This window comes from Phoxinus phoxinus (genome assembly GCF_949152265.1).
Source record: "Phoxinus phoxinus genome assembly, chromosome: 2".
Classification (NCBI taxonomy): Eukaryota; Metazoa; Chordata; class Actinopteri; order Cypriniformes; family Leuciscidae; genus Phoxinus; species Phoxinus phoxinus.
In genome coordinates, this window is record NC_136877.1 from 31009158 (window position 1) to 31147806 (window position 138649).

The 138649-nt window shown below is 38.1% G+C and overlaps 3 protein-coding genes and 1 long non-coding RNA gene across 9 annotated transcripts; 3 read left to right on the forward strand and 1 right to left on the reverse strand.

The window, feature by feature from the left end:
- The first annotated feature begins 11111 nt into the window (after window positions 1-11111).
- nod2 (nucleotide-binding oligomerization domain containing 2) lies at window positions 11112-17916 on the forward strand. Of its 3 annotated transcripts, none has more exons than XM_079591219.1 (11): window positions 11112-11453; window positions 11701-12226; window positions 12901-13027; window positions 13254-15018; window positions 15312-15395; window positions 15504-15587; window positions 15683-15766; window positions 15860-15943; window positions 16147-16230; window positions 16317-16400; window positions 17067-17916. In XM_079591219.1, the coding sequence occupies exons 2-11, from the start codon at window positions 11750-11752 to the stop codon at window positions 17137-17139; spliced, it is 2946 nt and encodes a 981-aa protein (XP_079447345.1). In that variant the 5' UTR covers window positions 11112-11453; window positions 11701-11749; the 3' UTR covers window positions 17140-17916. The 3 variants fall into 3 exon arrangements, with proteins under 3 accessions (XP_079447345.1, XP_079447346.1, XP_079447347.1); XM_079591220.1 differs by having other exon boundaries at window positions 11147-11453; window positions 16317-16405; window positions 17067-17905; XM_079591221.1 differs by lacking the exon at window positions 11112-11453 and having other exon boundaries at window positions 12039-12226; window positions 12879-13027; window positions 17067-17914.
- A 135-nt stretch (window positions 17917-18051) lies between these two features.
- cyld (cylindromatosis (turban tumor syndrome)) lies at window positions 18052-44538 on the forward strand. Of its 2 annotated transcripts, XM_079591243.1 has the most exons (17): window positions 18052-18420; window positions 24859-25495; window positions 25802-26107; window positions 27830-27935; window positions 29525-29617; window positions 31850-31966; window positions 35058-35449; window positions 35981-36146; window positions 37677-37818; window positions 38301-38423; window positions 38587-38678; window positions 39573-39639; window positions 39750-39882; window positions 40950-41058; window positions 41237-41355; window positions 41618-41834; window positions 41997-44538. In XM_079591243.1, exons 2-17 carry the CDS (start codon window positions 25004-25006, stop codon window positions 42179-42181), a joined length of 2859 nt encoding a protein of 952 aa, XP_079447369.1. In that variant the 5' UTR covers window positions 18052-18420; window positions 24859-25003; the 3' UTR covers window positions 42182-44538. The 2 variants fall into 2 exon arrangements, with proteins under 2 accessions (XP_079447369.1, XP_079447370.1); XM_079591244.1 differs by lacking the exon at window positions 31850-31966 and having other exon boundaries at window positions 18054-18420.
- A 788-nt stretch (window positions 44539-45326) lies between these two features.
- Window positions 45327-106271, forward strand: LOC306994652. 2 transcript variants are annotated; one of them, XR_013796712.1, is made up of 5 exons: window positions 45327-45515; window positions 45610-45721; window positions 51451-51580; window positions 71276-71388; window positions 102744-106271. It is a non-coding gene; the product is annotated as an uncharacterized lncRNA (long non-coding RNA). The 2 variants fall into 2 exon arrangements; XR_013796713.1 differs by lacking the exon at window positions 102744-106271 and adding an exon at window positions 94926-94961 and having other exon boundaries at window positions 45334-45515.
- A 15483-nt stretch (window positions 106272-121754) lies between these two features.
- Window positions 121755-135346, reverse strand: sall1a (spalt-like transcription factor 1a). Of its 2 annotated transcripts, none has more exons than XM_079597724.1 (3): window positions 134464-135346; window positions 124664-128067; window positions 121755-123391 (listed from the first exon to the last, which is right to left on the reverse strand). In XM_079597724.1, the coding sequence occupies exons 1-3, from the start codon at window positions 134534-134536 to the stop codon at window positions 122951-122953; spliced, it is 3918 nt and encodes a 1305-aa protein (XP_079453850.1). In that variant the 5' UTR covers window positions 134537-135346; the 3' UTR covers window positions 121755-122950. The 2 variants fall into 2 exon arrangements, with proteins under 2 accessions (XP_079453850.1, XP_079453851.1); XM_079597725.1 differs by lacking the exon at window positions 134464-135346 and adding an exon at window positions 130920-131000 and having other exon boundaries at window positions 121756-123391.
- Between the last annotated feature and the right edge of the window lie 3303 nt (window positions 135347-138649).

The window sequence follows — 138649 nt, forward strand, 5'->3', positions numbered from 1 at the left end:
ACTTTTCCTTATTATCAGGTCAGTAATAAGATAATTCAAGTTGTCATATTTTGACCTTCTAAAGTGTAAAGGAATCTGTTCTGCCAAGGAAAAATAGTATTTTAATTTCTCAGGTTAATTTGTTCATAATTGAGTCATTGATTTGACCAGACGATATAATCTTTTTTGAAGGGAGCAGTAAACCACTGAACTGTAAGGATATTTTGATAGAGAATTACCTTTGGGACTGTTTAATTTCTTTCAGAATCCGATAATATGTCTTCAGACTGAATTAGGATCTTGTAGTAGACAGTATGGTAGTGCCTTTAGCTCAGAAGTGCTCACTTATTGGCTGAAGTGAGAAAACAAGTCTGGTTGATTTGGAGTTCATCTGCTCCCTGCAGCAGTTTTAAACAGCATTTAAATAGTACATTATGTATCTATTTTAGGTTCGATGTATCCCAAGTCACCTAGAGGGTGTGTGTGTGTGGCAGCTGTCTCATTCCTCAGGGGCAGGATGACAGTATCGCCGCCTAGGAGTCTCCAGTCCTCCCATAACTCACCAATACCCCACTGACAGAGAGTTAATGAGTGCGTGTGCATCTGAAACCAGCCCTACGGAAGATTACGAAACAGAGAAGCCTTCGCTCAAACTCAAGCAGGTGTGTGTGTGTTGAAACTCACAGCAGGTGTTTTAATAATCCAAGTGAGTCCGATATAATTGATTTAATCTCTCTTCTTTGATTTTTAAACACACAAACACAACAGTTTGGCACTTTTGATTTTTGGCCTCAACATGGACAGCAATCAAACAAAATTGAGAATTTTGTCAGTGATGAGACGTGTTCAACTTCCTAATATGTTTAGAGTTGGATCAGTTGACTCTTCTGCTCAGTAGGATGTTGGAAATGTGAGAGCATCACACTACACGAGATCTGGAAAACCCACCTGCAACTTCAGGGTGGTCTCATTGCAGCGAGTAACCTTCACTCAGTCTCGCTGTTGCAGGGGAATGCATGTGTGCTGTGGTGGAGCTTATTTCTCCCTCTCATTTTCTCATTCTCTCTTTACACTGAGATAGCATGAGATGTTACCATTTTAAATGATTCTGAGCATTACTTAAACATTTATTGCTGCTAAAACCAACCCATGGCTTCATGAGTAAATGAAAAGTTTAAAAACGGCACATGTGCGAAACATCTAAATGCACAGTAGGCAGTAGGTTCCTTTATAATAATATTTCATGAATGTCCTGCAGTGTTCTTGTTTATCTTTCAACACTGGTATTGTATAGATGTCTGATAGGATCAGTTGTGGCCTGATGGTTGTAAGTACAACATGAGTTGGCCGCTGTGGTGATACCAGTGTTTTAGACTGATTCTGCGCTATTTATCCGAATGATCGGCTATTTTCTATAGTGCCATTTGTACCTATAACATTTCTCGATTTATGTTGTGCTTTTGTTTGGTGCGATTGAGTGTGTAGGATGACACACACTCCCTCAGACTCAAAGAAAGTGATTCATGGAGAGGCTTGTATATAAATAACACAATGTGGTAGCATTTCATGCCTCACCTGAACACTAGTACAGATCATTTGTGACCTTCCTAACAATTTTTCATGTTTTTTTTTTTTTTTTTTTTTAGTTTATATAGATGGATGGAAATAATTGCTTTATTTATTTAATAGCAGACCTGTGCCAAGAGAAAATATTTCATTAAAAGCTGAACTGTTGCTTACTGAGTGGGTTGCCCTGATTTCTTAGCCTTTACAAAAATTGAGAATGTTTCTGATGATTTCTTTGCATGCATGTACACTCCATCTTTTTCCACTTTTAAGTGCAAATACTTTTGCATGCTCTCTGATATCTATGTTGTTTGCATGTCTCGCTTCAAATATTTCCCACAGCTGCAGTCTTACACATGGCCAAAGAAAGTAGCCTACTGAGTTTTAAGTTACAACTGGCTATACTAACACATCTCCATCTGTTTAAAGGTTTGATGTCTCTATATGCTTACCAAGACTGCATTTATTTGATCAAAAATACAGTAAAAACAGTAATATTTTGAAATATTATTACAGTTTAAAATAATTATTTTCTCTTTTAATAATGTTTTTAAATTTAATTTATCCCTGATTATTTTCAGCATCATTATTACTCCAGTCTTCAGTGTCACATGATCCTTCACAAATCATTCTAATGTGCTGCTCAATAAACATTTCGTATTATCAATGTTAAAAAATTTTTTTTGTAGAAACCATGATACTTTTTTCAAACCCCGAAAACTTTTGTAATGTCGTTTTGATCATTTAATGCATCGTTGCTAAATAAAAGTATAAATTTCTTTCAAATATAAAATCTTACCGACCCCACACTTTGGAAAGATAGATTATGAAATGTAATTTTTGATAAATAAGCTACAATATGCAGTAGGAGAGCAATAGGAATACATATAGGCCTATGTCCAGAAGTTAAATAATGAAGCATAAGGTTTGAGTGGATCGATTACAACTTAAATATTTTGTGAAGGCATAATGTGAGAGAGAATATCTCTAACCAAAGACCAGAAAAATTATATTTAGGCTAATGTAATACAGAACAGCCTTTTCAGTGTTGTCTACTAAATATACATTTAGCCTAAGCGACAGTGCATTCAGGGTATCAATTTATTATCAGCATAGTGTGTTTTCTGTGACTCAAACCTATGACCCATTAGCGTTGTTAGCGCCATGCTCTAACATTTGAGCTAGGCCTACTAGAACGCTACTAGAACCTAATTTCCTCTCTCTCTCTTTCTCCTTAACTCAACAAATATTTTCACAAGTACATGAAAGTGACACCATTTTCAAATTGGGTGCTGGATTTGTGTGGTGAGGGCTGTAGTAGGTGTGAAAGAGCATATCTCTGTGTCACAAAAACAAACAGACAGTGAGCGAGCGAGCAAGCAAATGATGCTATTGACTGGAGCGTGAGCGAGGAGGCTGCTTCCATATGTGTGGAGTGTGCTTTGTCTCCTGTAGATAGACACAGTGCTTTGAAGTGCGGATTGGCCCAGTGGGGTGCTAGCTTCTGTTGAGAGGAGATGCTAAACACAGAGGATGTGAGGGACACGCGACTGCACGTTACACTATTACCCATACAGGAGCAAAGAGGCGAAAACGCAAATCCAATGATAATGTACATCTGTTCCAGAGTATTTAGAGGCTTTGAACGTTTTTTTTTCTTTTCTGCAGGATAAGTGGAGCCCTTTTTCTTACAGTATCTCACAACTTCAAAGCAGATTCTCTGGATAATGCAAATGATTGGAATATGGCGCTTTCTGCAGGCTCGAGAGCATGAAAAGAAAAGGGAGAGGAGAAAAAAAAGTGAATTTAAGCTAATTGGTGTGGTAGGCTTTTATGTATGAGAAGAAGGGCGAATATAAAGCACTTTATTAACTGTCAAGTTCATTGAATTAGGCGAGATGCTGACAGAGTGCTAAAGTTCAAATTCCCTCCGTTTGTCTTTGAGGTTTGTTTGTAGCACTCAAGGTCTCGGTGCCCTGTTGACATTTGCTCCATATCGACTTCTGTTAAGGGTATGATGAGATAACAGTCATTGAGATTAAAAGCGTCCCGTTGTAATCACAAGGGCATGTGTGACAGCTGAGAAGGAGATGGTAAATGGAGGTGTGAATGTCTCAGGCTGCACATTTCTATTAGAGTGCACAGTGTCTGTGTCTTACACAATATTATAAGTAAGTATTCATATAAATACAATTATAAATCAATTATAAAAAATATCTGAGAATCCGTGTTATTGATTTTATTATGTTATTGTTATACATAGTATATGGGGTCTCTTTTAAATAATGGCTTTTCTTTATTCCACGCTGTGATCATTGTTGTTTACTGAAACTAAAACTATTTAAAAATCACTGCTGAAATAAAGATTTTATCAGAGCTTAAATAAAATATAAATATTAGATTAAAAAATCAGAACCCAAATTCTTCACATAAAAAAAAGAGATAAATTTAAGAACTGATCACTGAAATGTTCTTTGGGGAACCAAAAATGGTAAAATAAATAAATAAATAAATAAATAAATGAATCATTAAATCATTAAATAAAATAAATAAATAAAAGTCAGGAACCCAAGTGCCAATGAACTGTGGTGAATTATTCTGAAGGAGAGAGAGAGAGAAAAGAAAGATAAAATGCCTGAGGGCTACTGTTTTTCAACCAAGACCCCTGTAATTACAGCCTTTTAGATGGCACATTTACACTGATAAGCTAGAGAACCAAAATTTGATGTGTATCATCATCATGAAGAGATTAGTTACTTTGCTGAGACCACGGCTCATGTCTCTCCAATTAGCCATAAATCCCACTTTCACAGCATAATCAAGCCTTTATGAACATTAAAGCTCTTCTTCATTTGGCTTGAACCAATGAGCTACAGATATGAGTAAGTGCTCCAATAAATCTGGACGATTGTTCAAATCTTATCTCTCAGATCAGTTTATTGGATTTACATGAACCCTCTATCTCTGATTATGTTTCACCTGCTTTTTTTCCCTGTTCCTCTCAAGCTATTCACTTTCTCAAAGTCTGCTTCGATCATTTATGAGTCACCTGCATATCCTATAGTCTTGAATGAGTGTTTCCTCCTGTGATTTCTCTAGAGCCGCATGCTTCACAGCGTTCCCTCTTAAGTCACCCGCGCTTCTGGAATCTCTTCATGGTGAATCAGTGCAAGATATGTAAAGATCTATGTGAGATATGTGAGAAAGCATGTGAGAAAGCATTGACTCACACCTCTTCAGTCTTATTACGACTGACCCATCAACTGATTTATGGGTCCACCTAAACTGGTGGTCCCAGATGTGTATATTCTTATGACATTATGTGCAACATAATGTGAGTGTTTTTTTTTTTTTACATCCCAGACAACTGGACAATTCAATAAAAAGTTACATGGTCCACTTTAGAAAAATAACTTTTTTGCTTCCAAATGTGTGTTTCTGTCTTCCACTGGTTGTTTTTAAATAGAGAAAATGTCAAATAAAATGTTTTCAAAAAGAGAAATAAAGATGAAACTGAAAAAATCTCAAAAGAAACAAGAATAAGGAGTACATATTTAAAACTGAAAATGTGTAAAGATAGAAATCAAGAAATGTAAAAGTAAGAAATAATAAATGTTGCCACTGGCTTTCATTCATTTTCTGCTGGGCATTTGGGATACTTGCATGCATGGACTTTTTTTTTAAATAACCTTAATTCTGCACAGTAAACCAATGATTAATTGAATTAAATCTTCTGCGGTTCAGTAGATTTCTCCTTTGGGGGTTTAACATGCTAACAGCATGCTCACGCAGCACTGGATAGAGGGTATTTTATTTAAAGGGTTAGTTGACCAAAAAATTTGAATCTGAGAAATTTCTGTCCCTCTATAGACAGCAAATGACACTTTGACGCTTCCAAATGTACCCTAAAACTAATTGATATCAATTGAACAGTTTAGTCCAAATTTTCTGAAGAGACTTGGTCGCTTTATATGATGAACAGATTGAATTTAGTTTTTTATTCACATAAACATTCATCACTTCACACATCAGTTGAGGTAAAAAGAAACTCAAGCATGTTCGCTTGACGTGCGAGAATCAACGAGTTCATTCTCGTGTGTTACACAATAACCAATGAGATTTGTTCTTGTGCGTCTGGTTCGGTAGAGCTTCTGTTTATGTTCGCTGATGGATATTTCTTTATTTTCTTATTTGGTTGTCAAAAGCTTTTATAATGTTAGAGCAGACACAGACATTTTTAACTTGAATGCGCAAGGTTTCCGGTGTCAGCTACATAGTTATTTTAGCTGTACAAAAACAGTTTGTTTATGATGATTGTTATGCAATCATAAACACACCAGTTTGTGTAGTGCAAATAGTTTTACCATTTACAACATTTTGTTATTCTTACCTGTAGCGGCTAATGAATCGGATGTCTTGCACATTCACAGAAAATAGCTCACTTTTGTGTTGAAAAATAAGGTGGATGAGCAAGGCATTTATTTACTGCCCCAAAAAAATTCCCCCAATCTTTGTCATTTTACTGACACGATCCCTTGTCGGGATGCTGTAGATGTTTTCCACTAAGAACACTCAGGACGGTGCATGGCATTTACACAGTGTGAGTCTAATTGAATTACATTCCAATTATTTTGCTTATCTGCATCTGACGTTACTTATAGCCCTTGATATGTTAATTCCATGCATACATGCTGTTCACATTTTTTCAAAGGTGCAAACGGGCCGTTGTTATCACAGTTAGCCCTGGTTATCTTCCTCAAACTCTGATGAAGTCTATCAGTGGCCAACAAAAATGAGGAAAAGAGAGGGAGAGCGTACGGGAGAGAGAGGCACCAAAAGTTCCATTGGTTTTGAGTAGATCATTGGGGCTCTTTATTTTTGCAACATCAAAGGGCTTGTGTCTGCTTTGATGTGGCAGCATGCTGTTTAAGGTACAGAGTGAATGGAAAGATGTCAAGCTGCAAGGTGCCTCTGTAGTTTGCGAGGAGGGCTCTGCAGAGCAGCAGATGAAAGGACCAAACAGGGTTTGATAATGAATGTCCAACAAGTAGCCCATCTCAGGCAGTGCTCACGCAGCGGGAGCCAGAGCTAACCTTCAACGACGCACACAACGCCCCACACTCCTCCTCTAACTACTATCGCTCACTCCCTCGCTCTCTCTTTTTAGCCGTCCGCTGAAAACTCCAGAGAAGTGAGCTTTAATCTTCTTGTCAATTAAAACTCAATACAAAAGCAACCGCACAAACACACAGATAAAGGCGCGTGCCTGTGCCTGTGCCTGCGACTGCGGTCGCAGATGCGCAGCAACACGCTCTGGCACTTCTTCTGTTCCATTCTCTCTCTCTCTGAAAGACATTTGATCTCTTTCTTTTTGACAGAGCATGTCTCTCTAAGCTCAGCACTAATTGGCTTCCAATTTCACCAAGACTCGACTCAATTAGGACATCGCTTACCAGCTTGCCTCTTCGGTCTTTTTGAAGCCATTGTCCACCGCTGTGCTGGCAGAGTTTTACATCACTTTCAAACAGTGTCAATTCACCTGTTTCTTTGATATGCTATTTCAGAAAAAGAGTGCAAACTGGAAATGTCCTGCAATGGATGTGTGATGAAGTGTTGTTAGGCTGAATGCAACTGAAGGCTGATCAAACAGAAGACCAAACTTGTTAGAGAGAGACCATGTATTTTAATTGATTATTCTGTCATGAATGTCATGAAGGTGTGCCAGACAGAAATATGAATTTATGGCTGTTGTTACCTTTTCATGTGATGAAATAGATCACTGCATTCAGCAAACCACTTCTTTAATAGCCTAATGTAGACTAAATATTTCAACCAAGAGAACACTGTCTAACACTTTGAGGGCAGACGAGGATCCAGCTTTAAAGATCTAGAGTTCATCTATATAGATGGGCTATTTTAGAGTTGTGAAAAGTGGATATTCATTTCATGTTCTCTGGGGTAAGTGTGGTATGATCCCCCCTTTCCCAAAATTCCCTGGTGTGCTGCCCTTCCAATCAGCCATAACCACTCTGTGACAAGTGCACATGCCTGTCTGTGGTCAAATAAGATCCTTACTGAAAATCAAGATAGAATTTAGAACCGTCACGAAGTTATTAATTAAATACTTCATGAATGGACCAAACCTGTCAGAGACATTACTTGTGCAGTGTGTCCTGTAGTGTTTTTCAGTGATGCGCCTCCACTGCTGCTTCTTCTGTGCCTCGACAAAAGAAATTATATTTTACTGGAGTTGTGAATGTGAATTCATTGTCTGTAGGCCTACTGAATGTGATGCAATAAAAAATATTGTGTAATGGCAACGTCTTATTATTGAATAGTCCTTGCAGGGTGCTGCATGCATAAACAAACACACAAAGGACTCTTATCTGGTTCTTTTAATGAATCAAAAATATAGAGCCCAGTGTAGTCTGATTCCTGAACGAATGTTTCATATGAACCAATTCTTTTTAGTGAATCAAAACCATATAGTACGACCAGTGTAGTTTGATTCCTAAACGAATACCTCTTATGAACTGGTCATTTTCAGAGAATCAAAAACACTGAGTGTAACTATTGTTTTCTGAATCCCAAACTAATGTCTCTTATGAGCTGATCAAAAATATGATTTAGACTTGTTGTTTAAATCAGTCTTATGCATCCTTCTCAATAATTCAATCACAATTCATCAGAAAAGTTATGAGTCAACATTTGACTTACTCCCTCACTGAACTGCAAACTATCTTTATTTATTTATGTCGGTATCGAAATGAAGCATGTTTTGTCTGTGCCAATAATTACTGACTGATTGTCCATATGACAATGAGTTTTTTATGTAATAAATGAAGATCCCTAGTATATATATTCTATACGAAACACTGATGTGTGCTTCTTCACTTGTATACGTCCACTCACATGTATCACCCAAGAACATATATTATAAGGTCACCCCATCATGCTGAAGGGACTGTAAAAAATCCTGCATCTCTTTTTGTCCTCCAATATTTACAATTTGTGAGCAAGCCAGTCTTACAAATTCTGAAATGACAAGAACATTTATGCAAAGGGAGCTCAATTCTTCTCTGATTAGGATATTAGCATTTCTGTCAGAACTCTCCTCTCTGTTCCCCAGTCTTTGTGGAAAAGCAACATGACAACCCGCACCTCACTGTTTGTCATCATTACATCTGTCATTGTTAAACCCATCTGAGCTTTATATTCTACACTGATAAGAAAGATGACAAACTCATCATCACACATTAGGAAATATGAGATAAAGCAATCATGACAATACAACAGGCAATACAGGAACAAAACAACTCTCTTTCTCATGTTTTCATTAGATCAAAGGCAAAGGCAGATTGGAGAAGCCACATATATCTCACACACACTTTAGGTAGCCTATAAAGATGTTTTTGCATTGCTTTCAATTGTTTGGATATTATGCCAATAAGCCTGATTTGAACAGGGTGTCTAACTCTGTTTTCATGACTAAAATCCTGAATATTTTTCCTAGCTCGGAAGATTTTTGAATTACTCTTTTTTTTTTGACGAGTTTTGAGCATAATAGAGCAACTTCCGAGATAAAAAAGCAGAGTATAAGAATTGAAGGCAATCTGTTTTCAGCTTCTGTCATGCTGCTCTGTTTCTCTACTGAGACACTGGCTAATTGTGTTGTCACTGTCAGCACATGTCAGCTGGCCACTGCATGACTGTCCTTCTGTCCAGTGCAATGCCAGAAATGCACCAGCATGATAGACACGTTCATTGAGAGACACTAAGGAGAGTAAGTCAGTCAGTTAATTTGGTGGAAGAAAATGCCCATTACTGTTGTTCAAAATTGTTTATGGTCTCAAATTCTACCTATAGGGTTGTGCATCATTCAGAAATGAATTGAGAATGCCTTTTAAATTCTAGTTCCAGCTCAAATTGAAGTAAGAAACAGCAAAACTGCAGTTCAAATTTGAATGTATGGAGGTAGAATTAAAATGAATTGAAATGCAAAGAAATTCATGTAACTTGTATTTTTAACGAGAAAAATAGGCTGTCTTTTACACTGTGGATGACAGAGGGATGGAGACATCATGCTGATCAGCTCTGGTCTCATCAAAGCAGACAGCCCACCCACACAAGGGATGAACACCAAACCTGCACAGCAGCTTCCACTGCCCAGTTGACTCCTGTGTCTCATCATCAGAAGATAACATATAGGCTATTGCTAACACTCTAAATGACACTGTATTGCAGACTCCTATAAATAGTGCATAAAGGCAATAACTGACCAGTATGATGTACCAATACGATCTCATGAAAGTGCGTATCTATAGCCTACCACGGATGTTTTTTCTCGTAGGGTAGGCTACCATTTAAACTCCAAAAATGTTGTTTCTTTGTTGTTTTTTTCGTGCCGAAAATAGTTTTTGCGTGCATATGATAGTTAGGTGCGATAGCCTACGCACTTTATGGCGTGTAATACGCACGCACTCACCACCCCTAATCCTACCCAAGGGATTTCAGTGCGTAGGCTATCGCACCTAACTATCATATGCACGCAAAAACTATTTTCGGCGTACAAATGGCACGATAAATATTATTCGTCATATAGATACGGACTTTCATGAGATCGGGCTGTATGTAGGCTACCGAGTCTATACAAAACATAATAATTTCTACTGCATTAGGGCCAGAAGCTGTTGAGCCGACTTGTTATGCAAATCAAACAATATAGGCTTAACCTTTGTTGTAACGGACTAAAAGTGTTTCTTGAACATTATTGATAAATTATAGAAGCACGTGCACAGATAGGCCTAGTAGGCATAGTCTTTACAAAACACACAAACGCACACGCACACACACACACACACACACACACACACACACACACGCACGCACACACAGGCTGAAGATATAACTTATTTAGCCTATCATTTACTGTAAAATAAGAAAAAGAAAAAAAGACACAATTGCTGAGATAAAGTAGGCTATAATAGGCTAAAATTTTCCATGATGCTAGGGTTCCCTCTTGAGTTTGAAATGTGGTTTTGCATGCCTTTTTATTACTAGAAAATGTGGCAAAATATGTTTCTTGTTTACAGTCGCGATACAATTTTGTCAGTCATCGCGCCATCATTCCGATCATTTTTGTTGTTGTCACTCCCGAAACTCTGCAGTGTGCATGACCAGGGCAGACCCGGAGCGTGGGACCAAAGTGTTTATAATTTGTAGCCTAATCTTTAAATTGAGCAAAAGGAGGTTTTACAGGAGAAAAATAGTATCTGACGTATATAGCCCTACACTTTTATGGGAAGAAAATTTAAGAAGAAAATCAGTACAAACACAATAGCTATTCCATCAATAAAAAATAACACTCTTTGTAGCCTACACTCAATTTACGCTGTAGGCTATTAGACATAAGCTGCATATTTAAAACTTAAAGTTTTTAACACAAAACCACAAACTGTCGTGTAAACAAAGTGACACCCATTTGTCTTATCTGCAACAATACACTGGCGGCTTTAAGTGTCACCGAATTAACAGTAGGATAACTTCCTGAAGATTCAGAGGAGAGCAGCGCCCCCTCTTTCACTTTCAGTTCCGACGATCATTTCCATAAAGTGACCAAACAGAGTAGCTATACCGACAGATAAGCCTGTGTACGTGGTGTTTTCATATTCCAGTTTATAGATTGTCTATAGATTGTCAATGAAGAATCACAGGTTATGTAATATTTAGCAGACAGACGTTTGTAGGCGTGTTTCGTTTGGGATATTAATTTCGAAAGTTTCAAATGAGAGATGCATTTGTTCTTAAATAGGCTATACGCGGCATACGCGTATGATTATGAATCAAACATTTACATCGCCTTGTAGAGGGGGAGCATGACGTTCAGGACTTATTTTGGACCTTGTCTGGTAAGTTTATTTTAAATTTTTGGTGTTGCCGTTGCAATTTGTGGTGTAGCCTACTCTTCATATTTGAACTAAATTCACAACCATCATTAATAATTAGGCCTATTTAAAATAATAATATACTAGACTATGGCCTATCCGCTTTTGGTAAAAATGAGGAAATGAGTGCTCAAATTTACTCTAGTAGGAACTTGTGCCAAATATTCTATATCTCTTTGTGATGTTGGTCTTCTATGTCTCATCTCTTTAGTTGGGTTCTGATTGTGACTGTTGACTTTGAGACAAGGCTGAGTTCCACTATGAGCATTCAGTTGATCCTAAAACAGCGAGCAGAGTTTCTGGCAGTCCTATGTGGTGGAAGCAGTGCTGAACCTCTGGACTGTGTTCTGGACTTACTCCTGGCTTGGGAGGTTCTTGTCTGGGAGGATTACCTAAACATACGAGTGGCGGAGAAACCCTTATGTTCTAATGTCAGGCAACTTTTAGATGTGGTGTATGATAAAGGAGAAGATGCATGCAGCCTTTTTTTGGCTGCTATTAACCAGATCTTACCAGAGGAGCAGAAGGCTGGGCTGTGTTTTGGGAAAGGATGCGCTGTGGTGGGCAAGATCAGACCAGACACTGCAACTTTAACGTTATTGGCTGATAGGCCAGTGTTGGTGACAAAGCTCAGAGATAATATTGACGGAGCTTTGAATGTTTTACTGACAACTGGCTGCTTCACCATCAAAGACTGTGATGGGGTGCAACTACCTGTATACACACCGTCACAACAGGTAACTTGATTTATGGGTTACTGCTTTAACCCATGAATTAGTTTACTTCTTTGTGTTATGAAATCCTTTAAAATTAAATGTGCCCCCTGACTAAACAATGTTTTATTAACAAAGTTCGGGAGGAACACGTTCAGATAATTAACCTAAATTAACACAAGAGGAGCACACGCAGTTAATCAACCAATTGGCAAAATAAGAGTATACAGCAGACTTACCTCCTTCGTTGACAGTTTAACAACATCCCTCCACCACCACATCACCTAACTTCTAGTCCTAACCACTCTTACAAGAACCGGGGGGAGTACTCTGGGTTCGGGCCAAATTCCGAGCTCGGGGCCCTCCCCCCGGACAGCACGCCAAATACGCATAACCTTTACTCCACTTAATTACATGTAAGTGTGAACTCGTGAACTATCATATAACTTGCCCCATGACTAAATTCATTGTCAGTGACTGTTGAATTGACAAACAATTTTCAGACAATTGCCAAATGAAAATTGTCACATTGTGATATATCTCTCATACATGCTTTAGAAATTGAGCTATTTTCCTATAGTAATAAGTTCAAATTAGTTTGACAAATGACATATTTCTTTCCTCCAAGTCTGTTCACAGTAAATGTCCTTTACTTGCTTAATGAATGTATATCTAGTGGTCTTGTTGGATTGCTGCAGGTTCGGAGGCTGTTAGACCAAGTAAAGTTTAAAGGGGAAACTGCTGCAAAGACCTTACTACAGTATCTAGAACAAACAGAGCCAACCAGACCAAACCCTGAAGATGAAGAAAGTCACCTCTCTGCTGGTATAAGACATTTCTCAGTTGTATGGACAGGATGTCTTTTTTCATGTCTTTGTCTTTGATGTTGCATAAGATTTTAGAAATGGGTATATTTAATGCAATCACAATACAAGATAATACAATCATTTTTACATTTAATTTATTTCTTTATTACTAATAAGTTAGTTTATCAATAATATAAATGTAATTGTCAATACATTTTGTCTTCTACTTTACATTGTTTCTCCAGATTGTCTGCTGTACCAGAAAAAGCTGCGAAGCTCTGTTGCTGCACAGTCCCTCTTCCTTAGCACCTATGGCGGGACAGGACGTTTCTCCTTGGATGATATTTACACTGATGGACTTCTTGAAGTGATGGATGGTTCTGGTGAAACTACTACATTAGGGCTGGAGGATGTTGTGGGTCCCATAGGGACTCTAAATGAAGATGCTGACACCATTCTTCTGTCTGGGGAGGCAGGAAGTGGCAAAAGCACACTGCTTCAGCGACTGCACTTGCTCTGGGCAAGAGAAGCTTTGCTCACGAACACTTTCCTGCTGTTTCCCTTCAGTTGCCGCAAACTGAATGCAGAGCACAGAGAGCTGTCTCTGAAAGGGCTCCTCTTCCTGCACTGCTGCTGGCCTGATCGAAGTCAGGATGAGGTTTTCCAGTACATCCTAGACCACCCTCATATGGTCCTCTTTACTTTTGATGGGCTTGACGAGTTTAAACAGGGTTTCACAGATGAAGAACGTCACTGCTGCCCCACAAAGCAAGTGCCTATACCTGTATTGCTTTTCAATCTCTTGCAGGGTACGCTAATGAAGGGCGTTTTGAAGGTGGTCACCAGCAGGCCACAGGCTGTGGGCCCATCGCTGAAGCGCTATCTCCGCAAAGAAGTGCACCTGAAGGGTTTTTCTCCTGGAGGTATCAACTGCTTTGTAAAGAAACATCATAGCGACCCTGCTATGGCTAGACGTGTCATAGAGTCCCTCCAGAGTAACACGGTGTTGCTAGGTCTTTGCCACATCCCAGTCTTCTGCTGGATTGTGACCAAGTGCCACCAGGAGCTTCTGGGCGGTCAAGATGGTATTCCTCAGACCATCACTGATGTCTACCTCCTGGTCTTACAGCATTTCTTCCAGCGAAAGTCATCTCAGCCCCAAGGAGTCCTGGGAAAGGCCTGGTTGGAGGAACATTTGGACACAGTGTTAAAACTTGGACAGTTGGCATTGGAAGGCCTGGAAGCCTCTTGTTATGTGTTCTCAGGATATGAGATGCAAAGAAATGGGCTCACAGAACAGGATGTCAGCATGGGTTTCCTCATTTACTGCAATGACTTATCTGTGACAGATTGCAAACACTATGAGTTTCTGCACATCACCTTACAATGCTTCTTCGCTGCTCTGTATGTTGTTCTGAATCGTAACAACAATCGCTCTGCCATCTCCAGACTCTTTCAGCCTCAGGACAGGCAGTTGTCGGGCCTGTCTCAAAGGTGTCTTGGACACTGTATTGACCCTTCAGTTGAGGAGGTGAAGACCCATGTGGCAGAGACACCAAACCTCCAGATTACAGCTCAGTTTGTGTCAGGACTTTTTTCTCAGCAGCACCATAATCTCCTCCTGGACTGCTGTCCTACTGCTGTGCGTGAACGCAAGTTCAAGCAGGTAGTGAAGTCATTGTCTAAAGGGATGCAGAGACATTTCAAGTCCATTCCTCGTCCTGTAGAAGGGGAAAAGAAGAGCATGCATGCCATGCCAAGTTTTGTTTGGCTGATCAAGTGCATATATGAAATGCAAGACAACAGTATTGCTCAAGATGCCGTGACTAAATTGGACGTTGAACACCTGAAGCTCACCTATTGTAACATTGGACCGGTGGAATGTACTGCGCTGGCGTACGTGCTGAAGTATCTGCGGAATCCTGTTGGGCTTCAGTTGGACAACAATACAATAGGAGATGTGGGCGTGGAGCAGCTTCTACCGTGTCTACATATTTGTCACTCCCTTTAGTAAGATGAGAGATTAACTGATGGCTGTGTTTGAATTGTTGTTTAAGCTTTCTTTTTTCTTACTTTTAAAGGGATAGTTCATCCAAAAATTACTCAACCTTTTTTTCCCATTCCAAACCTGTATGCATTGTGGAACACAAAATAAGATATTTTGAATATATTTTGGCCCATACATTAAAAAAAATCAATGACCAAAATATATTCCTTTCTGTTCTGCAGAAGAAACAGGGTAATGCAAGTTTGGAAGATGTGAGGATAAATACATGATTTTCTAAAACTTCTGAATTTTGCAGTTTAAGGAACAATAACATATCAGATGAAGGAATCCGGAAACTTCTGGAAAAGGGAATGAAGTGCGAAAGCTTCCAAAAAATAGCGTGAGAATATCAAACACCTAAATTCTGCATTTTATGAATAATGATAATGTATATTTTATTGTTATACTTATACAACCAGGTTTTATTACTACCTCATCATTTCCTCAGGCTTTTCAACAACAAGCTCACAGATGCTTGCACCCAAAACTTTGCTTGTCTGCTAAAAGCAAAGCAGAACTTCCTGTCTTTGAAGTTAGCGCTTACTTTATCTAAAGTTATTATGTTCTAGTTCTGGCCTATGGGATTCTGATCATTTTAATCATACCAAATATATAATTTCTTTGTAGGCTTGGAAATAATAACATCACATGCATTGGAGCAGAGCAGCTTGCAGAAGGCCTAAGCTACAACCAGTCTTTGCAGTATCTGGGGTGAGGTCAATGATGAGAAAGAATACTGTGCTCAAATGTTCCAATACTGTGCCTTTATTATACTATATTTCCATTCTGACTTCTTATTTTCAGATTATGGGGTAATAAAATTGGGGACAGGGGAGCTGAGGCATTGGCAACTGCGCTGAAGAATAACACATCGCTAATATGGTTAAGGTAATCCTGTAAAATCCTGTATTAATTCTGCATTCTATGACTATGAAAAAAAAACAAAAAAAAACTTGCAGCTAGTTAATGCTAAACAGTGGAAATGGAAAGGTTGCTCAGTCAGATCAAACTACATTTGCAGAGCACTGAGCTATATGCAGCATGTATTTATTTTTGTGTGTAATAATATTGTTTGCGTTTGTTTGTTTCAGTCTGGTGGATAATGGTGTGGGCAATGCAGGTACATGCGCTCTGGCTAAACTCGTCAGTCAGAGCAAAACTCTGGGGGAACTGTGGTGAGTGACTTATTTAAACCATTTTGTTTAAATTAGAGTTTTTTAAAGTCAGACTTACATGCTTTCTCTATATCTCTCTCACTCAGGCTGAGCAAAAACTGCATCAGCAGGGATGGAGTTGAGTGTCTGATAGAGGCACTGAAAATTAACTATAGTATTAAGGAAGTCTGGTAAGGTAATTGTCCAGTATTTTAGCTGACTGTGTGTGCTAGTTTTACTCAATAAGTGTTCATGTGTTTTCTTTAGTAGTGGTTTTGTATGTTGTAAATAACTAAATACCCTTTAGAATATTTTTTTTATGAATTCTGTCTGCCAAATAAAAAAATTCTCATAACTGGGTCAGCAAGTGAAACCAATAAGACCATAGTATACATGCAGTCAAGAATCACTGAGAACTGTGTTCTCAGGACAAATGTGGGGCATGCTGTCACATGCTTTTTTTAAGTTAAGTTATACTTTTGCATACTATTTACTAATTACAATATTTTTTTTTGGCAAAACAATAGATATTTTTTAATGTTTTTTTTTTTTTTTTTTTTTTTGCTGTGTAATAAATTGTTCATAGTTGTTCAACTGTTAAAATTTTATTCAAAGGCCTGTAACAGTGTTTACTGGCAGGTTCCATGGTGAATACTTAGCCTACCTCATTATGTGACAACATGCCCCATTATGTAATGATTAGCAGTTATCATGCAACTACTTTGGGACTCTTAGTGAAAACAGATTTTCAATTGTACTATACTTTATTACATAAATACCCATGCCTGGTGAATGGTTGTGCTGTGAATAATATTAATGTCCTTAATACAAAGGCTCTTTGCTCTGTACTCTTAAAGGCTGAGACGAAATAATCTGAGCCCAGAGGAAGAAGAGGAGCTGAGCAAGCAAGAAAGCAGATTGACCTTCTGAGGTCAAGAAGGTTCTGTAATGCCTGCCACCAAACTCCCAAATCGAATGCTCATCATTTTCTGGAAAAAAAAAGAAAAAAAAAGAAACTTGCACACAAGCAGGAAGCCATAGCTCGTCAAAGTGCCTGTCTTGTAAATGGCTGATCTGGACTGGAGTAGAGGTAGCTTAAAAGCCTAATATCCAGGGTCCAATTAGAGCGTCAGATGGGGCCGGAGAATGACTGGGATCCGCTGTTACCATTGTGACATGAATGTGCCCTAGCTTGCTCCATCAAGACTGTCAAAAATGTACTCTTTGTTGGGGAAAACCTTAATAATAAGATGTAAACTGCCAAACCAGTACATAAACTGAACTCCTACACAGACCATAAGGAGCATACACAACATTTGTCTGACTTTATCCATTGAACACATTCTTAGTTTTCATTTATTGTACATAGTATTTTTTTTTATATGGGAGTTGAATTTTTATATTGTATATTCATGGTCTATATGTCTGTTACTTGCTTTGTTACTGTTACTGTTACTTATATTGTCAGGGTTTGTTATGATGTTTTTAAATCCCTTTAATTACATCTTCTATGACTTATATTTCATGAAAACCATTGATTTATTTGTTCATTCTTTCTCACACAAAATTCATGAAACAGTTGTTTACTGATAAAAGTTTACAAGAGCTTCATCTAGGATCTATGTGAAACATGCTGTAAAAGTAAGCATTAGATTTATATGCTTGGAAGAACAGAAAGGAAATAAACTGCAGTGTGTTCAACCTGTCACCCAGCCAGTTCCTTAAAACTCTTCAGCCAAACTACTGGAAAACCCCAAAAGGCGGGGCTAAGTAAAGGACAACCGAAATGACCAATCGGGTTTTAGCTGTCACTCCCTGTCCAATAGGAGAGCAAGTTTCTCTCCAATAACGTAGCATGTTTGGTTTAACCGTCACATACACAACCACACTGTAAATAATACTCACACTGATTTCAAATGAAACAACGGTCTCAGCTATACCAATATTATCGGATTTTATTCGAGTTTCCATCATCGTTTCACCCGGGATTATTACCAGCGGGTTTAAAGTGCACGGAGGAGGCGACTGTCCCTCCATTAACCGGTAACGTTAGTATTGCGGAGTGGAGTCAGCGCTGGCTTCAGCTGAGCCCATCCGACAATGTCAAATAAACACCATCATCATTACTAACAGCGCCACGAGAGTTTCTCTGGAATAATCTCAAATGCCATCGAAGGCGGACGGGTGAATACCGGGATATTTAAACGTCAGGTAAGAGGAGTCTGATCCGCTCATGCTGATGTCACCTGTTTACCTCTACAGACTGACTCTGACACATGACTAGCTTTAGATCCGTAACTGTAGCCAGACCCGCTGATTATACGTGACAACACAGGGTTATCCAGCGATGACATTATCTCCAAACCGAGCTCCATGAGTAGGAATAACCGTTACAGAGAAGCTGATAGTTTGCCTTCAGTACCTGGTCATTGTCATTTAGTGTAAGGCCTGTCCATCTCTACTGCATCGTTTTCATCCGGCAGTCACAGTCTAGAGAAAGTGCATAACGCTGATGTGATATTTTCATTGGGTGTATTACATCATGGATACAGTGATTGAACTTACAAAAGCCTGTACATATTGCTAATACATTGACATTACAGGTGGGTGTTCCTGGCTCTGCATGCTTCCTATGTTGACAAAGCATCAAATTCACAGATCACTGTCTGTTGAACATCAATGGCTGTGGAGGGACAGGCAGTCAGCATGATATGGTTGCTCAAAGCTTGAGAGTCCCTCACAGTGATCATGAGTATTGTTTAGAGCTGTGGTTCTCAACTTTTTTCTTAGGGTTGTCCTGTTTTAGGCTACATGTCATATGCTTCACAGTTACTACAAAACAACAACAACAACAGCCAAACAAGTGCCATTGAGATGAATGGGAATGCTAACACTATGCTTTGGCATTATTAGCCCTCCTTGATCCATTCACATGGAATTAAGCTGGCTTGACAACCCCTAAGAATTGTAACCCTTTGACGTGTTTGCACAGAGAGCACTAATATTTACCAGAACGCTGATCTCTGTATGGATAGGCTCGGCTGTAGACGTTAATCAAAACCTTATTGTCATTTTTAGGATGGGCCAAATCACTGCCGAACCACCTAAACTGCAGAATCTTTCTTCGCTGCTACATCTTACATTTCAGACAGAAGTAGATGACACGTGCAATATCAGTAAAAGGTCATGCAGTAGAGCATCCCCTGTCTCGTCTTTTATTCTAGCTATAGTCATTGTGCAGTAGTGGTATGTGTGCACTATTATTGTGCATACAGGAAGCTCAGAGTGAGATTTAATTCGCTGTGTGAATTCCCCTGCTGCTGGGGGAAAAACCAACCAGTCACACAGTCTCTGTTGATGCAAGTGTGTTCGGCTGGTTATTCTAATACCGTGGTCATTGATGTTAGCCAGTTAGCCAAGTCAGTGGTTATCATGTGATGTTGCTTAAAGGAACATTTCACCCATAAATGATGATTCTGTCATCATTTACGTACCCTCATATCATTTCTAAACTGTATGCCTCTCTTTCTTCTGTAGAACACAAACGAGGATATAAAAAAACATATAGATATATTTTAATATAAATATATTTTTATATATCTTTCATTGAACAAAAGACAGACTTTTTCCAAAATATTTTCTGTTGTGTTCCACAGAAGAATGATGGTGAGTAAATGATGACAGAGTTGGGATGAACATGAACTATCCCTTTAAGGACCCACATAGCAGAATTTTTCATACACAAGTATAAATGCATACATAAGCAAAATGGTTGTTAACCCTTTCATGCACAGAGGTCAGCTATTCAAAAAGCATTTTCTTGCATATGCATGGGTATTGATGGCATAGTTGCACATCAGCCTCTACAGTGGACCCATATGCATCATCCTATACACTGCCACCAAATGGCAAACCGTTGTACTATATGTCACATTTTTTTTCTGATACATTTTTTGATTTTGATAGTTTTGTGCTCTTGACAGCCGATAATTGATCACATGAACCTGTCAACTGTCGGACATTTTAGTCAGCACACAAACCATGTTTATTCTTGTTCTAAGTGAGCCCATATTATGTGTCATATTTTCTTTACCCTGAGATGTTTTGGTCATGGTTTTTGAGGTTAAAGGCATGTCAACCGGTCCATTTTGGCAAGCTTCTATAAATGACAGATGAATTTTCACCAAAATACCTTTTATGTGGATGTACTGCATTTTTTTTTTGTCAGGAACAAAAATATGGGAAGCATTTTTCTCCTTCCTTCGAAAAGGTATTAGACGTAGCCTATTACTTTCTATGACTTGCCTAACTATGCACAAGTTGCATAGATGCATTTTATTATTTGCATTTCGCATAGTGCCATTTTCCCTGCTCTCCGAAACCCTGTCAAAACAGACGTGTGACCTATTTTTGGGCTGCGACCCACCAGTTGAGATCCACTAATTTAAAATATGATTTAAAAGATTTTGTGCCATTTTTCAGCACAATTTCTTCCTAAAAAGTTAACTAGACTAAACCCGCGGAGGCCTAGATCAGTGATTTTCAGCGTTTTTTTTTTGGGCCAGAGCCCCCTGCCCTACCCATTATCTAGATCCCTTACCGGCCCCCATCAAATAAAATGTAGTCTACTTATCTTTCCTAAATTTTAATGTTGATGATTATTCAGCATTTTTTATAATTATTATATTTACACTACCATTCAAATGTTTGGGGTCAGCAGTGCACGATTCTACAGTATATTAAAATAAACTGATACTTTCATTCAGTAAGGATCCACTAAGTTAGACTTGTTACAAAATCCTGTTTAGGAATTATCCATAGAATTTTCAGATCTTCCTTTCCTGAAACTCTTGAAAAGCTTTTTTTTTTTAACTCTAATTTTGGGTGAATGTTTTTAATTTAATTTTAGTGAAAAATAATCATATTTATCCCTCCATTAGAATATATCCTGTGTTTGAAAAATAGGTTGAAGTTAAGTGCTGCCCTGATTTATATATTTGTGAGTCGATTCCCTTTGAAACCTTAGTCTACTTTTTTTTATGGATGTTTGTTAGTGGGGTGTGCCTTTTGCTTTGTAAATGTGCAAAATGTGCAGTATTTTTTTTAAAAGACAGTACATACATTTATAATGTTAATAAATATTTCTGTTTTAAATAATTTAAAGTAAATCACATTTCTATTTATCATTTCATATTTCTATTTTAATCTTTCAGTTCATTAAAATATTCTGATAATTTTTTTTTAAATAATACTACAAAATGTTTCTTGAGCACCTGCATAGCATGAACACTGAATGATCTTGTGACACCAAAGAAGACTGGAGTAACAGGATTTTTTCATTATTTTACACAATTAGGCTATACAATATTACTGTTTTACTGTATTTTTGATCAGTCGTGGTGGGTATAAGAGACTACTTTCAAAAACTTTTCAAAAACAAAAAAATGTATCGATCCCAAACTTTTGATCGGTGGTGTTTATTTTATATATATATATATATATATATATATATATACAGAAACTGCATATATATATATATATATAGGCTATAGGCCTAGCCTATATATATACAGAAACTGCGTTGCAATGATAAGATCTTCATTCTCGCGATCAACAGACTGTCATCTGCTTGCTCAATTCTCATCACGGCAACATTTTATGTGATGGAATAGCCTAGATCTAAATACTTAGACTTCTCACGATTCATTAATCTCGATAGCTGTAATCGTACAAACGTATAATAGCTGTAGTAAAAGTATTCGAGAAGAGTTTCACATGTAGTACATAGCTATTTCATATGCAAGCATGTCAGCCAATCACAGCAGTGGCCGGTTACACTGAATCTCACACAGACACGCCCCTTCAAACACAGCGTTCAAGTCAGAGGCTAAAATCAGGCTAGGAAAAATGCCTTTTATTTCTAAATTATGATTTTTGATCTAAAAAACATACTAACATTATAAGGGCAACCCAGGAAACATTATAAAATAATAAAATAATCCCATGTCATGGGACCTTTAAATAGAAAATAGTTGTCTTAAAGGAACACTCCACTTTTTTTTTGGAAATAGGCTCATTTTCCAACTCCCCTAGAGTTAAACAGTTGAGTTTTACCGTTTTCGAATCCATTCAGCCGATCTTCGGGTCTGGCGGTAGCACTTTTAGCATAGCTTAGCATAGATCATTGAATCACCATTAGACCGTAGCATCTCTCAAAAAAAAATTCAAAGCGTTTCGATATTTTTCCTATTTAAAACTTGACTCAAGTTTCTGTAGTCACATCGTGTACTAAGACCGACAGAAAATGAAAAGTTGCAATTTTCTAGGCCAATATGACTAGGAACTCTCATCCCTGCGTAATAAACAAGGAACTGTGCTGCCGTACCAGTAGGCGCAATGATATTACAAACTTAGTACCGGTCATGTTGGAAGTTTCCTAGCTGGGGACTATTTTCAGGCGTTGTAATATCATTGCGCCTGCTGCACCAATGGTACGGCAGCACAGTTCCTTGATTATTACGCAGGGATGAGAGTTCCTAGTCATATGGCCTAGAAAATTGCAACTTTTCATTTTCTGTCGGTCCTATTTCCAAAAAAAAGTTGAGTGTTCCTTCAAGTCATCTGTGTATAGCCTAATCTACTTTTATTGCTTATTTTAAACATGGGAACATTAATAAAATGAAACCGATGACACATTGTTTAGCATCATTTTCATAAAAGATGTCGACAACATTTGATATTGAGCAATTCTCATATTCTTTAACCTCGTCTTGAACGACTGAATTTTAACCTCGTTGAGGCATATCTGCAGTAGACGAATCTGGCAGTAGACAAATGTCCCCCCAGCCATGGGCTTGCAGTTGCTAATTATGTTAATAATATGGCAAATGCTAATGGTCCGCTGCAAGTTCCTTAGAGGGGAGCAGGAAGGATTGGTCAGAGCTGGTAATTTTAGGTGGCAACACGAAGGGCACCAAAGTCCCTTTAAGGCAAGAGAGTTCACTCGGCGGCCATAATTGTAACATCCCCAGACAGCTATTTCCAGCATGCAATTAACGTTCCCATTTATCCCCTTGAGAAAGACAAAATCGACATAACTGTTTGTCAACATTTAATCTCAATAACCTATTTGAGATCAGGAACACAATCTTACAACAATGGTATCATAAATTTACTTCTTAACTGATCAAGCTAATTAAAAAAAGCTAATTGTTCTCGACGAAAGGCTGTATTTACACTTGGTCACTTCATGCATTTTCTCTGATCTGTTAGCTATCCGTCACCAGAACTGTACAAATGCATACAAAAAGAACTTGCTGTTGATCAGCACTTCTTGCTGACTGGGGTGTTAACACCACATCTTTATTACGGAATCCAAAAGAACTTCTTGGCGAGCTCACATTTTTCAGGTGCAGGCAGAGTGTCAATTTTGTCTACCGTCTCCTTTGACAAGATTTAGTTTCACAGTGAAACCTGCACACTGCGTTGTCGTCTTTTTTCCATTAAGTGACGGGTGGAGAAATACCACAACCTTTCTATGTTGCAGTGTCAACCAGATTATTTTTAATGATGATATCATTTTTTTGTATGTTTTGCATTTCTTTCTGTAGTCGCATCAACTATACTGCGGAGATGATGAGTCAGCATCGTCAACTTTCTCTTTGAAGCTGACACTGATTCAGGAAACACTAGTTCATTAATAAATTATAAAAATGTTTAGACAGTCTCCTTTCTGTTTTTTTCCCGACACACTCATACTCATTACTTTTGTGGCAATATGTATGTGTGCGCTTAAGCCCTTAATTTATATTTTAAACTTAAAGGCTCATTATTATGGTTTAGTATTTCTCTGTAATGTACAACAGGTTAGCAATGTTATATATAATATTCTTTCTTCTTTGCTGCTTAAATGAATAACTACTAGTGGATAGAGCTGCATAATTCAGGATAAATTGAGAATCACAATTTTTTTTTTATAAACTACTAGAGATCACAATACTCCCACATTTCTGAATAGACAACTGAACAAAATAACATAATTTTCAAGAGGTTCTGACGAAATGTTATTTGCTGCAGTCTATTTAAAAATATATATTGAGTTAATTTTAACTTTGATGAATCTCTTGTCACCAACTACAGGTGTAACGATGTAAACGATACAATCTTTATTCGAAGCATCAAGTTACTTTCAAAAGGTGATTTTCTCTATTTTGATCGCTACTGTATACATCATTGTTTATATCTGAACTATAAACTTGTATTCCACTTCTTTTGTGATAATTTGAATTAGCCTATTTGTAACAGAAATAATGATACTGTGTGGTTGAAAAGACTGTTTCTGAAGCTGTTTCATACCTGTACATGACAACTGCTCTCTCTGAACGGCAACGCTGTGTTTCACTGTGATCGTACTTGTCAAATAAATGTTTAATAGACATAGCAATAAAATTGTCATTTAGGAATAAGATTGTGTGGGTGTTTGAATCGTGCAGCTCTACTAGTCGACTAGAAAATATTCAGTCGGGGGCATCCTAAAACTTACTCAAGATCTGAAACAGCCAAAAAACAAAACAAAAACAAGACCAACCTCATTCTTAAACCTCAATACTTTCTCTGTTTATTAAATCTCCACTTTATCTCTTTTTACAGCTCTTTATGTCCGTTCAATCCATCTATCCCTTTCCCGTTGAAAAGGTCATGAAAGCTCCCTCTTCCTGGTCCCACTGACCCCTCACGACCCTCTGACCTTCGACGTGTGTTCCTGTCATCTTCAACCCACTCCTGCTATGCAGCCATGAGCTCTGCGCTATGGAGCCAGGAGAAGCCAGCTGGCAGTTTCCGGGACGACTGGCGTTTCTACATTGTGGTGAAGGAGTGCACCGTGGAAAAGCCGGGTCAAAAGACTCAGCGCATCCCACGCGGCAGCCTTGGTCAGGCCTGCCAGGAACGCAACAGCCTTGGTCGCACGATCCCTCCCAGCAAGGGTAAGCGGAGCCTACGCATCCTGGACCAGACCAATGTGGTTGTGAGCGTGGATGAACGGGACGTGATGGAGCTGGAGGAGAAGCTGGCGGAGCTGCTGTTCCCCATCACCAACTGTGAAGAGCGTTACAGTCTGCTGTGCAACAGAGCGCGCCTGGACAGGGCCCATGACATCAACTGTGGATCAAAAGTCCGAGTACAGCTGAGGTCCGGGGACGAGCCCCTTCCAGGCGTGGTCCGCTTTAAAGGAGCTCTGCTGCCTGACCGGGCGCTGAGCGGAATCTGGTTTGGTGTTGAATTACTGGTGAGCTAGGCTGTTTGTCTTGTTTGTGTTGCGTTGTTTGTCTGGTTTTGGGTTCATCCAGCCCTTGAGCATGTGATCATTACAGGACAAAGCTGCATTTGTCTCCAGGGCTCGGCTGGGAAGATTTGAACGAACATAACTATAGCCTGTAGGCTTTTGTGTGGGTGAAGGCCAGACTCAAACATCACACATCAACAATTACCTTTGTTCATATGGGAAATTTGTGATGTTATTTATGCGAGTTCTTATGACTGGATGGGTGTATGCAATGTATTTTCATCCTCTGAAAACCTTTCTTTCTTTTAGGAGGAGGGCCGGGGTCAAGGTTTCACAGAGGGCTCTTATCAGGGTCAGCAGCTGTTTCGTTGTGAAGATGAATGCGGTGTCTTCGTTGCACTGGATAAACTTGAGCTCTGGGAAGATGAGGAGCTGGAGGTGGATCGTGTGACGCTAGAGGATAATGACCCGGAAGTGGAAGGCGAAGTACCGCCACTGGAGATCAACTCTCGAGTCTTGGTGCAGACACGGGACGGCCCGGAACGGGGCACTGTTATCTTCTGTGACTTACTGCCTGGCAACGAGAGTCTTGGATACTACGTTGGTGTTGATATGGTAAATTAATTAGACTGTTCAGATGATGAATAACTGTTCTTAGCTGCAAAGTTACAGTTTCATATTAGCATTTGCATTAAGATATGTATTTTTTCAGGTAGATCAGATATTTTAGAAGGTGCTTTTTACGTGAAGTTTATTATTAAAATACAAGGACTACAAATTCTGGCTTAAGCAAAGCATTTTGTCTAAATAAATAAATATCTGAATCCCTGAAAGCTAAACTCAGTCATTTTAAATATCACATGCTACAGGCGTCAAATTAAAATGCACAGAAAATGTATATTCTTTCTGAGATTTGATAAAAATTACATCTAACAGTTTTATTAATGTATTAGTGTGTTTAAAGATTAACTTTAAGTGAGTGTTAGATGATGGCAAAGGTAGAAGTGAGCCTTGGAGGAATAGTGAGGAGAAATGAGCATGAACAAATACATTTCCACTATCGACTGATGCAGAACCCCCCCTCCCCCCCACACACACACACACACAAAAAAAACAAAAAAACAAACAAACAAACAAACAAACACAAACAAACAAACTGTGATGTCAGCCTATAAAAATATAAAATATGCCACCGTATGCCATAATGTACGGTATGCAAAAGTTTAGTGTTGGTAATACATAATACATAATACTTTTATTCAGCAAGGACACATTCAATTGATGAAAAGTGACTGTAAACACATTTTTAATGTTACGAAATATTTTTATTTCAACTTAATGCTGTTTTTATTTTTAAAGATTCTTGGAAAACAAATGTTTCCTGAGCACAAAATCAGCAAATTAGAATGATTCTGAAGGATCATGTGACACAGAAGACTGGAGTAATGGCGGCTGAGTTCTCAGCTTTTCCATAACAGGAATAAATAAACATTTTAAAATATATTACAATGAAAAAGTTATTTTAAATTCTAATAATAATTCACTATGTAACTGTTTTATTGTCATTTTGATAATCAAAATGCAGAGTATTAGAGACTTTATAGCATAAAAAAATGTCAGAGTGGAGAGGGATGGATTGAAGGAGAGATGTAGAGACGGCTCAGTTTGCTCTGTGTGACCACCATAATGGCGTACTGCCAAATGCTCACACAAGACACAACCAACACACGCCATTCCACTGTTCTCCTCTTTTCACCCTTTGTTTCTCTCTCTTCTGTTAAGCTCTTATGCTCTTTCAGCAGAGCTCAGCTGGACTTGCTATCACTGAGATCTAAATGATGTGAATAGCATTTAGGTTTTGAGGAGTTTTATTACTTTTAGTTTGCTATTGGTCTTTAATAATTGATTGTATAGATTAGATTTGATATGTTTGTGTCTATTTTGTAAGCTAAGTGCTGTATTTGAGTAAGATTTGATGACAAGTTTGGCTTTATTTGGTCGAGTAGATACATAAAATAGTATCAAGGAAAGGGCTATACATTAGAAATATAAATTAAAACAGAAAACAGTGGAGATCTGGCATGTGAAGGGTGTGGGTTTAGTCATTCTGATGATAGTGTAGGTTGTGTAGTGTTGCCATTAGTGAATTACAGCTCTCAGTTAGTGAAATGGGTCCTGTCTGGGTCAGAACAGGAACGCAGTTGAAGATAGAGACAGGCCAACTTTTGTTTGGAAAGTGTTTATTTTTAGGTGGAAATTACAGTGTTGTAGATGTGAATGCTTATGAGATGATCTAGGTCAGGTGCAGTAATAGGGTGCTGTACCTCTCGCCCTCAGGACAATCCCATTGGAGACTGGGATGGGATCATCGACGGTAAACAGCTGTGTAATTTTGCTAGTCTTGAACACACCCGTCTCGTCCCGATCTGTGATGTGATGCCAGGTAAGGGTTCTCACTTCATACTTCTGTATTGGATTTTATTCTGGCGTTTTAGTGTGGTTACTTACTGCTAGAAGCCTGGTTTTAGTTGTACTATTTGTTTCTAGATTGAGTTTGAGCACCTCAAGATGCAAAGTTTTACAACAAGTACCTTGGATGTTACAAAAGAATATAAAAATCATTGGACAAGAAAGTTTTTATAAAATCTCAAATTAATTTAAAACGTAAAAAAAAACATTCATTACATTTATTTAAAAATGTATAGTTTATTCAATTGTGCTTTTCTATTGAGTTATTGTTTATAGATATTTCATTGTGTGTTTTAGACTTCAAGTCAGGGTGTAGGCTAAATATTTGTTGTCAGAAAGCGTGTGTGTGTGTGTGTGTGTGAGTCATGGTAACTCGCAGGAAACAGAAGCTCTTTTGTCTAAAGGTCTTGTTTTTGTGAGTAGAGTGTGTGGAGCTCTCTTTGTTCTCTCTATTTAATGATTTGTTTGTTTGTGTGCATGTTTATGTGTGTGGGCAAGATGTCTTGGTTGGTAATGTCTTAAAGCTACCACTCTTCCTTATTCAATCTGTGAAACTAAAGGGATATTTAACGCAGTTACCTGGGTATAGCCTGCTGCTCTATGTGTGATGCTGTATGCGATTTATATACAGTGCATGCATAATGATTATTCTGGTCATATTTCTTTCAAGCACATTTTACCAATTCAAAACCACATTAATCTTTATGACTTATATTCAGGTGTGCTTAATTATGTAGCAGGTTTCCTTTTTAGTAAAAATCTGCCAAAAAAGAGATTTAACTCGCACTAAAAAGTCAAAAAATTTTAAATGCTCATGAGAAGAATGCAATACCATTACAATAGTAGAAATTGCTAAATTAAGGCTTAACCAATGGACAGCAAAAAGAAAATACACGTTAACTGCAAAAAAAAAAAAAAAAAAAAGGAATTAAGGTGAAGAATTAGATATGAAATCATCAGGAACCCTTTACTCTCCAGTTGCCAATGGCGACCTACCTGGAGTCTCCAGAAGTACAATGTGTCAGCTCAGGATCTCAGAGACTTTGCTTTGATAAAGAATCCTGAAATATGACCCACACTTAATAAGAATCACAAGCTTTTTTTTAACTTTTCGGTGCGAGTCAAATCTCTTTTGGCACATTTTACCTGTAAAAGAAAACCGGAAAACCTGCATTTAAGGCATTTTTCACTTCCAGCTTTCCTTAACAATTATATATCACTTATAAATGATTAAATACAAAATTAATAGTAGTTTTTAAGATTGATGTAGTTTGGAATTGGTAAAATGTGCTTGGGAAAAAAATATGATCAGAATATCAACTTCGCAGCATCAACAATATTATCTTGCGCTGTATGTGGACTTTTTTGGAATCAAACTGAAAGTTCAGATTATTCGATTATTTATGTTATTGGATAAATCCAATAACTTAAAAAAATATATATTTAAGTGAAAAAAATATCTCCTTTGTCCCATTTAAGGAAGAGAATCTTATGGATTTTGAATGGCATGATTAAATGTTGATAGAATGTGTGAGTAGTTTGTGTGTCTTTATTTGCTTACAGAATACTCCATGCAGGATCAGAGGCTGACCAAAGTCTTTGCCTGCAGAGGCGGCAGCGACAAACCTGCCAGCCAGAGCAAACCAAAGAGCAAAGGTAATTATCCTGTTATATCTGTATGTTTTTACAACATAACATTTGTAGATGCTAATTAATTTTTTTAATTTTTCCACAACAACGACTAATACTAGCACTGCCAAAGTAAATAAAAAATCATTCAATATAAGTAAACAGTCATTAAACTTATTCAGTCAGGATCTGTGAGTGATTTTCTCTTTTTATTTTGTTATTTGATTAAAATAAAGGCATAGACAGCAGCAGGCTAATATCAATTTAAGACCTAATGCAAAGATCATATATATTATTGATAAACAATGCGATTTTTTTTACATTCACTTAAGACAGTTTTTTACGTGACTGCTCTTCAAGATGGAGATTTTGACATATTTTTGTGAGTATTTGACCAGTTAGTCATGAGCCCAAATGACTAGCAAGGATTGACTAGGCAAGATTTCCCTTGTTGCGTGCAATCATAAAAACTGCCTACATCTTGCCCCTTTCCACATGTCTCCTTTGAAAAACAAACTAGACACTCACCACTGCCGTGTCCCATGTGAAATGGCCTTTAAGCCCAAAGAATACTTTACCTGTCCTCATCCCGCTCTGTCTCAGAGCATGCACACAGAAAGCCTCATATTTTTGTTATGGTATGCATTTATTATGCCTAATCCATTTTGGTGATTTTTTTATTTTATTTTATTTTATTTTTTTACTGTTTTTAGAATTGTGTAGTGCAATTTCTGTTGGATTTTTCTTCATAGGTATCACTAGTATATTGACAGAGCTATTAGGTTATGGATACCTGACATAAAGATCATACGTCTGTTGTTAAAATTGTTGGATTTTATTTACTTGATATGATGAAAGTCTGTGGTTTGGAAAACTACTTGTTTGAAAGAAATGTTAACAAAAAAAAAAAAGAAATCAGAAAAAAGTCATTCTTTGGTACTGATGGACATCCTTTAAAGTGGCCATGACATGAGAAATCAAATTTGCATTGATCTCTTGACATATAAGAGGTCTTGTACCATTAAAACATCCTGCAAGTTTCAGAGCTTAAAACATCCTCCTCATTATAAACAAAGCATTTTTTTTTAATCAAGCTCCAAAAACAACTCTGTTTGATATTGCGGGATCTGTGACATCACAAAAAATAAATTTGCATATGACTACCTCCAGAGCAAGACATCGATGAATAGTTATACTTCATTGCACCATAGGCCCCACCTACTTTCATTCATTACATTTGCCTACACTAGATGCGATCGTCACGTTACATCAAAAGCAATTTGATGCTGTACATCTCTGTACAGACTTCAGAAGGATCCCATAATCGGAAACAAGTGGATGGTTTATTTGAATTGCTTACCGGATCGCATCGGAGGATTATATGTTTGTTCGGAGCATTTTGTTTTGTAAACGAGGCACACTGTAATGGAGAGTTTGTAAATACTGGTAAACTTCTATTGAAATATGTATTGGATTTGAATGCAACTCCATTACAAACCACAAGTGATTTCATATTAATGCTATGTCTGTAAATTACATTATATTGATAATGTTTTAAAAACACTCGCATGCAATAACGAGTGGGCATTCATACCGTTTCCTATGCAATGACGTTAGACTATCATAGAAGTGGCCCTTTACTGACAAGCCTTAAAGGAGCCGCCTCTAAAAAGGATTTCAGACAGCGGGTCAGAATGAAGGTTAAAAAAATAATAATTTCTCTGCATATATATTTGTTTGTTTTTTTGTGCAAAAAACGTTGTAAGCATTATAAGTAAACCTAAAGAAATTAAAATAATTTAATAATAAAAAAATCCATGTCATGACCTCTTTAAGGAAATTGTGTTTTTGAGGTGTATTTTTATCCCTCTTTAGAACCATTCTCTATTATCTTAACATGAACTGGATATGACATAATAAGCTTTGCTGAACACTGCATGACTCGCTTTGGAGTGTCTCTCTCTCTCTCTCTCTCTCTCTCTCTCTCTCTCTCTCTCTCTCTCTCTCTCTCTCTCTCTCTCTCTCTCTCTCTCTCTCTCTCTCTCTCTCTCTCTCTCTCTCTCTCTCTCTCTCTCTCTCTCTCTCTCTCTCTCTCTCTCTCTCTCTCTCTCTCTCTCTCACATTACACACACACACACACACACACACACACACACACACACACACACCACACACACACACACACACACACACACACACACACACACACACACACACACTATTTATTCTTTCTATCTTCCTATCGTGACTCTTATTCAGGGTTAGGCCTGCAGCCTGGCAGCAGGAGCAAGTCTGAGTTTTATTATACACTAAATGGCAGCTCGGTCGATCACCCTGCCCAGTCCAAAGCCAAAAGCACATGGTACATAGATGAAGGTAATCAATAATCAATACAAATGGAAGACTGCGGAACTCTAATGATAAACATCTTAACAGCAAGGTGCCGACCTTCAGATATCTAGCCTAAAATTAGAGCTCACTTTACTTTAGGTTCCTTTAATAATATTGTCATGAATAAGTCATCACATGTTAATCAATGCCTTTGAATACATCAGCTGTGATTTTAAAAGCAACTTGCTGCTGAGATCTTTTATTGGGAGTCTGGTTCACTGTGACGTGAGTGGCATGCGACCTCATAGCATGACATCATTGATCAGAAAATGACCATCTCAGGTGTTTTTCTGAATGTTCTGTACTACAGACATTTGTGCTTGTATTTCATATTCAGTTTTCAACTAAATTTAGCTATAAGGCAATACAAAATTAATTAATTAAAAAAAGGTTACATTTAAATTAAGTATTTATTTATTTTAATTACTTTTTTTTTAAATAGTAAACTGCATTAATTTGTTAGTTGCAGCATATATTGCTTAAACTAGTATTTGTTACTAGTTTTTATGATTTGTGAAAGCCTTTTGTATTTGGTATTGCTGGTACAATCAAGCCATATCTCCACTCATCTATTGTGTAAATGTTTGTGATTGTATGTGTATTTGGCGTTGAACATATTGGGACACTGTATTTCTTATAACATTGCTTTCATCTGTGTAACTATTTCATATTTCATGTCACACTATACTAACATGCACTATTAGAGGACGTTGCAGGGGCTGCTTGTTATTGGTTGTGGGTTTTTATGTTGTGTTTGTGGCCTGTGCTGCTTTTGTTCTCCTTCACCAGGCTGTCTGTTCACCACAATTCTTATGCTTGATTCCTAGGGTGACCTTTTTCCTGCAACGCATAACAATGTTTACCAATATCTTCATATTTTATGTGTTGGTATGTGTACTTCAGTGAGGAGAAAATAACCAGCTCTGATCAGCTCTGAGAGGACATCATATTTTTGCTAAGCTGTGGTTTAGTATACACGACATTACTGTTCAAAAGTTTGGGTCAGTAAGATTTTTTAAAAATGAAATTCATCCTTTTATTCTTCATCCTTTTATTCATAATTTTAAAGTATGCATTAAATTATCAAAAGACAGTAATGTAATTTATAATGTGACTAAAGTTGTCTATTTTAAAGAAATATTTCTTATTATAAATGTTGAAAACCGTTGAAAACATGCTACATTTTTTTGTGTTTGATGAATTGAAAGTAAAAAAGAACAGCTTCTTTTTACGTTCTATTAATCAAAGAATACAGTTTTTTTTAAATCATGTTTTCAACATTAACATTAATAATAATAATAAATGTTTATTGAGCACCAAATCATCATATTAGAATGATTTCTGGAGGATCATAATGACTGAAGACTGGAGTAATGATGCTGAAAATTCAGCTTTGCCATCACAGATAAAAAAATAAATAATTTAAATAGAAATTAATTGAATTATATTATTTATATTTCTCAATATTACTAATTACTATTACTGTCACTATTTACTGTATTTTATCAAATAAATGCATTTTAGTGAGTATAAGAGACTTCTTACAAAAATATTACCAACCTTATTTATTAATCTTTCCAACCTCAAAGGGGTCCTATTATGCTTTTTCACTTTATTTTTTCCAACTTTAGTTGTGTGTAATGTTGCTGTTTGAGCGTAAAAAAGATCTGCAAGTTTACAAAGAGATATTTTATTTTACAGAATCCCCTATTTAAGAACTACAACAAACGACTCCTTTGGACTACAATGCGATTTTTCTGGATCTTATGAAGTCACAATGTTACTCATTTAAATAATCCGCGCACACAGAATATGCAAAAAAAGCATGAATCGCATGAACTTTCGCGCTAAACACAGAGACTGGAGCTTTCAATGTTGCTGCTATAGCTTTGAAAAAAAGATTTGTGTGCAAATGATGTGTTGAAAAGCAGAGAACAGCAGCCATTACTTTCAACAGAAACAACTAGAGAGAGAGAGAGAGAGAGTGTGTGTGCTGTATGGTTGCAGCCACTGAGCTATAGCCTAATAAAATTAATAAATTTAGTCTATATGACGTGGTTGTGTATGATTTGGCAATAGGGAACAGCCTGTAGACAGCCCGAGTGAAAAAAATCGCCTGTGAGCTCGCACGACAGCAAAAATCGCACCGGCTTAAGGCTGACGAACTAGAGTAATTTAACTTAATTTATTTTAAACACTGTTCCTGTACATCATAACCCCAATGTTTTTTTTGTGCGCTGCACATTTTATGGAGAACAGCTTGCTTTCTGTTGCTTTTTTAAGCTCTGGCTTTTGTAAGATGGTTCACTACTCCTTAGGAAAATTAACCATGGTTTTGTGATCGATAACTGTTTGTATTACCTTAGTTTTCCGACAAATATCATGATTAATTGGTGGATAACATCGTATCTATAATGTATAATAAAAAAAAACATACCACTCTGAAATCTGTGAAATCCGTGCTTGCAAAGTCTGTGCATGAAATCCGTTCTGCACGATCCTCTTCATTAACATTGTCAGGATCTGAATCGAGCTCAAATTGGTTTGAAATAACCTTAATATTTACACTAGAGAAGAACTCGCAGTAATGGAGAGACAGGACATTTCCAGAACACACGCTAAGTGCTGCCAATCAAAACACACTGGGCCAGCTAACCAATCACAGCACATTTCGTATTTCGGAAGGAGGGGCTTTATCGAAATCGGCGTGTTCGAGCCAGACCGGGGAGAGAGGCTGTAATAATGTAAAATATGTGAAAAACAATGTGTAATTTGAACAATCAAGCATTAAACATATTCTAAATTAACTACTGTAAATCAAGACTTCGTAAAAGGGCATAATATGTCCCCTTTAAACTTTTGAACGGCAGTGTATAAATGCAAATCTCTTTAATAACAGATAACTGTTTTATTTAAGCAATTTAAACCATTTATTATAATTTCATATTATTAGCTGTGATGTCATCTGATGGTTTACATTGATTGATCAGTTCCTGGTCCTTCACACTGATGCATTTTCTGGTTATTATGACCTCTTGGTACAGGCTCTCATGTCTTTGGCTTTGTTTCTTGATAGTCGGTGAGGACCCGGCCAAATCCCTGACGGACATGCCCCCAGACTTCAACCCAAGCTCGTCCCCCTCTCGAGCTCCACCCACAACCCCTACGCTGTCCATTGATAACAAGTTCCACTCCCTGCCCTTCAGCTTGAGCCGCAAAGTTGGCCCCAATGGGAGCATGAGCCACGGCCCCCTCTCCCTGTCTGCTGGCTCAGTGATGGGAGAGCAGCAGGAGGTCCTGCCACCTGCTACCACGCCTGTCCAGAGGCCTCCATCACCACCACAAGGCCAGCCAGGGTTAGAGGTCGGGTCAATGGTGGAGGTCAAAGAGAACCCACCACTGTGTGGGGTCATCCGTTGGGTTGGTCTACCTCCAGGACTACAAGAGCCACTAGCTGGTCTAGAGCTGGTCAGTAGATTCATGCGTGTTTGCAGTACTGTAACATTAGTATGAAGTGAATATAAAAACACTAGCATTCAAACGTTTTGGGTCAGAACGATTTTTCTTCTGAAGAGATTCATATTTTAGTTTGCAAGGATGCATTAAATTTAAAATCGAAATCTGTTTTCAATATTGATAATAATCAGAAATGTTTCTTCAGCAGCAAAACAGCATATTAGAATGATTTCTGAAGGATCATGTGACACTAAAAACTGGAGATATGGCTGCTGAAAATTCAGCAATCACAGGAATAAATAACAATAAATTATAATTTTTTAATATATTAAAATATAAAACAGTTATTTTACAATGTAATAATGTTTCACAATATTATCGTTTTCATTGTATTTTTGATCAAATTAATGCTGTCTTGGTGAGCATAAGAGACTTATTTCCAAAAGAAATTCTTACCAATCCCAAATTGTTGAAAGGTAGTGTATATTAGAGTATATACATTTGCTATATTATAAACTGTTTGTTTCTTATGTGTGTGTTTAGGAGGAGGAGTGTGTGGGCTGCACTGATGGCACATTTAAAGGGATTCGTTATTTCACGTGTCCACCAAAGAAGGCTCTGTTTGTCAAACTGAAGTGTTGCAGGCCAGACTCACGATTCCCATCCTTACATCATTCACCCAACCCCATAGAACGATGCAACTCCATAGGTAATAAACACACTTCAAGTGTCAGAGATGTGTCAGTGCATACGGTTATGATAAGCCTACAGTATTGTTTACTTTTACATTTAATCATTTAGCAGACACTTTTATCCAAAGCAATATCCAACAATAGGGCAAAAATATGTAAGTGCTGTGACTAATCCCAGTAAGTCTAGCACAGTACATGTAGCAAGTTTTTTTTTTTTAACAAATAAAAAATAAATAGATGCATAGTACTGTAAGTGTTAGTAGTTATTGGTCAAGTATTGATGAAATAGATGATGGTCTTCTTCAGATGATGGACACATCTTTAGGCGTTTTTGAGTTAGGCAGGGAACACTCCAGGTTAAGATCAGTGAAAGTGGTATTGTGCCTCTTTGAGATGGCACCACAAGACACCGTTCACAAGCTTCTGGAGGGCACATAAGTCTGAAGTGGTGAGATTAGGTATATGGGTGCAGAGCCTGTGGTCGTTCTATAGGCAAATGACAGTGCCTTGAATTTGATGTTAGTGGCTATAGTGCAAATTGATGAGAAGAGGTGTGACGTACAGTACACTCTCTACGGCTTGTTAAAGATCACTCTTGCTGCAGCATTCTGGATAAGTTGCAGAGGTTTGACAGTGCATGCTTGAAGGCCTGCTAAGAGAGCATTACATTAGACGAACAAGAGCTTGGACAAGTTGTCGCATGCTTCGATAGGAAGGGCCTGATCTAGAGCAGATATTGTAGTTACATTAACACGTTAAAGGCCCAGGTATTGTTCTTTTTCCACATTCCGCTCTGTCTAGTACATTATTGAGAGCGCAAGTCCTTAAAAGTATATTCTATTGACCCTGAACATGGTTTGACGTATTTGGCGTGTGCACACTACCTAGTGGACCTTTATGTTTGAGCGCTAAAATGATTTGCTGATGATGAAAATTACATTACGAAGACTTTACGGGCTGGAGCCGAATGCAGGCAAGGGAAATATACTTTTGGCTTAACAGTGAATGAACCAGCATTCCAGAGGGTTTAAAAGCAGAATGTTTATTTGTTTTAATTTCATTAAAAAAGTTAAATTTAAGTTCATTTCTTTTGTACGAATATTTTTCAAAGTGGATGAACTTACCGGTCATGTGTTACAGACATGTGGGTGAAGTTTGCATTGAAGTTTACAGTGGTTTACTTATAAGTGTATATCACATCCTTTTCTGGTATCTTTTTGTGAATCATGCTTTAGCTTGCATGACAAAACAGTTTGAATAAAACTTTGCACAGATAAGAGTAGGAAGTGATTCGGTCACAGGTTTTTTTTATGTTAACATGTACAATAAAACTGTTTTGTGACTATACTCTGAAAATAGCATGTTTTTTATTGTATATTTTGTTAACAGAAAGTTGAAGTTGACTTTTGTGGTATATGTAGTAATTAACTTTATGCCACAAATGCTGTCAGTAGAGCTTAACATGTATTGATGTCAGAACCCATTTTTAAAAATCTCAGAGCATTGAAGCGCATATTGATGTGACTCATCAGTATGTTTTGCTGCAGCTTTTGGGGGTTATCTGAGTGAAGTGGTTAATGAGAACACTCCTCCTCGGACGGAGAATGATGGTTTGGATGTGATGGTGGGGAAGAAGAAAGGAATTCAAGGACATTATAACTCCTGCTATCTGGACTCTACGCTGTTCTGGTGAACGCATGCACGCACGCACACACACACACACACACATGTGTTTGTTAAGCTATAATTGTGAGGACTTCCATAGACGTAATGGTTTTTATACTGTACAAACTATATATTCTGTCCCCTTACACTATCCCTAAACCTACCCATCACACAAAACTTTCTGCATTTTTACATTTAAAAAACAAACAAACAGATTTTATTATGTTTATTAATCAATTTTCCTTGTGAGGACCAGCAAAAAGTCCTCGGAAAGTAGGGAATCTCAAGTACACGACTACACACACACACACACACATACTGACTTACACACAAGTGTTTAATATCTCTGTATCTCCATGATATCTACACAGAGACTTAAAACTATATTACTTTACGCATTGCATATTACATTTGTTTGACATGCGTGCAATGCATAGAAGATGGTTTACTAATATTTAATGTTACATTTGTAAATATGTATTTCTCTGTCTCTCTCTGTATGTCAGTTTATTCTCTTTTAGTTCTGTGTTGGATACAGTACTCTTAAGGCCAAGATCCAAGACTGATGTAGAATATTACAAAGAGACTCAAGAGTTACTGCGCACAGAAATAGTCAACCCACTACGAATGTGAGTGACACAGTTTATTACCGCACATTAATTGGCTGCTTTATCTCTATTAGCCAATATAATATTGTGCATCTAAATATTCATCCAAATTCTCTTTTACCTATTCTCTGTGACAGGCCTGGTTATAAGATTTTATTAATCTGTGTTCATGTGTATTTTTTAGACATGGCTACGTGTGCGCCACTAAAATCATGAAACTTAGGAGGATATTGGAGAAAGTGGAGGCGGCGTCAGGATTCACTTCAGAAGAGAAGGGTGAGAAAAGTCTCATGTTACTGTAGAAGAAATGTATTGATACTGCCCTCTGTAGGTGCAAACAGAAAATTATTTTCACTCTAAAAATTACATAGTTTTATTCAGCATTTTAGTTATTTTAATTTTGAGCATCTGCAATATTGAGGAACAACATAAATAGAGTTATATCCACATTATTTTTTACAGGAAATGTTGATACTACATTGTATTGTTTGGAAAACAGTACTCTATACTACGAAATATGAAGAAATAATGTTGTCAGTTACACAATACGACTGTAAAACTATATCAGACCTGTCATAATTTTTTTATATGAGATCTTGTTCTTAGATGTTAAAACAGTAAACCTACTATAGTATCCTCTCAAAAACCGAGAGAATTATTATACCAAGTGGTTTGGGAATGGATTTTTCCCATTTACTTTTATTTTGAGTACATCCTGCTGTTTTTGGGAACATTGTGCTTCCATACTGAAACACAGGGGGCACAGCTATGTCCACTTTATGCTTTTATGAAGCTATCACATACAGCCTTGTTATGACACACAGGACATTACATTATTTGTACAAGCAGAGTAAAACAATGTTACAGATAAAGTCATTCATTATAAGGATGCTCATTTTGTTTTGTTTTTTAAAAACCTAGTTGTTCATCAAAATGATCTATAGCACCAAAAATGTATTAAATGCTTTATTAAATTAAATTATTTATTTTACTGTATGTTTAAATTATGTGGGACCTCAATGGGATATATATTAAACACCTAAAAATTTTTTTATTTTTTTATTAAGGTCTGCATATTAACTACACATAATTAATAGATTCATTGTTTTAAGTTATTTAACGTTTTGATTTGTATGGTGTGAATTGAAATAAGTTATTCTCTCTGTTCAGATCCTGAGGAGTTCCTCAACATCCTGTTTCATCACATCCTGAGAGTCGACCCTCTTCTCAAACTTCGGTGTGCCTCTCACACACCCTTCAACTCAATTCTAGAATCAGCATATTCGGGAACTCAACAAATCTAGTATTAACAAGTGGTGTTTTTATCTTTTATCTTATCTTTTGCAGGTCTGCAGGGCAGAAGGTTCAGGACTGTTACTTCTATCAAATATTTATGGACAAGAAAGATAAAGTTATGGTGCCAACCAGCCAGCAACTTCTGGAGTGGTCCTTCATCAACAGTGATCTCAAATTTGCAGAGGTATGTACACAAGGCATGCTCTGTATCATTTATAACCATATACAGTCAAATAAAAAATTATTCAGACACCAGATATCATTTCTGATATTTTTTTTATTAGTGGGTGCAGGATACAGGATAGTTCATGTATGTAAGTGAGGATAGCAAAATATATGACATATTATACCCAAAAATTCTTCATACAGTTGACTACCAGTACAATTTATACAGATTTGGGACCAAAAATTATTCAGACACTTTGACCTGACCATTCGGACATGACCATTGACTCCAATGTTAAATGGGTCCATGGCCAATTCTATTATAGTCAAAAACTCGAGAGAGGAACCATTGTCAAAAAAATGTTGTCCACCACTCTTGTTCATCCAAAACAAACTACAATATAGACTCAAGGTGTTAAATACCGGAATTATCCTTTAACACCACAGACTGAACAAAATGAAGCATTGCTTGGTAATTGGTAAACTAAACTAAATTGGTATTATCTAATCGTGTACTCAAATTTAAAAGATGACAGTTGACAGCTATTCAACCTAATTTATTTGTGAGACAGTCTAACAGAAGGATGGCCAAAACCAGTGAAATATCAGCTGATTAGATAACTCTGAGTTCTTGTCATATTTTATTACCATTTTCGAAACGATAGCGAATAAAATGTGATAATGTGATGAAGGTAACGTTGAAGGTGTCTGAATAAATGTAGGTTTGACTGTAGTTAGTGGAGAGGCCACTTTTACTTCCATATTTTATTGTTCTTTACACAATATATTTTAATTTTTTTAAATATATAAAGTCACTTAAAAGGTTTGAGGTCAGTAAAATTTGTAAAATGTTTTTGAAAGAACTTTCTTATGTTCACAAAGGATGCATTTATTGGATAAAAAATACAGTAAAAACAATAATATTATTTTATAAATTGGATGTTGAATTTCTCCAAATAAGCACATAGAACAATCACAAAATTAAAAGAGAAAGATGCATTCAGAAGAGAATTTGCACATCCAAATATTGTTGCTTAGGAAAAATGAAGGGGACTGTCATGTTCTTGTCTGTTTATTTCTGTCCAGGCCCCTTCTTGCCTTATAATTCAGATGCCTCGCTTTGGGAAGGACTTTAAGATGTTTAATAAGATCTTCCCTTCTTTGGAGCTTGACATCACAGATCTATTAGATGACAGTGAGTCAGTTATATTACTGAATGGATTGCAGTTCTTTGAATAAAATTCCACATACCAAAGTAATGAATCTGTGTTTGATATAAAGAACTCATTTTATAGTAATGTACTGTATAATTCTAGCTGTGCTCTGCGTTTTCAGTGTTTACAGGAAAATGGTATAACAAATGTTTTTGTCAGCCCCTAGAGAATGTCGAATATGCGGTTGTTTGGCTCTTTACGAGTGCAGAGAGTGCTACGAAGATTGTGACATTACACCAGGAAAGATAAAGCAGTTCTGTGAAAAGTGCAATACACAGGTAGGACACACACGCACACAGACATATGCACATTTAAGCACAAAGGTGCTCTTCTAGCTCTCATCTTGTCTGCAATACCTTTGATGTCCACTAGATGGAGGCTTTTCCAAATAAATCATTGTTCAAATGCATTTACCTAAGTTCAGACAACTATAACAGGTCCTTACAGTGGTTGTAATACAGATTAATGTGCATATTTGTGTGTACCTGTTTTTTTCCGAATATTTGACTCTGAATATGTGTTCACTTCCTGGACCTTTAGGTACATCTGCACCCACGGCGTAAGTCTCATCGGTATGTTAAGTTATCTGTCCCTAAAGAGCTGCAGGAGTCAGTGTGGAGGCAGGGATCTTACCCTCACCAGCAGATGGAGCTGTTTGCCGTGCTCTGCATTGAGACAAGCCACTATGTCGCATTTGTCAAATACGGATCCGCAGACTCGGCCTGGCTGTTCTTCGATAGTATGGCTGACCGCGACGGTACAGAGGACTTATAAATATTTTTTTATTTCAATTGAACTTTCTCTCATTTTTGAGTCACAATAATAAATTGACGCACCATTCTTCCCTTTTATTGAACTTACTGTCGCTAACTCTTTTTTTTTTTTTTTTTTAACTAATTTTCTCTGTTGTTGGTGGCAGGTGGTCAGAACGGGTTTAACATCCCACAGGTGTCCCCGTGCCCCGAAGTAGGGGCCTACTTGAAGATGACCCCAGAGGAACTCCATGCGCTGGACCCCAAGAACATCCAGGGCTATGCACGCAGACTTCTCTGTGACGCATATATGTGCATGTACCAGAGTCCTACCATGAGCCTCTATAAATAGAGAGGGAGAAATAAAGACGGACGGAAAGGTAGGAAAGAAAGTGGCCGAGAAGGAGAGAGATTATGGAACGAGGGAACAAAGGGGCTGTGGCGAAGAGTGAATGAGGAAGAAAAAAAAGAAGAAAAGTGCCCAGGAAATCGCACTCAAGATTGAATATCCCATGTCCAGTTGCCTCATCCTCTCTTCTGCATCTCTGTACATACCGCAGGGTAAATACGGCCATATGAGCGAAGGCGAGATCAAGAGAATGAAGGAAAAAGCCTATTTGCACTGTGCGAGAGCGTATGTGTTTGTGTGTTTGTTGAAGTGTTGTTGTTTTCTCTGATTTGTGCCGTCTTTGACTGAGCTCAAACTCTTGAGTGTTCGGAGTGGCGTTTTTGCTACATGGAGAGAATCCACGATCTTTCCAGCGTATCGCAGACACTCACTCACCTGATGGCTTAACATTCTCCTCCTTCCGCCAGAACTGACCCCTCCAAACGGCAACATACTCTACCCTTGTAAATGAAGCCTTGGATAAAGGACCAAAACGAGATGTTTCCCTTCCGTCTGAATGCTTCCACTCATCAACGACCCATTTTAATGCACTGCAGCATCCAGCATTAATCATAGTTCAGACGGACTGTGTGTAGTCCCTGTTTTTTGCCTTTATATTTTGCTGTGAAGTCTTTGTCAGGTGTGTTCACATACATAAAGCCCTCGACTGCCATGCACTGGTCCGACGAATGAGGTGATTAAGCACACAATTTTTTTTGGACATGAATAATAATATAATTGAGCTTTTTCTTCTTGAATTAGGAGTTATTTCATTTTATTTTTTTAATAAATATGGATATTATGTTTTTTTATATATAAAATAATAATAGCAGCTCCCCAGGCCATGCTCTCGAAGTGGTAGAAATATCAGTAAGTTATTTGTTACAGATACAAGTCAATTTTTGCAAGTATTATAATAACATTATGATATTCAAAAAGTTATAGTTTTGCAGTCAAGGACATGTTCATGTTTTAAAGCTGATTCAAGTTCCTGTTTGTAAATGACATGCTCTGGTTTGAGTGTTCAGTGCTGAGTTTGAATGGGCAAGAGCTGTCTCATGTTATACTGCAGCACTGTTGGCTAATTTGCAGTAACACTCATCGAAATACTGGTTTGATGTACCATGCACACTTTACCTATGGGTTACTGGATTGTTTACACAGCCTGGTTAAAACTGAAGAGCTATGAAAAGAAACATGCACTGGGATTGTTTTTTAATCTCTGCTAATGTAACCGTACACTATGGGAGAGATTCTCCGTGAGCGGCTGTAATGGGAGAAAGGATGACGACTTGTGTAAAATGAAGCCAGGTGGACTTTATTATCTCTGTGCTGTTCTCCTAAATGTTAACTAAATTAAAACGCCATTTTGAAAACAGCTTTTTGTGGTAATGGCTGCACTGCTTTTGATTTGCTCATTTGGGATTATGTCTGGTAAAATGTGTACTTTTTTAAAAAAAGAAGTGAAGACAAGCAAGAGGAAGGAGTGCAGTTTGTGTGTGTATGTGAAGTGGATATTTACCTTGAAAAGTTGACAGATGTGCCACCAAGCTGCGAGAATCTCTGTCTTCGCATGTCACCGAGATGTGTGCAGCATTTCTGCTTTGATGCCAACAGTGTTTTCATCTGCCACGTGTGTGAAAGTGTGTTTGTAGACTGTCTTCAGCAGGCAGGCAGACGGGCGAGGAGTGTTTGGATGTCCATTGCCTTCAGTGTTGTCATAAGTCTGCGAGTGTTTGTGTGGGGATTTGTCTACTGCCAGCGGTGCTGCTGCTTTCACCTGTCACCTCTGTAGATCTCATTAACATGGTGTCAGGGCCGGGGCATGATGTGGTCTCGGGAGCAAACACACCAATGCTGGACAGATGGGGCTGATGTGTAGTGAAGGCTCAGCAACTGGAGACACACGCACGCACACTCTCACACACACACACACACACTCGCACACATCACATCGAGTCCCTGCCCCGATGACCTCGTATGGTCGTGGCCATTACATGTTCAGTTGAACCAGTAAATGTAGCCATATAAATTTCTGGGTTATTTTAATGTGTCCTTGTTATGGTGTAATTACACAAATATGTACTGAGTAATTAATTAACAGCATGCACTTACTATAGGATTAGGGGTTGGTTTAGTGATAGTTGCTAGTAATTATCGATAATTTACTCTTGTTACAATAGTAATGTAACGTGTAACAAGGACACACTAAAATAAAGTGTTTTTCGTCAACTGTACATTTGGAAACTCATAATTAAGTCTGTTGGAGTTTTATAAATTGTTTCTCACAAATAAAAATGTACACTCCACTTAAGCAACTCAAACACACCTCTGCCTTTTAGTCTTGTCGTTTCACGTCCATTTCAAGCCTGCGAGTGCGAACTGCACAATTGTCATGCTAGTATTTGTCGTCACAACAGCTGGCTCACAATGCTCTCTGGTAGCTTTATGCTGTGGCATATGCCTGCTGTGTGCCACGTGCTAATTTAGCCTACGTTGGCGCTACCTGACCAGATGGAGAACAGTATTGCCATTCTCACCATTAGACTATCGCCTTGGGGGGTGAATGTCAAATAAAATCAAAGCATATGGTTTACTTCTCTGTCAACTTTGATTCTGACAAACAGAAGATCTACTGTTGTTAGAGATGTACAATCCCTTTAATAGTTGAGGAATATAACGATTGGTTTTAATGTGTGCTTTTGCTTTGCGGACTGAAAAAAAATATTTCACTGCTTGTTCAGTTTACTTAAATAAGCTAACAGAACACAATTCTTGAACATTTTATTCAACTTAACTTTATTGTGTGCAATCCATTTAAATTTGTAAAACAGAAGTTTACTTAACCCCTTAAGACATTTTTAGAGTTGCTATTGTGACATACACAAAAGTAGACTCATAACTCAACAACTATAGCAAGGAGTCAAAAGGTTGGTATTGTTTAAAGAAATTTTTTTTTAGAAAAAAATTCATTAAATTTTAACATTATCATGCTGAGAAACTGCTGATAAAAGACAAAAAATATTTTATTTAAAAACAATAATTTTACATATCTTATTTGACATGCAATAATTCAGGAAGGGAATTAAGTAGGAGGATAATTTTTTGGTAAAGTGTCCAACTGTCCATGCATATCAGCTGCATCTGGATAAAATTTTGTGGTGATAGCATTAAAGTTGCATCGTGTCATTTTAGCGGCATCTAGTGGTGAGGTTGCGAATTGCAGCCAACAGAATTTACGGTGGCCGACACGAAAATAAATCGTCTGAGACACCAGAGTAGCCATTTAAGCAATGAGGTTTCTTTACAAAGATAACATATTACATTAGGTTTACTTAATTATTCAGTAAAATTATATGTTATTGTGAATATTATTGTTTCTTGTTTATCAGTGTTTAGCTTCTTTGCTCGAAGAACAACATGGTGACGAAACGCGCTTGTCCTTTCGCAAAATGGCTATTTCGGGACCAGCAGTGTATGTAGATAGAACTGGCTCATTCTAAGGTAGGCATAATAAAAACATAACTTTTCGTAAGGTCTTATACACCACTGAAAACATATGTATTACATTTCTGTCAACAGATCCTCCTAAACAGTGCACTTTTAAATAATCAAAAGTTACATCATTTGGAATTGGAACCTTTGTTTAGCCATTGACACCACCTAATCGGCATTTTTAAAATGGTTGTTCATCGTTATCGACGGATTATGTTGATTTTGGACTCATTTAATTGGGAACATCGTAAGTAATGTGCCATTTCTACTATCTGTGCATGTAGCCTATAATAAAGTTACGCGAAAGCACCACGTGAAAGCTAGTTAGCGCCTGTGGAGTTTTATGTGTTGTATCGTGAGAATCTGCTGTAAATAATATGTTATTTTCCACGATCCTACGAGCGAAAACGTGACAAATTTTGCATCACTATATTATTTACATATGGGGCTTGCAAGCTTACAAAAACTCGCTCAAGTTTAGTCAAAGCCCCACAAATAGCTTTTTGTATTCTATTCCGTGAAATCTTTCATATGACACATATCATGTCTGAGCTGTAGGCTGCAAAATATATAGGCATATATATATATTTTTTTTATCAGCAAATAATTCTGCACAATTAGACTAGAGAAACACTTCGGGTTAAGTTAATCCGTTTAAATGTGACTACATGAAAAAAAAAATGTGTTGCCATTAACTGAAAATGGCCAGAGTATTTCTAATGTTCAGCATACTTTGCATGGGAATGAATGGGAGAGTAAATGTTGAAGTCTTATTTTATGTTTTTTAGTAAGTTTTGGCAGTAACCAATTCTGAAAAGTGGCACTAGGTTGAGCTGGTGACTGTGGTGTATTTTGCGTTTTCTAATGAGTAGCACAATGGTTTTGCATAGCCTCAGTTGCCACCACAACTTCTGGTGCAGCAGTGTATGAAAATAATGCGAAAATTACGCACACAATTAAATCTTGAGAAAGTGTCCCACAACAGGACAAAACAACATTAAGATGATCGACCTTCACGCTAAAGGTATTCAACGTTTCTGGAAAACTATCTTGTCTAAAATTTCTATAAGGAAAAAATAAATAATTGACGTGGGTTAGTTAGCTTTGCATTATTTTTCAATAATTCAACAGACCAGAATCAATTATTCTACTTATACCACTTTACCTTGAGACATTGTTCACATGTTTTATTTCAAGACATTTGTCAGGTTTGTGTCCTTAAAGTGCTCGTTGACGTGTGTGTAGAATTATCACAAGCCTCTGTTGCTAATTCCAAAACATCGTTTTAGAGCTAGTAACTTGGTCAGTGTTCTTGAGGTACATTATGAGATGTTGCAATTCCTCACCATCAGCATTAACAAGTGCATGTCCATCAACCGATTATTTTACTTGTACTTAATTTATTTACAGAGTTTGTTTCTAATATATTGCGGTGAACACGTGGAAACTGTATCAATAACAGTGCATGTGCAATGTCATGTATACATTAGCCGAGCTCTAGCGTGAATGACTGATATAACATAAACATTGGTAAAACAAATCTTGCTCCATGCTTAATCTTTCCTCAAAGGAGTGAGAACGACTGTCGATCTGCATTAATAGATACAGTTTTTTGTAATAGTGGCCCACAGCTGATTAGCAGAAGTATTTCAGTAAGACAGTGATAACATGAGTTAACCAGTTAGCAGGAGACCTACACAATGTAAAACTCAAAACTAGTATTTTGAACACCGTCTTTCTAGCCTGGGAAAACCCAGACCACTTCCGGCAAATTTAGATTTGCTCTGCAAGTGGGTCTGGCAAAGAGCCCATTGAAACCCATTTCCAATCCGTCGAAATCGCGGCACCAATCAGAAACGTTGGGGCGGGCTTTACACGATGACGACAGAGCAGAGACAGTGACGCAGATTTTGTACATTACAAAGATGGATGCCGCCGTGGAACATCACAACATCACTCGTTCGAATCAGCTATCGCGTCTGTTTCAAGCGATTTAAAATTGTCATTTTCGTCAACACAAACAGAGAATTGCTGAGAGTCTCGAGATGTTTCTCCGTCGCTCTGCATACGTCATGTCATTCATCGCTCTGATTGGTTTTAGATCTATCCGACGTCCGTTGGTGACGCCCCTGTGGAAATGAATTGTCTATGGAGCTTTGCCAGACCCTAACTCAGTTACAACTGAGAGTGGTCTGGGTTTTCCCAGGCTACCGTCTTTCAAGAGCAAGCGGTTTGAGAATTCTGCATTGAACTCCGAGATTTTATTAGTCGTCAGTAAAATAAAGGTAACAGGAAAAGTTTAGGATTATACTGCTGTGGTTTCATGGTAAAGATTAATTTTAACCACAGATTCTCCACATGCTCGTCCTTGGGCAATTAAATTTTTTTTTAATTTACCGTCACATTGTAGAGCACAGCGTCTCCTCGACATGATGCTGTCCAATATCCACAGGAATCAGCGGCAGTGTTTGAGGTTTAAGTTTCCCTGGTGTCTGCGCGCGCAGTAAGTGGGCGGGCTAATGTTACTTCTTGACGTCAGGACGAAACGGCTTATGACTCGTTTGAAAAACAATTCATTTCATTGACTCAGAGTCGACTCTTACTTTTGAAAGACAATAACTTTATATACGGTGCACTTTCAGATTTAAAACTTCGCAGGATGTTTCACACTACATGAAAGGTAATTTTCAAAAATCCATAATAGGGGGCCTTTAAGTTTATCAGTGTATGGTTAAGTGTAAGTGTATACTATTGCTAGCTACTTTATTTGAATTGCTTTGATAATTCAGCTTCAGATACAAAATATTAAATTGAGTTGATATGGCAATTTCCTTTAATTTCCAACATGTAGCCTACTGTCCACATTTAAAATGAGTTTCAGCCGAAAATATTTTTGAGTCTGTAGCTGTAGCATTAGTGCTTTGAAGCTTCTGAGCGGCTGCCTTCTTGACACAAAGATAAAGTATGTTGAAAACTAATGAAAAGAGATTCAGGATGCAAATATCACTTCATGTCTGTCTTAACACTGCGTGTGAATATGCATCTTTCACAGGTTGGCCTTGAGCTTTGCCTATATCTGGTTTTCCATAGTACACATGCCTATAATCTGTGCACTCAGGATGGAAATATACAAACATTGGCTGTGATTTGACAATTGTTTACTGATTCAATGTGTCTTGTTCTTCACCTTTACTGATAGTTATTTGAAATTCACTCCTTGAGCTGTTCCTCCTTATGTTCCCAAGGGAAAACATCCATGCAAACCGGTGAGAGAGAGAGAGAGAAAGTAAATGTTTAAACCTACTCAGACAACAGGAAAACAGTGATTTCCAGCAGTAAAGATGAAAGGGAATCTTGAGACAGAGCAATTTAAAGCCAATCAGTACTAACCCAATATAAACCCAGAGAATCACTTTAACTTCATCCTAACAGCAGCTTTTATTGGCCGTCTTCAAAGCTCAAAAACTAGAGCAGGTAATGCTGGGATGATGACTGATGATAGCATTACCTCTTCTTATTCACCCTTCTTTAAACAATCTCTTTGATTAAGTTTCATCTCAAGCTCTTAATGATCATCCTGATGCCTGTGATCAAACTTAGATCAGACTTTGTCATTTTAGTTGTAAAACACAGTCTTCACTAATCAAAGGGAAATTTGTAGAGGTTTAATACGAACTGCGAAAGGTGTGAGAGAGGAGAAAAATACACATTGTTGAAATACATGTAGTTGGTGTGTATCTGTGTAGTCATTAATGAGCTGTGTAGCAGATGCTGCAGTTGGCTCTGAAGAACAGGTGTTGCAGAACTACATATGCAGCGTGCATGTGTAAAATATTTAAGCTTATAACAGGCATCACACACACTTGCACACAGTGGCATGTGTAAGGTGCTAAAAGCAGTTAGCATCGGTGTGCAACTTGTGGCAGGACTGGTGTGTTTGACTGCACACCTGTGCACTTTTCATTTTCTCTTCGTTCCTTTCATCGGTCTCTAACGCTGCATTATTTACAGGTGCTTACTAGGACACAAGGACTGTGTTACATACAGTACACTTACAGTAAATTCAGGTTTCGTCAAAAATATACTTCCAACTTCTAGTTTTTATTTAATAGTATAAATAGTGAATCAATGTAAATGAATGACATATCTCTCTGTATACCCCACATATGCACTTACTTTTTAAAGGGGTCCTATTATGCTTTTTCACTTTTTCAACTTTAGTTAGTGTGTAATGTTGCTGTTTGGGCAAAAAAAAGATCTGCAAGTTTACGAAGCTCAAAGTCCACTCCAAAGGGAGATATTTTATTTAACAGAATCCCCTTTTCAAGAACTACAACAAACGGCTCGTTTGGACTACAACGCGATTTGAATATGAAGTCACAATGTTACTCATTTAAATAATCCGTGCCCACGGAATACTCGAAAAAAGGGGACGAGGCCTGGATGAGCTACATTAGAGAAGACTGTTTTTCTACACAGTTTTTTCCCATAACGTTTCCAAAACTCATTTGTTTGACCTTCCTAAGGCTGACAAACTTAGAGTGCTTCATTTATTTTAAAGTCCGCGTGAACCGGAAGTTGCAACCAACTTTATCTCAGTGTTGTGACGGATTTCCGAGAGAAACGGAATGAAGAATGATAGTGGGCGTGGCTTTTTTTTCCCAACTAGCACCTGATAGGATCTAGAAAAGTAGGTGTTTCATTCAGCCTGTCTGTCAGTTGGAGGGGCAAGTTTACGGATGTTAAGCAGACACCAAAACCGTCAAACCTACGTCATCAGGGAAGGTCCTCCAATGCAGAGGGGAGGGGCATTTTCAGATTTTGATTTAAGATTACGAAGCCAAAATTTTTTTTGTGTGGATTGACTTGCATGGATGAATTGTTCACCACAAAACGATCAATTTAGGCAAACAAAGTAAATATGGTCAATTTTGATATCATGTGGACTTTAAACACTGTTCCTGAACATTATAACCCCAGTGTTTATCTGTGCGCTGCACATTTTATGGGGAACAGTTTGTTTTCTGTTGCTTTTGTAAGCTCTCACTTTTGTAAGACGGTTCACCGCTCCTTTGGAAACTTAAACAATGGTTTTGTGATCGATTACTGTTTGTATTACCTTAGTTTTCCGACAAATATCATGATTAATTGGTGGATAACATTGTATCTATAATGTATAATAAAATTACAAAAAACATACCACTGAAATCTGTGAAATCCGTGCTTGCAAAGTCTGTGCATGAAATCCGTTCTGCACGATCCTCTTCATTAACATTGTCAGGATCTGAATCGAGCTCAAATTGGTTTGAAATAACCTTAATATTTACACTAGAGAAGAACTCGCAGTAATGGAGGGGCAGGACATTTCCAGAACACACGCTAAGTGCTGCCAATCAAAACACACTGGGCCAGCTAACCAATCACAGCACATTTCATATTTCGGAAGGAGGGGTTTAATCGAAATCAGAGCAGAAGAGACTTTGTTTCAAACCACATAAAAAAAACTAATCGACCCCAAACTTTTAAACGGTGGTGTATATATAGCATATTTAATTTCAAAGGGATCCAATGGCCCCAATGTGAGAGACTTTTCTCATGGCAAATCTTTAAGGCCCTTGCATCACAATAAAACTTTAACACACTAATTCATAATATAAGGAAACCTTATATTATGAATTAGTGTAAACCTATATATGAATCGTATAACTAGAATGAGTTCTCTATATGTGTGAATTTAGCAGATGAATGCAGTGCAGTATCGAGCATGCAGAAGAGGAGGACCACATAGGGCCTGCAGGGGAAGACTGAATGTGAGGACAGGAACCTCATCGCCATGCAGATGACACGAGTCTATCCCTCGACTCTAAGGTAAAACTCATAAAGAGTGCTTGTACACACACAATAGCATCTTCTTCCTGTGCTGGCAGTTCTATTGTGCTATATGGCAAGAGGCCACGCAGAGTGCAATTATTCGTTTGTGATACATCCTTTTTTCCTGTCATTCCTGTTGTGGCGCAGAATGCTGGTTTTGTTCCGACACTCGGCGTTCCGGCTGGCAGCTGTCAGCTCCGATACCGTCTACTGCTCTCTGTGTTCCCAGCCGCTCCAGTCGGAATTCCTAATTAGATTTGCCATTTTCACGCGTCTGATTGCCATACATAACAACATAAAAAGGGCGACATCTCCATACACACAGCTCCAACTGTAACAATTCATAACAATGCTCATTAACATGTATGGTGTGGCAGCATTGATTATGACATTACCATCTAAATGGATGACCTGCCCATGCAATTTCATTACCGCCTTGTAGATATGGATTAATAAACTTCTTATTCTAGTCCAGGCCTGGTTATTAATTACACAAATTAGTGAGGGCAGGGTAATCAACTTAGGGTCTGTTTGCCTTATAATAATTGATCTAATTTTTAGCGAACATTGCTGTTGGGCAAGGCTGAGAGATCACCTCGTTAGCAAAAGTTTAATTCTGATCATAGTTCATGAGTCGTTTGCCTTAAGGTCAGATCTGAATGTCAGAAGCGTTTGAAATTGATTGGTGTTAAATTGAATCAATGTCATGTTCAGGAAAAACAATAACAGTTAATGGATGAGGCTGAATCGCCATCTGCAGAGGGAGGAGAGATAGAGCAAGATGAGAGGGAAGGAAAGAAGGAAGGAAGAAAGGATGCAAGGTTGAGGGAGGGAGAAATAAAAATGTGAGAAAGAAAGAAGGAAGGAAAGATGGATGGATGGACAGGAAAGAAAGAAAGATCTGATGGAGGGAGGGATGGATGGATAGGAGGAAGGAAAATAAACAAGCATTGACAAAATAAGGAAAAAAATAAGGAAGTTTGGACAGCGAAGGAAGGAAAGAAGGATGCAATGTAGAGAGAGAAAGAATGAAAGAGACAGAAAGAAAGACAAACAATGTAAGGTAGAGGGAGGGAAGGAGGGAGAAAGAAAGAAAGATGGACAGAAAATAAATAATTATCTAAGGGAAGGAGGGATAGGATAAAGGAAAAGAGAGAAGCATGGACTGAAAATAAAGAAGTTTGGATGAAAGAAAGAAAGAAAGAAAGAAAGAAAGAAAGAAAGAAAGAAAGAAAGAAAGAAAGAAAGAAAGAAAGAAAGAAAAAGAAAGAGGATGGGAGGGAGGAAGATAGTAAGAACCGAGGGAGGGATGGGAGAAAGGAAAAGAAAGAAGCATGGACAGAAAATCAGATTCAAAGAAAGAAAGAAAGAAAGAAAGAAAGAAAGAAAGAAAGAAAGAAAGAAAAGAAATGGAGGATGCAAAAATGGAAGGTAGATGGAGGGAGAAAGAAAAATGAGGTAGAAAGAAAGAAAGGAAGAATATTTAATATTTGTTTATGATCAGAAAAAAAGCAAACCAGAACACAAAGAGAGAGGCTGCCCACACTGTTAATGCAATAGAAACAAAGAACGAAAGAGTTTAGACAACTCAACTAGTTCACAGCACTTCACCCCTTTATTTCAATAAGAGTGCCTGCAGATAATATCTGCTATCAAAGTTGACTGAATGCAAGCGTCTGCCGTTCTCTCCATCCCTTCACTGTTTTCCTCCTCTCTCTCTCTTTGTTTCAAGTGACTGGAAGAACGCCAGCTGTTACAAATCCTCCTGATCCTTTACAAAGCTAGCGCACACCGATGGAAAAAAAGATAGAGGGAGAGATTTACTAGTTCTATGAGGTCTTCACAAACACCTGGCAGGGTCCCCGCGGATCCTTAAAAAATATTAAAAAGTCTTAAATTCGATATTTAAAATTTAAGGCCTTAAAAAGTCTTAAAGTCTTATTTTTACTTATGAAAAGTCTTATTTTTACCTATGAAAGGTCTTAAATTTTAGATGACACTTTGACGACGTATCTAAATGCTTTCCAAATAAAAACTATCTAATTAGCGTAGGCTACGTATTATTTTTATTATTCTATCTTTGTGGATTTGCTTGTTCACGTGACAATTCGCGTCATTTACGGCAGCGTATTAGCCTGCGTCTGTCTCCTGCGCGCGAGAGAGGAGAGGATAAGAGAACGAGTAAATGTCAGTTCAATAGTAAGTTCATTCTTTGTGCTTAGGATTGTCTATGAACTATGATGATATTGTAATCATTGTTTTAACTACGTACGAGGCGAGGCACCGCGAGTTCGAGCTGACATCGCGTTTGTCTCTCATGCTTTCACTGCGTGATGTGTCAGTGCAGTTATATGTCCCCAAATGAGTTTTTGTCTTATTATATTTATGTTATGTTGTTATATTAGAATATCACGAGCAAGAGTGCCGTTTTCCTGTGCACAATTGCAAATGTGCTATTTATTTTATACAACAGTTAAATTAACAATGTGTGTTACTTTTTATATTGTCAATATTGTTTGTTTCCCCCTTTATTTCGCCGACGAGAATTTCATAATGAAACTGTAGTCCAACAGACAGCGATTCTATTTTAAAAACTGAAATCCGCGTTTTGAACGAATCATTTGATTCAATGAATGAATCGGCCGTTTGAACAAATCGGTTGAATAAATCTCCAACAACTCGCTTATTAAGACAGTGACTTACTGCCACCTACTGGCGGGTTTAGTTGCATATTTAAAGTACCCTTTAATTAAAATGTTAAAATTATAAATAATTTCATATTTAAATATTGAATAGCTTTATTTATGCAATTGCAAATTAAGTGTAAATATAGTAATGCCAGTTCGGATGCCGCTTCTGTGTCACCTCTGCACTGCAAGGATGATTTTGGTATGGTCTTATTCTAATAGAATTTAATTTGAATGTTAGAATTTGACATAAAAGGTGATGCATACCTCTAAATACGTTTAGAAATAATTTCCATATTTAGGTGAAAATGCCCCTGAAAATCAATTTATGGTGGCAAATATTGCCCCTTAATAATTTTTTTTATTTCAGTCACTACTGTAAACTGACCACTGCACAGATAGAATATGTTAAATATGAATATCTTTGTGAGTCTGCTGTCAACAACAGGCCTAAACCAGCCATGGTACCAGTACAAAATCAGTAAAATATCATTGAATTATTATCAACAAAACTTTGAAAATATCGTGATATATTTTTGTTAATATTGCAAACCCCTAATGTACGGTATTAATTTTGATTTCTTCAGGTCTTAAAAAGGTCTTGAAAAGCCTTAAATTTGACTTTAAAAAATGTGCAGATACCCTGCCTGGCTTCTCTCTCTCCACCTGGAAGAACAGCAGTCGTTTTCAGAATTGTGTGAAATTTCACACCCGTTTTTCACAACACATTTTAATATGCACTGTGCTTTTTCTCGTTCCTTCTTCCATCCATCCCTCCATTGCTCACTTGCTCTCGGCTCCGAGTATGAAATCCTTTCATTCTCCTTTATTCGCTGTTGCCAAACTCGGCCTCCCTGCCAATCATGGCTGAGCGACAGCACATACAATTTTCCGCCAGCAATTTGCCCCCTTAAGAGGAAAATTGCTTTGGATAGAACCTCTCCCAGCAAGACAACCACAATAAACAGCTACAACTGTAATGGCATTGGTGCTGTCAGCCCCGGGCCGGGACAGGCGTTCTCACACACCGAGGAGAGATGCTTTAACCGACCCTGCCCTGTAATATCCACACCTGCGCAGACCTGAGCGCTCCGCCAATCCTCTCTTAAACATAACTCACTGCCATCGTGCCAGAATGACTGCTATGAAAGGCTTTTGTCAGATATGCCACGGGACGGCCCGTGTGCGTGTGTGCGCAGATTGTCATTTATTATATGTTGTGTGGTTTTCTGTCAGTGTGCGTATTGATTTGCGCGCCGGCGGAGAGGCAGAGGTCACTTTGATCGGTGTGAGATGAGGAGAGGGAATAGCAGAGAGCTGACATTCCATTAGCTGAGAAAAAAGGACTCCAAATAAAGAGGAATATGTTAAGGACAGGCGGCGATGGCAGGGTGATATGACTGTAATTAAGAGAAGAGAGAGAACAGAGGAGTGTCTGCCGCGGGAGGCTTTTGTCTGACGGAGACGGGCAAGATCCTGCTCTTATATTACATGCTTGACCTTTCGGCAACCGCACCCCCACCCATCCACTCATCCATCCTCCCTCCGTTACTTCGCGGGTCTTGCGCACAATCAAACTTTTTGCTCTCCTCATGTGCCCTTTTACTTCAGCGGGACCCAGATGAATCCCAGTCGTTTTGTTTTGTACACTTTTCGATTTATGCTCGATTTACCCGTCCCGACTTTCGGAGAAAAAAATCACGTCCTGGGCATCGGTTGGCTCCGATGTTCGGCCTAGTTATATGAGGCGTTCAAAGCTTACACCTCCACCCCCACAATATCAAACATATTTGATATTTAGGATTTTTAATTGGAATGATTGCGACTATGATTATGTCAACGGAAGATGGAACTTTTAAAATGGCGACCACGAAACAACAAGCAGCTGTACGGGTCCGGTGGACAACAGAGACGGAGGGACGGCTGGACGAAGAGTGGCAACAACGCGACACAGTGTCCATTTCGTTTACATCCGCTTCCCCATGAGATCACGTGAGGTGCTAAATATGGCATGATAATTTTAAGAATATCTTGTGGTGTGTGATGCGCCACGATTTTTAAATATTGTAGCGTGTGCAGGTTTGACATTTGAGAGAAGAAAATCTGTAAAGATTGTGCTTATGTGCGTGATGCAACCAGATTTCCCAATCGTTTAAGATATAAAAACTACTGTAGTCTGAGCCAGGCTTTAGGGAAGATTGCACATCTGGACCACATGTTGTCTTTTTCAGCGGCTATAAGACTGAATTCTGAAAAGAAAGAAAAAAATCACCTCAGTGACAAAAGGTGGCCTGATTTACTTTATTTTACCTTACATTGACCTTTTCCAATTGGATTGGGGAACATGTGCAATACCTTAATAAACAATATTCTTCCAGAAACACAGAGGCATCACTAACATTACATTTGATATCGGTGTACACAGGTTTGTGGCAGTCAGACAGGGTTTATTAGTTAGACGTTTTGAGGTCTGCATCTCCTCAGAGTGTCAAAGGCATAAGAGCACTACTTTATCATTGTTTGTCTGACTGGGGATCCCACCGGGGCTGTGTCTGTGCGAGAGAGAGAGAGAGAGAGAGAGAGAGAGGGAGAGGGAGAGAGAGAGAGAAATAGCAATAGCAGGCCCTCTGGATAGGTTTGTATTTTATTCCGAGTTTTGTGCTTTTGATTTCCAGCTATGCTGCAAATAACTGCTATTTATCTAACATCTACTTTATTTGTGTTATGAATGTGTGCAGTTCAATGCTCTTAACCCAGCTGGAGAGGGTGAGAGAGTATACACAGAGGAGAAAGATAGAAAGAAAGAAAGCTGACGTTGTGCTCCTATCCTATTCTCTGTTTGACTGTAGCTGGCTGTTGGAGTTCTGATGTTCAGCTATGAATGAATCATGATGGAAACTTAATTCAGGGAGTGAGTCAGACCCATATCTGTCTTTCCTTAAATGTTCCTGAGCATGACAGAGTTTAGAATAAAACATAATAAACATTTACTGTAGTTGGTAAGTGTAAATGTAGGGTTTATATGCATTAATCCAGATGAGTTCATGCAGATACTGCAATGCCTACCTAGGGCGGCCATCTGTCCGATTTTAGGTTGGATAGTCCAGTTTTTAAATACCATCTCTGCCTACCGGCACAGCCTTGAGATCATCTCTGTTTTATACGTTATTCAATGGTTAATAATTAATTAATAATTAATACCACTAATAACAGCAATGTTTCAGTTAATATTAAGTGACATACACTCCATAAAAATAGGGCACAACGTATTGTATTACTTTGACAGCATTTTCCATATGTTTTAACTTCATTGCGATGTTTCCGTAAAATTACTGGATAATGTCCGGGTAATAAGCTGCCAGTACCTTTTCTGCTATTTTACTGATTTAATTTTTACAGTACATTTTAGACACATTATTGTCAGTATCCTCTGTTTTTGCTCCATTCCGCCAATCACAGTAGAATAGAATCATATCAGAACCGTTGTGTCAGCTTTTTTTAATGAATCCGTTGAGTCAATGATTCAAAGACCCATTAATGAAGTCTTGAGCGAATTGGTTGAATGAACAACATGATTCATATCATGCGGTTTTAGTTTCAAATTTAAAGTATACATTTCTTTTCTCCAATATTTCATATGACTATCTTCAATATATTTTGTTTAAAACATTAATCTCTTAACATTATTTATGCAATTGTAACTGCGGTGTATATGCATTCATGGCATCTCTGAGCAGCATTAAACAGTCTGTGAAAATACTGCTAAATGCCACTTCAGATGCAGCTTCTGTGCCACCTCTGCAGTGCAAAGATAATTATTTGATTTGCAATACCCATATAATGTCTTATTATTCTAATTGCATTCATGGATTTCAGGTTCTGGTTTTATCCTGGAGTCACTGAATTCTCCTTTTTAGTGTTGTATAAATGCACACCCTACCACACGTAGACCACACCACTGTCAATCAGAACCGAAGAACATCACCCGCTCATGGAAATATTGGTTTAAAGTTCAAAGAGAGCCTTTGTGATGATATTGGACATAACTCAATCTAATTAAATTCATATGTAGTTCACACAGATGAATCAATTTCATTATGCCACCATCTCTGTTCACTATTGTACAAGGGCCAGATACAACAATAGCTGGGTCATGCACAAAGTCCATTCTTAAATTGTAAAGCAAGTAAATGTTAAAAAGCGAATGTTACAGTCAAACAAAGAAACAGGGATTTCTGGGGGATGGGGTACATCACGCAAAATTGATTAATATTTGCTTTCAGAATGACACTGGCATGATGCATGGGTGCTTCAGTCATGCAAATGAATATCTTAAAGAGACGAATCACAGCAGCCTCAGTAAAGTTCAACAGGCAGATTTGCATATTTATATTAGCTGTAACAGATAGTAAGTGCATCAGGGAGGAGGAAATATAATGCATTTGTCAAAGTACGCCTCTAACATGGCCGAACGCTGAGCTTATTAACTTCTAAAATTCTGATATCTTCAATTATTCACACAAAGCATGCCTTGCTAGATATATTGTAGAACATTTTGACAAAAGGAACAGGCATTAGAGAGAACATAATGACCCAAATGGAGCCTGTACTTATTATAAAAGCACAGATATCAAAAGCAATATACCACTGATCCAAAACAATACAGCCATACCATAACTTTACCATTGTGATGTAATCATAAAACAGCCCTAGACAGTGGGCTTGTGTCAGAGTTATGGTTAAGACTACAGTCCTTGCATTAAAAGCAAACTAAAATCATTTATTGCTCCCTCTTTTAACATATGTTAATCTGAACAAACCATTCAAACAGAATCTCAGAAAAAAGGGGGTGAATAGAAATATCTCGCCTTCCGCTGTACCTTTAAAAACCAACCCAAACATTATCACTGCACTGCTTCTCTTACGATGAAATAACAAAAAAAAAAAATACACACACACACACACACACACACACACACACACACAAATTTAAGAACATTTTTTAAGAATTTAAATTTTCAAATTGTACTTGCAAACTGAATTTTCAGCAGCCATATCTCCATTTTTAGTGTCACATCATGATCCTTCAGAAATCATTCTAATATGCTGATTTGTTGTTCAAGAAACATTTCTTATTACTATAAATGTGCTGCAGTTCAAATTTGAAAATATCAGCAAGTTAAAAAACAGCATTTATTTTAAATAAACCATACATGTCTTTATTGTCACTTTTGATCGATTTAATCCATTTTAGCTGAATAAAATATAAATTTCCAATCAGGAAAAACTTTACTGACCCCAAACATTCTAACAGAATAGTGCATATAATGTCCAATATACTTAGAAGTGCTTTTAACTTTTACCCAAAATGTCCATATATATTACAGAGATAGTTTTCAATCTAAATATGGTGTGTATTGTATAGATTTCACATGCTCTCTAGCAAAATGTGATAAGCAATGAGTTAATCTACTCATCTTCATCCTCCCACACTAATGGCCAACTGCCTCCCTATTCATGATTACAGCTGATAATATCATGTGACGCCACATGTAATTTATGGACGAAATAACATATGCAATATGTGAGAGGTTGTATGCTGCCTTGACGAAAGGTGATACACAAAATAAGAGACGGAATATTCAATTAGTAATCTGCTGAGCCATATGCTAAGCACTCAAGCCATTCCTTATTCTAAAGAATATTTTGAAAAACAACTCCGTTTTGAGCCATATCAATGAACGCCATTAGTTTAATGCAGTCCAGAGTAGTGAACTGTAACTTTATCTGTGTGCAGTTTGAATGGTTAGGTTTAGTGTTGGCAGACACTCAATCTCTTGGGTTTGCTCATTGTTTTCATCAGGTGCACTGTTCCTATTCATAGTGTTAAACAGGCCATTATACAACTGCAATTACAACACACTCCACCGCTCTGCAGGTGCTAGGAACTCTGGCAAAAAGCGGAGTTTTAGCTTTGCTCACACTCAAAGCCAATGGCATCCCATACTTGGTGATTGCCAGTTTTGTAGTGTTGGTTCACTGCAGTAGCGTTGCCAGATTAGTAGCCTATAGTTTTACGCCGCTGGTTGCTTTACACTTTGCCATGAGGGTAATGTAACCCTGAGGAAAAAGATTTAACTTTGTAAATGTTGTGAGAGACTTGCTTGTTAGTTTGACTTCACTTGCAGCATTATGGTCCTAAAAATACTACCAAAATGTCATGCTGTGTTTAGATTTGCTGTACAGCACCGTCTTATGCTTACCAAGGCTGCTTTTATTTGACAAAAAATACAGTAAAAACAGCAGTTGTGAAATATTACAATTTAAAAATAATTGTTTTTCTATTTTTAAGATATTATAATCATGTGATGGCAAAGCTGAATTTTCAGCATCATTACTCCAGTCTATTCCAGTCACATGATCCTTCAGAAATGTGATCTTTCAAATATGCTGATTTGTTGCTCAAGAATCATTTCTTCTTGTTATCATTGTTGAAAACAGATGTGTTGCTTATTATTTTTGTGGAAACTGTGATACATATTTTTTTCAGGATCTTTTGATGAATAGAGGCACACGCAAAAGAACAGCATTTATTTGAAATAAAAATCGATTGTAACATTAAAAAGGTCTTTACTCTCCCGTTTGATCAATTTAATGTGTTTAATAAAACAAAGTAAAATACATAAATGAACAAATAACCTTACTGGCCTCAAACAGCAGTGTAGATATAGCCTACTACTATGGATGGATGGATGGATGAGGGTAAGCTAGAAACAGAGAGACCCCAGGCGCAGCCTTAAAAGGAGACGTAAGTGACTTGTGGTTTTTGCGGGCAATCTTTCTTCATCAGCCTTAACTGGAGCAGACAGGCCACAATTATCTGGATTTATGCTTTTCTTCAGAAATATGAACAAGCTACAGTCATTTCAGCACTGCAGTGATGATAACACCAAATCTAATCAGAGACAGCAAAATGGATTTTAAAAGCCTGTTGCTGTAATGCTTCCACTCATAACCAACCATTTCAACCACATGCTTAACTTAATTCCCCTCAGAGAGACAGGCTGCCCAGAGAGGTCTGAAATATAACCGGGTCATATAAAGGGACTCTTTCTCTGCATTTAACAGGCAGAAGGACACTTCAATTTAGTTGTATGATGGGACGAATTACAGACTGTGAGAGAATAACAAACAATGCAGAAATTTCATTATGGTTTCCCACGATAACTGAATTATGGAGGACAAAACTCCAACAGATAAAAAGATGGAGAGATGGATAGATGGGGAGCCGTATGTTGGTTATTGACAAAAGGATATGGTAGTTCTTGGGATTCTTGGACACACTGATGTTATTCACCTAATGCTCAACATGTAGGCACTATTTTAGCTAAAAGCAGCCAGTGAGAAGATCGCATGAGTAGTAACTATGATGGATTTACATACAGCAAAATAACTTTCAGTTAAAATCGATATAGAAGCAACCAGACACATACATGCGTTTGCATGTTCTCAAGCATCCAAAATAGAGCAAACATCTCTCACTGACTCACATTCTTGCTGTGATGTCTCCACACCTTATATTCTCAGATGGAAAGGTTGCCAAATTGTGCGTAATTACTGTATTGAGCTGATATGAAATATCAAATGGTGGGTTCAATAGCTCCCATGGTGAGTGAAAAGGCACTGTACATTTGATGAGCTCATAAATCAATACAAGAAAAAACAGCAGTTAAGCATCCAACAGAAGCTATTAAATCACTTAGCTGGATATTAAGTCAGGCTATGTCAGCTGCCAATACTTTTTAACACCTCCTGCTAAGCAAGCAGTATAAGACCGGTGCTGATTGCTTCAACTTTTACACATACTGAAATATTCACAGTGGCACAGTGTGCTGTCACAACACTGGCAAAGAAGAGATTATTATATGTGCACATTATATGTACACAGGGTAGAGAGAGAGAGAGAGAGAGGTGGGATTTATTAAGTGAGATTTTAAACATCCATTTTTTCATAATTGGTTTCTTTTGAGAATGTACAAACTTTGAATGTGTAAACTTTGCATGGATCTGTGGGAAATGGATCACAAATACACACAGGAATTTAGATTTAAAAATCATGTAAATTAGGGCTGGGTTGAAAATATTGTATCTTATTTTAATCGATTCTCATTTTTGATGAACTGATATAGATTCTTAATGCTGGCTTCACATGCTATCGGAAATTTCCTTCTTCCCAGTTGTGAAGAATGAGCTTGTCACAGTCAAGTGCTTTGTTGTTGGAAAGAATAGGAATCATGAAGGACAGGTTTATTCTAATCACAAGAATCAATCTTTTATGGTGTGTTTCACTTAGGCCCCAGTAGGAACTTTTAACTGGAATCGCCCTCAAGTATTTGCGACTGGGAAACTCTGGTGAAGTGAAACAACCCTGATTTCAGAATCCAATTAGGTTGCCCAGCACATCAACCATATGAAACAAACAGTAGTAAAATATTGTTTATTAGCACTTCTGTTTGTCTGTAACTCACTTAGTGGTGCACACAGTACTATCTAATCTCTATTTGTGGACAAATTCAGCATTATCTGCGTAAAAATACTGCTTTTTATGTGTTTGTTCTGAAAAAAGCAAGCACAACAAAGGTTTGTCTGGATGCGTCCATCTTAGTTTTTTGACTTCTGCACTGGAATGCGGCCACCTTGGCTGTGATGTCATTCCCAGCTCCTACGTCCTTCTTGCTGGGAAATGAAACACAGCATTAAGGCCGTTCACACCAAGGATGTGTGACTATAACTATAACGATACCCCTTTTCCCAGCACGATACTTTGATTTTTGGTACTCGCCGATACCAATACCTGTATTTTCACTGCATTTTGTCATTTTTAAATATACTAGGCAGAGAAACCAAAAGAATATGAAATATATTCGTTGATTACATTTTAGCAAATATTTATTCCCTTTAGTTATTTTCACGCTTAATTATGATTGTTAAAATGTATTGTACAGGCCTTTGTTACTTTCGCTGTTCTTTCTTTTGCTCTATACTATTTTATCTTTATTTAAAGCTGCTTTAGCAGGGCTCAGTGCTAAGGATTTTTCTACTGGCCTGGTTGGGTCAGTGGTTCAAATGTTTAGATACCAGTGAAATACCCCAATTCTCTATTACAATTTTGATACTACATCAAAAACTACTAGCCTAATTAATGTAAATTAAAACATTACTAAAGACAGGTAAACAGTAAGTGATCAAATAATCAAATTACAAATAGCACAAATAAATACAATAGAACAAAGATACAAATGAAATAAACAGTGCTTTTCAGGTTTTTGGGGTGGTTTTAACAGTAGTTTTCAGGTACAAAATTAAAAAGTAATCAGATGTAAAATAACACTGCATAGTCCTGACTGTATAAATTAAATATAGATTAATCTTTATTAAAGTTTCATAAGTCATTCAGTCAAGAGCAGGGAGTGATTTCTTTGTCCTTTGTTGTTTGATTAACATTAAAAACACAGTAGCAGGTTTATTAAGCTGCTGTCCCTTTAAGACTGAATGCTCGCTATTGCTATCCTTTCCAGAAATGGACTACCCTACCTTTAAGTTTTCATCTACTTACAGGTAATGAAGTTTATTCTAGTTGTAGCTATGTGGGTGCTTAGTTTTTTCTGTCATGTGGCCAAAAACTCATGTTATAAAAAGATGAGGTGCTACGCAGTACGCACTATTTAAGACAGTATTGGCTGCGACTTGACGGCAAATGCTATATAAGACAAATCTCCGCTCCTCAAATTCATAAAACATACGATTTTTTTAGACTTAAACGCTGTACTTATTCAAGCAACCAGTTCTTCATCTACCTTTGCATTGTCAACAATCAGAAACGCTCAAAAATGTGTGTGGTACGATAGAGGCTGGGTGGAGTTATGAGGTTTGACTGACAGTTTAAGGAGCCAATGGAGTCATTTTGGGGGAACTATCCCTTTAACACACATCACACCAAAATGTGATGAGAAAATGTGATAAGATAATCTGTAGAACCATCAAGATAATCTGAACTTTACCTAGGATTGTTGGAAGGGGAGAATTTCCCCAAAATTGTAGTTTGTGGGTGCCTTAAATCATCGCGGTGTGATTTAAGGCACCCACAAACTACAATTTTGGGGAAATTCTCCCCTTCCAACAATCCTAGGTAAAGTTCAGATTATCTTGATGGTTCTACAGATTATCTTATCCGATGCCAAATTAGAAGAGATAAGCAAACATTCTTTTATAACAAGCTAAAGTTATCGATCAAATCTGAGCCAAGTATATTAGATATGGAAAACGAGATGTCCTCATTCAACCACATAATACATTTTTATTAGTATTATAATAATAATTATTTTATTTAAAAATGAATATATTTTACAATTATTATTATCATAGCGTTACTACTCATTATAATAAGTGTTACCACTCCTCAGATACTGTACAACATTGTATTATGAATAATTGTCTGTCTGACTGTACATTTTCACTTCAGCTGGCGTTAAGGTTTTCAGTCTTTAAGGTTTAAATTATTCAAATGATGTAAATCATAATGAATAGGAAAGCCTGTTTTTAGACATATCTGTAATCTACCTCATCAGACAATGATTTATCAGGAAAATTTTACTGGGGGGTACAGCAAAACTTTAATGGGGCTCGTGGCCCAGTTAAAAGGGTCTTGGGTCCAAGGCCCTGGTCATTGCCCAGCTCTAAATGCTTTAGTCCGACTGAAATCGTACCAGCACAACCACCCAGATAATGTGATTGTAACACAGCTTTGTTCATCATGTTTATGTTAATAATCGAACTACAACTGGTATTGTGCACTTGCTCCAAACGACAGAGGTGACGCGCAATGCATATTTAATACTTGAAATATTTGATTGTGCATTGTGTATATACTTAGACTGTCGTTCAATAATGAAAAACCCATTGCAGCCCAGTTATAAACGTAAACACATGTTGTGTTCAGCAACTGAATCATATCAATCATAATTGTGCTAGATGTAATCAATCTTACCCACAGTGCACTGGGGTCAGGTAGGAAACACATTCTCATTTACAATCAATTACACCTCATCAGAGAGAGAGAGAGAGAAAGAGAGAGAGAAATAAAGAAAAGAGGGAGGATGAGCGAGTGAGAGAAAGATAAAGAAGGATGGGGTAAGGATGTTTCTCGCTCTACCTCTATAAATACCAGCAGGAGGGCCTTGGCCTGCAGATCAATGCAGTGCAGTTCTTCTGTCAGAGCTGTAATGGTGTAATGGCAGCTGGCTCTCTCATTGCTTACGATCAATAGCCCGTCTCTCCTGGCCTCAGACCGGGGGACACGGTGGATGTGTGTGAGGGGCTGGATTGGGGTTAAATGACAACCACAGGGCTCCTGACTAGATTTTAGCCTTGTTCTACCTGGTGACCCCTACCGGCTTTACCCCACCTCCGCCTGGAGACCCTTGCACAGGGCTGAGCAGAAGAGCACCTGCATCTCCACAAATACAGACTGAATGACCAAACAATTGACTTGAATTCTGTAAACAGCTATACATACACATGCGGTTTTATTTAATTTATAATATTATCTTAATAGTAATATTTAATAACATTGAATCATTTTATTATTTTGTTTATTTCAGTGCATCCATGAAAACCACTCTGCTCTCAAGGCATTGTTCCTCGATTTGGCCAATTATTACCCACAGTGAGTTCACTTTGCACTTGCAATCTTGAGTTTCACCCTCTTTGCTTTCCTCTTAACTATTTGCCTATTATCACTAATATGGAGAACATCTCTAAACCTGAGCCAGAATGAATGGTGTTTGAAGACAAACATTGGTAATGCATTCAATAAGACATGGAGACAGAGAGCAAGAGAGTGGAGCTGAAAAAAGGTAGCATTAACCAAACATTTCTATGGACAGATAAACACACTCTTTGACAAACTGATACACAAAGTGGCACAGCCCTTTCTTTGATAGACAGAAAGGTACACATACTTGTACGCACACACATAGACACGAATGGCAATGGTAGACCTTTTGATAGCCTGACAGAACAGTATTTTACAATAAGCAAAAAGTTATGCGTGTGTATATATTGTATATACAATAGTGTTGTAATGTACAATTTTTTTTTTAATAATAATTCAGCAAGGACGCATTCAATTTATCAAAAGTGACAGTAAATACATTTATAATTTTAGAAAAGATTTCTATTTAAATAAATTCTGTTCTTTTGAACTTTCTATTTATCAAAAATGTAAAAGACAAAAAAAATTCAGTTTCTTACTTACTTATAGTTATAACTTAGTTATAATATAAGCACAACATTAAGTTTTCAACATTAATAATAACAAGACATGTTTCTTGAGCACCAAATCAGCATATTGATATCTGCATAGTAATGGTTACAGCAATAAATTACAGTTATTACATTAAATTGCAATAATACTTTCACAATTTTGTTTTCATTAATGCTCAGGACATGCTAAAATACTTTTGACCTCCCTTTTGAAAGTATGAAGCAATGTTAGTAGTCTTGTATAGCTGGGTGTCTGTATATACTGTTAAACCCAAAGACGTGTGTGTTGCTTATTTTTAATTTCAAGAAAAAAAAATTATATCGTTTTTGCAGAATAATGTACTCTGAATCCAAAGGGGACAATATATACTTGCATACAGGTTAGTAAAAATCATGACAAATTATTAAAACACACACACACACACACACACACACACACACACACACACACACACACACACACACACACACACACACACTCACTCACACACACACACACACACAATTGAGACTAAATTTGCTCTTATAGCCCGAGGTCTAAAAGAGAACAAGACAACCAGATTACACCAAATGTAGAAGGTCTTTTTTTTTTTTTTTGTGAACACATGTAGTAAGAACATTTAGTAACACTCACAAAATAACTGCCACATTCCTAAAGGATAAAAAATACTGTAGTTTTTTTCCAAGCGCATAATCCGCACATATTGCTATTGTACTGTCCAGCATCGTGTGTTCCTGGTCTAAACCACTCTGCTGCTTTGGGAACTAATGAAGTTTTTTCACCTTTCCAGAATAACACACTCATAGACTATTTTCTCTCCCTTCATTATAAGGATGTACAGCTCACTGAGTTTGCCACAATATCCTTTTAATCCATAAACAAACACACATCGTCTTTGCTACTACCATCACTCTCATGTTCTTACAGCTCTACTAACACCCCCTGTGCTACAAGAGAGAGATAGTGAGCGTGAGCGAGTGTGTGTGTGTGTGTGTGTGTGTGTGTGTGTGTGTGTGTGTGTGTGTGTGTGTGTGTGTGTGTGTGTCAGGAGTGGTTCTGCAGTGCTCTCTCAACAGCATGTGGACCACCGCGGTGAGTGGGATGACACTTTAGTGTGTGTGTGTGTGTGCGTGTGTGTGTGTGTGTGTGTTTTGAGTGAGTAGGGGTTAAAGTGACACAGTTCCAGTCAACAGGTCCTAGTACAGTGTTCAAATAACTTATCCAGCTAACAAGTGTGTGAAACAGACAGTGTGAATGCGTGTGTACGTATGTGTAACTAAGTGTGTGTGAAAGACTTAAAAGTGTCTGAGAATGACTGAGAGGGGGAAGGGAGTAGCAAAAAGTAATTAAGAGGAACGGCAAACAGTGTGTCCACTGACAATAACAACAGTCATCCTTTTATTATGATTTAAATAAGTTTTATTAGGAATAATAAACAGGGTTTCATAGCAATAAATTAGAAGATATATAATAATTAATTAATTGATACTTTTATCAAAGGATGGATATAAAAATTGAAAATGGTTTTGTAGTGTGTAGTTGAGTATGCAGTAACCAGGTCTGTCTGTGTCGCTACGGCAAGGCAGCTTTTGCTGACTCTGTACATTGTCAGGACTTTTCTTTTTTCTTTTCAGCAATTCTGACAGTTTTACTTCTCTATTTAGGGACAGACAACATTCTAATTTACTCCATTTAGTTGTAGCTTTTGTGAAATGTTTGGAATTTTTTGTGCTTAATAATTAGACTGTCCAGTTTTTATCATGAAAATGTTCTGGTTCTCTGTCTCATACGCAGTGAGAGTGATGTGTGTGTGTGTGTGTGTGTGTGTGTGTGTGTGTGTGTGTGTGTGTGTGTGTGTGTGTGTGTGTGTGGCGGGGGGGTGTTGTCATTGCCATTAATTCTCGATAAAAGCAACAAGCTTTTGTCACCTTTAAACTGCAAAGTTGTATCTGAATCTGACATAGTTGGCATAAATACATTTGCACCGGAATTACAAATGTAGAAATTACGGTATACATTTTTTTTAATTATGAATATTAATGATTTAATTATGAATGAAATTATCAATAAAAATTCTGTTTCTGTAAAAATTATTACTGCATGATATTTACACAGAACCAAATAAGAAAATGACCTGCTTAAGGAGATGGTATACTTTATACAAAAGTGTTTGACAATTCTTAAAACTTCAGCAATCATTATTCATGAAAGTCAAAAATCAATTAAATTAATTAGAATTGCATTTAAAATTGCTTCAGTGCACACATGAAAAGTAAATCAGATTCAGGGCTAGTAAAACACAATATAGCTCAATAGCCAGGGTAGAGCCAGAGCAAGTCACTGTAAAAACATCTTATGTATAGGCTAACTATTTTATTATTATCTCATTTATAATCTTGCTTGGAAGAGTACGGTTTTATTGCTACAGTCCTAAGATTATCTGGATGTTATTGAGAGTGGGATTGTCAATATTGGCAACTTCTTTTAAAATGAATTAACATATTTATGAACGATTATAGCCTATATATACTACCACAGCATCATTATCTGCAGCTCATCTATTTTTTCAGCTCTTGTTCTCGCGCACCAAGCATTCACATCTCATCCCAGCTTACCTACACATACAGTGACTTTTCTTCAGCTCGTTAAACCTCACACAATGTTGATTTTTTTGGTCTTACTATTTATGCTATATTCCGTTGGGTAGGCCTATTCTATGTATAAAAAAAAGAACACAAGTCGTTTTATTATGTATGATGTGTGTATTGCACTCAAATGAGAACTCTTATCTACTAATTACCTGCTATTCCTCTCACATCTGCATTCCAGCATCTCTCCTTCACACAAACACACACACACGCACATTAATGAAGCTTTCTCCCCAGGACGTTATATTTGAATTAACGGAACATCAGTCATAGCTGATCAAAAGATAAACGGCACCGTGGATCTCTCGTGCCTTTATGGAAATGCGCTCTTGATGTCGGTCTTTTCGAACACGCACGTGAACGGCTGGAGAAACGAGTCGCGCTCCCATGTGCAGCCACTAGGAGGCGTTGCACTCCAGTTCACAGCATAACTTTAACAGTACGAATTCAACAGCGTGTTTTTTTTTAGGTTTCACACACATGTACTCTCAAATGTCGAGTGAGACTTGCTTTAGACAGAATTAATTTATGTAGCCTATGTATTTTTATTATTATTATTTTAAACAAATAGCTTTAATGTCAGGAGAGGGTTCTGTCTATATGTCCAATCTCACATAGCTGAGAGGATACAGCTAATGGCATTTAAATCTGCAGTGCAGACAGATGTCATTGTTAGATGGGAATGTGCTTAAGTTGGAGAAAAGACAAATAACATATCACTTTTAATCAAATAAAGGGTTATTCTGCACAGTGAGTGAAATATCTGGGTTTGTAGGACAAACAGTAATTCAGTTGCAGTTCACCTGTGCTGATTTTCATTCTGATTTTATTCAGCTTCAGTTTTGTGGGTGAAAACTAAAATTATATATTGCCAAATTATGTATAAAATAAAACAAGTGCATCACAATATCTGTTTAAAATATGTTTTAATTTAAACAAAAAACATTACACTAAACGATTATTATTGGTCAAATGTGCATTTACAGTATAATTAAAAAAAACATTTAATAAGAAATGTAGAAGAAGTGCAAAAAAAGACTATGGTCATTGTCATTCGCCTAATATAATGTAGGTATTTAAAGCTAATATCCTATAAACTGTATACTATAATGCAAAAGACAACTTTTGCACGATTAAATAAATGAAAAAAATTCCATTTGTAAAAAAACAAAAACTGATTTGTAATTTAGTTTTTTTTTATTGATTCTTTACTGTGTTCCTTCACCTAGGTTTGTGGGAGTTTTTATTTTGGAGGTAGTGAATGGAGTAATGGCAGAGGAATGGCAGGGCGGATACATGGCCAATTTCAGCACAATTACACTTAGTTGACCTCCCTTCTAGGGCAATTTACACGACTCCCAAAGTGTATGCATGTTTATGCAAGACTGGCATGATGGGTACAAAACCCCTAGAGAGTGTGTGTGTGTGTGTGTGTGTGCTGTGTAGGTTTCCTGCTTAAATGTCGTCAAAAAGAGGAGGGTCTTTACAGTAAATCTCTCTCGGTTCACAAACCAAAACACTATAGTTATTCTCATCCAAAAGGGTTAAATCAGTAAGCAATGCAAGTATTATAAAAATCGATTAAACCTTTATTCATTTACAAAATTATATTTAACAGTGCAGCACTTTTAACTTTTTTCTCTTCTCTATAATAAATCCATGACTGCTTTAAATTCAATCTTTGCATTTATTTATTCGTGTCCTCAGATTTTTTTACTAGCTTAAAAAAAATGTGTGTAATGAAATGTGTTGAAGCTAAAAAACAAGAAAATATAACATGCATACTTATTTTAAATGATCTGGATTTATAAAAAGTGTAATTAACTTTTTTGAAATGTCATTTCCACAAAGCATGATGCAGCAATATTTATATAAAGTATTAAAAACTATTAAGGAATGAAAATCATATCCTGTTAAATTATTACTTTAGAGGATATGAATTGAAACACTTTAACATCTAGCATCTACTCATTTTGCTTGCCTTTGTATATTTTTAAAAACCTGCTCTCACTCTCATTCTCTTTTTTTGCAGGATGACGTTGGGAAACAAAGGCGTGTTAATGATTTTCGGAGGCCACGGTTGAGCTGGAGAGCACTTCAAACTCAAGAGCAGGAAACACGCTGGGCTCCACAGGGTTCCCACAGGTATGAGGGTCTACAAGCACACTGCCTTACTCACAAACACAGACTCTCACATACATAAAAGAAAAACACACAATGCAGAAATGCCTTGACAGAATCATTATAGGACAATTTGAAAACATTTGAACCAATGACATATTTACCCATATTTTTCTCCCTGGTTTTTTTGTGTGGAAATTTCATCACATGGAGGATGAGCTTAAATGTATTTTTAAATGATTTGCAGATGTTGTTACTGTTTTGTGTATGATTTTACTGTGGTAGTGTGGCACATTATAAAATCTTATTTAAATCATATATTGTTTGGTCATCCTCTCTGAAAAGAGAAGCATTATACAGTTTTTTTTTTTGAATGAGTTTGTCTCTTCACACAGAGTAGATTAAAGGGCTGGACCCTTTTACTTAAGAATAGGATGGTAATAACAGCTGGCTGGTGTGTGAACTTAAGCTAAAGAGTGTTAACAGCTCTGTTAATTGACCCGACCTCACTTGTAATGAAAAAGATCCATGCCGTAGCATATGGTAGCGCAAAGAATTATGGGAATCGTGGTGCAATAGGCTAAGGGTGGAAATGAAGCAGAGTATATGACTGATGTCACTTTATTAGCATTGATTTTATTTTATGTATTTTGTTGCAGCTAATGATATTGATTTGTGCCATGCATATTTACGGTCCCTGTAAAAAGGTTAAAGGATTATTTCAGAATTTGTGCTGTGCTTCATGGTCACCATTGCTTATCAAATGCGATTTGAGAGTGACAAATAGCTTTGAACCGGTCAAACAGAAATCAAAATGAACAGACTTATTAGTGAATTTAACATTTCATTCCGTTATAAAATACAAACAGGGCAACGTTGAAATGAAAAGGGTTTAGAAAAATCTATTACGAAATAGTAATCCATTTACTATCCAACGATATAAATAGCAGCATGCACTTTAAATCCCACGGTGTAGGTGTGTGTTTGAGCTATTCTGTATCGTGTGTATGCAATGTCAGGTCCTGTTCTCCTTCGTATCGCCATGCTCTGACAGCAGGGCAGGGAACAGAGTGTTTGTTCTTATAGGATCGAACACTGGTTCACTCTCCCACATCCTGAACAGCCTCCCACCACGCTGCAGAATACCAATTAGCATGTTGACGCTAAACGCTAACCGCTCATGCTAACTTAGGCCAAAGTGCTGGGGTGTATCAGGCTGGAAGCATCTTAATGGGTCCCACAGACAAGCAACGGGCAGTACAGACTCTGTCTTAAGGAAAACAGTGAGGATGTAGAGTGTGAAATGTTAGGGGGGAAGCGCAAACACAGTGACTTATTGAATTAAATATATTTGCGTGATGTGTGTGTGTGTGTGTGTGTGTGTGTGTGTGTGTGTGTGTGTGCATGAATGACTCAAGACTCCAGAGATACTCAGAGAGACAGCTGACAAATACTGCCACGGTCTACATGTCACCTGACACCTGTCAATAGTCCGGGTGGGGCATGGCATTCACCTGATAATCATCAAATTATTCACACAGCATGCTGCTTTCTGTTTCCTATCCTTTCATGCTTTCTCTTCCTTTTCCTCACTTCTCTCTAGCTTTCTACACACACACACACACACACACACACACACACACACACACTTACACACATTCAATAACCTCTGATACCCTATGGCCCAGCTGCTCTGTACGAACCTCACATTTAAGTGTGTGTGTGTGTGTGTGTGTGTGTGTTTACTGGGCGAGAGAAGAAGCCCTTACCATCACGGCTCACTGGCTCCCAATACTACCAGCATTTTTTTAACAGAGCCAAAGTGAATAGATACAATTTCAGCCGGTGTAGAGAGTGGCACAGCCAAGACAAAAGAGACAAGATCCTGCAATCTGGAGGTCGCTGACACCATCCGAACAGTAATTACTACACTTCCCAAAACACTAGCACCAGCAGCTCTACCCCTACACTCGCTCTCCAAATGCTAACCTAGGCATATTAGCTAGAAGTAGAGTCCACAATGTGGCTATACTGTGAATATATGGCTCAGTCTACACGCGTGGAGATTGCTTTATAAGGAACACGTGTACTCATCAACTGGGCCCAAGGTGAGAGAAAGAAAGAGAACTAGAGAGAGAGAGAGGGAGGGAGGGAGATGTCCATTTCAGTTGTATGCTTTGAATGAAAGAGGGGACTAAAGTAAAATTGACAGTCTCGATTCTCTGGGTTGAGCTGTGGGTCTATGAATATGTCAGAGGCATTTTGAAAAGCTATAAGTTATTGTCTGGACCGAGTAGAATTGAAGAAAATGAATGACCAAAAGTGTGTCTGGTGTCTCTTTCTCTCTCTCTTTTGCACAGAATATTATTTAAAATGTCTTTATGTGGTTATCCATATATATATATATGGAATTTTTTTATATTTAAATGGGAATTTTTTTTTTTTCCGTCATATATATATATATATATATATATATATATATATATATATATATATATATATATATATATATATATATATATATGTATTTTTTTCATTTTACTCATTGCTTTTATATTTAAATGTGAGATTTGTTTTTACATTTGTTTAAATTTAAATGAAATCATTCAATATATTATTTGTTTAATTCGTTATTCAAATACTGTATTTTGCGATTATGTCGTAATATAGATATATTTTCATTTCATTATCTTCCTGTTTTGCTGGATGCCTATTCAAATATATCCAATTCCATGTTGTAGGATTTTATTGTGAATTTATCAATATTTAGTTCATATTTGCTCCACACTACAGTAGCAACTGCCTTTCATATATGTTGATATCATGGCTGGTGAAATTATTTAATTACTTCAGACGATCTCAGATAAAGAAAAACCTCACAGCTACAGAGAAGCTTTTAGTTGTTGTTGTGATCCATTTGTGTGGGCTATTTTCTTAGAAGTTCCGCTTTGGTTTCCACAAAACCAGTGACATCCCCCAACACCAGGGCGAGCACTTAAGAAAACTTTGAAGATGAATCAATTTCTATATTATAGCAAGTCCGTAAGGGTGCTGAGCAGGAATCGAACCTCCTGCCTGCACTTCATAGCAGTCAGGCAGCATTGATGAGGTGATTGATCTTGGGATGGAAACGACGGGGAAGAGGAGAAGGATTACGCTTGTCAAACGGAGTCAATACAGTGGGTTGGATGCTCAAATGTTTGCAGTAAATCTTAAATAGTGTCTGTGAAAGCTAAAAAGCCTGAAAACGGCAGCAGAAAAAATGGAAGAGCTGCTTTAGGTTTTGCTTTCTCTGCTGCCTACCTACCTAATAAAAAACTGACAGAACTGCACAAGTCTGAGATCCCTGAGTCGTCAGAAGGGTTGTGAGTCTCAGCTCACAGACGCTCACGTGAGAACGATGCTCTGAGGAGGAGTGAGACAGAAACACATCCTCCTTACAGTTACTGAGTGAATGTGAAATGTGTAAGTAAGAGACCCCAACAGCGTGTCTCCTAGCCTCCAGAAAAGACCCGGTGGAGAAACGGCAGCGCTGTAATAAGTCCCCGCTGGAGCGCTGAGTGGCAGCCGCAGCGGCAGCCGGCCATACGCCGCACCGCGCATTCATCCTCGCACGGCGTCCACCCAGTTATTTACAGCTGGCTTTTCTTTTATGGAAAAATCAAGATGTGATTGATTCAGGTTAATGTGACGGCCAGGCAGCAGCAAGCTGCATTTGAGAGCTCAGGTTAACAGAAAACACTAACTTCCATAAAGCACTACGGGGATAAATCATGCTTATTCAGGCTGGCGTGACAGCCGTTTAAGCTGTGGCAATCATCGAAAGCACCTCTGCCGCCCCTCCGCTCCGCTCCGCAAAATGTCGAGGGGGGTGTGTGGGATTTGATGGGGGACGAGGGAGGGGGCGGATGAAGGGAGATGGAGAGCGTGAGAGAGAGAGAGTCAGATAAAGGTAAATGAGACCGAGGGAGACAGTCATATCAACGAGCCATCAGCGAGCAGGTGCTTTACATAAGCATCTCGGTAAGCAGTAAGCAAATTCTGTTGACAAAGAAACGCAATAAAACAAAGAGGGTTTGGAAGGAAAAGACGTCCCCAGTGCATTCCTACAGCGCTGCCTCGCTCTCTCCTTCTCTCGCTTTCTCTCTCTCAGGAGCAAGATTATAGTGTTTGCTTTTATCTGTCAGAGATCAATATTTCAAACGTCCGATAAAAGAGGAAATTGAACTGGGAATAGACTGGAGTGCTGTAAAAGTACAAAGCACAATTATCAAAAAGCACTTAAAGAGCTTAATAGGATACACATATTAAAAATGCCCAAATGGATGTCTCGGAGCCATAATGAGGACTCTTCCTCATCCCTCCTCTGCCTCTCTCCACCTTCGGCTGCAAGGTGAAGCTTTTGATCATAATGCTGGCTGAGGGCAGGGGGTTTGATGGTCTTTGGGTGCGACGCTATATGGACCCCAAGAGGCCTCATGTTTTAACATTGCACCATTAGGTCTGACAAGCTGCACACTCTGTTTATGCGCCTGCCATTATAGCCGCGTGAACCCAAGATCGGGGAGGGAGATGTAGCAGACAAGGACGTGGCAGAGATGCAGACAGAATAGACAACTGAGCTGAAGCCCAGACAGGTGATGCACTCTAGCACACATGCAATGGGGTCAGGAGCTGTTCGGGATCACGGGATGGACATTTTCAACATTATTCTTTCTGTTCGTTTTATTACTCGTTCAAGATCAAGCGTACAACAAATCTCAGTCTATGCTTCAGATCATCGACCTCCATCAAAGGAGTCAGGTCTGTCTCATAGAGATGGATTTACACTCATTGAACACCTCTTCCTAGTCTATAGATGTCCCCTGACATGCAGTGGTGCGTTCTGGGTACTGGCTGTTTGACACCTGGTCTGCAGTGCATCTGGTATCATGTTTGTAGTGGTCTTCATTCACCGGCTTCATGCACACCCCCTCACACCATGTGGAAACTGTCAGTGGCCCCTTCAATAGTGAAGGTTACACACACGCCCCTGGGATGTCTGTCGTGCTTCCCTTCTGGTCGGGGATGTAGCTGAACCCTGTCTTCAAGCTATTGAATCTTCTCCGTTAAACAAAGCTTACACCACTTATGGCCTTTGTGTATTGTGAAACACAACACCACTCTGGAGGGCCGGCGTTCTGCACAAACACACCAGTGCAGAAGTCAACAAAGTCTTGCCATCTGGTAGGGATGCACGTATCGGTATCGTGCCCGATACTGCGCCTCGTGTACTCGTACTCATAAAAACGCTCCAATACCAACAACACACACCATGCAGTGTGTGTACAGTGTTTGTGTCCAGTCAATGGAACACTGACAACAGAGAGTATAATGGGGGATAAAAGAGAATGCTGTCTACTAAGTAAATGCATCAACAAAATATATGAACTCCTGTATAGCTATTTTGCACAAGCTGATAAGCGAAAGGCAGTGGATTGAGCTTGTCGAGCGCATCCCTTTTTCACAGACATCAGTTGAAAGTTTGTAGTTCGGTGGGAAATGTAAATGGCAAAAAAAGTAAAACAAGGCATGTATCACTAGAATTAACGAGAGAGAGAGAGAGAGAGAGAGAGAGAGGGAGAGAGAGAGAGAGAGAGAGAGAGAGAGAGAGAGCACTTCTGTTGCACGCTCTTGATTGCTGATCGTTTACTCAGCACACATGCATAATTTGTATATGTAAGTAAAACATAAACTTTTGCATGATTTATGTATAACAAGTGGTTCCCTACATTATCACAGGACGTTTGCACGTTTAATGAACGCAAACATTCAAAGTACACACCCTGAAAGCTGTCTCAGACTGCGCACAAATTGAATTGAATTCTCTTTCACGTCTTGCGCTAGAATGGGCAAATTCACACAAAATTAACAGTCGGTTGAACGTAAACAAAGAAAACCCATGTACAGTAGGGCAGGCTGTATTGTATTGTGCATTCGGTCTTAAAGGGACAGCAGCAAACCTTACAAAAGACAAAGTAATCACTCCCTGCTGTTGACTGAATTACTTTTGTAACTTAATAAAAATGAATCTATGTTTAATTTATACAGTGATGAATAGGGCTGTAATGATATGCGATATGAAACCGAAATCGCGACACTCAGATCCACGAACCTGTGTCGCGGTGTGAGAAGGCAGAATCGCGAAGCACCCCTTACAACTCCCAGAGTTTCTTCCCGTCCAGAGCCAATGCTACCACATCTTTAAATTACATTATAAAGTACGCAGACCTACACCACAAAACTAATAGAGGATAAATTCTTTAATTTTACCTGTAATGGCCGCTTCACACCGCAAGTGTGAGCAGCACACATTTTTTTCGCCGTGCATGTTAATCAATGAGTGCATTCACACCAGGAGCAGGAGCAGCGCATGAGCGTCAAAGCGGGGGGTTTTACGCATCAAGTCTATTTATTGCTGCGCTGCTCACGCTCAATTAAAGTGAAAGCACACTTTTGACGAAATAAATAGGATTTCACACTAAAAGTGCGCAAAATGCACAGAATAAAAATATCTAGTGAGTTTTAACAAGAAAATGAAGACTCACACATATTTATAGAAGATTTACCTGTAGGTTTTTTAAATGTTATTTAATAAAAATAAAACAAATTCTTCTCAATTTCTTTCTTTTCGCTCTCCTCCAACCCAGCCCCGCCCCCACCCCCCGAAATAATTGAGGTTTGTATCGAATCGTGGGTCAAAAATCGTGATACGAACCGAATCGTGGGTTTGTTACAGTAGTGATACATATAAAAATATTATTTCACATTTGATTACTTTGTTTAAATTATTTACCTGAAAACTAAAACCCCAAAACAGCTGTTTATTTCATTAGCCTTTCTTTGTTATTTTGTATTTATTTGTGCTACTTGTAATTTGATTATTTGTTCTTATTTTATTACTGCCTGCTTACTTGTATTTTATAATATTTTAAATTTACATTAATTAGGCTTGTATTCCTGTAGTATCAAAATTGGATATTTCACTGGTGTCTAAACATTTGAACCGCTTACCCAATCACTGTGCCCTGCTCTAAATATGTGCTGTGCAATTAAATGATGGATAAAATACAGAGCAATAGAATGAACAGTAAAAGTAACAGAAGCTCATACAATACATTCTGGTATTTGGGAATTATATATATATATATATTTGTTCTTGTTGTATTTGTTTTTATTTTCATTATTTTTATTTGACAGTAGTCTTTTTTCCCCTGAACATTGCACATACCGAACCCTACAGAAACAGTGAACCTAAAACCGTGATACGAACCGAACCTTGAGCAATCCATTTCTGTTAGGACAATTCTAGGGAAAATGTATCGAACTCGTATCGAACCATGACCTCTGTGTACCGTTACATGTGAAAGTCTTTGCCACTTTTGATAAATTTAATACATCTTTGCTGAATAAAAGTATTAATTTCTTTAAAAACATCATACTGACCCCAAACTTTTGAAAGGTAATGTATATAATTTTATTAATTGTTTTTTTTAATTATTATTTTGTAACTTATTATTTTAGATACCCAGTTTTATTTTATTTTATTATATATTTTCTTAAAATGTATTTAGCCTCAAACCAATCCGAACACCCCATTAGCTTTGGCACTACCTTTTAAAGATGCCTGACCCTCTTGACCGTTTTTTTTTTCTTTTTTTTCCTCAGCAGTGTTTGTTTAAATTAAATTTCATTTCTCTCTGAAATGGTTTCAAAACAACACAAGTACATAAAAACTAAATGGAAAAGTCATTGTAAAATAAATGAAAGACACAGGAAGTGAAACATTTGCTCGGCCAGTCATTTAGCACACCTGTCCACTGCTTCTGCCCCCCTCCAGAGCGTATCATACTTTTATGTGCAGAGGAAAAGAGATGAAATAGTGTTGTAATACCCAAGCGGTGGCAAATCAATAGCATTCTAGACATAACAAGGACATTAACTTATCTTAAAGAACAGATAAAATTAGAGAGCAGTTGTAACAGAAGCGATATCATGAACATCTCTTGATTGAAACATCCTATTAGCTGAGAGCTCAGTATGATACGACAGACCATTCATTTCAGCCATATCTTAATGGCCCATCATTAGTCATATAATCAATAAGCTTCTTGATTAAGAGAACTCAAGAATGCACGTTTCATCTACAGGCATTTTTTGCGGATCGATGACAAGGTTATCTCGCAAATGACGAGGATGCAAAAGGAGGATTATGCCCGCGCACACTCAAACACGCAGGGACACACAAATGCTGCAGAGTAAATCATGAAACACTTTGATCAGTAGGCCAGTATAACTGGAGGCAGAGCTTTTAATCGCCAGCGGTAAGTCATTAACTAAATTAGTTTTTAAAGATTTAGGATGCTCTGCAGATTTCATTCTCAGATAGGCCTGAAGTTTCATGGCTTTGAAATATCTGTAGGTTCCCATTGATGGATGAAACGCTGTTGACCGATTCCCCTATAAGTCAGGGCATTTTTCAAAGTTCCAAACAATCTTCATGCCACCTGCTAATGTCTCGGTTCCTGTCCAATCCCCTGAAGGAAGTGCACTGATTTTTCAAATTTCATTAGCTCATTAGTTGAGTAATGTAAGACTGGTGTTCAGATTTATCTAGTGCACTAACTCAATAACCTGTCCAAAGTCCTTGTCCAAGGACATTAGCCATGCAAAAAAAAAAAAAAAAAAAAAAGATCACAAGATCCATTTTTCTGTAGCTAAGCAGAAATCAAACATTTAAACATTTATAGGTCATCCTGTTAAAGATAGGCCACCAAAGTCACTCTCCCAGACTTCAATTAACCTTCTGGGCTGTTAGCCTACTGTCTGGAGAAGCGAGGGCTTTCTCTCCCTCCCTCGCTTTCTCTTCATCTCTATCCCTCTCTCAGTCATGAGGTCTTTACATAAGGGAATACTGGAAAGAGAGAGGGAGATGGCTCGTTTGATTCCAATAAAAGAAAACTGAATGTGCTTTTGAAAGAGTTTGTCATTTTGTAGCCAACCTCTTTCCTTTGTCCTTCAGTGATCATTTTCCCTGACATTCAAATCACATTTTTGATATTTGCTCTGTATGATGGGGAGATGAGATGAAAACAGCCCGTGGTGTGTACTGGGAGCTGTCTGTACCCTTGTGAGGGCGCTTAGGGAGTTTGGTCTTAATGCATTGAAGAAAAGGTCTGCCTGGTGTTAGAAAGATTTGTGCTGGTGCATTTTTACACATGAGGCCGAGTTTAGCAAGTCATCATCAGTGAAGACATATAAGGTGTGCATGAGCATATGGGATTGCAGAAGTGCAATGCTTTAAATGTAGCCTTTGTAAGTCTCAAGAGAGTTCTTCTGTCCACAACTTTACCTCAGCCAGTGTATTTGTGCATGCCTACAAATTACTGAATAGCTAGTGTTTTAGAAATGTCAACATGAAAAAGATTCTAATCCTGTAAAGAATTAATATCTAAATTATCTCAAGATATGATGATGCTCCATAGAGTTGGTTTTAAAAGGATCTTTATTTACTGAATGCTATACATTTTAGGAACCATTTTTCAACATCGATAAAAATAATATACACAGTTTTTATAATTTTCTAGTAAGTAAATTAGTTATATTAAGGTTTGAAACCTGTAGTATACATAGTTAAGCTTCTACACGATTTTTTTTTCTTTTATAAAAAAACACCTCACAATTATATGCCACTGAACCGTATTTAACATCCCAATGTAGCCATACTGCTATTAAAGGCAACATGCAACACTTACTGAGGACAGGTGAAGCTGTTCTTGTGTTCAAAAACAGCTGGAGTGCAACAGAAAGAAAGGTTCTGCAACTACCTCAGGCATCTTAAAATTGTTTGGCTGTGTAGAAGTTCATCTATCTGATGAACCTCCATAAAGACAAACAATAAAAAAAAACAGTGCGGATGGAATATTTTTAACTTTTACTTATCAAAGTTATAGAATATTAATGAAGTTCATTCTGTGAAAACTTAAAAGTAAGTTCAGAGAACATTCATAGCCTGATCCATTCTCAGAACAAGAAAGTGTCTGTATGTAGTGTGCATGCCTGTCCGTTTTAATGAGCAGGGAAATACATTTTGAACACAGCTTATGCAGTTGGGAGGGATGAGAACGGCTCAATAAAATACACACCAGAGGTTGAAGCGATGGGGGGAGTAAAAAAAGCTTTTTGACAATGTTAAGCCAGGCAGCTGCTCTGAGGCTACCAGGGGGTTTTTATCATCTCTTCAGATGTTGGATCATAGGGAGAAAGAAGCTTTCCAAGGGTAAGCAAAGTCAGGCAATTCCTTACTGTAACATCAACATACTACAGCTACAGACAGATTGCTGAAGCGCATTCTCACAGGGGTCTTGTTAAAGCAGAATGGTACTACAACGCATTGAAACAGATTTTAAGGAGACTGATTCTCATAGTTACACTGTCCTTTGGTAAACTTTTCACATACTATGGCAAGCGTTAAGGTCAACTGACAGCACATGTTGACTATCACAAATATTTGATTTACAGGGAGGCACTTAAAAAGTTCTTACTAGAACCAGAAAGTATGACCAAATTAGCCCGGTTCTGTCAACACTGCATTGGCTCCCTATTATACAGTACATCTCATACATTTTTTAAATCTTGCTAATTACTTACAAATCACTAAATGGTTTAGCTCAGTACTTGAGCGAGCTCTTAAACGCATTATAGTCCTTCACGTCTATTGCGATCTCGAAATTCTGGCCAGTTGATAATACCATGAATATCACAATCAAGTAGATCCCTTTCCTATTTAGCACCCAAACTCTGGAACAGTCTTCCTAGCCTTGTTCGGGAAGCAGACACACTCTGTCAGTTTAAATCTAGACTAAAAACACATCACTTTAACCTGGCATACACATATCCCCTTCACATTTCTATAATTTACATCTGTTAAAGGATTGTTAGGCTGCATAAATTAGGTCAACCGGAGCCGGAACTCTTCCCATAACACCCGATGTACTTGTTACATTGTAAGAAGAACGGAATATTAAGCCGCTTTTCCACCGTCGGGTGAAAGTGTTCTAATAACAGTAAGGAACGGTTCAAGGTGTTTCCACTGGAGCCTGGTTCGGCACAGCACGATTACAAACCGTTCTCGGCCCGGATTTCTCAGCGGACTTCTAACCGCGCTTACCGCGCTGAACGATGCTGCTAGAATGTGTTTACAGATGTCGCCACTTAGGATTGATCACTTTCGATCTTGGTCTGTTTCTCTGTAGCTGGTTAAGGCCGCTATTTGAGTGACGTAAACACAAATTAATAATAAAATGTAAATAAATATTTGATGATCATCCATAACGTGGTCGCTATTTACATCTCATATCAGCAGTAAACTGTTGTGTTACCAGGGTACGACTGACACATTTGTATTACATCAGCCCCACAGTGGAAAAGGAAACCATATCCGTATCGGCTGGCCCTGATCGGCACGACGTTTGGCCTGACGGTGGAAAAGTTTATCTGTTTATCCGAGGTCACTGTAGTCAGCCGTATCCAGTCCATATTCAGATCAAATGGTGGACCTACTAGACACGACCACAACGAAGCCCTGAAGGCCAGCAGAGATCCTGTCAACTAGACAATCCCCTGTGAAGGCCTTGTCGTCACGATGGCCATCTGCACAGATCCCAGCAAAGACCACAAGAACCAGACAATTCCTCTGCACAGACCCTATGACTAGCTTTGTCTTCAAACTGGTGTGATGAATCCAATCTTCAAGCAAAAGGATCTGGATGAAATATTTAAATACTACTGATCCACAATCTGATTTCTGACTTGTGATGCAGCCTGAATCATAATCACACCGTGTGTTTATTAGCCAGAGGAGAACTGACTCCCCGACTGAGCCTGTTTTCTCCCGAGGTTTTCTCCATTAAGTTCCTTGCTGTTGCCTTTGGCTTGCTTAGTTGGGACACTTAAAGGGCACCTATTATGACATTTAAAATGTTCCTAATGTTGTTTTGGGAGTCCCCAACAACAGTTTTACATGCATGCTATGACAAAAAACCCTTTTGTTTTCATATAATATGCATCTATTTTTACCTGATTTGCTCACCGACTCCCAAATGATTCGTTCAACGACTCATTTTTCCAAACCCCTCCTTTGCGCGACGCTAATCTGCGTTGATTGGTCAGATGACCCAGCAGTGTTTACAGAGATAATACTTAGCCTATTGTTTAACACGGAGTACAATGATGCTTTTATCAATTAAATTGTGTTATAATAATGATTATAGTCCACTGCTTTGTAGTTTGTATTAAAAAAACTAAAAATAAGATAAAGAATTTAATGTTATGTTAGCGAGCATAGCCCAGAGTTCATATTGTAAAAGCACAATCAGTCTTTGTTTGCATTAGCCCGATGCATAAACAACGTTTTTACAAAAAAAAAAAAAATGCAGTTACGTTACTACGAGGTATTACTCTATTCTTTAGACAACTCCGAAAACAACGACAAACACTTCACATATCTCAATACAATTGTCATTGAAGACCTAGAAGCTAAACGGTGCTTACTCAACAAACAAAATAATAATTAAGCATGCTACATAAAACATAAAAGCAACAATTATTAATAACACTTACAGGTTGTGATACGGAGGAGGAAGCTGTTGCAAATACACTTGGAACTGAACCTTCCTTCAATATCAGCCGGCTCGCGAATCCAAGTTTGATTGCATTTAAGTTGGTAAAGCAATCGTCTTCAAAATGGCGCGAACAAAGCACAAGGCTCGGACTATACTTCTGTGGTATAGTTGTATATATGAATTGTAGCCACTTAGTCTTCAAATGCTCCTCCTTGGGCAGATGAAACAAGTTGGCTTTTGAGTCGCACTTCAGAACACAGCGTCTCGTCGCCATGATGTTTTCACGTTAGTTTTCCCTGACCTTGGAGCGCAATAAGTGGGCGTTATCGTATTCAAATAACTTGACAAGTTGACGTCATATAGTCAGAGAAAAAGCTTCGGTCTTCTAACGATTCATAAAAATGACTCAGATTCGACTCTTACTTTTGAAAGACAATAACTTTATATACGGTGCACTTTCATATTTCAAACTATGCAGGATGTTTTTGTTCACTTAGATCTATGTTACACACTACATGAAAGGTAAATTTCAAAATTCCATAATAGGTGCCCTTTAATATTCAACAATATTATTGATTTGACTGCACTGACAGTCAATAGTTACATAGTTAAAACATTTGCCAAATGTGAAACATTTATGCGAATTACATATGCTTTATAAGTCTTTGTTATGGCAAATAAAGTTTAAAGGAACACTCCACTTTTTTTGGAAATATAGGTTCATTTTCCAACTCCCCTAGAGTTAAACAGTTGAGTATTACCGTTTTCTAATCCATTCAGCCGATCTCCGGGTCTGGTGGTAGCACTTTTAGCATAGCTTAGCATAGATCATTGAATCTGATTAGACCGTTAGCATCTATCTAAAGCATCTTTTCCTATTTATTCCTATTCCTATTTAAAACTTGACTCTTCTGTAGTTACATCATGTACTAAGACCGACAGAAAATGAAAAGTTGCGATTTTCTAGGCCAATATGACTAGGAACTCTCATTCCTGTGTAATAATTAAGGAACTGTGCTGCCGTACCAGCAGGCGCAATGATATCATTGCGCCTGCTGGTACGGCAACACAGTCCCTTGATTATTACGTAGGAATGAGAGTATAGTTAATTTTTAACTCTAGGGGAGTTGGAAAATGAGCCTATTTCCAAAAAAAGTGGAGTGTTCCTTTAAGTACTTGGAGTTACCACAGTTATAGTTGACAAAGGATAACGTGGTGTTTTGTGTCATCGAATTAGGAATTAATCGGTTGTTGCACTGTCATTCTTATATTCATCAACGTTCATCATTTTCATATAGTGAAAATGAATGGAGTATATTAGAAACGTTGTTTTGTGACATTACTGCCAGATAGTGTGTATCGCCACTGCATTATCTTTTATTGTATGTCTCTCTTAAAATACTGCGTTAAACTGTCTTGTTTAAAAAATAATTTGCAGTAAAATGAAGCAAACAAATAAACAGTGTCTTGCTGTTGCATTCTGGTACTTCTTTAAAAATAAAGTTCAATGCAAAGACTGTTTTTCCACAACTTGGCACTGCAAAACATGCAGTGATCTGGTAATCTTCGGAAGCATCTCTATCATTTATTTTGGCTGCTTGGATTCAAGAAAAGCAGTTTTTGGACTAAAAAGGAAGTTTTGAGGTCTGAAACTATTGATATTTTTATAGGACAAAGATCTCAGGGCTGTATGTAAACTTTTCTCTGTTTTTTTGCACATAGCACTGTTGCTACAGAAGTTTAACATTTTGTAGCACAAGTAAAAACGTCTGTTTCCATCTCTTATCAAAATAACCACAAGTAGTGGAGTTTATCACTTAAACAGGCATGTGACTGACAAAGGACATTCAAGTTCCATACAGGGCAGACAAAATCCAAACCTTAACAATAAATGGTTTCAGACTAACATTTTCTATATTTGCCAAAAATGGCAGCCTGCAGGAAAATAACACTGTAAATTTTCTTTATATATAGCCCAATATCAACAACAACCTCCATCCGTTTTGGTTGAGCTCTTGAAAATACAGACTTATTTTCATTTAAATTATTAGAAAGGTCTACAGTTTTATTATTATTAAACATGAAATTATTATAATTAAAATCTGCAATTGTAATATCCTAATTTTGCCAGAAAATCTTATGCATCCACTGAGAGAAAAAAACTCCTGTACACTTCTCTATACTGGAGAAAATGTATGGATTTGTATGTTTACTTAAAATTTCTTTAGAGAGAAGCAATATAGTACATACTATGTGTGAGTACACACTAATGTCTGTTTCATTAATACTCCTAGCCCTAGCACAGAAAGTACACAAGTGAGACTCTTATGACGTTCCAGGAAATCCCTTATATGGACAAAGGCATCCAGCTAATATTGCTGTTGCAGAATAAAATGCAGATAATGATATTTTGACTAACTGAAAAATGAAGACAATAAAAATACAATATGGTTTATCTGTTTTCTTCTAGACATCTTGGGTATTTTCATAAGAATAATGCAATGCTAATCGACATTTATCACTGTACAGAATACTATAATATAATTTCTGCCTCATATTGTGATATTAAGTTTTTTCGGTAACACTTTACAATAAGGTTCATTTAGTAAACATCAATTAATGTATTAACTAACATGAACTAACAATTAGCAATACATTTGTTACAGTATTTATTAATATGTGTTAATGTTAGTTAATATGAATAAAGCTGTTCATTGTTTGTTCATGTTAGTTCACAGTGCATTAACTCATGTTAACAAGATTTTAATAAAGTATTAGTAAATGTTGAAATTAACATTAACAAAAATGAATAAATGCTGTATAAGTGCAGTTCATTATTAGTTAATGTTATCTAATGAAGTTAACTAATGTTAACTAATGAACCTTATTGTAAAGTGTTACCGTTTTTTCAAACATTTGACTGATGTTAAGAAGTGAGTTCGGAATAAAAACATGTCATAAATATTTATGTTGGACCATAGGTTTGTAAACGCTTCTCATTATTTGGAAAGATGTTTGGCGCGTGTTGCTTTTGCAGTGATGGAGCAGCATTTACTGTGAACCGATCGATCTGCTCTGATCTGCAGCACTTCACTGTGAAACACGCTGCACATATAGTTATTTAGTGAAAACTTTGTGATTTTATAATCCCACTAATTGCGATTTCGGTTTAATTTTAGGTTAATCAGCTAGATTAACCTCACATACAAACAAGCACACAACAAAGTCTCACTTTGTATAAAAGCAGCTCTGTCTCACACACATGCAAAACTGTACCGCACGCATGGAACTTTTGAAAATGTGATTTCTCAACTCATGACCCATTTAACATATCGAACTGAATATTCCTTTAAAGTAATTATTTCTTAGATATACCCGCATCAAAGGATAGAATTGCACCAAATGCAAGTCATACACGTCAGTTCACATTCCTGAGTTCAGCAGCTGCCTATGGGAGCAGGAAGTCAGTGTATCGATGCATGCCGTTGTCTGAGAAGTGTATATTAAAGGACAGCTCAAGTCACAATAGCCTCTCTCTTTCTCTCTGTATGGACATCCCCTCCATCCCATAATAGCCCCTTGCTCTCACTACGACAGAGGTTAATGATTCTACACCTGGCCTCGGATGAGCGAGTGATATTTTACCTCTTGCAGGAAGAGGGTGATATATGGAGACTGCAGTTGTTTTGGGGGTTTATAAATTAAAGGAATAGCCTGTATTGGCGGGCAGGATGATGAAATAACAGGCACTTTAGGTAATTCCTCTGATAAAGGAGTCTGACCCCCAAGCAGGGTAGAGGATGATAGAATCAAATGTTCTGGTAGAGGTCAGCTGTTGGAGCATCAGTCTAGTCAAGCCACTACAACAGAAAACAAAGACCCAGCACTTATCAAAAGAACAAGACAGGTGGGCAAGAGGGAAAGAGTCTAAGGTATCCTTGTCTTTTCCAAACCAAATGAGATTCCTTTTACCTTTTCGAAGAGTCAAGACAAGGTCGACCTATGGGTTTGGAGGGCTCAGTGTTAGAGCTCAATTATTGTAACATTATAAACATTTGTAAAAGCATTGCACACATGCTGAGTGATAGAAAACTGCTTTTTAGTTCAAATACATTTTGTTTTTATAAACAAATCAAAATAATTGCATTCAGTGAAAATTTGTGTTTTTCAAATGAGAAATGATTAGTGATTGTGATAATATGGGAAGAAAATATTTATCAAAATGAAACGTTTAACTCAATGTGCTACTTTATAATTACTTGCTATATTTACTAGCAATTTCGGATTGAAAAATTGTTTCAAGTAAATCCTAGACCTTTTTTTTTTTGAATAAAGAAATAAATAAACAAATAACGTAAAGGTCAGTAAATGTTGAAATCGTTTTCATTTTTTGCTAAACTATTTTTACAATTGAAGAGAAGAGGCTCAGAACTTTAGTAGACACTTCTATCAGCAGATTGTTGTACCAGATCTGTCATCTTAAAATGTGATGCAAACGGCACTTGCAGTAACATGTATACTGTACTTAATGGAAAAGTGTGTGTGTGTGTGTGTGTGTGTGTGTGTGTGTGTGTGTGTGTGTGTGTGTGTGTGTGTGTGTGTGTGTGTTGGCAGGATGTTAAACATTGAAAATGATGATTCTGCATCAGAGTACTAAATAAATGAATAAATATGTGGACGGAAGACCGATGATAAACACCAGTACTTTTGCTAACCCATTAGCAGTTGACAGCTCTTGTGCGGGCGCAGGATTCTGGTGGGTATGAAACCTGTATATCAGCCTTATTACACCCCCCACTTCCTGACCTGCCCTTCTAATTCATCCATTATAGTTTGTCCTGTCAGGGGCTCTTGTTTTATCGCTAACTAACTCAGGCATTACGGTCTTGATTTACGGTGCCGATTGAGTGCTAGCAAATCATGGAATATTTTCATTGATTACCACAAATTGTCTAATCTGCGCTATGTTCGTAGACCTTGATTGGGTGGTGCTTACCGATTGCTTCCCGCTAACTTAAAAATCAATCAAGGGACACAGTGGGCAGAAGGCTGGATGGATCCGGTTCCAAGCCGGTGAATCATCCTCAATCAAATTTGTTGCAAATTTAAATCCATAAGTCATCAAATGAATTCTAATTTGTATGATGCCTACATATGCACTTTCTCAAGAAGCAGCCGAGAGAGCATAATCTATGGCATCTCTGCTGCGTGCTTAAATGCAAGTGCTTAAATACGGCACATTATCATTATACTGTTTGTTTTATGTAATGTAACCAAAAATCTTCGGAAGCAAGACTCTGTAGTTAAGAACACAATAATTTTTTTAAAGGATGGGCTGTTTGATAAGTGATGTTTGAGTGGAGGTCTTTTTTTTTGCTCTACAAGCTTTAAAACTTTGCCTTGCACTTTTACCCATTGGCAGCAGGTGTCATGGACACTAATTATAGATCACAAACAGGTAGAAAGAAGATTCAGACAAACAGCATGCAATCCCATCTCATTTATATCAATGCCCCAGAGAGTGAGACATGTCTGGAGGGGAATCTAAAGTGCGTCAGATGCATCTTCCTGAGAAGTTAGCAGGGTTAGGGCATGTTAGCACCTCTGAGATGCTTCAGCAAGTAAAACATACGCGAGTGGTTGTGTGTGTTTGATATGAGGTGCGGATGACAGGTGGTGAAAGGTGACCAACTCCAGGAGGCAGCTCACCTAGCCACATATTACCATCACTGTCATGCTCCCAAACATTGTATTTGTTTACTGAGCCTACTGAGCCTTGGGCTTTATGAAGACATATCCAGTGACAGTGAATCAGAGCTTTTTATTGATGGCAGAACGGAGAGACGGACTGTGGGATCTTCGGATCATGGATCACTTCTCAGCCTTCACAATTGCATCATCTAAAAGCTTAGTAATGACAGACACCAACAATATCAAGCAGTCGGAATCATTCTGCATTTCAAAGAGAGAGACGACAGACAGGCATGTCACATCCCAGAGTGCGATTGACTGTGGGAAAGACAGAAAGAGAAAGCAGTAATTGCACAGTAATTTCACCCTCGCCACTCAGTAGATTGCGGGATCGGTTTAAATAGGTGAGTGTGAGATGGAAATATTTTAACTTGCTCATTAAAAAGTAAGAATTCATATAACTTTGCCCATTTAGAGGTTTATAGATTCCAGGTTGGAAATGACCTTGAAAGACGAGTGGACAAAGACATGATAAAAAAGCCTCTTAGGGAAAAGTGTCTACATCAGTGAAACATCAACAGGAAATTAACCTAGTTTGATAGTAGGGGAAGACCAGTTTTTTATGTTTTAAGAAACCAGTGTAGTCCAGAAAAAGTATTTTAAAGTAAAAAAGATCCCTTTATTAAAAAGTCTAGTTTGTCATGCATTTATATTTACTGTACACATATTCCATTTTTAAGTATTACAGCAGCTATGACATTCCTTCTAAATATATCTCAGGACAATGAATTATCCATCATTATGTGGGAAAATTGGAGCCGTATTCCATAATCTGTGTTTCCAAACACCCACACAGCTGCAGCTTTGCACTGATTAAAAGTGTATTCATGATTTGCTCTTCCTATTTTGTCTGGTGACATTAGAGTGCTGTTTGTATTGTGTCTATTAGTGTATATTGTTTGCGTATGACAAGTACAACCCTAGTGAGGGGTGTACTGTGCGTGTGTGTTGTGCCTCCACATTTATCATTTTCCTGTTGTGACTTACTTTTGAAAGCAGCATTCCTGTTGCTCAAACAGGCTACTGTGAAAATGAGACTACGAGAATATGCGTTTCCTTAAATGCAGCGTAACTTGCTTTAGGTCACAAAATGTAGCTCTCGCATAATACGTGTGAATCCAACAGACAAAAGTAAAAAGAATGACCAATAGCACTGATTTATTAAATATTTATCAAATATAACAGCGATGCTGTGTACATCAAAATAAGAATAAAATATCTAGTGCTGGTCAATAATAGCTTTAGCCAAGGACACACAATGACATTATTGCAAAAATATGTCACTTATTGTAAACAATGCACTAAATATCTCAGCATTATTGTACTATTTCTCTATACAGGTGTTTTAGATAAGGCTTATGGTGAGTTATTGGGGGCCTTATATACATTCTATAATTTTCCTCATGCAGTTTATATGTGCATTTGTGTTCGGATCCTCTGAATCCTAGTAAAGTAAATGTATGTGGTGTGAGAGGACGGGTAATGTTCATCCCATCTTCCCCATCAGCTGCCTGGCTCATCAATAGATCCATCCACCCAATCAATGGCCTGCAGAATCACTCAAAGTGATCAGCCCAAGGCCTGCTCAATCCGCGCACACAATCAGTATGGACATTCATCTTTTTAGTACACACACACACACACACAGGCCATTCGCAGCGTTAAGCTAGCACACACATTTACACTCTTTCCCTCCCGCTGCGGCCAAAACATTAGCTAAAACTGTACAACATTGCCATTATGTGCGGATGCTTCAACCCAAGCACGGATCCCATTTTGCAAACGCAAATGAGTGTTTAAGGGTCTATTAAACCCACACACTGCCGAGCGATATGGTGCGTACACAGGTGTGTTCGCTAGATCATCCTATTAAAGGCATCCTCTGTGTTTAGCGAAACATGTCCAATTCCCATTTTCTAATTTTTTCCCCTCTCTAGTGTCTGCCAAATGCTTGTCCTTTCTGGGCTGTGGTGGAGCCCTGGTCATGACATCTGCTCCGCTGTCAAGCATCAAACATTAAACCCATCCCCCTCCGAGCGAAAGCCTAGCGTCCCCTCCGAATGCTCGCCTGTGCTGGGGAGTGATGGCTTCACCTTTTCTCCCCCAGGGTCATTATGTTAGTGGTGATAGAGTCCCTAGCTAGAGACTGCAGAAGAGTTAGTGAGGAAAGAAGAAAGACCAAATCTGAGTGATGGCCAGAGAGAAACAGAATTGGGAAGAGCGGAGAAGAAGTTTCTTTCTCCCTCTCTCTTGACTGGACAATACACCTGTTCAATGGCGAGGGGGCAAGAGTAAGAGAGTGGGACCGCCTGAGACAAATGAAAGGTGCAGTTGCTCAGTACACAGCGGAGATTGCTTATCGATCCAGATGGCAGTATTCAGGCGCGCTCGCGAGAGCCTGAGAATTTTCTGAGGGAGTTAATAACCAGGCAGCTCAGCTGTCCTGTCCAATTCAGCAAACGCTGACGCCTAATCACACCAGGATCCCTTTTTCTGCCCTCCCTTCTTCTTGCCCCTGGGCCGCGTACCTTCCATCCGTCCTTTTCAGCTTTACGCCGCTTTCTCTCGCTCACTTTCTATCTCTCTATCTCCCTCCTTCCCCTCCCCTCCTCTTCCACTCGGATGGTTCGCTGAGAGTGATTGGACTGACAGCCTATAGAAGAAGGCTAATCAAATTGTTTATTATCAGTCTGAATCAATATGTATGGATTCTTAAAGGATCACAGACAGGCCTGAGCGTGAGAGGAGATCGGTGCAGCTGTGGGTTCGGGCCAGGCCCCTCTGACCAGAGCTCTTCTGTTTAAGCAACTTCACTCTTACTTAAGTCGTGACGACCCAGAGGGGTCAGCTGCTGTTGAGGGGGGAGAGTTAGACAGATTGGATATTCCCCCCAACGCAACGCACAAACACATGTGCACCCTCCAGCTCTGAAAGTGTCAGCCCCAGCTGCATGATAAACAACCTGTCAATCAAATTACCAGGGAAAACAACGGAGCCTGAATGCGGAGATCAGTCTCAGCTGGATGTTCGGGTCACGCGGACGTTGTCCGATGCCGTCTCGCTCAAAACGGGGTACATTTTTGGAGGAGTCAGAGCGCTTAATCTACTTTTGGCCTGTAGATTGTATGTCTATAGTATTAAGGTCAGACACGGCCATGAGTTCCAGTGATTGTGGCGTGTAATTAGACAATGCCGAGGCACACTGAGAGTGAGACATGTGCGGCAGACAGCGGCTTATTGTGCTCTTGGTGGTCTCATCTCTCACACTGTAACGTTTACGGAGGCGAATGCGGTTTATAAAAAGACATCAGTGCCATTCATGCAAATATACTACCACCTTTGCTGATTGCCATAGCATAAAACACATTAGTGTGTGATATTTGGTACAGATTAGATTCACACATCTGATGGACAAACCTCTTTACAAGATGTGATTGGACCCTATAAAGAATGCTGCAGAGGCAACTCTGATCAGAGATATTGATCTGCTCAAATCACACAGCAGGGAGTCAAAAAAGTGAAACGTTTCTCTGTTACCGATAATTGGTATAATAAGCATGAAGAAGCGAGAGAGACAGAATAAGAGAGAGGGAGAAAGGCTCATCTGTGGCATGTCTGTTGACTCATGGTGGGAATCAATAGGTCCAACAGTGACAGCCTCAGAAGAAATCAAAGATTACCATTAACACATTTACATTTACAAAATGGTGAAAGAACTGCACAATAAAATGGTTACACGTTTATAAACACATTTATATATATATATATATAATGCTCAAAATTATCTCTCAAACATATGTATAAATAACTTTTTAAAGGTCAACCACTAAGACTAAAGTCAAGGTTTGATTGTTATGCTTCATTGGTTTTAGGCTACAGTATATGTTGTTAGATATAGGGATGAAATCTGTTTTTATAGAATGAGGGTATATGCTCTGTGGCCCTGTAGCAGAACCAACACAGCCAACATTTAACAGAGATGCTAATTACAGCTGTTTTATTCCATTTGGCCCTCTTGATCTCTGATTGGAAGCGGACATCAGAAACCACCCATAAGTGGCACAGTTGGCCTACATCTGATACAAATGTTGGCACAACCTTGACACAACATTGGCAAACTACCCATGCCTTTAACAATTCAGTTAAATGGTGAATGCCAGGACAGTTGTGCACCCCTGCCAGCTCTCTCTCTCCTCTCTCCCCACACTTACTTTAAAATACGTGAACACCACAGTGTTGCTTTCACCTTTTCTCCAATTTCTGATATGTTCTCTAATATAGATTTTGTGTGCCATACTAGTTAATCAAGCATGCATACATGCTTAAAACTACACAAAATGCACACAATGACAGAAGAAACCAACTTATAGTAAAGCATATATACATAAATTTTTTGACAAAAATGTACAATGATGCAGAATGGTTGTTACAGATAAATATTACCACAGATTTTTTTTTTTTATTAATATAGGATCTCGTTTAAATGGGAACTTCTCTTCTTTTTATATCAGACATTTTCTTTCTTTTTAATAGTTTATTAAATGTAAATTAACCTTGATACAGTTTTATTATTGTACAGTTTTATTTTGTATTATTTTGTTATTGTTGCAACTACAGTAACTATGGTATTTTGGCAGAAACTATAGGAAGCAGCAGTGATGACCCAGCAAAGAGTGATGAGAGAAAGGGGCGGTTAATATGATCGCAGTCTCGCACCAGGAAACATGTTCCCGGACATCAAAGCAGAGCTTAGCTCGAGGGCTGCCTGAAACCAGCTCTCCTCCAAACAACCAGAACACTGCTACACAGACCTGCTATTACTTAATATTATGATTAAAGCAGCATGTTGTGTTTCAGCTGTGCAACTAATTATGCGTTTAAGAGTGACATGTCTGTATTTGTATGCAGACATGAGTGTTATATGGAAGTATGTTGATGTCTGTGAAAACGCATAATGAGCGTGTGTTCAGGAGAGAGTTCCAATAACCCATTCCTACATTAGGCTTAATTAATACACACTACTGGTTTTATAACTGAGTCTGAAAGTAGATCTCTTTAAGAGATACTTAATCTACCACAGTCCTATCCTCTCTCACTCTTTCCCTATCTGTCTCTCTCTCTCTATCTCTCTCTCTCTCCCCTTTCCAGTAGAGGAAGTCTCCAGTGGACTCATTAGTACACTGTGTATTAGGGCTGCACGATATTGGAAAAAAATTACATTGCGATATTTTTTTCCCCAACGATATATATTGCGATATTGAGAGCCATAACTCCAGTCTAAAGACAATAATTACCATTCCATGATATTAATAATTTTACTAATAAGCAAGCTTCATTACAAGTGACAAAAAGGTCACTTAATATTTTATTCCAAAATTAGAACATTTCTGTAAACACAAAGCAGAACACATTTTTAAATAAAACAGCAGCTTTACACCAACCCCCTGATTGGTTTACAACAATATAACTTAAAATAAATATATTTTTTATAAAACAACTTAAGCATTTTGGTTCACAATCTTTTAAGTCAACTTTTCTTAGCCAAAGTAAAACAGTGTTGGTGTTGGTCACCATAATCATATGAAATAAACAAAATGATATAAAGCTTTAATATATTTTGTATTAAATCTTCTAATCAGATTAGAGAACATGTTTCTGTAAACAGAAAAGCCGAACACATTTAAACAGCAGCTTTACCGCCTCTGTCAGCGTCACCACTCCCACCACGCGCATCAAGAGCTGAGGGAGCACCAAAAAAATAGCCTAATGAAAAATCTATAATTCTAATGCCGATATTATTATAGATACAGACCTCCCAAGTCTACCGGAAGTTCCGGGACTTTCCCGCATATTGATAGCGGCTCACTGATGGCCCGCGAATTAGTTAAAATCTCCGGAATCTAGAGCGAGCGCGCCCGCGAGACGTGCTCCAAACCGCGCAGCGCGTGCACGGCAGAGAGGCAGAGAGGGAGAGAGAGCAAGAGACCGCGCGCGTGCCTCATGAAGCGCGTAATATCTCCCGCTGGTGCTACTGTGCTACTACCCTTCACATCGCATGTTCCGACGATGTGACTATCGCTCACTCGCACATCGCGATGTCGATGTTAAAATCGAATATCGTTCAGCCCTACTGTGTATAGTGGAAGTGGTTCTATTTTCGTTGTTGAACAGAGACAAAGGTAAATATATGCACTCAGATATACATTTATTTCACACAAATAAACATGTTTATTTCATGTTTTATGGGGACTTTTCATATAGACATAATTATTTTTATACTGTACAAACTGTATATTCTATCCCCTTACACTAACCCTAAACCTACCCATCACACAAAACTTTCTGCATTTTTACATTATCAAAAAACTGTGCGTAGTATGATTTATAAGCTGTTTTCCTCATGGGGACCAAAAATGTCCCCACAAGGAAATGATTTTGTCCTCAGCCATGTCTTGACACATCCATTGCATTCCTTCATCCACATTTTTGTTCATCTTCTTCTCTGAATCCTGAAGCTGCCGTGCAAGCTAGCCTTTGTGTCAACTTTTTTTTTTTTTTTTACCTAAGACTTTTTAATGTGCAAGACAATTGCTGGAAATAACAGAACAAAACATAATTTTAGGTCAAGTTTAAGAGACATAGACTAGAACATTGCAACAAAATAATAATGGGAAAATAAAATAATTAAAAGTAGATTAAAGAGTAGATTAAAAAGAAAAACAAAATAATGTAACAAAATTAAATTAAATGTACATATTTAAAATAGAATATAAATAGAATGGAACAGAATAAAGCTCAAAGTGATTAGAATTTGTTTGTGGGATGAATTTATAACAGTTCTCTAATTCAGTTAAATTACAGTAAAATTGAAGGAATCATCAGAACACATCATATGTGATCTTGCTAATTGAACTGAATGCTTGTTTAAACAAAACACAGAGCTCTACGAGTCTTTATCGCATCACAATATTTTTCACACTTTGATGAATGAAAGAATAAAAGGGTGGGGTAGTGTGAAGGGATCTGACAGTTATAATTCATCTCAATGCTTCCTGTGATGTTTTAGTCTGATACAGAATAACCTCCCACTACCCATTTTCTCCAAACACACACAAACACACACTCCCATTTCCTATGGACATACATATTATTTTCATTTAACCTGCCATTTATCTTCAGGGCTGAGTGCTAGGCATAGGTGTGTGTATGCACAGGAACCCGACAGTGAATCAAATCAATTGATGGAGAAGTGAGCCGGCAGCCTCCGGGTGCTTACTGAGCATGAAATATTATGGAGATTGTTGTTTAAAGTGATCTCTTCATCATCATCAGCTGTGTGTGTGTGTGTGTGTGTGTGTGTGTGTGTGTGTGTGTGTGTGTGTGTGTGTGTGTGTGTGTGTGTGTGTGTGTGTGTGTGTGTGTGTGTGTGTGTGTGTGTGTGTGTGTGTGTGTGTGTGTGTGTGTGTGTGTGTAAGAGAGAGAGAGGGAGCGATTCCCTGTGCGGAACACAGCTGTCATAACTCAATCAGCCGGATAATGTAGCACGAGTCCGCCACGTGTGCCGGATGCTCTCTCACACTCACACTCTCTTTCTTCCTTAAACACTGTGTTGCCCCCTCCAGCAGTCATAACCCGTGACGGCCACGCTTGTCACAGCTCATATCTTACACTGCCCGTCATACTCACTGATGGCCCCCTGTCACACACTCACAGCGAACAGAGCTTCATCCATGAAAACACTCTGGATCTCAAAGGGGCTATCACACACACATACACACACTGATCTTACACACAGCGCGTGTGATTTCTCATGCTGGATTATGCTAGTTACATCAATGTTGTGGGCCGTGTCAAACATGACAGAGGGCCCGAAGCTCTCCCACAGTGCCTGTTGAGCACAACCCATCATATTTAAACAACAGCATAACATGTACAATATCTCCCAGGTGACAAACTGCTGCTACAGGGGTCAATGGCAAAAAAGACTGTCCACAATAAAGAAAATGGTTATTAAAAAAATATCTAGTTCTAAGAAATGTACTCTTTGCCCAAAAAAATCAACAATCATTGGTTTAAAGAAAGTTAAAAATATATTGTAACGGTAAGTATTTAGAACACGCATCATAAATAATTCAATTTAATTGACATTTCTTTTTTACACGTCATGACAAACCTGAACTAACCTTGCGTTATCATAAAAAGGATATTATTGACCTCGACATAATCACAAGGATCTACAGGGTCCTCTCTATATAATTCCCTGGTTTATGTTTTTTGTTTTGTTTTTTTGCATGCAGGTTGGATCACTTAAGTTTGTTTTGGAGGACATTTTCCCCCCAAAATATTAATAAGAAATTATAATTAAAGATTGTGCCAAGCTACTTAAGGTTTTAATTCCAATATTTTTTTTTCATGAGTTATAAAAAAATATCAAAGTGGATTTTTATTAAAAATATATATTTTAATATTTAATAGACAAGACAAAATAATGAGTATCATGTATCTGAGCCAGAGTAAAAGCAATGCATTTAAAACCTGCTTTTATAGTAATTCCATATTGAATTGTTAGTCTGATTATAGATTGGCCAACTTAAAATCAAACTGCTTTATCCCAGCATGGCTGTTATTTTATCTCAGCTGAACACTCAGAGGTCACGTCCCCTCTGCAACTACTGTTCTGACCCATGGCCTGTGTGTTGTGTCCTGCTTAATGGTCCATTCCACAGCTCGGTCCAAAAGAGAGGGCTGCATAATTAAGAGTCACTAGATCGCCCATCCGCTGTTCTACCCGTGTCCGTTACCGTGCTGACTGATATTACATCACTCTGGACGTGTCCTGGATACGGTAGCGGAGAGAGTCTGTTGCTGCGTGAAGATAGCAAGAGGCATCAAACCATGATGGCAGAATCATGACCCAGTGTAGGAGAAGTCAAGGTCTTCTCTTAACTGTTGATATATTTCCAGCTAAACAAAACATTGACACAACAAAATAAAGAACATTGGGCTTCGATATTTTAGAGAAGTAAAGGAAATTAATGTTTTGGGCTTTTAACTGATAACTGTTCCATGTATGGATTTTAATTAGGACTAATTAATCTTCAGACAATATCTCCACCTCAGGAGGTCAAACTGAATATTCAATTGGCTTTTTTATTATTTTATGTAATGATATTTATTTTATGTATTTACAATGACAAATAAGGATGTTGAAAAGGACATTTGTTTTAAGCATTTTAAAATGCAAGTGCCAAGCAATCTAATGTATTTTTGAAAATCATTTACACAATTAATATTAATAATGTAAAGTGTTATAACCAAATAAACAGAACACCTTGAACAGATTGTGTACACATCTCAATTATTATTTTAAAAAAGCTTTGGAAGAGGACAATCTTTAAAAAACAGGACAATAGCTGAACTCTGCGAAAAAGTTAAATGTTTTAACACACATTCTGCACATGTGCTAGAGGTGACATATAGGACGCAGACAAGCACCTGATACTCACTTCACCTTGACATATGTTCCAGCCTCTTCTAACATGCTAATTATGAGAGAGAGAGAGAGAGAGAGAGAGAGAGAGAGAGAGTAAGAGAATGTGTAACGAGGACGAGTACACAACTTCCTATTATCAAGCATCACCTTTCAGTGCGTGTTAAGAATGATTCACAAATGTTGCCAGTGTCAATAAAAGAATATGAAGAAACGCCGGTTAACTATGACATAACTAGAAAAGGGGTTTATTTACGAACAAAAAAATATATCCACTTTAAAAATCAAAGATACTCACAATGTATTATGCTCAAAAAACATTTGTTCAACATATTTCTTTTTTATTCTAATTGTAAACACAAGTGATAAGAAATGTATGGTGACATTGTTTTTACAATACATGTGTACCAATATGCATTAATTCATGCTTAACTAATGCACAGATAATGTTGAGTTAGTGTATGACTTATGAGTCATGAAGAACTAACCCACTCATTAATGATTACCGCATCAGTAACTAATAACGTGTCTATCTGGTTAATAGATTAAGTATAAGTGAATAGATTATTATATGAATTACTGTTAATAAATGTGTTATCATGGATTAATTCCCTATACATAGTTTAAACTAACAGTGTAAGTTAATGTGTTAATTATCACAATGGGCGAAGCCATGTATCTCAACTTCCGTCCGTCTGTTTTAATGAATCATTAGCTAATGATTTGCAAATAAATCATCATGTTATGACTACTTCTTGAGGCACATGACTTCATAAGTCATACATTAACTCAAGATTATCTGTGCATTAATTAAGCATGAATTAATGCATATTAGTGCACCCGTATTGTAAAGTGTTACCAAATGTATTAATGGCTGCTGACTGAAAATTCAGCTTTTCCATCACAGGAATAAATTACATTTTAAAATACATTCAAATAAAAAAAGCTATTTTAAATTTTTATAATATTTCACAATACTACTACTGTATTGTTATCAAATAAATGCAGCCCTGGTGAGCATATGAGAATTCTTTCAGAAACATTTAAAAACATCTTACCAACAGTAGTGTACATGCATTTACACCCCTTTATTTCTCCCTGCTTTTCTTTTTCTCTTTTCATTCATGAAAATGCAACCCTCTCTCCTGCCCTCTTCTCTGAAAGTTTCAGTCTCAGCATACAGCTGCTTTCATTTTACATTCTCCTCTCATCCCTGCTGCTTGGTTGCAGCCACCGGTTGTTCCTCCAAGCGGAATGCTTTTTTGTCATGCCGGAAAGCCACTCTGTTTGCATTTGTGGCCTACTTGCAATCGGTTTAATAAATTCATCCTCTAAAGTTTGTTCCTCAATTTAAAATATCAAAGTCCTGTCATGTGCTACTATTTCCATCTCACTGATACACAGTCAACTCGTGCATTTCTTACCATACCTGTTTTAATCACCCATAACAATAAAACAAAAATATATTTAGAAGGATTAGAAGATGCTTGAGCTTACAGACATTACTCGCTCTCACACACACAAACACACACAATCTTGCAGAACAGCAGCAATTTACGAGCCTGTTATCTGTGAGTGTGTGTGTTCACGTCAGAGTCTACACATGTGTCTTTGTGTGTGTGTGTGTGTGTGTGTGTGTGTGTGTGTGTGTGTGTGTGTGTGTGTGTGTGTGTGTGTGTGTGTGTGTGTGTGTGTGTGTGTGTGTGTGTGTGTGTGTGTGTGTGTGTGTGTGTGTGTGTGTGTGTGTGTGTGTGGTCCTGAGAAAGTCTGAATTTCAGTCCTGTGTTCTGTCATTGCTCTGATAAAGACGGTGGAAACAGTGAGACTCACTGAGCAACCAGACTTCAACACTATCAATGGAAAGACCTGTGTTTCCACGCCAGCTCAAACAGTCCATCCTTAGAAACCACAGACGCGTAAGATAAGACCCTTCAGTTCAGGATGACTACAACCAATCTCACATTGAGTTACTTCAGTTAAAAACTCAAAGTAAACAAAAATGTATATCCCTGATGAACAAAATACTTAAACTAGCCTAGCTGGTTTACCTTTTACCTGGTCTCACAGCCTGAAAGTGCCCAAACCCCTTTTAAAAACAGCCATCAGACCAGCCAGACAAACAAACTAGCCTAGGCTTCGCGAATAAGAAAACATAGTTTGCTATTGCTGTGATCTCATGTGAGTGGACAGGTTGTCTCGCCCTCGCGCCTGTAAACGTCATCAGAGAAGTGATGTTACTGCAAGAGGAAAGAAAAGGGTATTTTGATTAAAGGTTACGAGGTCACGTGATTTTTTTTTTAAAAAGGACAAAAAATAACACGGATAAATCAATAAGAAATACTGCAATATTCCATACTGTCCACAATAGATGCATCTAAAGTAGGGATTCCCATTATCCGTGGAAGGACAACAGATGAAAAGAGGGTCACATACACACTTGTGATTCATTCAACACACACACACACACACACACACACACACGTAACGTCTCTTGCCAGCGGCCACCTGTTGCTGCTCTTAAGCACTACCTCATCCTGGCATCTCTCTCTCATCGTGTTGACTCTCTCTTTAACAGTCCTTCTATACTAACCTGATCTCCAGATGTTATCGTACTCAGAGTGCACTGTTACTGTCCACAGCTGGCCACCTACCACACTCAACTACCATTTATAGACCCTTCTGAGAGAAAAAAACCCAGCCGTTTTAGCTTACCGCCTCTACGGATGATAGCCCAAACAATGCCTGCGTTTCTGCCTGTACAGAAGGTTTGTAAAACTAGAGGGCAATATCTTCCCTCCGAAGCACGGAAAAGATTTAATCACTCTGACTTTGGACATTTCCAATCACTTACAACGCCGTTTTTGATCAAATTTAATTAATGGATTGCAATTACCCGAGCTGAAATTAGTAGCATTTAAATGCATCCATTTACTTGATTAAAGTTAGATGATGAGAGAAAGAGAGAAAGAGGTAAGGTAAGCCTGGAGGAACCGAGGAGAACAGTAAGAAAAGGAGAGGGGAGTCGGGTGTCAGGTGCACACAGTGAAGCGAGCTACAAAAAGCCACAGGTAAATAAATGACGAGGGACTGTCGTGTCACTTCCTTGTCGGTTGAGCTCGGCTGAATATCGTGTAAGGCTCAGGCATCACGCGCTCTCGGATTCTCGCCGAAGAACGCAGTCTGGTTACGTCACTCAAAAATGCTGTTCTCGCTCTCCCTCCGCTGTGTTCGTCATGTCCTCTTGTGAGTGTAACTTACATGTGAGAGAGATTTATAGGGTTCAGCAAAGTAAGGTGAAGCCCAGTGTGAGAGACTGAACCCTAGCCCTCAACGATAATCGCCCGATTAGCATCAAAAGCTAAGATATGAATTACACAAACCTCTCTCTCGAAAACAAGTCTCTTTTTCTTTCTCTTTCCTCTTTGAAAAGCAATATCTCTTTATCCTTATCTGCTAATTTGCCTTTTCTTTTCTAGGTCCAAACTAACCAAAGGCTGGGCGGAATGAAAATATCCAGAAGGCTTCAAAAGCGAATAGAAGAGGTTTCCGTCAAGTCCTGGTATCAGTGAATGTGGGTGTTTGGGACACTGTGTCACATGTCTGAGAAGCTTTACTGAGCTGGTTTACATTAGCATTACCACCTTTTATATTAGCGTTATTGCTGAATACATCAGTTGTCAAATATGTGTCCCACACATCTTTAAAATTCTTGTTCTTCAGAATCGTGCCGCTGCAGAGCTCTCTCTTTCTTTCGCCCTCATTTCTCATCCCTCTGTCCATCTCTCCCTCGTTATTTATTCAGTAAAATGGGAGATTGATCAGATAATTGCATTAGGAGGGGCAGATTGGTCATAATCATGGTGGTATTGGCAGCTCGGGGCTGGAGGCTCAGCACTGACATTAACTCAGACTCAGCAGTCAGAGGTCAGCACCACTGAGATTAAACTCTTCTCTTTCTATGGTCAGCACGGTTCGGGCCATTTTACAGCCTCACGTCACCCCAACTGACCCCTTGATGACCACTTGACAAAATGGAGGGGAGGGTGAGGACAAAAGAGAGCTGACCAAGGAGGGTGAGCGGCGGGATGAAAGCAGAGGGGGTAACTAAGAGGAGAGGTAATGGTGGGATGTGAAGAATAAAAAAAGCACAAAGACCGATGCTGCATACCAAAGGAGTGAGGTCATGAGCGCTTCCTCTGCATCAAATTCATCCCATACATTCATGTGCAAATTATGCAATTGAAATGAAGTTATTCATTACATCATTTTTAACTTTATTTTATATTTTAATTGACTTGAAGCCGATAGCTAACTGCTGTTTCAGTGTCCATTGGGATCATTTAAAAATGTAAACCAACAGAGACTGACTACATTAGTTATTAGACAAGGTCACTTCTTAAGTCGTGACATACTTTTTTGATAAAAACCCTTTGCTTCTCTCACTTCTGCCCCCAAACTCTCTATGGAAGCAATTACATCATATTAAAAGGTCTGAAAAGGAATCGGTAATCACAGGACATCTCAAACACAACAAAAATTAAACCCAAGGGCTAATTGTTGCACAGATTCTAAAAAGATGGAATTAATTGTAACCAGGAGGAGGGAATATGTTGTGTACTTTTTAGGAAAGTTATGGAGATTACAACTGCATGTTCATATTCGAGAATCTCCCAAAGCAAAATGACTGATAATGTTTCTAATTTACTCTTTGTGTGTATATCTCCTCAATTTGTGCTGGATGAATAGTAGGGGTTGTAAGAAGTACACAAGTACACTGTAATTCCACTTCAGCTATAAATATAACACTTAATACATTTTTACATCAGGAATAATTTAATGCACAATAAACTCACTGTAATGTTAACAAGCAAAACCATCCTCATAAAATAACAGACAATTTCAATAACAGTAGAAAAGGCAGTCCTAAATCATATAGTTTACAATCTTAAAATATTGTCTCTTATTCACAAGTTTTATGCTTCTGAGTTACAGCAATATTGCAAAAACTCCCTGATGCTGTTTCCAAAACTCCTTCATGTTCATTGTCAATGAAGCAGCCGACCCTAGCCAAGTGTAAATGCAGATACAGCACGTTCTGCTGAAGACTGCACAGAAATGCAACATATGGTACATTTTCCAGAACTGTTAAAGAGTTATATCAGGAGCAAATTTAATCCACTGTTGTATTTCATTGATGTCATTATGCAAAGTAAATAAGAAAAACATTAGACAACACATAAAATTGTTTAAAAGGCACTTTAAAATAAATAAATGAATACACACAACACATACATCCATACGTACGTACATACATACATACAAAATATTGTTGGTTTAACTTAAAAAAGTAACCTGATTACCTTAAAATTTTAAGTTCATTAAAAAAATTAAAAAAAAGTTACTACATTGAAGGAGATTGGTTTAATCAACAGAAAGTCAAAATAGTTGATTTGACAAAAGAAAAAATCTAAAACATTTTTCTTACCGTGTACATACAGTACAGTGCATATGTACAAACATACATCTTAAAATACACACATTTCTTTATGAAGACCCATTCTGTCTACATTTCTGGCCTTAAATAAATCAATTTAGAATTTTTTTGGTTGAAAGTGTTGGTTGACAAATAATTGTCATGTTTCTCTGTCTGCCTTGCCCACACTCTTTGTGTCTCGTGGGTGTGTTTAGGGTGAAAACATCTGCATTTAAACTATTCCCCTTCCTTACGGCTGAATACAACCACTTGCTCAGCAGAGCAACAGGAAGCCAGCCATTTTTACAATAGCTGCACTTAAACATGCCAGAAAAATGCCACTTCACAGATGCATGCATGCTGCCAAAGTACAGGGGGATAACCTAAAAAAAAAAATACAATACAAAAAAAATGTCATCTCCTGTGTGTATTCATTCATCCATTTCAAATGTTATCTTAACACCTCAGTTATTCTGTAGTTGTAGGTGAAGGGGTAGGCTATTACATTTTATGTTTTGGGAAAAAAGGAGTAAAATGTTAACTGCTTTGTTTGGAAAATTGATACTTCTAAAGCAACATGCTAGAAAACACGAATACCTTCAAAAACCAGTGTTGGAAAACCTGGTCTGTTTTTTATTATTATTATTATTATTACCCCTATATGGGTGTCCACTTGCTACCGTGAGCAGTTTACACACTGCTGCAATTCTAAATTCATCCGGCATTAAGACACTGAGAGATTTCCTTCAATGCGGCTTACCCCAGCTCCCTACGGATTTCAGCCCAATAGTTGGATGAAAACTGTGTGTACACACATGCCGTTTAGTTACTCAAACATTGTAAACTGTATAACTAAAGATTAAGTCTGATTCATATAGAGTTTACCCTGTCAATAAATCATTCAGTGCCTGCTGGGACGCTGAAGACTGACGGCAAGAGAATGGAGAGCAGAGGAGAGATGGCGACTGCATGAAAATAACTCATGTTTGCTCTTGCAGATGATAATAACCATTAAAAACTCTTATTGACCTATGCTTAATATTTGATAGATATTTAATTCATATGGTTTGTCCATCTGCCTTCATTGTTTTGTTAAACATAATTTAATCTGTAAGAACTCGTGATGAAACTGCAATAAAATGATGGGATTTTCTTTTCTTTTTTATCAAACCATTCTTCAAACTCTTAAAATAAAAGCTTTCGTAGATTCATCATCTCTCTCTGAGCAGACCTGTAAAGTAGTTCTACGTTCCTGTGCGTCTTCGCCTCACAGCAAAGAGCAGTATCAATCAAGCAACAGGACTCCAGTACACATGTGAGCCGATGCTTTCTCCTTCTCCCCCCGCCTCTCTGTCCCTCCTCAGGGGCTAATGTAACCCCTCACAGGGCACAGGTCTTCATTTACATGCTTTACAAGTCACTTACGCCTTCTCACCTGATAAGGTCAGAGTTCAGTGTGATGTGGCACCCTCAGGCTGCAGGGTCTGAAGGAGAAGTATTTAGCCATGTTATTACGACTGGTCCCAGTAAACTGGGAGGCTGTTTTATGTCAAGTTTAAAGAGATATGCTTTACAAGGACTGGGTTTCAGATCAAAACAAAACTAAAGGCCTCAGCTAGAATTTGCATTATGAAATTATATTGCTTAATTTGTAATATATGTAGTTAAACCATATACAGTAAATAAAAAATAAGAATTTTCTAAGACTAAGATTAAGACTAATCTCACTTTTCATGAGATTAATCATAATTATTTGATCCTATTGACAGCCACAGTTTTTTATTTGGGGGTCTGTGGCCTCAAAACGTTTGAAAACAGCTGTTCTTAGCGACATATGCGACACATTCAGTCTTACCAGAAGACGCCATGGCGGTTACAAATGTTGAAAACTAACACTCTTTGTTTGTATTTGATCTGGAAACCTCAGTGTTAGTCATAGCCACTTCCTCCTGTAATACCATACTAACTTACACGGCTCTTTTGCCAGACACATAAACATGATCTTGACCATGCCTATTGTTCATGTACAAACGGCCTGGAATCCATCTGGTATATAACCATTACAGTAAAAAGGGATGTCCTGACTGGAAATGCAGGGGATTCAACTCTTGATTACTTATATAAAGTACTTTGATATTAGTTTTGTCAGATTTAACATGCTCCAAAATATATGTGACCCTGGATCACAAGTCGCACAGGTATATTTGTGGCAATAGCCAACAATACATTGTATGGGTCAAAATTATCTAATTTTCTTTTATGCCAAAAATCATTAAGCTATTAAGTAAAGATCATGTTCCATGAAGATATTTAGTAAATTTCCTACCGTAATTATATAAAACATCTATTTTTGTGAGTGAATGCACCACAGTCGTAAACATAAATGGACAACTTTAAAGGCGATTTTCTCAATGTTTGAATTTTTGTCCACCCTCAGATTCCAGATTTTCGAACCAAACCCTACATCAATGGAAAGCTTATTTATTCAGCTTCCAGATTATGTATAAATCTCAATTTCAGAAAATTGACCCATGTGGCTGGTTTTGTGGTCCAGGGTCACATGTAATTAAAAAAAATGAAACTTAATAAAATATGACGTAATATTTTAGAAATATTTTCACATTATATTTGATTAATTTCATATAAGACTTTTTTTAAAAATGTGTAGTGAAAATCTGTAGCTCTCTTCGGCGAACAATACTGTTATTCATAGTGCTCAACTGCTGTAGATCACTGTGCATATGTGTGTAGATAGTCTGGGTGCTGATAGTGCTGTAAACCCCGGGTAACTCACTCTGCCTCATAGTCAGTGTGGCCTATTTAAAAGCCCTTTGATCCAACCTGGGGTGAATGAGTCACTGACTAAAGCAAAGACACAAACACAGACACATACAGAGCGCCAGGGGTTGCATACTCTCACATACAGCATGGAAACCAATGATGAAACGCACTCACACATAGAATGAGATCACCACTGTCCACAGGAAAACACCTCTGCCAGCCAGCTATGACTTCAAAACAAGTGTATCTATATATGGTGACGATACTAAAACATGCAGATACAAACAGAAAGAGAGAGAGAGCCAGAAGGACAGGTCTACTCCCCGAGGAAGGTCATTAGCTCAGGCCTGTGTTTCATTAGTCTGAATAGTTTAACATTTTAACATGCCACTGCAATGTGTGTGAGATCAACAGCTACAGACCTGACACCTCCTCATCAACCTCTCCACAGAAGTCTCGCTCACACACACACACACACGAAAATACATGCAAGCCGTCCTTCACATATATCGCAATATTGAAACATGCATATACACACACACTTCATGAAATACAAAATTCTGATGTTTAATAAAACTGTTGAAACACTTCTGGTTTAAAAAAATGAAATATGTAATGGTTAGGATAGAAATGTTTCTGCATCTTACTAAATAATATCAAATAGCTAACACGCTAAATGTAATGTGTAAAAGTAAAAAAAAATGTGTAAAGGTTGGGGATAAAAGAAAACTGGCAGAAAGAAAGTCATTATTCTCTCTGTGGCTATGGATAAGATTATATTGGATTAGAAGAATTTTGCAATGCAAATGAAAGCTGGTGAAATCAATAAACTCTGTTCAACTCAATATGCAAACTAATTAAGAGGTAATATAATCAAAGTAGAATAACGTGGGGAGCGATGGTTCTTTAGAGAGAAAACCCAATCAAATCTTTTTATGAGAAAGATAAAATCTAAAGCGATCTCTCTTTGTACAAATGATGACCTGCTCTTTGTGCTAGCTTAATAAAGGAGGCTTGTCTTAAGAGGTTGTATTCAATGTGCATATTCCAATCAATATGAATTACATAGTCTCTTATCTATGGTATCACCAGCAGACGGCTAAACTAATTAATGTTGTATTGAGTGTTTAAACTCAATTATGTTCCAAAGTCACAGAAAGACACAGAGAAATGTTCTTCTCTGTGGGGATGCAGGCCCTGGGTTTTTTCGCAGCTGTACAGAGAGCACTCGTTCTCCCAGCGTGATGTCGCAAAATGATTTTAAATAATTATCATGAAGCTAGTCGGTTGATAATTGATGCTAGCACACTCTTGAACAATTGTGAGATGTTTGTGCTTCTTGTGTTTTTTGAATAGGATGGATGATGCGATATTTTGAAACCTATTTGTTGATACTAAGTATTTGTGTTTTATGGTAAACTACGCTACACTCTCTCTCTCTCTCTCTCTCTCTCACACACACATACACACACACACACACACACACACACACATTCTTTCTCTTATCCATCTCGCTTATTCCAGCTGATAGTCCATTTTCTAATACTAATGTCAGTGTGTGTGTTAGCAGGAGATGTGAGCATCTTTGGTATGACTGCATAGTTTGTTCATCTGATCGTGTGTGTGTGTGTGTGTGTGTGTGTGTGTGTTGGCCTTTATCTAATGTGCTCTGACAACAGAGACAGATCTGATTCAGTAGGGGACTGGATGTGGGGTGAGTGTGTAGCCACCCTCAATAGACTTGTTAAAGATTCTTATCACACACACACACACACACACACACACACACACACACACACACACACACACACACACACACACACACACAGTTTGTTTCCTCTATTCTCTGTGCAGTCACCCAATGCGTCACTCATTACTCATTAACAAGGTTCACCATGCCTATATTAAACATCAGAATTTCTGTATGTAAATTATTGGCAAATATTATAATTTATTATACAATCTAAACTCCTCTTAACACCCAAACCCCAAACAGTTTTGTTATACAGTTCTCATTGTTTACATCACTCCACTTGACCTATTACTGTTCCTGTTGTACGTCTGTGTGTTGCTTGGACGAGCAAACGTTTATTTGTTGTATTTTATCCCATTTATTCTGGTAATTTAATTAGATATTTATATAAAATTTTGCTGTAATAAATATCAGTAAACAGTTTTTATTTTTTTATTTTTTTTATTGCTAACAAGCATTCGTTAATACTGAAGCAACTTTTTCAAAACTCTCACAGTCTGCATTACCAACATTAATCTTGGCCAAACAAAACTCACTCAGACCAACAAAACACTTCATATCAAAAAAAAAACTTGTTTCAACACTAACAAAAATTCTCATTCAGAAAACATAAACTGTCACTCATAACACACTGATCTAAAACTTTGGTCAGCATAGACTTCTGTTTCGCTAAATGTGTGTTTTGAAAATGTGGCTTCAGTATTGTAATAAAATTGTAATACGTTTGTTGCTGTAAATATTATATTATATATTATATAAATTTCTTCCTCTGACAAGTGTTGTTTGGAGATTTCTATTCAGTAAATTAAAAAAGTGGCTTCAGAAAATGAGCAAACAAAAAGATGGTTACTACACTACACTAATACTGATATCAGAAAAAACAAACAAATCTGGAAATAACACAAAGTGACCCATTTCTAAAACAACCAGCTGCCTGGGTATTACATTTTTGTTTTAGTTTAGATTTTCTAATTTTTTTTCTTATTTATTCTCGACTTTTCACAAGAATTTTGGGCAGCATGTGTGTCTAAGATGTTGCGATTTGGCAAGACCGGTGTTTACTAGTTCCTTCACGGCCGTGTGTGTGTGGATGCACAAGCTTAGGTATGTGCCGTGTATGTATGTGTGCTAATGGTGTGAGTGTGTGTGAGGTCTGAGGTGTCATGTGACAGCTGTACAGGATGGCATTTCTTTGACACTAAAGAGTGTGAGCAGCTCTCCAGAATTTAAAATTCAGATTTCAGATTCTGTGCATATGTCGATACGGCAGTCACATCCACACTGTGAGACTGCCCTTCCTTGCCAGGCAATCTGTTCATCTCCAGCCCTTCATTAGATCTCATCTCTTCCCTCTTCCCTCTTCCCTCTCTCCCTCTCTCTCTCTCTCTCTCTCTCTCTCTCTCTCTCTCTCTCTCTCTCTCTCTCTTCCTCTCTCTCTCTCTCTCTCTCTCTCTCTCTCTCTCTCTCTCTCTCTCTCTCTCTCTCTCCTCTCTCTCCTCTCTCTCTCTCTCTCCCCCTCTCCTCTCTCTCTCTCTCTCTCTCTCTCTCTCTCACACTTCTTTTAGCTACTTTGTAGTTGTACTTTTTCTGATTATGTAGCAACTTTTTTTTCTCCTAAGCATTTAAGTGATTATAAAATGCTACATTCACAGTCTGATTACAGTTAATTATTAAAAAACAGTTGACTTAACACTTAGTATGTGTCTTGATGTAAGCCAAGGCCAAAATAAAATCTGTTAAATAGAGAGAAAGAGGAACAGAGAGAGAAAAGAAATGAAGGCGAAAAGCTCTATAAATCTTGGTAACAGATTTAAATCCCATTAGTTAACGTAAATTAATTAAGCTCAGGTCCATTAAATAGTATATACATATACAACTTTTTATTTTAATGACGTTTTATTAAATGTTGAAACTAATATGAATTAAGATTAATAAATGTTTTAGAGGTATTTTATTATTGTTAGTTTATGTTAACTAATTCTAATGCCGAAAGGGTAACACTTTACGATAAGGTTCAATGAGTTAATGTTAGTTAATGCATTATCTAACAACGAACAATACATTTGTTACCGTATTCATTCATTTATCTTTGTTAATGATAGTTAATAAAAAATTAACCTTATTATAAAGTGTTACCTTGTACAGTGTTATCAAAAGCTTTTTGTTAAGTACAATAAGACATACATCCTAACATACTTTTGTTACTGATCCACCATTTCACACACCATGTTTTTCCCATATAATGTTTGTGTGAATGCAGCTACAATGTTGACAGGAAATCCTGTAACAACCCTCATCAACCAATTCCAGCTCAATGGAACAGTTTAACACACAGAACCGCTTTGCTCATGTCACCTCAGGGTACATGATTAACTCCTATTAAAGAGGTCTGTTGCCGATGGTTACCAATGGCGAGATGGTGACCCCACTGGATGTCTGTTGGTGGTGCGGTATGGACACACACACGCACGCACGCACGTGCACACACACACACACACACACACACACACACACACAGATCATAGACTAAAGTTTACAATCTTTTGTGTGTGTGTGTGTGTGTGTGCTCTTGTTTATGTGATTTATGAGGACACAAATTTGTATAATGACATGTGTATTACACTGTATTACAACTTAAACGTGGTTTATGAGGACATTTCAGGAGTCCTCATAATTCAAATAGCTTAAAAAACATAAAAAACAATGTTTTATTAAAAATGTAGAATGTTTCCTGTGATGGTTTAGGGATAGGGGCAGTGTAAAGGGATAGAATATACAGTTTGTACAGTATAAAAAAACAAGGATAGGAAAACAAACTTTTTCTCTCTCTCTCTGTGTGTGTGTGTGTGTGTGTGTGTGTGTGTGTGTGTGTGTGTGTGTGTGTGTGTGTGTGTGTGTGTGTGTGTGTGTGTGTGTGTGTGTGTGTGTGTGTTTCCTTTAGCTGTGCTCTCACATTTGGTGGCATGAAAACTAGAACTACTGAAATGTGTATGGCAGTTTAGGAAGCTCTAAGACTGCAAGAAAATACGTCAGCTTCTTTCTGTATTATTCACAACAAACGCAGGTACAGAAAGGAAGATAAAGAGAGTAAATTAAGCATAAGCAACTCTCGCTAAATGATGTCATGAATATATTTAGGGTATTTTCTTTTAAAACTATGACACTGGATTGCATGTCAATGAATAAACACATTTTGTAAAATTTTACATTTATATTCCCTTTTTACATTTTATTTCATTGCAATTTTAAAACAAGTAAATGTTATCATTAATGTATCCTGAGAAATAAACAGATTTGATCTAGCGCTGTATTTCCCAAATGTCTCTCTGTGTGTGTGTGTCTTTCATTGCATTTGTACTCTCTGTGTGGGCCTTTATTCACCTGACTTACCCAAGAGATTCTCTTTATCTAAAAAAAAAAAAAAAAAAAGGTTATTTCATTCAACCGTCTGGCTTACAGCTTTGAATATAACTGGCTCCATCTTTCCCTCACAGAATTCATGCTTCACTTCACTCCAATAAAAGCTGGGCCTGGCCTGCTGCAGAATGGACCCTGGTGACTGTTTGGAGGCTATTGAGAACGTTCTCCGTTTCATACAGTCCCACTTACAGCTCAACGTTTTCATTAATGGTGGTGAGCGCATTAACCCAGGCCAGCACCCAATTACTGCCAACAAGGGACTGATCCGTCTCAGAACGCAATCTGAAAATGTTGTCATGCAAAAACAAGCAGAAAGAGAGAGAATTAGAGAAAAAGAGGTGGAGGAGGGGATGGAATTCTTTCATTAATTTAACACTCCATTAAAGCTTGGAGGTAGAGCTGATTTTAAGTCCATTAGTTCTGAATGCAGATGACACTGACAGGACCTCTGAGATTCCTCAATCTGACGGAGTGGGGTGGTGTAAAAAAAAACGAAAATACAAAAAACGGTTACCCCCAACTGCCCCCAGCCAGTATACTCTTTCTTCCCCTCTCTCTCTCTCTCTCTCTCTCTCTCTCTCTCTCTCTCTCTCTCTCTCTCTAGGAAATGTACCAAATCTCCATCCATATTTAATCACTGCCATCTGACATCACTTAGGGGTTATGTTACAGAAATGTAGAAGTCAGGATAGAGTTCATTAATATATAATCTAAAACAAAAAGACATAACGCTTTGAAGTGTCTCAAGACACTTCCTCAACTTTGAAGACCCCATCAGATTCGCATGTGCCACCTGAGAAATCCCACACATATGTAAAAGTGATTATTGTGAATTGCAGGATCTCTGCTAGGAGGCTGATCATCTATCACTGAGTGAGATGTAAATAACACCGGCCGTTGAATATTAAATATCGGAGATGTTTTACGGGTGTAAGTGTCACATGTTTGTGTGTTGAGTTTCATGACATGGCTCCTCGTGGAGCTGGGTGATAGCGCTGACTGATTTGAGTTATGTGGTGAGGAGAGAGGATAATCTTACCTGGGTCAGGCCTACCTGCCTCCATGGCCGGGGAAGATGACACCATGTCCCGTGTCCGCACTGCTGCTGAATGGAGGCGACTGGTCCAAAATATAGCGCTGTAAAGATACAAGGCTTGCAACCCTGAGTGAGTCACAAACCAACTGTTGAGAATCACAGGCATCGTTTGCAGGCCGATGTCAAAATGGAATATTCTGTAAAGTTAGTGAAATTAAAAATGAAATGTTTTTATCATTGCTTGAGTCGCAGTCCCACTGGCTGCATACGTCTTGCCGTCCACAGCACAATGTTCTCAGACAAAATAGCATTATTGTTACAGGCTATCAGAATGTTTTCACAATAGTGACAGCTCAAGGGTTGTATTTCACCGCAAATCTCTCAGAGGAACACAAACAACACCCACACAGCAAACTAAATAAACTGTGATAAAACAAAACCCAATACCACAAAAAGGAGATACCACAACAAACACGCATATAGTATTCACACACCGCAAACTGTCTATATCTCTCTCTTCATGCCGTGAAATTAATACCTCAGCAGATCTATATAACAGTAATTCAACAACATAATCAAATTGTTAGTGCAAATGCTGAGCATCCCATTCTCTTTCCACCATGTTTCCACCACGCACACACATACACAAAGCAATCATACAGTGGACCACTGACCACAGGAGGCCTGGCCATAGCCGTATTGATGGTCTGTGACATGCAGTTTGCTATAATATGCTGCCCGGTCAAATGGCTGCAATAATGAAGTATATGAGAAACACTAAGTTTACTCTGTTGTTTTAATATGGATGGATCGATTATCTAATAAAAAAGCCAAAGGACTCTTAGAGGTTTTAAACTACAGGGTGGACTCTGTTTCTATTGGAAAGTAAAAGTCTTGTGCTGCGGATGCAGAAAATACAAGTATTCTGGGAACAAGCGCAAGTAAACCATCCCTTTAATTCTGGTTATTCATTAATATTTCCTGTCTTGTCATGATTGATTTTTGAGATATTTTAGATTATAAAGGCACAATCTACTTTATTGGTCACTTGCAACTAACTAGAATTCATATTTTCTTCAATGAGTTGCTAAACACAATATCCTAAACTGTAAAAATCTCTGCAGGGCTAATTTTGACTGTTAAAATGGGCTTTCCCAACAGTCGATCAATTAAAAATTAACTTGTAGGATGGAATATTTGTTATTCATGCCAGATGCCATGGTCACGTCTGGCCCGAGAGCACTATAACATCTTTTTGATGCATTCATTTCTATTCAAAGACTAACTTCAGCAAGATTCGGATTGAACTCTTCATTAAAAAGGTATCTGGGTCAGTGGCCCTGCCGACTACGGCATCTCGATCAGCAACACACAACGCTTCAGGTGTTTTAAATCCTAGCACGGGTCAATTGTGCCATCCTGGAAAGAATCACTGATATCAGTATGAATGTCTACAGGTTTTTTTTTCCCAAGCCTATAATGCAACACTGGAAACTTAATGGCTCCTGTGAGAGAGTCCTAAAAAGACCTATCAGGGCCTGTATCTCTATTCCCACCATTTAGAGTACACACATACATATTCATGCTGACAAGGTTTATTGCGCTGCCTCACGGCCCTCATCGCAACAGGTTAATATTAAAACTCAGCCGTTACTCCCGAGACCACACCAGAGAGAAAGAAAGAGAAAGAGATGGATTAAGGGGAAACAGAAAGAAAACGAGAATGAAATGAACACAAGTGTGATAGAAAAAAGGAAATAAAGCAAACATGCAGGTCTGGTGTGAGGATAAAAAAAGATTAGTGATAAACGCTGAATAAAACAAAGTTTACATTTACATTTATTCATTAATCTACTTTCATCCAAAGCGATTTACAAATAAGTAAAATCAGACGCGAGGTTTTAAAACAGTGAGCTGTGCATCCAAGCACAAAACATCGGAGAGAGAAAAAAACAAAGAGAGAGACAAACAGTGTAGATTACTGTTTCTGAATTTACAGTAATTTAGAGTTTCTCATATTGTTTACATGATGAATATGAGGAACAATGATTAACTTTGCAAAACTGACAGACGGTTAAGAAGTTTCCATCCATGTAATAGAACTTGCTGCCTTAAATTTCTAAGTAATTTTGTATGTCATTTAAACAAAGTATATTCAACAGTCAAAAAAACCCTGAATATTATAACTTAAAAAAAAAAGTTTTAATTGCTTACCTTACTTAATGTAAACTAAAAAAACATGTTTCCATAACTTATTGGTCATTTTTGTCTCTTGTCTGAAAAAAAAAATTGATTATTATTTCTAATTATTAACATGATATACTTATAATCATTTAGTATCGTTTTTTATTAAATATTATTGTACCACCATATATAAAAAAATGAAGAAAAAAATGGTCTGGAAAAAAAAGTGGGCAAAGAAGAATATTTTTATGAGTGTAGATATGTGAACTATTTAAATGACTTCATACTACAATGAGGCTGATCACAGTGTATAGAAATTCATATATATATATGTGTGTGTGTGTGTGTGTGTGTGTGTTCACGGCTAAAATATGTCGTTTTACCTTCTTTCTGACAACAGTTCCTCCGTTGGCATTGTACAGTAATTGTGAGGATAGGGAGGAATGCATGTCCTTACAGTGCATCTTAAGACACTTTGACGATGAAGAACGTAATCTACGGGATGACATTAACGGAGGAGTGAGCATCTACCTGTCTTTGAGCCCCATGGCAGACAGTGCAGGCTAAGGTTACCGGCCCTCATTCTGATGGTGAAAGGAACACAATCAACCTACTTAATCTCCCACTGCTCTTAAAGCAAGAGGAAACCGATCTGGGCTCCATTCTACAGACAAACCACACAAGAGTACATGGGCTTCATCTTAAAATGGACCTACACATTAAATTACACTCAAGCACTGGAAGCACAGATGGCCTAAATGCAGCCCTTCTCTTCTTTTATTCACAAGGGAAAAAAGAAAGGAGGGAGAGATAGAGGGAACTGTTTTTCATAACGGACAGTGTCACCACCCTTGCGGCCTTGAGACTTGGAGAATGAGCTCCGAGTCCCTAAAATTTAAGGCATTAGCATCAGAAAGAGGCTAAATACCCGTCCTGCAATAAAACCCCAACCAAAAGAACTTCCAGCAATTTCAGCAGTGATGATAAACCCAAGCCTGAGACACAGCCATTGCTCTGTGAGAGGGACAAGACCTTACTGTACGCCCTCCCCTCGTACTGTTGGGAGGCTTCTGCAGGCATGAGTGCACTAATAAAGTACGCACCCAATGTCTGCCCACTGCCGCCTGGCTTTTAGGGACCCCACAGTGAGAGTCCCACCATCCTGTCTGGGGACCAAAGGCTGCCTGTAATACAATATCTCTGTGTGTGTGTCCGCTCCGTGCCAGGAGAAAAGCTGAAGGAGTGGACAGATAAATGACTTCGCACAATTGGACTGCAGGGCCAGGAGATCACCACTCATAGCCCGGGGCCCCCCCCCCCCCCTTTGGCCCAACAGACAGACCGAGCAGAAGACAGAGCCCTGATTCAGGATTCAGTGAGAGAGAGTGAGAGAGAGAGAGAGGAGAGAGAGAGAGAGAGAGAGAGAGAGAGAGAGAGAGAGAGATGAGAGAGAGAGAGAGAGAGAGAGAAGAGAAGAGAGAGAGAGAGAGAGAGAGAGAGAGAGGAGAGAGAGAGAGAGAGAGAGAGAGAGAGAGAGAGAGAGAGAGAGAGAGAGAGAGAGAGAGAGAGAGAGAGAGAGAGAGAGAGAGAGAGAGAGAGAAAGATTGAGAAAGTTGTACTTTTCACTGAACTGTTTCAAACAGGTGACTTCGCACCTGCTCCAAATTCTAATATAAGACACAATGCATATTAAAATTGGGTTGTGCAAAATTCTACATTGAAAGAGTTCTTAGTTCAAACTCAATTCTTGAGTATGATTTTTTATTTATTTTATGACAGGGAGTTATTAAATAAATATGATGGAATATATAAAATATGATTTAAATATATAAACGAAATATAATTTTTACAATTTCTAGTCAAAAATGTATTTTAATTCTTCTTTAACTTGATTCTGAATGGTGCACAAACCTTAGTGAAAATAAATATATGAAAAATTATACAACCTTAGCCCTTAGTATTACACGTGGCTCTGTGTAAATGAATCAAAGAAGCCTTTATTTTCCTGTCATGACAGAGAATATATTTCAAAATGTATAATTTAAATATTATATATTTAAAATATATATGAACAAAAATTCATTTCTTAAAATTATTTACACAATTGTGAATTGTTATTGCATTAATACTTCCTTTATGCAGCATTAAACAATATGTGTCTGTTCTTGCAGTGTAAAGATGACATGACATGACATGAACACACACACACACACTTACACACACACACACTTACACACACACACACACACACACACACACACACTTACACACACACACACACACACACACACACACACACACACACACACACACACACACACACACACACACACACACACACACACACACACACACACACACACACACATACACACACACACACACACACAGAGAAATCTTCCTCCATGTTTGCTCTTTCAATCTAGAGGTTCTCTTTCAGCCAGCTGTGTACACGTCTCAGAGACTGAGACTCTTTCCTCAGGAAATCATGAACCATGAGAACAGAGGGCGGGAGTGAGTTAAGAAAAAGGGAGAAAACACCAGACTAGTCAGGATGAAAGTGAGGATAAAGGACAACACTAATAACAGACAACGAACAGATGAAAATCCAAATGAGCAGTGGATCCATGGAAAGACAATGCTAATTGCCCTAATTGTTTCCTTTGCTCCTACATGCCACACACGCCTGTCACCTGGGAATGATTGACAGGTGGGCAGGTGTGGTGCTGAGCAGTGGTTCGGTCGAGCAGCACTTCAATTGTCCCAAAGGTGTCTTTGATCTCCCCTGCGTAGACCAAAAACACAGCAGGGAGTCACAGCCAGCCCCCGGGGCTAAAGCCAGTACAGACACTATAGAGCAGAGGTGGGTCCGTTACGTGAAGAGGTCGCACGCTCCATTGAGAACTCCCCGAGGCTCATACTGAATCCTGTCAGATCTCATAACCTTCCCCTTTGAGAAACTGAAACAACGGCCACCTGCCTTATTATTCACTCGCTCACACCACACCTCCATAACTGGACAGACTCTCATCTATAATATTATCATTATATCAGCCTTTTCTGCTAACAAGGTAACTCCACATATCAATCTGAAAAAGGCTAATTATAATCTTGTTCTTTGGCTCATTCTAGCCCTTTTATTAAACGTAATGAAGCAAACGGCATCTTCACATACACTAAACTGCACATAATATATTGCTAATGTCAAATTATAAATAATGAAAACCTCAAATAGCGTGGCCTAGATGCACTGCATGCAGCTTACTGACCCCATGTCCTGTATAATAAAAGCCAATAATACTCTGAAGCATGAGCATGAAATAGAGCACACTTAACACTGCTCAAACAACAGTAATAAACAATGAGAAACTCAAAGATGGAAAGGTGCACTCAGTTCCTTCATCTCTGTGTGTTTTTAAAAATGCACTGCCCTATTTGCTCAAGCAACAACAGGTCTCAGAAAACATGTCACAAAGCTGTTTTCATTTCCGTGGATGCTGCAAGGCAGGTAAAGAGTGTTATTATTATTATTGTTATCAATTATTTTATATTTTATGTCTTTCTCTCATTAGTGTCTTCATTGTCTCATAAATATTGACCTCTGTCTTTTGCATATACAGGATAAGTACAGAAGGCCTTTATACACACACAAATATTATCTCTCTTCTGGATCATTCTCAATTCTGCTGATCATTCTGCTGTTCAGGTGTTTTTGAAAAAAAAAAAAAAAAACTTGTTACTTTGTATAAATTTGCTTCATAAAAAATAATTTCAGAGAATGTTCAATTTCAGTTTAAATCACATTATGAGAAATCCATGCATTTTAACTGATTTAAATAAGATGACCATTTACTTAGCAGTGAATAATAATAATTATTATTATTTTAATAATAAAAGGAAGAAGGAGAGGAAAAAGAAATACAAATTAGGCAATTATACTGCAAATTAGTTATGCAGTGTAATGTTTAAAACTCAAAATAGGAACTGCAGAAACAATAACATGACTAAATATTATTAAATACATATTAACGATTAGCATTTCTCTGTTTTTTAGTTCATGAAAATTGCATAAAATATTCTATATTTCTTCTTTTTTTTTAAAGAGAATAAATGAAACAAATTGGAATTATTATTTAAAAGTAGAAAATTACAAAATACGTTTATTTATTTATTTGTTAGGCCTATTTTTATCATTAGTAATAATGAGGAAAATAGGTTCTCTTATATTTTTAACCATCGAAATTTAATCAAGCTATGCGTCTCATATTGTGGTTTAAAATGAAATTGGGCATTCTTTAAAAAATGTGTAGGCTATTATTCAAGCTGTATGCTACTATATTGATTGACTTCCTAATGTTAACAGCATAAACATTGTGTTTAATAGCCTAATATTCAACGATATCAGTCATTACAAACAAAATTGAGAAACTAGGAGCTCAATAATAGGCTACTTTTACATTATAATTAAATTATTGGCCTTAAAAAAATGTAGGCTAAATTGACGAAATTAACGCAAATATGAAATGCATCGGTCCTGGAGCAAAATTTTACGGGTGCGAATCATATCACTTTTATTGCAAACACCGTGAAACAAATGTAATAATTGAGATGGTTTTGGTGTCAATGGTGTCAATAAAGTGCGAGCTGTCTGTCATTGAAGAATCCGGAAGCTGGGCTGTTCAAACAAAGTGCCTGTCGCGGGGTGAGAGCACAGATTTAGAGGGGCGGGGACCCTCTGCCGCTCCCGGACTGTTTGCAAGGGTCATTTAGTATCGCGATCTTGTAAATATTGGGGAATTTAGCCAGCTATAAAATCCGGGGAGGAGGCGGTGTGGGGCGAGAGGATGCAAGCCTCGAATTAACAGATCCTGCGTTTCAGGAAGTGCAATGGTGTGTTAAATTAAATGCAGCTGGTGAAAAAGCTGGACATAGGCTATATTTTATTTTAAACGATGATAGATTGATAGTTATTATTTTTATTTTTAAAGCCCACTATTAATCAGTGACATTTCCTTAAAGGGTTTATTGCCTTAATGTTTTAAAAGTAGTTGAATAAGTAGCCTACCACGAATCAATAACAATATAATAACAATAAAATACCCCGATAACAGGATTTTTTAGGCTATAGGCTTTGTTGGTGAGGACAAAATGTTAAAGGGCGACGGTAAATCCAGAGGATAGGCTAAAGCAAATGCCACGATTCGTCTGTACAGCGCAAAATAAAAATGAATAGGCTCATTTCAAATTTTTTTTATCATTTATATAAAATGTGTGCTAAAGGACATTTACAGTCCGACTAAAACCAAATCTCCGGGAAACATGAGACAATCATAGGCTATGAAAGCATCCTAAATACGAAAATATTTTTCGGCTAAATAAACTAAAAGAAAACGGGTAGCCTATATGAAAAGTTTCCCTTATATGAGACAGGAACGGTGAACCAATCCATCTAAACAAACGCTGAAAGAAAGGGGCTTCTAAAACGATCGATTGTTTAATTAAAGATGCTGAAGCCTGTCAACCGCCAGAATGATGAACTCAGAAATGTGACTTACAGAGGAGCTGCATGTGTTTTAATGAAGCGCTCTGTAATTGCATTTGCATCCTGACGGACTCGGTCTGACACGTTGAAGTTAAATATGTAACCGACTTTGGATTAACATTTCACACGTTTAATGCACTCTGTCGGGAGAAGAAATCCATAGTCCATCAGCAGAAGAAATTCTGCCAGAGCTAAAAACAGTATCGACTGGGTAAACTCAAAATTATTTTAAATGAAAAAAATAAATAATGATTTTTTTTTTTAATAATTAAGACGATTGCATAAGATGATTGCATAAAACACAATACAAATCATCAAGACAGACACTCTTTCTTTTGGAAAACTGATGTATTTGATTATTAGAGTAAAGAATTACAGTATCGTAGTTGTTAGTAGGTATTAAACTGTAGAGAAACTGGGCCCTAAAAGATCTTTCAACTTTTCAAGAAAGTGCATGTAACAGTCCATATATATATATTTATATAATATTTATAAAAACACTATCATCATTTGTCCCCTGGCCGAAATGGACTTTGTCTTCGAGTAAGACTATGTACAATTGTTGTAAAGGAATTTGTTGCTCCACGTTCAAAAAAAAAAAAAAAAAAAAAAAAAAAAAAAGTATAGGGTGCGTCAACACATGATGTGCAGTAGATGCTAGTACCTAGCAGCAGTTTGAAAGCCCAGCAAAATATAAACCTCAAAGATCACACAAGGCATTTTGTCTTTTCCTCTCTCAATCATGAGTGTGGACCTCTTCATGTTGTCATCTAACGACCCTTTAAGCTTTGTATCCTATTTGCACAAATAAAGAGTGAGAACTGAATGTAATAAAAAGCAAAAGAAAAAAACTAAGGTCTAAATAAACAGCTGAGGTGAAACCCATTTTTTTACATTGCTTTTTTTTTCTTTTTACCTTCTAAGACAGAGAGAAAAGGACTAACCTATGTCCCTGGATTTATGAAATGTTGATATTTCTCAGAGGAAAGTTTCTACACAGCTTGTAAACCATCTAGCACAGATAAGTGTAAAGTATTTACAGCCTTACGTTGCACTTTTTTAAGCTCTAAATCATTACATGAACATCAAGTTTTGTTAACACATACTACAGATAGAAAATAATTTAATGCCATGGTGAAGTCTTCTACCAAGAAAAGCTAAGTTTCAAAAGCACACTTTAAAACACTCATACAGATTCACTCTGCTGATAAAACGGAAAATAACATAAAAACTAAGTAACTGTTAATATTTCCACTTGGTTTTCGAGCAAGGTTATAATCACTAATAAATAAGCTCCAAAAACTATAACGTGTTGTACATTGTACAAAAAAAGCAAGTTCTTTTCAAACTCCTCTTCATAAAGTCTTAATGGCAAGCAAAAGCTGATACAGTTTTTTTCCTTGCTTTTCTCTTTCATGGACGCATATTCTGGAGCACTTGTGTGTGCCAGTTAAAGAGTGTATGTTTGTTCATGAGCACAACAAAAACAATTCTCTAGTTTGTCACTATCTCCTTGTCCTCCATGAAGCGTGTGAAGCGGAAGTGAGTCCCGTTCTCTGTGTTTGCCATTTTCTCTAGGCCAGCCAGAGCAGGATTGGGCTCAGAGTTATGCAGCTTTTCCATGCTGCCCGTCAAGCCTCCGATCGGAGAACTGCCCCCATTGCCCACACTCCCTGACAGTGGAGGGGGTAGACCTCCATTCTGGATCACAGAGATCTCGTTGGTTTTCATGGCCAGGCCGTTAGAGAAAGCAGCAGCATACTGATTCCAGAAGCTGGTTGGGTCTCCGTTTCCAGCCCTACTGCTTAAGTCCTTTTGGAAGAGCTCAGGAAACTTTACAGGGTTGGTGCCCAGGAAAGCCATGGGACCATCTACTGAAAGCCTGCGACCACGCCGTGCAGGAGCACTGTTCCACATGTGGGTACCCATATGCACCTAGAGAGAGGGAGAGAGAGAGAAAGAGAAAAGAAAGTAGAAGAAAAAGGATTAAAGAGTATAAAAACAAAGGATAAGGAGAGCTACATCATTTAAAGTTTGGAAACATTAAAATGAATAACACGTGAGATGATGCAATGGAAAAAGGGGAGTAGTACTATAATAATTAGTATTAAAATAGGCCCACTGGAAGCAGCATTTGTCTAATTATTAAAACAAGGTTAAAATTATGTAGCATTCACTCAGTGAGAATGGTGGTCTGCATAAGAAAGAGCCTGTGGTAGACATGTGTTCCGAGAAAATTGCACTGTCCACTCTCATTGTGCTGGACAGTATTGTATCTGACAGTTGCCCCCAGTTCACCCTTGAAGCATGCAATACATTTAGGAGGAAAAGTACCTTGTTTAATTGTTGCAACCCTTAGTGTAGCATTGGACATTATGAGATGCAATTTTAACCAAGCTACTTTTACAATTTACATAGCTCTAAAATTATCCATTCCCCATTCATATGAAAATATTTTTAAATTGATTTGGTTTAATCCAATGTTAATTCATAATTAGTTTTTAAGAGTATTATTTTATGTGGTGAAACCAGACAATTAATACAGAATATACATTTTCAATTTCAAAATTGGAATAAAATAAATACATTTTTAATTTAATTTAAATAAGATTAATTATTTAGTCATTTTTAGCTTGATAGTTACATTCCTTCCAGAACATTTAGCCTATAGTGAGTAAAGTTTTAATTATTGCAATCACATATCCATATAAAACAGCAAGATTCTGTTTATCTGTGTGCTATGCTTTTTTAGATCAAAAAGAAAACACCGTTTTTCACGAGACAAACTCTGGAATAAAAAGTGAGCGTGCCACTGCTAAGGGTGGTAGCTGCTGGTAACTGTGATTCAAGCCTGTTAAGTAAAGCATTCCTGGCTATGTTACACCATTTTTAAGCTCAGGTTTCAGACCAATATTCATCTTTATGCATTTGTGCATCCCCTTTATTATTTCAGTATCCATATATATATATACACACACACACATCTTTGTTTTTGTGCAATGCTGTTTATACTTGTGCTTTCCCCCTTTTATAATTCACAATGCATTCTAATTGTTTTCCCTAATCAATACTGGTTTATACGGTCAATACCTATTGTGGCTGGCTTTTCACAAAATATAAATAGCGAAAAAACATCTGGACATGCTCAAAAAATTTATTTTATAAAATCTGAAAACATTTTTGCATCTAATATGCAGTGATAATTACCTTGAGATTTCCTTTGGTGGTAAATGCTCGTCCACAAATGGTACAAGCAAAGGGCTTCTCTCCTGTGTGGGTTCTCTCATGGATTTGCAGGGCACTGGAAGAGGAAAATGTCTTCCCACAAGTGGTACAGTAGTGCTGCTTAGGCGTCCTCCTTGGTGGGGCAGTTGAAAGTACTGGAGAGGTGGAAGCAGATGAGGTCACTAATGCTGAGGGCAAGTCTTTTACTTCAGGTTGAAAACTATGCAGAAAGCCATTGACCTCAGTCTTCATCATGGAGGTCAATGGTCCAACAGACAGAAGGGATGGAGTTGGGCTGGAGGCAAGACTGGTGTTGGGCTCGAAGAGCTGGGAGGGCAAATCTCGCATCTGATGCGTCAGCATATGTTGCTTCAAGTTCCCCTTGGTGGAAAAGCCTCGGTTGCATGCTGTGCAAATGAACGGTCTCTCTTTGGTATGGCTACGGTAATGGATGTCCAAGGCACTCTGGCAGGCAAATGTCTTGCCACAGATGTCACATGCTGTATTCTTTAGGGTGCCTCGCTCACGGAAGGGGAAAAGCATGCTAAGAGGATCTTTTGATGAGTTAATTGAAGAAAGATCCAGAGCTCCAGGACTGGCAGAATGAGACTGCATGAGACACGCACTAATGTGCTCCAATGACAATGCCCTCTGCTGTCGATCCTCCAGACTCGGAGACTTTTGGTGTTGGATAGTACCATTAGAGGGTGATAGAGCTTGCATGGAAGAGGTAGATTCAGAGACAGCTGGACTTCCGACACTTTGGCTTTCGAAGTCGCCTCCAAGTGAAGAGGAGTCATTTGTGAATCTGTCTCCTTCCATTAATCCGTTCTCCAATGATTTCCCTTGGTCACACTGCACTTCCTCTACTGCTCCCTGGTTGGCACACTTCTGGCTCTCCATACCTAATGACTCATGTGGGGTAGGGGATGAACAGAGGCTGTCTTGAGATGCATCAGCTGACTTTGGTGTGTCTGGAATACTGCTGTCTGGTCCATCCTCAATTCCTTCCATGTTTTCATCAGAGAAGTCAAGATCATCAAAATTTCTCTCGTCAAATGAGCCAGCATCGGACCCCATGGATTCTGGATAGTTGTCAGGAAAAGGGGTGTTGGGGATCTGGCCACCCATGTGCATGCGAATATGCTGCTGCAGTACCACAGCATTTGTGAACTTCTTCTGGCAAATTGGGCAGGAATGCTGGACCCTCAGTGGCGGCATAGCTCGATGGACACTGTAATGAGTCTTGAGGTTGCCCTTGGTGGTGAAGGCACGACCACATACTTTACATTTGAAAGGCCTCTCCCCAGTGTGTGTGCGGTAGTGCATTTTCAGTGCACTCTGACAACTAAGAACACGGTGGCAGATAACACACTCATTGGGGTCTGTCAACTTCCTGTCAATGTTCTCAACAAGTTGCTGAAGCTTAGATGTTTCTGATCCTTGAAGAGGATCTAGGAGACCTCCGAATGGAAACTTAGCTTTGAACTGTTCTGACATCAGGGGCATTAATGGGTTAGTGGCCATTGGAGGGCTGTTGGAGGTGGTGTACTCAATGGTACCCTCCACTGCAGAGCTCATGCTTGTCGTTAAACTGGATGACTGATTGTTTTCTTCAGCTTTTCCATTTGAGGTAGGCAGGGTTGTGCTCTCACCTTCTTCTAACACACTTTCTGTGTTCTTCATAGGTGTATCAGCAGGACCTGAGTCGCTTTTTGCAGAATGAGAAGGGCTGCTTATAGCCAATGAGTTATTCTCTTCTTTCTTAATGTATGGAGGCAGGCTTGGTATAGTTGGTGGAAGTAACATGCCAACAGAAGATGTCAGAGTAGACAGAACAGGTTTACTATCGAGCCAGCTAGTCACTGGCTTCTCAGGAGGCATAGACATTCCATAGGGAATGCCAGTACTCGTTGGAATATTGTCTAGATGCTCTGGGACAGGGTACGGGTTCATCTGAATATGTGGATACTTCTCTTTATGACGCTGAAAATGAACCTTCAAGTTACCTCGGGTGGAAAAGCGGTTGCCACATATGTTGCACTTGTATGGCCTCTCACCTGTATGTGAACGTAAGTGAATCTGCAATGCACTGTCACTACCAAACACCTTGCCACAAAACCTGCACTTATGCTTGAAAAACGTATCCTCAGAGCTACTCTTCGGTTCAAAAGATGAGACATTAGGTGGCTTGCCTTTTCTTTGCTGAGCCAGAGCAGCCAGTGAGTTGAGATCCTCAACCGTGGTACCGACACTGGGCAGTGCACTGGAAAATATTGGGTTGCCTGGTGGGGGCTGAGGTAGAAGGGTATTAGCCACAGGATTCAAAAGGCTTCCCATTGCAAAGGCAGGTGTGGATGACTTTGCAAGTGATGGGTTTCCTAACTGAGGATGCAAGCTTCCTGCATTGCTTGGCCTCTTCTCTGAAGGTTGGGCATTAACTGTAGCTGGCACTGGTGCGCCGAGGCTTTGAGATGACTCTCCCACACTGGAATTGCTCTGAGGTAGCTGCACAACATTAGCCATCTGTTTCAAACTGTTAATGCTTGCAGACTGGCTAGCTATGCTCTGTGCCAACCCTGCAGCAGCTGCCAACTGTTGAGATAAATGGGAACTAAGAGTGGTTAGCGGGCTAGTACCTGAACCTAAAGTCACAGGGGAAGAACTAGGTGGTGCTTGAAGCTCAGGTGACTGTGATGCTAGCAGAAGAATCTGGTGACGAATCTGCTCGATGAGCTGTAGCTGATGGATCTGCTGCTGCTGTAGGGCCAAGAGCTGCTCCATGAGGGCTGGCACAGCCACCCTTTGCCCTCCCGCTCCTCTGGTCTCTTGAGAGAACTGGGCCACAGCCACTTTGGTGCTCTGTAGGTTTTCAATAATGACGTTGCTGTTGATCATGGAAAAATTGCCCAACTCAGTCAAGTTACCCAGCTGAGGTAGTGAGGCAGAGATGACAGAGTTCCCCATACTGGACCCAGAGCTGCCCAGAGCTCCATGGCTGCTTCCAACACCACTGAGTGGGCTGCCACCTGCCATACATCCACTTCCATCATTATGGGGTGCAGAGACTCCTGACATCTCTGTGTCCATGGCCTCCTCTTTGTCAAGTATGTTCTGCTCCAAAAGGTCGGTCAACTCTGCTTGATCTGTGTTATTAGTTGTATCATTCATCTGCTCATCAGGATTATGAGGAGAGGATCCTGGGGAGAAGGTTCCGGTAGGAGACACTGGATTTTCATTCACAATTAGAACTAATTGATTCTTAGTGCAATTCTTCTGGTGTTGTTCAAGGTCCGATAGTTCAAAGAACTCTTCGCAACATCTGCTGCAGACATGGGCACCCGAGTCTTTACAGGGGGAGACGTCCAGGTTGGTCTCCGTGTCCCCTGCAGAGGAAAATAAGAAGGGAGGGGGGGGGGGGGGGACAAGGGGATTAGCGATTAGAGATGTTTTGTATCTGAAGAAGCAGCTTTATCTGTTCAAATTCTTTTGTTGTTAATCTTCCGTTAATCAGTTTAATGCTTATCCCCCTCATACGTTCAAAAAACAACCATCAAAAAAGAAACAAATACCAAATAACACAAAGAAAAGGCCTTCACACTATGTAGAGCTATGATGAAATAGGATAAGAAAAGAGACAAAATCAATAGCACTTTTACTATATTGCTTAAAAGTGATCTTTGAAGATGTGTATCAAAGTCCCATCAATTCAACCACCTTAGGTAATCATTTTCTTCAGATAATCCATCAAAACATAAAAATACTATGAACTGAGAACAATGGGCCCTAATGAAATTTCATAGAGGGTCATTGATTTCCAATATTTCATACTCCTCACTGTCTACATGTCCACTAGGCACAAATCAACCATTTGAAGGACTTATTAGACTTTCAATTTGCTGTCAACTTTGCTCATTTTCAACCAACGGCAGGCATCTTGGACAGGTTATCCCTGTCACTAAACTAATTTGTATCCAGTCAGCCTGCAATCAGGATCTGACAGGAACAAGTAAGCCTTTGGCATTCAGATTGCTATGCACTCTGCAGAAGCTCAAACTCATTCATACCAGGCTAAGCGTGGATTAAGTAATTTCATGATCATCTTAATACAGCGCATTGTTTTAAAATTATTCTGAATACTAAATAATTATTAAATCAATTAGAACATTTCTAACTATTTTAGGTGATTATTTATGGAGCATTTCAATGCAAGCACAAATATAAAAAAACTATTACTGATCATTTGAGTAAGCAAGAAACTCTTTGCTTGTTCAAAATAAGTTTAAGTGTACATTAATAATATCACATGCTAGAACACATTATGATTTTCATTTAAATTATACAGTGGAGCAGGTTTTGAAACTTTTTCTAGAAAATGAACCATAAGCATTTGAAATAGAAAGTGAGAAAAACTATTCTGTTCCCTCCCTCCCTTCTTCTAGGGCTGTGGCCTTTCTCCAGTTTCCTCATTCTTTCTCACCCCACCTCCTCGCTTTTTGTCCCTCAAAAATCATGCTGTTTAACATACAAGTTGATTTACAAATTGTGAGGCAAACTCATTGTGGGGCTTTGCTCTCAACATTTTCATCAGCATGGAGATTCATTTGCAAATGAAACCCCTGCAAGAAGTGTGTCCCAGCCCTGTGGAGAGACAGGATGGCTCCCCATTGTTCCCCAGCATGGGAGTGTCAGAGCAGGGGAGAGGGGCGAGGGCCCAGCCTGCTCATCACGGCTGGCTCTAAAGCAGATCCTGTTTAATTCAGGGATTATCTTCCCCCTGTGTCTCTCTGAGCTGGAACATCAGATAACGTTAAAGTTGCCATGACAGTAAAGCCGTGTCTCACACAAGCGATGAGTTGCCCAGACGGAAAAAAGTCAACTTTTTTGATAAATAAGTTTTTATTTTAAAAGTCTGTTAAAGTGAGACCAATGAAAGGGAAAACGTGAATATAGTTTTGGGGTAGGTAAAAAAGATTACTTGGGAAGAAATTAATTTTCATAAATATAACCCCCACCCCCCAAACAAACAAACAAACAAACAAACAAACAAACAAAACAACAACAACCAATAAAAACACATAGCAAAAAATATTATTACTGATAATATAATGATGATGATAATAATAGTATTAATAATAATGCACACTACCAGTCACTTGTTTATTTACAGTCATATGTAATGATAATTCAGCTCAAAAATTAAACAACAAATGTATTCATTGCAACCTGTTGAAGACCTTTGTTTTCGGTTGGCAAATTTAATTTCATATTCACTTTACCTCATCATAAAAAAAAAAAATACTAAAAAAAAAATTCTCTCATCCCTCAGTGAATATGTAGCTAGCTACTATAAGAGACTACAACAGCACAAGTCTTTGGAAATCATTGATAAAGGCCTACAATCGGGGGAAAAAACTATTCTGAAAATGTTTTCATTGCTATGCACAGGTACTAGATCCTTAAAAATAAGTAAATCCTTGAAAAACTTTTTACATTTTTTTTTAGAAATTTAAATTTCAATAAATATATTTTTGTGTGATATAAAAAATACCTTGTTTCATAACAAGATATATTTGCTAGAATGTCGACATGTGAACTAATAACAGCCAAACAATGATTTGACGATCGTCATATGACAGATATGAATGATGAAATTTTTATGTCATATCAAATCAGATCATTTTGGCACTGGTACAAAAAAATGGACACATCTTCATGCACCAAAATAAATAAAGTAAATTAGCATTAAAACAAATTAATAAATAAATTATCCTTCTATTAATTATTTTACGTCTCAAAAACAAGACAAGGCAACAGAAATACATTTTAAATAAAGTTTTAGAAAAGCATATATTTTTGGGAACTTAATTATACCAAAAATAATGACAATGCGTAATGGGCAGCTTACAAAGCCAGATGTGTGTCTACAGCCAATAGTACATGGAAAGCAAGAAACAACGCTAGTTTGAAAGCTATTGTACTCTGTGTACGGCTGTGTAGATTAGTGAGACAGAGCTAGTTTTGATGAGAACAGTTTTTTACAGCGTGATTGCTTTGGGTCATCATCAGCATGCTACAGAGCAAGGTCAAAGATCTCATCCCAAGCAAATCAAGACAGAGAAAGGAGAGAAAATTGGCAATGTGGTAAGTATTAAAAAAAGAGTCACTAAAAAAAAAGAGTAACTAGAAAAAAGAGAGGATAAACATACATGAGAATAATTTGTAATGTCTACATTACTTTTCTCAGCTGCAGGCGCCTTGCTAGTTGTGACTTCGAAGAGTGAGTTACCGTTCACTCAAAACCTCCTTCTGTGTCCCTTACTCTCTTCCACCCGCCCTCAACTTTCATGCTTTCCCTTTGCGTCCCTCCCTCACTTTCTCTCTCAAGCCATAGAAAACTTCCTACTGAACACTAGATGGTGTGCCTGGGAAAGGCTTCTCTACTGGTCACCGAGCCCTCATCCTCAATTCTTTTGACATGCCCTTAAAAGCATTGGTGTGAGAGGGGACTATAGCAAAAGAAAGAGAAAAGAAAAATAATACTCGGACGTCAAAACAACTTCCAAAACATCCACTATAAACATTGGCAAAATGACAAGATACGAAATCCCTGTTGTTTGCAATGCTTGTGTGTGTATTTTGGAGGGGGGACCTCCCTGACAAACTCTCAGGGTGGGTGTGTGGCAAATTTGCTGAGGTGAAAGGGGAAAGCAGCCACACTGATCTCAATCCACATCACCCCCACCTCCTCACCCCACACACACAACCCTAGAAAAAGTAAGAGCCCCTGTTTGGCTGGCTATAGCACAGCATGTTGGAGGTCAGAGACATGGTACACATGAACACACCGTGACCTGATCTCTTCTCGCCTCCCCACCGAGGAAGCCTGGCAAAGGTTAAAAAAGCTCTACATCCCACCCTTAGTGACAGGCCAGAGAGGACAGATTCCTCACCTCAGTCTAGCCGTATAGACTGCTTTCTAATATCCCACACAGGCCACAAAGCATAGGTAGGAAATTAGCCTCTCTGCTTTAAGTTTTTCTCAGAAGAGAAGACTTCAAGGGGAGTTTATCTGTAGGCCTACTTATTAAGGTCTGTTTTTCATTGAATTTTACGGCGAAAAATAAAGTTACCAAGAAATGCTGAAGTCAAAAAGACAGCAACAAATCTCTGAACAGTGAACACTAACATAGCTACAGGTTGTGCATTTGCATCTTGCTTTGAATGAGGCAAGCTGTATTTGGCAAAAATGTGAACTTGGTCAGCTGACAGTGGTTGACAAATCCGACCATTCACATTGTTATTAAATTTAAATGGGAAAATCCAGCAATGGTATGGTTTTGAAAAAACTGTTTTCTTTTCCGTTTCTTAAATTCTAGCAGTAATCACATAAACTTCACTTATGTTATGAATGCCTTTCGCACGTAAGTCGATAACCAACTGCTTATGTAAATATGGGCCTGTTCTCGTATTCATTTTAATAACACTGAGCTTATTTCTGTAGGCATGTTCTCTACAAATTAGTTTGAAGAGAACGTAGGTTATAGATGGTCAAACTGTTATATAGCTATGTTAAAATACGATGCTGTCCAATAGGCTAATATTGCATCTCAACACACTGACCCGCGGAAATAAGTAGACTTTTTTTTACACTAAAATTAAGAATCTTAAAATTTAACAATTATCTATCATTGATATAGGCCTAGTCTATACATTTATTTTCTTATACGCAAACATCAATACATTGTAGGTTTAAGGAACACCGTTTAAACTAAAGTTCAGACATCTGAAAGCAACTGGTGCCTATATAGCGGCCCATGAACTGTAACGAAAAGCAGTTTAGATTGTTTTATTTAGAACATTTTATTTAATGTAAAGAGAAGAGAAGAACGTAACATAATGTTGATCTCCACTGCCTTATTAGAGAACTAATACTCGCGGTGTGCCAGTGATTAATGTTTTTTTTATGGATCTTCCCTAAAGATTGCCGTAGAAACGTCATTAAAAGAACGGTGTGCTATATAATAGCCAACTAGCTTTCCCTTTTGCATTAACGGTAAGTTAGCCTAGGTAACTTCTGCTAATTCTTCACGTTGCACGGAATTGAAAAAGCATTAAATTAAAAAATGAATAAAAAATAAATAAATTGAAGAAAATTAGTTGGATCTAGGTTCGATTTGAAACAAAATCTCTTCAAAGGTCCCACAATCAGAAACATGATAGCCTAGAAAACGCTGAGTTAAGCAAGAGATAGGAGATCCCCCCGAAACATTGCGTTTTAAAACGGTTCAAATAAGACACTTTACATATCAAAATGTCCAGTATGCCTTTTAAATACTTTATAGCTCGATGGGACGTGAGACGAACTTTGATACATGCAGTTTAGCAGTAGTTAAACAGGTAGGCTATAGACTTAAAATGTTTAGTTAATGACTGTTGCAAAACCTTCAGTCACTGACTGTTCCAACACTGAAACTATGAAATTAGTATATAAAGACTACATTTAGTATGAAAGCATATTAGAAGAAAAAAGAAAAATCACATAATTAGGCTTGTTAGCTATATCGTTATTTTACATGTCCAAAGAAAATAATACTTTTATAATAATTATGTGCACTCTCATTTAGGTCGAAAAACGTTTAGAATATGTGTAGCCTAAATGCTTGTTTTAAAAGTTGACAACGCACTGTATGAAAGATGAGTTTGGTCACAGTGTGTGTCGGAAACTACATGGCACAGCCTGCTATAGCTAGTGAGCTCTTGATCACAAAACTCAAGTTGAAACTCATTTAAAAGCAAACGAACAAGATAACACAGATAAAAGTTTTGCGACACCGTCTACTGTATAAGAAGGTAGGCTACATCAAAAATTAATACGACGCAAAAAAATGTCTAGATTATATAAGTATTAAGTCATAATGGAAAAGCTCGATTAGGCTACATGAGCTTGTGTGATGTCGTTGTTCGATCACCCGTGACTACGTGCCATTAAAGATTAATTTAGTTGAATTGTTACCTCTTATAAAGTTTTACAAAAGTTGAAGGGAAAATATTTTTAAACAAAATAAGTTTAGCTGATTTAGCCTCCACCTTTGAGAACGGTCGCATGACATCGCCTACTTTTCGATAGCGGTGATAATAACATGGAATAAAACACTGCTGAGGTCCAGAGATGCAATATAATATCCTACAGAAGCGGGGAAGAGGGTGAAAAGCTGAAACCATGCGAATCCCCACTTGTGTGGGCAACTTCAACGGGCCAGAACAAAACGAATTCGATGAGTTTTAACTTTTACAAATGATTGCTGGTGAATTTTGGAAAACCTTTAAAAAAACAAAACAAAATAACTTCACCTATATTTTATAGGCCACTTTCTTTCATGAGTCAGCTTTCATGAGCCAACTTTTAAAAAACATAATAATGGCACAACGTGATTCTTATTTAAAAGAATCGAACAGAACTAGATGAAACGTGTTTTTGTTTTAGGATCAAGTGATAGCCTAGTTTCTGATGATCGCACGAGGAGTGTAAAAGTTTTCAAATGTAGGCTACTTAAATAATAGAGCTCTTTAAGCGAGTCCCTTCAGCAGCACACACATAGGGATATTACGCTTACCAATTCATTGCCTGAGATTAAAAACAAGGAAGAGTCACTCTAAATACGTTAAAACCAACAATAACAACAACAAAAAAATTATAAAGTTAGAAATCCCTTTTTGGTAAAAAAAAAAAAAAAAAAGTGCAGAGTGAGTTTGTGTGTGTAATAAGGGCTTGAACTCACCATTGTGCTCGGTTGGGACCAGCTGCGAGTCGGACTGGAAATGCTGCGGCTTCGCTTGTTTCCTCCGCGACATGCTGGCTCACGCATCAGCCACGAAAGAATAAAAAATTACTATCAAATCTGCTCAAAATTACGGAAATCGAGCCCATCCACCGCGCATGTGTCCTGTTATGATTATCAATAATGCCTCGCGATTAATCATGGAGGGGAGGGGGGTTGGGGGTGGGGGGGTCCTCTGAAAGGCGATTGGCACCTTGCCAGCCCCCTATTCAAATGAAGTCTCTTTAATCAATTAGCCGCTGATTTGCTGGGGACTCTTGTCTCTCTTGCTGCTCCCACCCAATGAGTTGATCCGTGTGGAAGAAAGGCTGGATTTTCCAACTCCCTTTAGATACAGTTTAACCCTTCTTAGCAACCATCTGGTGGCTACGTTGGAGTTTAACTTAGCCACTACAGGAATGTCAATTTCTCTTTCGAAAGACCAACCGTATCTTTTGATCTTTCAGGGCATCAAACTGGTGCTCAAAAGTTGCAATTCACCCAAAAGTGTCCGGATAGCCAAACTGTCTGCCAAAGATCTTCCAAAGCCTTTTTTTCCCGTAGCTAGACGTCGCGGAGCGTATCGCGTATCCTCGTTTGTGATTGGCATTAAAGTTGTTGTAATTCAGCTCCTGGATTACAAGCGCACCGTTTCTGACCAAGTCGTTCTTTCCTCAAGGCAACGGTGTTAAAAGTAGGTCGGTCAACTGAGTTTCGTGCGTAATGGCAACTATCGGCGTCTCGAAAGTCCAAAGAATGTATCAGATGTCCCAAATCAGATTCATCTGATTATTGCCGAACGGGATCAGTAACACGTTTTCATCACACGCCGCATTCAGCGAACAAACAAACTTTAAGGGCCCATGCAGAACGGTGAGAAATCGTCAGCCCCACCCTCTGTTATTCTATTGGTCAGTGCTCTGTTCTATCATAACTCGCGCTCTCTGTCTCTCTCAGTCTCGCATCCTCCTCTCCTTCCCACTCTCTCACCGCGCGACGGAGACACAGGAACGCTCGCGCTTCACAGCAAACCTCGTCAGCTGTGCGAACGCATCCCATCTAGATCAGCCTGTTTGAAAATGATTTCGCAAAACAAAAATTAGCATATTATCTTTCGAGGCGGTCACCGAGAAGAGAAGCCCTCATCTAAAGAATCTTTAGTGATAAAACGTTAGAAGTCGCGCAAAGGTGACAAAAGTCTGGAAACCATCAAGAAAGTGTTTGGAAACGACAAGTATATTTAAAATCGATTTAACCAGGATTAAAAACTACGTCTCTGCTTAAACAGTTTGCTCTTTTAACGAGATTTGCTCTATATGGACACATATTCAAATCATTATTATTTGTTCATATATATTTTCAAAAATCAGAAGTTTGGATTAAACATGAAAAATAATAAATTACCAATGAAATAAGAGGAAACAATATGAGCAACTTAAAAAATTGCATTAACGTTTTATTATCGGCTGAAGCACTTGCATATCTTTTTTTAAAAGAATTTACGTATTTAAAATGTTCAGTAGTCAACATACATGCAAAAAAACAAATATGTTTTAGCTACATGTGTGAAAACAAAGACTTTTTTAATCTCTCAAAACGTAGCAATCTGTCCATGTTACTTTACGTTTGATGTTATTCAAAATCTTGTGTAAAGTGCTCCATTATATTATTATATTTTAATAATAATAATTATAATAATAATAATACAAATAATAATCTACCATTAATATGTTATATTTATAAATAGGCAGTGTTTTAAAGAAGAGAGATCCCCCCGGATTGCACTGCAGCGACCAGCAAAGCTGAAGATTTATGCCCTGGAAAAGACAAACGAAGCTATCAGTCTAGCTGATTTTGAGAAATGAAGATAATAACGTTACTATAGGTGATGTCTCGGATGCCATTATTTCTCACTGAATATTTAACGAACTGCTGCCGGCGAGATGGATCAGGTCCTATAGCGTCAGCTATCTATACTTTAAGACGACTGTTATTTACTTATTAATGAAAGAACAGAGGGAAAGAAGAGGAGTAAACGGACGACGTGTGCTTTTGGTTGAGAAAAAAAAAATCATATACGGAGTAGAAATCAATTTATTACTTACTTTTAAAGCTCTTCAGATTATGCCTTTGTTTCAAAGCTATTTAGATGTTTTCAATTCTTTATTACACTGGCCTATAACGCATTCCCACCGGTCCATATTAATTGCATAAATATGTTTCCCCCCTGAAAATAGCTTCCATAACAGAACTAATCTCAAAATCTTTATTTCTTTCTCATCACCAAGTTATATAATAAATTATAGGGCTATTAAAGAAAAGTCAAGACAGGGCAACAACAGCTGAAAATCATATCGTGCCATAAATGCAGGAATACGGACTGTGAGAAGGGGGCAATATTGTGATGTCCCCGGTGAGAGGATCGATGCTCGGTTAATTGATGTGAGTGTTGGTGTGGGGCTGTAAACACGCTGATTTGCAGCTCAGCCGAGCGCGAGACGCTATAAATGAGATTCCCCGCGCGCGCTCGGACAATCACCACGTGAATGACACTAACGGCGAGAAATTTGGGCTGTGACTCGAGAGAAGTCAGGGGTGCACCACAAGAATGGGGGAAGGGGTTAAGTGAAAGCGCTCAAACACTCCCTCCCTCTTACTATTATGCGGCGGCAATTAATTGGCAGGGCTGACAAATGTTTGGAAATATTATCTGGGTGACACCGCGTTACCGATGCGCACGAAAACACACAGAGTTTCATTTGAAAGTGAAACATCTTTCTAAGTTAGACATGAGAACATTTATTACGAGCATCAGAATATGAAAGAATTCTCAAAGATTACGTGTCCCTTAGATTGAGCAAGGAACAAGTCAGGGCTCTTTCTAGAGCGCAGATGCTCGCGCTCACTCGGGGTGTCACGCGCTAATCGATAAGAAGCATATAGCAGCGGGAGCGCGTGGGGTCATCATTCACCATTATCAGTGACAACCGATAATTGATCATTCCACAGAAACAGAGGGCGTTTGACCGCATAATTGAATAGCATAAGCAGTATGGATGATTTTTTCGCCTTCGTGTGTGTGTGTGTGTAGACGCCATATCACCGTTTTATGTCCTTTATCTCTTTTAAAAGAGATCCTCTTTTAGCAGAGTTCAACATGTAGCCTTCAGTGAGGAGCTGAACTGCCGCACGCTCTGCGCGGAGAATTACAAACAGTTGGATCACACTTCGCATAGGATCCAATCGAAACAGTGGCGAATGAGAGGAAGGACCTTATAAAATGTTAAACTTCATGTTACAGGGAAAAGCGCATACTCTTTGCATCCTTCTAACTGTTGTGTTATAAAAGATGTTTCTCTTTACTTTTCTTCTCGATTTTATCAGGCTGATTTACACTCTGCCTGTTGGAGGTAGAAGCACGACTGTTTTCAGCTTCATTTATCCACATTCATTTGCGCTCGATCGCTTCTTGCAGGATAAGAGTGGAATGCAAAATACAGTGGGGTATTCATAGTTTCTAGAGATGTGGACAAACGGAAGGATCTTGCTTTTAAATCATGGTTATGACTGATTTCTTGTTCTTTATAAAGTGGACAAAGTTTAATTGCGTATATCTGGTGTTGTAAATTGTGATCTTGTCTCCATGGCAGGCGTGATGATCATGTCAAGCGGCAGACAGTCGCCTCCTGATGACATCTACCATCTGTTATCAACAGATGACGGGGATTATTGCAGCCACTGAGGCATTTTTCTAATGTGTTAAGTTCCAGACCTCAGGGCGTGAATGCTTTAAATTACAAATAAATAACATATAGTTTTATTTACCTCAGGTGCTGCTACGTGTTAGTTATCAATAGTTAACTGAATTATGATTAAAATATTAAAATACATTTCTATTTTATTATGCAAATAACTTCCATTTGAACTATTTCATCAACAGTAATGAACAGCAAAATAGCCTGCTTCAAATAGGCCTATATCATACTGATGTTAAGTATGACTAAACATGACCACCTTAGATGACACACACACACACACACACACACACACACACACACACACACACACACACACACACACACACACACACACACACACACACACACACACACACACACACACACACACACACACACACACACACACA

What these genes read in the sequence shown, in the direction of transcription:
- sall1a (XM_079597724.1), bottom strand. Translation starts at nt 134,536, where the DNA reads ATGTCGCGGAGGAAACAAGCGAAGCCGCAGCATTTCCAGTCCGACTCG. An exon ending in GGTCCCAACCGAGCACAATG is followed by an intron (nt 128,068 to 134,463) that starts GTGAGTTCAAGC and finishes TTTCCTCTGCAG; the next exon opens with GGGACACGGAGACCAACCTG. An exon ending in CCACCAAAGGAAATCTCAAG is followed by an intron (nt 123,392 to 124,663) that starts GTAATTATCACT and finishes CCCTCTCTCTAG; the next exon opens with GTGCATATGGGTACCCACAT.
- cyld (XM_079591243.1), top strand. Translation starts at nt 25,004, where the DNA reads ATGAGCTCTGCGCTATGGAGCCAGGAGAAGCCAGCTGGCAGTTTCCGG. An exon ending in GGTTTGGTGTTGAATTACTG is followed by an intron (nt 25,496 to 25,801) that starts GTGAGCTAGGCT and finishes TCTTTCTTTTAG; the next exon opens with GAGGAGGGCCGGGGTCAAGG. An exon ending in GAGCAAACCAAAGAGCAAAG is followed by an intron (nt 29,618 to 31,849) that starts GTAATTATCCTG and finishes ACTCTTATTCAG; the next exon opens with GGTTAGGCCTGCAGCCTGGC.
- nod2 (XM_079591219.1), top strand. Translation starts at nt 11,750, where the DNA reads ATGAGCATTCAGTTGATCCTAAAACAGCGAGCAGAGTTTCTGGCAGTC. An exon ending in GAAAGCTTCCAAAAAATAGC is followed by an intron (nt 15,396 to 15,503) that starts GTGAGAATATCA and finishes TCATTTCCTCAG; the next exon opens with GCTTTTCAACAACAAGCTCA. An exon ending in AAAACTCTGGGGGAACTGTG is followed by an intron (nt 16,231 to 16,316) that starts GTGAGTGACTTA and finishes TCTCTCACTCAG; the next exon opens with GCTGAGCAAAAACTGCATCA.